General features: G+C 43.3%; 7 protein-coding genes across 19 annotated transcripts; 3 read left to right on the forward strand and 4 right to left on the reverse strand.

Moving 5' to 3' along the window:
• Positions 1 to 13825: 13825 nt before the first annotated feature.
• Positions 13826 to 20214, reverse strand: PSMB1 (proteasome 20S subunit beta 1). The gene is made up of 6 exons (XM_054279916.1): positions 20063 to 20214; positions 18742 to 18849; positions 17507 to 17588; positions 16917 to 17046; positions 15269 to 15375; positions 13826 to 14102 (listed from the first exon to the last, which is right to left on the reverse strand). Exons 1-6 carry the CDS (start codon positions 20164 to 20166, stop codon positions 13917 to 13919), a joined length of 717 nt encoding a protein of 238 aa, XP_054135891.1. The 5' UTR covers positions 20167 to 20214; the 3' UTR covers positions 13826 to 13916.
• A 1928-nt stretch (positions 20215 to 22142) lies between these two features.
• TBP (TATA-box binding protein) lies at positions 22143 to 33472 on the forward strand. Its single transcript, XM_054279379.1, has 8 exons — positions 22143 to 22202; positions 23810 to 24046; positions 24701 to 25032; positions 26100 to 26187; positions 28137 to 28228; positions 29398 to 29565; positions 29870 to 29964; positions 31185 to 33472. Exons 2-8 carry the CDS (start codon positions 23993 to 23995, stop codon positions 31262 to 31264), a joined length of 909 nt encoding a protein of 302 aa, XP_054135354.1. The 5' UTR covers positions 22143 to 22202; positions 23810 to 23992; the 3' UTR covers positions 31265 to 33472.
• A 270-nt stretch (positions 33473 to 33742) lies between these two features.
• On the reverse strand, positions 33743 to 38321 carry PDCD2 (programmed cell death 2). Its single transcript, XM_054279378.1, has 6 exons — positions 37997 to 38321; positions 37668 to 37919; positions 37124 to 37300; positions 35979 to 36094; positions 34671 to 34787; positions 33743 to 34160 (listed from the first exon to the last, which is right to left on the reverse strand). Exons 1-6 carry the CDS (start codon positions 38295 to 38297, stop codon positions 33996 to 33998), a joined length of 1128 nt encoding a protein of 375 aa, XP_054135353.1. The 5' UTR covers positions 38298 to 38321; the 3' UTR covers positions 33743 to 33995.
• A 219-nt stretch (positions 38322 to 38540) lies between these two features.
• GNPAT (glyceronephosphate O-acyltransferase) lies at positions 38541 to 58477 on the reverse strand. Its single transcript, XM_054279607.1, has 16 exons — positions 58241 to 58477; positions 54663 to 54854; positions 52091 to 52267; positions 51124 to 51253; positions 48822 to 48949; positions 48285 to 48360; positions 47545 to 47696; positions 47324 to 47454; positions 46423 to 46646; positions 44053 to 44298; positions 43581 to 43660; positions 41714 to 41854; positions 40752 to 40851; positions 40565 to 40658; positions 39541 to 39602; positions 38541 to 39239 (listed from the first exon to the last, which is right to left on the reverse strand). Exons 1-16 carry the CDS (start codon positions 58475 to 58477, stop codon positions 39196 to 39198), a joined length of 2214 nt encoding a protein of 737 aa, XP_054135582.1. The 3' UTR covers positions 38541 to 39195.
• A 60-nt stretch (positions 58478 to 58537) lies between these two features.
• On the forward strand, positions 58538 to 65107 carry CUNH1orf131 (chromosome unknown C1orf131 homolog). The gene is made up of 7 exons (XM_054279606.1): positions 58538 to 58599; positions 58733 to 59025; positions 61121 to 61177; positions 62205 to 62300; positions 62985 to 63071; positions 64087 to 64139; positions 64772 to 65107. Exons 1-7 carry the CDS (start codon positions 58539 to 58541, stop codon positions 64899 to 64901), a joined length of 777 nt encoding a protein of 258 aa, XP_054135581.1. The 5' UTR covers position 58538; the 3' UTR covers positions 64902 to 65107.
• Positions 65108 to 72311: 7204 nt separating this feature from the next.
• TRIM67 (tripartite motif containing 67) lies at positions 72312 to 107179 on the reverse strand. 13 transcript variants are annotated; one of them, XM_054279658.1, is made up of 11 exons: positions 106997 to 107179; positions 106210 to 106888; positions 100881 to 100976; positions 97093 to 97215; positions 95735 to 95845; positions 93411 to 93570; positions 85751 to 85896; positions 82748 to 82886; positions 81484 to 81787; positions 74155 to 74317; positions 72312 to 73146 (listed from the first exon to the last, which is right to left on the reverse strand). In XM_054279658.1, the coding sequence occupies exons 1-11, from the start codon at positions 107122 to 107124 to the stop codon at positions 73081 to 73083; spliced, it is 2115 nt and encodes a 704-aa protein (XP_054135633.1). In that variant the 5' UTR covers positions 107125 to 107179; the 3' UTR covers positions 72312 to 73080. The 13 variants fall into 13 exon arrangements, with proteins under 13 accessions (XP_054135633.1, XP_054135635.1, XP_054135634.1 ...); XM_054279660.1 differs by having other exon boundaries at positions 85751 to 85908; positions 93417 to 93570; positions 97093 to 97212; positions 106991 to 107179; XM_054279659.1 differs by having other exon boundaries at positions 93417 to 93570; positions 106991 to 107179.
• A 26132-nt stretch (positions 107180 to 133311) lies between these two features.
• FAM89A (family with sequence similarity 89 member A) lies at positions 133312 to 139500 on the forward strand. Its single transcript, XM_054279900.1, has 2 exons — positions 133312 to 133566; positions 137508 to 139500. Exons 1-2 carry the CDS (start codon positions 133312 to 133314, stop codon positions 137664 to 137666), a joined length of 414 nt encoding a protein of 137 aa, XP_054135875.1. The 3' UTR covers positions 137667 to 139500.
• Positions 139501 to 140379: the final 879 nt, after the last annotated feature.

Consider the following 140379-nt stretch of genomic DNA (forward strand, 5'->3'; position numbering starts at 1 on the left):
TTTTCAACAAAATTTTGCTTATCACCTCATAAATCTGATATCTAATTCCCTGCTATTTCCATTTTGCTTTGTGTAATAGGATTTTTTTTTTCTAGACTGAGACTTGCCCAAAAATCAGCACATTCACACATTTCAGCAACTGGTACCCAAAAGAGGAAAACTGGGATGACATTGTGAAGCAATCAGTTACAGCAGAGCTTTCTGCTGAAGGAAGAAGAGCTATCACTGGGCAATGTGCAGAGCATGGTAACTCCCACTGTTGCTAATGGGAGAAGAGGCTGCTGAACCCCTCTCAGGAATGTAATTTCAATTTCTGTTTGAATTATTTGTTCACTTGTTAAAGAATTCATCTCTTAGGGCAGTGACTCTCAAAGACAATAATAGCGGCTGCGTGCAGCCACCAGGGAATTCATTGCAGCCACAAGGCAAAAACTTGCTCTGGTTGTTCTGTTGTTTTGATTTTAGCTGTCAAAACTGTGGCCACCATCAATTTATTGTGATCACTTGTCACAGCTGCTTGTCTGAGAGTTGCTGGTTAGTCCCCTCTCTCTTTTAGGCTCTTGGAGCAGGAGTGCCCAAGGTGGAGTTTATTGGACCACATCAACCCATCTGCAAAGCCCTTCTAACACACATCATGTGTGTTCTGTCCCACACTGGCACTGTGTCTCTCATGCTTGGAGAAGGAGCATAGACAGACTGCAGGGTGTTCTGTGGCTCCAGAGGCAGTGGGGACCCAGCACACTGACAGTTCATGTTTGTCTCAGAGCAGGTTCTCTGTCAGTCTCCACTCACAAGTGACCAGTGCCTTCTTCTGTCTAGGTTCCCAGTCCCTGGTTTGTATGTTACAGATACCTCCTTTGCCTGTGGAACAACTTCACAGGCATCAAAACAACCCCAAAGCCTGTTTTTCTAAGGAAACAGCCGTGCCAGACTGTGTGTAAAAAAAGACCCTAATCCAAGAGTCCCTCACAGCAAGACCAACTCAGGCCTAATCCCCGTCAAAAAAAGATCCTACTGATGAGATAGCTTCTCTTTCACTGCTAATGGACAATGACTAAATTAAACACATCATACAAACATATTTTCCAAACACAAATTTGAAGAATTTCACAAAAAAGATGCACATTATTTTTATTAGTTTTACTACTTTCTTGTTTTTTTCCTTTGATCCTGGGAGAAGCCAGTGCACAAGGAGAATCAGGAGTGTGTTTCTATGATGGAAGCTGAAGGGCAACATCTGCCTTGTTTTATTGCACTGTTCCCTTACCTTAACTGTTCCTCACATTAAACAGTTTTCTCTCCTTTAAATGTTCAATTTTGTTTTAATTTTTTATTATTTACCAGCATAACATCAAACCCTCTGTTTTAACATCCTCTATCTAAAGCCCAGCTCTATAGAAGCATTTGCTTGTATGGCTGAACAAAGAACTTGCATATGGTTCAAGACCTGCAAAAAATAACCTAAAAGAGAAAAGAAACTCAATAAATTTGGCTTTAAAGAAAAATATCAACTATGGACAAATATTAGTAATGTTCTAACAGTGAGATAAGAAGCTATTGATTTGCTACTGTATGAGAACTGCTTGCAAAAGGAAAACAGGGGACCTCTGAAATTCCTGAGACATAACCAAGCAGTCAGTTGGAAACATTTCTTACAAAAACTGCAGCCCAGGTGAAGTGAGGCATCCAGGAAGGGCTGCAGCTGAGTTGAGTAAATGCTGATGAAGGAAAGTCAACAACAACCCGTGTAGGCCAGAAACAGCAGTGATAAATAGACTCTGCTTCTGGGTTTGGGGTTCTTCACAGGGGGAGGCTGGATGAGACTCCCTGTAGAACAGGTGAGGGGTCAGGACCAGTGAAGCTCGGATAAGGAGATGCCAAGGGCTGGTGTCTGAATTATTGTGTTTCAGGAGGAGAGTTTGATCTTTCTGGCCTTGTGAACTCTTTCAGTGTTTGGGCAGATAGTCCAGGTGCATGTGCATGATCTGTGTAGGACATGCGCAGGGGCTAGATGTGCTCTCCCTGCACACACCTGCAGTGCAGCATGCAGGTTGTGTCTGTTGCTGCTTGAACCCCAGTTTGTCCTCTCCAGGAGTGCTGGGGAGTCTCCAGGGAAGATGGGGTGAAGGTGCCCAGGTCTGCAGCATCTGCAGTGGCCAGTAGAGATTACAGTCTTGCCTGTGGGTTATGAAAGGCTCACAGTACACCTGAGCAAAGCTTCTGAGAAAGAGAGGTGCTGCACTTGTGGCAGATCTCCTTGTTTGCTGGTGATGAAGGAGCATGATGCCAGCACCAGGCTGCTGTGCCTGTCTCCAGCTGCTGACAGAGGCCCTATTCTGGTGCCTCTGGTTCCTCTCAGGTAGGTGGTACATGTCTGCAAAATTCACAAGTGGTTTAAGTTGCTAAAAGTCTCACTTGCTCCTCCTTGATGTGTAGAGGCTGAGTTCAAGAGATCCAGGAAGTTACCTGTGGGCAGATGGGACTTTGTGCCCAGACCCTCCTCAGGGACAAGGAAGGCAGCCCTTCCTTCTCCTTTACTCTCACAAGCATAACAAAAAACAGGGATTACTCTTTTTTAAGGGTCATGTCTGTTAAGACAGCCAGCCCAGTTGTGTCTGGCACTGTAAATAAGGCTAAGGAAATTTAGAAACTTCTAACATGAGGCAGCAGCTAAGCCTATGTTTTATATTGGTGGGTTTTTTTGGTTGTTTTTTGGTTTTTTTTTTTTTCCCCAAATAATTACTTTGTTGTTGTTTTTTTGGGGGTTTTTTTTGTTGTTTTTTTTTTTTTAATAAAGGAGCCAGTTTTCTCTAAGTCAAAATCTCTTTCAGTTCACATCCTTCCCCCACCCCAAACAGAATGTAATAAAATGAAGCTGGGTCAAAATACCTTTGTGATGCTTCCTAAAATACCATTAAGAACCCATGTCTTCTATGGCAAGTCACTTTTAAGGCTGAGATGTATATCAGTTTTGTGGGATGCTGTGGGCTAGTATTTGATGGTGGGTGCATTCCAGACCACAGAACTGCAGCTTCAGAATCTTCAATTGAGCAAGTCCACCTTTATCCAGAACAACTTCTACTGTGAAGGCAGCTTACATACTGTGAAACTGCTGAAGGAAACCCAAAACCTAAAAGTTTTTTTTTTCCCTACTAATACTTTAGTTCAAAAATGCGCCAAGCCAACAGCAGCAAAAGGGCACTGAGCAGTAGCATGTGAATGCAATACAGGGCATTCTCAGCTATGACATTATCTCCTCTGTTTCAGAAACAATAAAGTTTTCTGGCATTTAAAGCCCAAATTTTACTAGATCTGTTTTATCTTGAATTCACTGTTTTGCACCTATTTCTAGCACATGACACTCCGATTAGAAGATACAGCTGTGCTGGAGAAACCAATGCGCAAAATAACCGTGGAAACTGGCTAACACCAGGCACAAGGGAGAGGCATGGCAGCTTGTTTCTGAGCTTATCCTAAATCCTTTGCTCCCTTAAATGTGCCAAGGGCTTGTGGTCAAAGCTGGGCTTCTTCCGGGTGAGGAGGGCACTGAGGTGTGGGGCCAGCTCTGCCAGTTCCCTGGGGTTCATCTGCACTAGCAGAAGGGCTGCAGCAAGCCTGCCCTTTCTTCACACGAGGGAGGGAGCTGGAGGTGCAGCTCAGTGCTTGTCAATCCACAGCTGTGTGACAATATTTTGTGCTTCTCTGGCAGATTTGATATGATCAGCTTTGTTTTCAAGTACTGCTGTGGAGATTTGTCATCAATTTCTCCATCGCATCATCACTCTGTCCTCCTCCCCTCCCTGCCCTCTGCCCCCTTATTGGTGCCCCCTCCACCTTCCCCCTGCTCAACCGCACTCAACAAGACATTCTGAATTTTCCATATCTATTTTTTTTTTCTTTTACCCCTCTTTTGTCTTCTGGTAACAGCGTTTGGCATTTCCCGGACAGCCCGTACTCCATAAGGCCTCAGTGTCTGAATACGAGGACGGCTTGAACATTGCCTGCTGAGACTGAAGAAGAACTTGAGTTAAAATAATCCTCTCTTTTGTTCCGCTTGGGTTGCTTTTTGTTTGCCTGACAGATGTTCGGCCCCTGTGCGTGTGCAAGGAGCGGCTCCTCCGCCGGGCCCTCTGATCCGCCAGCTTATTGATTTCTGCCTATCTGTGCGCCTTGTCTGCAGCCCTTACAGATGCGAGGGCTGGGGCGGCAGCCCCTCTCCTTCTCACACAAATAGGGCAATCCTCTATTGTCAGGGGGCCAGCGGAGGAGAGCGAGCCTCACTCCCTCTTGAGCCATTGTGACAAGTTCAGGCGGGTTTTGGGGGGCAGAGGGGAGATTAGGCGTGAAGCACCGATGCCCGTTCTGACAGCGTGTGACGCCGCTGCACAGGTGCCTGAGGAAATGGGAGGGAAGAGGCTGAGTGAGGGCACCAAGGGCTCAGAGCTCTGCACTGTGCCTGTGTGTTATCTCAAGTTCATATTTCAGTCATTTTATCGGGGAACATAAGGTTCCAAGTTGTGGCCAGGGAAAATCTTGAAAGCTGCAGTTTTGCTCTGCTCTTCCTAAATGGCATTGCTGTCCACTGCTCCGAGTTTCAGTGACTGGACTAACCATGAAGTCACTTCCATCTTGCAGTTAATGGCCCTGGAAGCCACATTAATACTTTTCTTCTACCTCGCTTTTTTTGGTTTGTTTTGGTTTTGACTTGATTTTCTGCCTCCTGAGAAGTGTGTCAGGGTGCTCTGCAAGAGAAGCACGCTGCAGATCTGCACCCACGCTTTGGCATACAGTTGCAGGCTCACTTTGCTGCTGACAGCAGCTTGGCTTTTGTTTAACCCTTGACATAAGCCCGCAGAGGTCTGACCTGTCACCGGCTCTGGTGCTCTGGATGGAGTGTGGAGAAGGAGGCAGTTGTTGTGCAGCACTCAGCTGTCTCCCCTCGTTAAGCCCCCATCCCTGGAAAGCAGTCATTGTGCGTGCTGCCCAGCACATCCCTGTGGCAGCAGCTCCTCACTGCTGTCTGTGATGCACATGTGTGCGCGGAAGATGCGCTCACAAGGAACACCCGTTTCTCTGGGGCTGGGACAAAGGCCATGAGAGCAGCTCCAGGGTGTGCATCTCCCACCCTGCCAACCTTTTGCACCTACAGTGAGCTTGCTGTCTGCATAACAGCTTTTCTACTCTGTGCCAAGTTGCTCTGCCTTGTCTTCCCTCTCTCTGAAGCACATCATTTATTGCTGTGCACATCAGAATCTCCAGAGCTATGACTCTGTGGTGGCCAGGAATGGCACATCCTTTGGCTTCAGTGATGCTACCAGGCACTGGGTTGTCATTTACTGCCGTGGTAGCTGGGTACCAATTTATTGAAAACTACCTAGTTATGTGTTAATGACCTGCTGCTTAACAGAATATTTTACCCCACAGAAACAAATATAGACACGCTAAATGTTGCTCTTTGCTCACAAGGGTTGGGGTAGCTCAGTTTGGACTTGTTAAGGCAAAATTCCCACTCTGACATGTTGTGGTCTGTTGGATCTTACTGAGAGGCTGTCAAGAGCTGGCAGAGGTACTTCACATGGTGTCAAGTGATTTATACTAACATGAAAAGCAGGCACAGAGCTTTCAGCCTGTGGTGGCCTGATTTGCAGCTCCAGCTATGTTATGGTTACCGGATCTGAGACAGAAACCACAGCTTGGTGCCTCAGTCCTTGGTGGATGCTTCCCACCAACAGCTTACTGGGACAGGCCTCAGTCAGAGAGATGGCTCTGTGTAATACCTCTTTGAATAAGGACTAGCAGTAGGCTGGGAAGAGAGACTTGGACAGCATATATGGGGCAGAACAGATGTTCCACACAGTCCCATGTGCCCCTGCCCCACATCCTCTCAGTGTACAACAGTATCACAGGGGTCCCCTTCACTCTCGTGATTAACAGGAACAAAGTGCCCTCTCAGCACCAGCTCAGGTCTTGAGATTTACTTTTATGATCTGTGTGTCATGCAGTCCAAGAGGGGTGTGTTTATGGGTCTTTAATTTGGGGGAAATAACTTTGACAAGCCACAGTGAATTCTGGAGCTAGCAACTTTCATTACTCTGTTAGTCTTGGATCCTCCTCGACACACATTTAAAAATAAGGCAAAGTGGCTCATTTGGAAAGAAGAGATTTGTAAAATGCTCTCTGGTTTGACAAGCAGGAACTTTGCCATGCCTGTGGGACCTCCTCTGATGTCTCTTTCAGCGTCAGCAGAAGAGGATTGTAACCACTGAGAACCGCTCAATGAACACTCTGCAAAGGAAATTTTATCTTGGGAGCATCACCCAAACACTCCATGGATTGGATTGTGTTCTAGTGACATTTAAGGTGTTGTGCTCAACATGCTGAAAACAAGTGTGACCAGCAAGCTGTGGGGATGGCCAGACTCCTAGCTCAAACCAGGAGGGACAGCAGGTGATGTATGAACTGCTACCCAAGGGAGAATGAAGACACAAAATTCCAAAATCCATATCCCTTGATTACATGCATGGATCACACCTGCAAGTCAGGGTGTGGAGTGATAAAAATTTCCTCTGGCTTTCAGGAAGGAAATGCCTTGTGGGTGTAGGTGGATCAGTGAATACAGCCCTGTGTATCAGGTGGCATCTCTAGGACAATGTAACGCACTGCCTGGCACAAGTGATTTTATATATGTGCATTTTTGCAAAGGCCATGCTATACCTCTCTGTAGGCTCTGTTGGACCAATAATGCAGTGGGAGTTATGTACAGCAGTTATATTTCATTGATGGCACCTGAAACCCAAGCTGTGCCCATGCTGAGTGTTAGAAAGGGAAAAATCAGTATTTGGATTAATTCCTTTCACTTGTTTCTGCTTTACTCTCAGCGCTCTTCCCCTCGCTCCACAGCCTGTGGGTGATGTTGTTGTTTGCAGGGCTGTGTGCGAGCTGTTCTGTGACTTTTCTTTAAAGCAGTTCTTTGAAATTCTGCTGCTCCTGCAATGAGGGCTGAGCGCAGTTGCGTCACTGTTGTGATGGTCTGTCAAGCCATCTAATTGGTTTGTCTCATTAAAACTTACAATTGGCGTTTACAAGGCAGCAGTCCTGTAGTCCAACACTGTAGCTGGAGCCACACTGGCTGACCAAGCTCTTGCACGTGGGTTTTGGGATGTGGATGGAAAACTGCGTCTCTCATGACTTTATCCCACAGCTCCTAAGATAAATCTTGAATGTATCAGACCATCTCTGACTTCACCTTCTCTGTAGTGAGACTAACTGGAGGAATTCACTTAAAATCAACAAGCAGCTGGCTTTTAATCTCCAGTTCAGAGCCAAGACTGCTGGGATCTCAAATGGGACACTCAAGGGCCATCCATTAGCTGCTGTTGGATAGCTTGGCCCGTTGGATGTTCTTTTGTTGGCAAGAGGGTGGGGAGGAAATGGTGCAAGAAGAGGGCAGATTTCTGTAGCCTCTGATAGAAACTAAATTCTTGGAGTAGTTTCAAAATGCATTTTGGCTTTGAATGGAAACATTCATGAAAGCAACCCTCTACCTGTGCAAGTCAAAATATTAGTTAAAACACTACAAGTGCATTCTCTTATAAGAAGTCTATTTTTTTATTTTATTTTTAATCTGAGCCAACTAGTCAAAAGGACCTCACTTACATCAGGAGTCTGATTCATTGTCCTTTTTAAATTTAAATTGCAATGATGACTTCTGGCAGCATAGTTAAATTTATCTGAGAGCACAAATTAGAGTTCAGAGCTCTAGGTTTGTGCAGAGAATGAATATCAGTGTAGCTTTTCTGCTAACACTGGGCTTAAACTAAACCACCAGAACTTCCTGTTAAATGTTTGTCCAGGAATTTTATGGGTTAAATTACGTATGTGAATGCCAGCATATAGATACTGCTTTGGCCACTGTAACTTCCCAGCTCCTCAGAGAAGAGCATCTTGTCTGTTTGGTGCTTCACTGTGTTTGATGGTGAGTGTCCCTTTGACAGAGAAGGATCTTAACAGAAGTGAAGGGCACCACAGCCACGGACTTTAAAGGCTGTAGAGCCAAACAAAATCCATTGAGTGGTTTGGAAGTAACAGCCTGCACTGAATCAAGAGTCTCTCTATTCAAGGCTGTAAGCTCAACAGCTTTGCACTGAGAGCCTGGAGAAACAAGGAGGAATCGAGCTACGTACCAGCTGAAAACACTTTGCATCACCCTTTAAAATGTTCTCACTTCAAATGTTGTGGGTTAGCTCAGGGTGAGCACTTCTCTTGGCTTTTGAGAAAAGCCATAAACCCCTAGACTTTGTGACTTATTTTAAATCAGAGAATGAAAACACATTGCATGGCCTTTCCAAAGACAAATTATCTTTAATTTTTAAAAATCCCATCTAATTGTCATTAATCAAGCCATCCCCTGTGCTAATAAGATGAAGGCAGGGAATGACATGCCATTCCAGCTCAGGCAGCTGTTGTGCATGTCGACCAGTTTCAAAATGCCTGGCAAAAGTTGTAAATGCAGTTCTAATGAGATCGACTTGTCTGCAACTAGCAAACACATACCAGCCGCACTAAAATGTTTGTTTGCTGTGGGACTAAGTGGAGATTGTGTTAACTGTTCTGCCTTCAAGGGTACATGTCAGGAAAAGTTCAGATCAAGCACAAGGCAGTGACACTGGAATGCAGCTTTCTCTTATATAATCCCTGGAAAAAAGCCTCCACCTCAGTTCATGGTTTTTGTTGTGCATTGGGGGCGTTTCCCCATGAAGACTCTTGACTTTCTAGTATCTCAGTGCATGAGGTTCTCTGCAGAGGCTGTATAAGCAAGCTGCAAACAGAAGTGTTTCCTACTGGGATGTTTGAAGATGGGCTCCTGGTAGGGGATCAACTTCCAAGGCATTCTACAGCATCTCTCACCTGCCAGGTAGCCCCAGCTGGTTATGCCTCCATCAGCTGCCCAGGATGGAGAGGAGGTGCTCAGCTGAGCCACCCAGGGGCTCCAGAGTGGGAGCATAGCCTTGAAAGAGCAATGACCAGCTCGATCATCCACCCAGCCTGACTGCCAAGCTCATCACAGCCAGGTCCACAAGCCTGGTTAAACAGAGCATTGGTCCAGATTGGTCCAGAGGGGCGGCAATCCTGCTCAGCTAAGCCACCTCAGTGGGCCAGGCACTGTGGGTGTCACATACCCACACCTGGCTGGGCATCAGCATGTTGGTGACTTCTTGTAGAACCATCAAGGAGTACACCAAACCTGTGTAGCTGCAGAAAGCTAAGCAACAGAAATACCTATGCTTCAGGGAAGTCAAGTCTTAGGAAAGTCAATAGCACTTTACCTCAACCATGAAGTATCCATGTAACCACAAATTTCAACACCTTGTTCCTTTTCCTCAGCACAAAAGAGAATCCTATTTTTTAACTTTCCTTTTATGGTTCTTTGAGCTTAAGTACAAAGGACTGGTTAAATTTCTGGTACCGTGACTACTCTCTTGCCAGTAGCCCTTTAATCTGTGTCTTGTGCCAAAGAATATTAATTATTGTAGGCTGCAGTGAAGTCCATCCCTACCCCAACTTGAGCCTCTGAAATGAACAGTGAAGTTGAACTTTGCCAGCAACTGTTAGGAAAGGGGCCAAGAACAGCCTAACAGGAAAGATACTCAGGATTTTTTGTTTGTTTTTTCTGCTAAACCATGTTTTTGTAATTATGAATACTTTGTTGAAATTGCTTAGAAAAGGAAGTACACAGAAAATGGTCCATACAATTAAACTAACTACATATTAGTGTTGAAAGAATATAAAACTGGTCCCACTCTGTTGCACTCACACAGACAAAACCCCTTCTCAGAAGGAATTTGGCTTGAGAAGAGAGATCTGGAGACAAATCTTAGTTAACTTCAGGCCCATGTGCCTTATTGTCTGGTTTACGACTGCCCCAAATGGCCTAAAAGCAAAGGACATTCACACTAAACAAAAGCAAAGGCTGAAAGAAAGAGAAAAGAGGAATTTGAAAGCTGTCATTTCCAAACTCCTTCTACTCAAAAGTTGATTCCTGACTTTCCATAAGGAACCCTGAATAAGACAGCAGTTACTTTATACTCCTAAAAAAATACCTTCAACTAGACTGGAGAGAAGCAGGACTATTTTAATCTGCTTGGATTCACGTGAATGCTGCTTTAATCAGTCCCCACTTGCTTCTGCCACCTTTCCCCAAGTTTAGGTTTGTAAAATCCTGAATTGATTGCTAAATATACAGAAAGAAATTGCCAAAGCAGCTTTCTAGGATGTATGATTAGTGTATCAAAAAAGGTTTATCAAATGTGGAAAATTACAACTTTGTCCCCTAGGTTAATAAATACTTAAGAATATAAAGGAGTAAGATGCAGTAGGACCACTTAAAACTACTGTACTTCACATAGTGTTTTATAATTTCCATTTAAATGGTTTTCTCTAGTCAGCAGCCTGATCCTGGCTCCCATCACTCTAAGGCATATGTAGTGTTACAGGCATATGTCAGTGTAAAAGGAAAAATGTCACCCTAGAGTGAGAAAGTTTGGTACTTGGTTTAACAATACCTTATGATTCAGCCTCAATAAAGTCTTGGTTTTAGTTAAAAGAAAATTAAACTTATCCTTGACTGATACAGTGAACTAAGCTTTTAGATACATATATGCAATATTTATGTCCTGTCAAGCACTTTCACTTTCCATAGTTACAGGCTCTCTCTTCTGTACTTGAAGTGGATTTGATGCATGAACAATATTGCTGAAAACACGTCCTAAAATTAGCGAAGACGACTTTGCTTTACAAAACTAGTTGTTAAGGCTGATTGTGACCTTGTACCGTCCCTTACACAAGCAAGAGTACACAGCCATTCGGCTGAGATGAAAATAAAGCCTCCCCTCTCCTCAACAAACAGTACCCAAAGCGCATTACCCAAAGCGGGGCGCTGGGAAGTGTGTATGGCTATTTCCACCCGCCCGGGGGAATTGTGCCGAGACCTGCGAGAGCAAGCAGCTATTGCCACCTTAGGGCGGCCCTCAGTACTGCTGCAGGTGCAGGGGAGCTGCCTGCTCCTGCTCTCGTTGGACACCCTTAGAGCTGGAAGTGCTCCCTCCAAGGTCATTCCAGTACTGCAGCGCACCCTCTCTTGAAAGGTACATACATTTAAAACTAATAAAAGATTCCAAGATTAACATTTTTGCCCTCTCTCCTTTCTCTTACATGAAATTGTATTAAAGATGTCTAATCCCCATCCAAGTAGATCTGCCAAACCCAACTCTTTGCTTCTAGCACCTCTAAGTGGCATTGTTACAATTGTTTTGCCCAGCTGCACCTCTGTAGCCTGCCTAGACAGCTCTGTAACCAAGTAAGGCCCAAAATGCTTCATAAACTGCTAATATACACTGCAGATACAGTGCTAGATGAATACTAAACTGATTTACACCTGGGAAGTACAGGCATGGAACTAAGGAGAGCTGAAAAAAAAAGCCTTTCATCCATAATATACATCTGATATTTGGGGTGTTTTAATACTAATAAAGCAAGTAACTTCTAGCTGAGCAGCCTGTGAATACTTTTGTACTCACACATCTCCTGTCACTCCTGCAACTCCTCACTCAGAGCACAAGCAGTGATGGCATCAGGGCAGGGCATAAGTGGAAAGTTAAAAATGTGGGAAACAAGCCTCCCCATCTCACTGGTTCCAAACCCATCCACAAACGGAGTGGACACAGTGCTACATTCTTTGGTGAAAGAAATTTGGTATTTTCAGTCCAATGGTCCTATGAAAAAGCTTCCTTTCCTGATGGTTCTTCAGCTAGATGCACTCTGCAGGGAAATCTGAAAAGGAGAAAAATGGCCATCTCACATCAGTGCACCAACAGGATAGCACAGAGTCAAAACAGGTACTTGCTCTTATATCTTTTCTGAGACTGCAAAGGACACCTGAAAATTCTAATTACCTTGTGTTTCTCCTGAAAGAACTTCCAGAGAAAAGCCTAGCCACATCAAAGTAAAGCCAGTAATTCCTAAAATCTGTGAACATGCATTTATTTTGGATGTAAAATCCACCCTTAAATATAAGAGCAGCCAAATTTATCAAAACTTTTGAGTTAAATCACTGCCATTCTCCTATATGTCTGGCATCCTGCAAGAACACTGAATTAGTTCATATAGAAATTAGACGGTTCCCCTTGTTTGTTGCTGTTTACTGTTTAGAACTTATATACTGCAAACAGACCTGTCCAAAAGGCAAGCATGTGAATTTGCTACCCTCTCCTGCTTTTCTTTGCAACTGAAACACTATTTAGTTTCAGTAGACTGCAACAATTTTGCATAAACCCCCAACAGCATATTGTGAAATGCCTGAGCAATTCAACATAAATCTGGTACCAAAGAGAGTTGAGTTTAATGTGCTTTACCTTAATTTTACAGATGTAACAGAGCAGGGATTTAATTTGGTATTGCTGATTTGTATTTTAAATAGGCACAGGCTTTCTGTTCTTAGAATTATTGCATTGTGTGCCATTTGCTCAGTACAGGCGGCATACAGCTACAGTCATTCATACAAACAACCTTGTCCAGCTGAGATGACTTTTGAAAATGTTAAACATCCTCTCAAGACACCTGAATGCATCTGGAAGTTCTGACTTGTGTGCCCAAGTGACTTCAGTCACAGAGTTATTCAGACTGGGATGCTGCGTGCCTTTCTCACAGCCCAGCCACCCGGGAAGGAGCTGTTCCCTCCTTACCCGGCCCAACACTGGCACCCAGTGGCCAAGTGCCTTCGCAAACACCTCGGGAGAGTTAGTTTAACACCACTGGTTGTTTCACTACTGATGTTGAAAATGCTACCCACTATCTAAACTGTCTACGAAGCCTGAGACTGCCATCTCTGGTCAAGACCAGCTAGACCGTGGATTATAGCACTGCACTCAAAATGCGGCACAGAAATCAGCCAGTCACACCCAAACAAGAGATAATATTACCATAGGGTCACACCTGTCAGCAAAATTGTTCTTTTAAGGAACTAGTGGGTCACCTGAAGGAAGGAGATATTTTATATGTCCTTTTTTAAAGAGCTACAGACTGTGAAAGGACTCTTGGACAAAAGAAAACTATCTTGCCCTTGATGATGCAGCTCCATTTTTTTAAAGGTCCTAATGCTGAAGCCAATATCCAGGAGTGTGATACATCACATCAATCAAACTGCACTTGATGCAATTTCCCAAGAATCAAAGGCAGCAGTAGGCCCAGCAAAGGATCCAGGCATTAAAAAGTACTCAGGAATCTCCATTTTAAGTTATTTTCCATCAGTAGCCACAAAGGGGACAATGCTTCAAATTCTGGGCATTAACCAAACAGAAACACCCAGAGTGAGCCCAGATGCAGAGTCCAGAACTAAACTCTGAAAGATTCCATCTAACATTCTCCCCTGTTACACAGTGATACTGGTTTCAGATGACCAATACAGTCTTTGCAAATAAATAAAGTCAAATGTCAGGACAGCCCATCAGAGAAATAAAAGAGAAGACAGGAAAAGCAAGCTATGAAGTGCAGAGAAAGCAGCATGAACAGAGCAAATGCTTTACTTGCTAAAGCAAGGCTGAACTGAAGGGATTATCAGAATAGTCTGTGACCCTAAATTTTAATACCCCCCCCCATAGTTCAGCATAAGGGATTGTGTGAAGGGGATTAAACTTCCACTAGAATTAGCCTGACTGATAGATTAAGATGAGATGAAGGAAACTGACTTGTAACTTGAAGCTGCTTCCTCACCACGAACGGCTCTGGTTTCTAAAAAACACAACTTCTAACAAAGACAGCACCACAATAGTTGAACTTCTTGAAAAAAATTTAATTGGACAAAGGTTCTCATAACACAGGTAAATTGTACATACAGAGAACTTGCTTACACATGAACTGAATTAGTCTTTTCGTAACTGGACAGTCTGCTCTTTAATTCCATCTTTTGTGACAATGCAAATCTTTAGTGCATCCCCAGTGTACACATCTCTCTCAGCAGCAGAAATGAAGACATCCTTAACCAGCTGCAAAGCCTTTTCCAGGGTCAGAGGTACATGCTCCACATTCTGCATGTTCTTGAAGCCAATCTATGAAAAGATAAAAGTGTATTTTATCCTTCTATGAAAATTGATTCAGTCTCTGCACTAGAAAAAACAGATTTAGATGAATTGAAAAGAAGAAATGGCCCATCTATTTTAAAAATCCTGAAGCTGAAAAAGTATTCCTCCGAATAGTTTACAGTTGAGAGCTTTGCCAATACCAACACTCTTAGAAAAATTACCTAGAAGCAGATCCAATATACAGCCAGCATAGCTCCTCCTGCTCATTCAGCATGAACAAGATCACAATGAACATTTGGATCTGATCTAATTCTTCATAAACTTCTCACAGGTTTGGCAGTACCAGAACTGCATGTGAGTCTTTTTTTCTCTGGTCACTTGTAGTTAGGAATATTTCTTAAAAGCAAATATTCCCTGAGATACCTAGACTTCAGAACTAAGTCTATATTGGAGCATATCTGGTCCTACCAAACAGCATTAAGTTAGCTCATAAATATAAGCATCAACTTAACCATCAGAACAGGAAAAGGGGAAGAGGCCCATGTTTTGCCTGAAACTCATAAGCAATAAAAAACTATTTATGCCAATTTGGTTTTTGTAGAACATATTTCCTTCAGTTTAAAAGGTTTAAAAAAAAGGAAATATTATATTCTTCAAGTATTTCAGACAGATTTAGCTGAATAAGTTTCCAACAGTTTTATGTAAGAACACTCTTACTAAAAAATGGTATCTGAGTTGTACAGAACTGAAGACTTAAACAAGGGTATGTTAAATGATAAAATGTATGTATTAGTTTTATCTTGTTAATTCTTTTATACTAACAGGCATATTTATGTTATCAGCCAAGAAAAAAACTCCCAAAACCCAGAGAAAAAACCCTTCAAACAACTTCTAGGATAAACATAACTCTCCAATTAAAACATTTATGTCGTTTAAACAGGCACTGCAAATGCAAATAATGTATCAAAAACCTGAACAGATCCCAAAGCAAAACTGTGATTTCTCCTGAGAAAGTAAAGCCACATAATTTGTAAATGTATGGATTACCAGGTCCTACCTGGGTAATAGATTTAAAACTTCTCTCAAAAGTAATATTCTCCAGAAGTAAAGCTACATTAATTTGAATGTCACAAATCTTTACCGAGATAAAGAAAAAAAACCAAACCAAAACAAAAGCCAACAAGCTATTTTACCTGGTTATCCAGCAAAGGCTGCAACATTGCACTTGCTGATCCACCTGCTTTGAAAGTATCTCTCTCATAGGAGCCCACTGGATCAAAGCTATAAACTGCTCCCTTCCCTGAAAAAAAAAATTAAATTAGTATGCAATTCAGAAAGCTGCCCAATACTGACAAGCATCTTCAACAAAACCAGCTCTCTGGATAAGTAATATCTGGAACACTGCAGATCCCAGTAAATCTTTACCAAACAACACTGAGTATATTCAGATGATGCTTTTCACAGAAGACTCACTATGGCTGCAGTCTGGTACAATATCCAAGGTTATTTTCTTTATTTAAGCCACAACCATGCTTCAACAGATGTTTCCTACACTACTTACCACAGAAAAAGTGTTGATGCAGAGTAATCAAAGCAGAAAGATGAGCTAGAGTGTAGTGCTGCACAAAGAGCCCCAGGGGTTCCAAGGCTAACACAAACAAGCAGCTCACACATAGTTCCTGAATGATACATTTCTTGAATTACCTCCAGAAATGGATGTCTCTGCATCAAAGTCCCAGAACCAGGGATGATGCTCTGGTCTCTTGCACACTTCCCTCTGAAGCCAGAGCAGGTGGTGCAAAGTTTTCTGGCTGGCACCAACATCAGAGGTGCAGACACACTGGAGCACCAGGGTTTGATGAGGACATGCCAGTCAGAATGCAGGTGCTGGCCAAGCCCAGCCCTTCTGTGCAGACAGGCTGCACCCAATTCAATTAACTGGCCAGTGCCCTTGGCAGCAGAGCACAGGAGCTGAACAGCCCTGAGAAAGCCAGCCAAATCAACAATCAATCTTGCTGGACCCTAATTCAGTCCTTGCAAGCAAACCTGCACACTGATTCTTATCAGCTGCTACAACACCCTTATAATCTGAGATTTACCATTATGCAGGGCAGACTAATCCCCTGCCAGATCCCACAAGTCATAGACATGTCTTAGCAAGATTGGGAAAGCAGTATAACTTACTGGTAAAAACAAACTGCATGGAATGGCTAAAAATTATCCAAACAAGACCACCTCTGAGCTCCTTCACAAAGCCAGACAACACAGTATTTCAGCTACTCAACCAAATCACTGGACAGGAACACAGTAAGTTCTGCAAGGGCTGTACATTAAACTGCAGCTTCTGGGTAGAAGTCATGATTTTCATTACAGGTTACTTAACATTTTGAAATAAGTTTGTAGAAACCTGTCTCTGGAGTAAGTCTTCATATTGAATAGTCTTTACCACACTCACAGGTCTGAGTGAAACATATACAATTTTACTGGTGACATCTACTTTAATGATGCAATTTAAAAATCCAGCAAAACAGCTGTAAAATTTTCCAGTCTAAAGTATTAATTATTTAACTTTAGAGATTTTATTTGTAATCAAATAATTATAACATAGCTTTTAGACCTTCAGAAATGGAAAATCAAGTGAATAACAAAAACTAGGAAACAAGCCAGATAGACAATATGTATTCAATCTGTGTAAGTACCATAATGCCTAAAGGCAGTTGCTAGGAACAGCAACAGAAACTTCGTTATTCAATCACTACACTGAGATGTAAAGGAACAGCTATCCATCCACAGAAATGCAGCCCTCCTTTTTTTTTTTTCTTTTTCTGTTTGAAATCTTACCTTCTTCATCAAGTCCACCAATTATATTGTAAACATAGTAGGGAAAGAAACGTCGAGAGTACAGGATTGTAGACAGCATTGCTGCAATAGCCCCTGTAGTCATGGTCTTGTTGTTGGAATGCTTGTACATCTGCCAGGGGTAGAGCACATCCAAGAGGAAAGTCAAACACTAAAGCTGACATTCAACCAGAATTACATTTTCTGTAACCTCACTACATCATCTTCTTCATCAGAAGAATCTGATGCTAAGCAAAATTATTAACCAGCACAATTAGTGAAAACATGCTGGTCTAACAGGTAAAGCCTCTGTACAAGACAAACATTAACATATCTTCAAATTTTTGTAATTAATAGGTGTTGCCTCATTTACAATATCCTTTCCAGCTCTTCCATTCTACAAATTTGTGGTGTCACGCTTAATAAGAACACAGCACTGATTTTCCCTGCCAGATCTTTCATTAGCAAAACGGTTATCATACAAACTTGGAAAAAGCCAGCAGAAGTTATATTTAAAACATATCATATTATTGGTATTATAATTTATAATATTAAGAATCTAAGTTTCTAAATACAGTAAGATTCGTAGTTACCTTTAATCTGGCTTCAATAATTTTAGTAAGGGTAAGGCAGTCTCCATGGAAACCAGTGCATCCAATGACAGTTTGTTCTGTTCTGAAAAACATAACATTTTGTTGCAATTTTAGACTTAGCATGAACTACAGCAATTTCTTATACAGTAGGTTACTATGAAAACACCAAATGTATTTTCAGGTTTCTTTCCAGAGGGCTGCATTAAGCTTGTACAATGGTTACGTGACATTTATGGCTTTGGTGGCTTCTGTCAGCACAAACAGAAGTTATGTGGCTGCAGATGCACTACAGAAGCTTGGCTCTCTGCTCAGTTTTGAAATGTTTTATGAACACTAACCATGGAAACACACACTTGAAATTTTAATTCCAGGAATTAGAAAAGAGTCTAGAAACATTAACACACACGGACCAACCCAAAGCAGTCATTCAGAAAAAATCTTAAAACAAAGTCTTCTCTCAGCCTGTCACTAGAATGACACAAAGCCATCATGTGCAGTATGTATCCTGCGCCAGACTAATCTCCATCTGGACAGTATCAGAGTCAAACATATAGCAGTAACAAGTTAGCCAGCAGAAACCAAGCTATTTTGATTTCATGTCATCAATTTAGAAAAAGAAACAATAACCCAGACCAAAAAAAAAAAAGTTTATGTAGTTGATGACAGCTTACAAGGCAAGGACCTGCTGCAGTAAAATGAACATAAGTAATGTGTAGCTGTAAACTATGGAGATGCTACCCAGGTGAGTTAAACTAAGCCTAAAATGAGCACAGAAAGTTCAATTATGGAACTACTCATAGGTTTACCTCCCTTAAAACAAATACCTTTCTAAATTGCCAGGTAATTAACCAGAGAAATACAGTACAACTGGCAGCAGTGGGCACACTTGTGTACCATCACCAGATCTCCTGACAAAGCAGAATGAGTTATCATAGAATTAGGTTTAGCTACAGTTAATTTTTTTTCTGATTATCCAGCCAAAAAACTCCATGTTAAGGTTTGTATCACGTGAAAAATGTTCTGTTCTCACTTAACTTCAAGAGCATGAAACAAGAAATCTGGCTATATTTACAACATCACATCACATCCTACATTACAGCAAAGGTCACCGCGACTCCAAAATCTACTTTGTTACTGTGCTTTTTTTTCTAAGAATTCTGCTTAAAGTAGGAGACAGGTGACATGGTCAGCAGTATATTTTCCATCTTTTTCAATCCTTGCAGATCTGGACTTACAGCTTGTAGCATTTGGGGCTGTCCCGGGAGTGAATGGAGTAGCCTTCACTCAGACGTGTGTCAGAGGCAACGATGCAGAAGTCTTCTCCAGCAATCGCCAGCACCGTCCTTCAAAAAAGAGTATTGATAAATCATGGCCTTCAGCACAAGCATCTTCTTAGGCAACACAGAATCAAACTAGATAGCAATTCTACACCCAGCCTCACGTTTTGTCAAGTATCTTACATTCCTTGCTATGTTTCCCACTATGCACATCCCTACATCTTTCACTCTGTCTAGTGAAGAAGACACTAGACAGACTGAAGAAAATATATGCATGTGCTCCTCTACTCTGATTTAAACTGTAAGGAAACTTGGTAAAACAGAGACTCTACACCAGGCAAGAACCAGATCCAATGGATGAGGTATTTTATATGCCTAATAATAACTCATCCTTCTAAAACAAGCAAAGTACTGAGCAATAGTATCACTACACTAAAATAAATCTCACTTTTAAAATCTGGTGTTATTACTTCCTAACAACTAGTATTGTGATCACCACAGGTGTACCACCATTAAGTAACAAATAGGCCCTTTAAAAAGGAGTAGTCATCATAAGAAAAAATAAACTTACCTGCCCAGATCATGCCACCAACTTAGGTATGTAAAACATCACCTGTCTTTAAGAGTTACAGCAAGGTAGCATCCAACCCAGTAACACGTTTACTAGCAACATGGTAAAAAGCAAAGGCCATAAACTAAAACACAAGAAATTCCACCTCAACATGAGGAAGAACTTTAAGCTGAGGGTGGCAGAGCACTGGAACAGGCTGCCCAGGGAAGTCATGGAGTCTCCCTCTCTGAAGGCATTCAAAACCCACCTGAAGGTGTTCTGGTGTCACCTGCTCGAGGTGACCCTGCCTTAGCAGAGGGGTTGGACTGGATGATCTCCTAACCCATCCAGCCCTAACAACTCCGTGATTCTGTAATAGGACCATTGCCTGGGTTTCCTAAGCCACTATAAAGAAACAACGCTGCCGGCAACGAAAGATGCGTACTTTAAGACCAGTCAACGTTTAGGGAGCCCGAGTGTTGCAAAAGCCACACGGACAGGCAAGAACACCCTGAAAGGCTGCAAGGCCTCAAGGTAAGCCCGAGCCCAGCTCCTCCTTGTGCTGCCGCTCTCTCCCTACAAAGAGGAGATCGTGAGGGGAGATAAACCCGCACTGAGCACCGAGGAGAAGCAGGAGTAAGGCGAGGCAGCCCCGGCGCCGCTGTCCCCTGGGCCCGATGCCCCCGGCCGAGGGTGCCCTGTCCCGCCCGCTGCCCGCCTGGCCCTCACCCTCCGTTGAAGGTGTACGGCGAGAAGCGGTAGTGCTGCACGGGCGCCTCCAGCCCGCAGCCCACCTCGGGCCGGGAGGGCCCGCATCCCGCGGTGGACAGCATCGCGGCCGCCGATCGCTGCTGTCTCACGGCGAAATGGCGGCACCGGAGGCGGAAGCGGAGCCGCTCTGGGAGGGCAGGGCAGGGCAGCGCCGCCTCCTCTCGGCTGCTCTGCCGGGCGGCGAGCGCCGGGGCCTGGCCGGAGGGCGGCAGGGCCGCCGTGGAGCGGAACCCGCCTGCGGCAGGGGATGTGCCTGGGGCCCGGGGCAGCGCCTGGACAAGAGCCGGTGCCGGCACTGCCCTGCGTGCCCGCTGGTGGGAACGCGCAGGCTGCTCAGTCGTGAGGCCATCGCACACCGCTCGTGTTTGGGCAGCAGCGTAGCTCCTGCTTTGTAGGGGAGAGCGCCTTTAGAACCGCCGTGAAGAGCAGGAGTCGGGACTCATAGAATCATCGGGTGGTTGGAGTGGGAAGGGACCTTAAAGATCATCTAGTCCTGTCACGGGCAGGGACACCTTTCACTGGACCAAGGCGCTCAGAGCTCCGTCCTGCATTGAACATTTACAGGGATGGGGCACCCACAAATTCCCGGGGCAACCTGTGCCAGTATCGCACCACTCTCAAGCAAAGAACTTCCTCCTAATATCCAATCTAAACCACCTCTCTTTCAGTTTGAGGCCATTCTTCCTCGTCCTGTCACTACACGCTCTTGTGAAAAGTCCCTCTCCATCTTTCTAGTAGGTCACCCTGAAGCCTTCTCTTATCTAGGCTGAATAATCAAATTATCTCAGCCTTTCCTTGTGCTTCATCCCTCTAAGCATCTTGGTGGCTCCTCTGGACTTGTTCCAACAGGTCCAGGCCTTTCATGAGCTGGACAGAGTACTCCAGATGGGGTCTCACCAAGTCCTCGAGGTGGGCCACGGGGTGTGGTGCCAGGCACCATGGCAAAAGTGGAAACAAGTGGGAAGGGCTGGGAAAGAAGCTCGAAGAGGTACTAGGGGAGTACAGGGTGAGGACAGTGAGACACAGGAGACAAGTGGTGCTCCTGAGGAGAAGTGTGTTGCCCTGCTCAGGAAGCACAGCTGCAGAGGCTGCAGTCTCCATGGGCACTGTGCAGACACAGCAGCGAGATCTGCAGCACAACAGTGCGGAACTCTGTACAGCTTCAGAGTGAGGAACCACAGCTTCTGTGAGGGGCTGGTGCACTGCCAGGGAACCCCACAGATTACAGGATCTGGAAGGGACCACAGGGGGTCATGTGGGGCAACCTTTCTGCTCAAGCAGGGTCGTCCTAGAGCACCTGGCACAGGGTTGTGTCCAGATGGTTCTTGAACATCTCCAGTGAGGGAGACTCCACAACCTCTCAGGACAACCTGTTCCAGTGTGTAGTCACCTGCACAGTAAAGAAGTTCTTCCTCATATCCAGGTGGAACTTCCTGTACATCAGTATCTGCCAATTTCCTCTTGTCCTATTGTGTGGCACCACCAAGATGGGCCTGGATGAATCCTCTTCACAACCACCCTTTAGATATTTATTCACATTTATGAGGCTCCCTTTCAGACATCCCTTCGCAAGGCTGAACAGGCCCAGGTCCCTCAGCCTTTCCTCATAAGTGGATGCTCCAAACCCTTAATTGTCTCTGTAGTCCTCTGCTGCATCTGCTCCAGGAGCTCCATATCTCTCCTGTCCTGAGGAGCCCAGAACAGGACACAGCACTCCAGATGTGCCTCAGCAGGGCTGAGTAGAGGGGCAGGATTGACCTGCTGGCAATGCTCTTCCTAATTCATCCAGGATAGCACTGGCCTTCTTGGCCACAAGGGCACTGCTGGCTCATGGACAGCCTGTTTGCACCAGGAGCCCTTCTCCACAGAGCTGCCTCCCAGCGGGCCGGCCCCAGCCTGTGCTGGTGCATGTGGTCACGCCGGTGCAGGTGCAGGACCCAGCACTTGCCCCTGTTGGATTTCCGAAGGTTCCTCCCCACGAAGGCTCCTGTCCCGCTGGCGGCGGGAAGTGACGCGCCGGGCGCGCCGGTGGCGCGGGGGCGGGGCGCGGCCGGGCTCCGGCGGGCGCGGAGCGCGGCGGGAGCGGAACGAGCGCCAGGTACCGAGTGCCCGCCGCTCCCCCGCGGCCGCCGCTCGCCCCTGCCCGCGGCCGGCCCGCTGGGGCGCGATGGTGCGGGGCAGGCCGGGCCTGGAGGGCGGGGATGGTGCGCGGGCCGGGCTCGCTCCGCACTCCGGGGCGGCCTGAGCCGCGGCCGGGGGAGCGGGGAGGGACTCCCGTGGCGCGGAGGCGGCGGCCGCCTTTCTCTCCGCCGCCGCGGGCAGGGGGCGGCGGGCGCGGGATGGGCGCGGGCGGCGGCGGGACTCTGCGAGGGCGGGCGGGGGCTGCGCGGGGCCGGGGCCGCTGTGGGCGGGCAGCGAGCAGGGCCGGGGGCGCGGGCGGGCTGTGGCCGCACGCCGGGCGCTGCCGTGTGGCGGGGAGCGAGCCCGAAAGGGGCCTCGGGTGGGTCGGGGCCTCCTCCGGGCTGGCTCCGGCTGCTGGACTCTGTTCCCTGGACCGAAACGGCGCCCGGCGTTTGTAGTGGAGATCCGAGCAAGCCGCGTTAAGTGGGTAGAGGAGGGAGCTCTGCGTAGTCGGTGCCCTGCGTGCAGGTTTTGGCATGCCTGGTATCCAGCGTCCTTACTAAATAGCTGGGCTGTCGAGGAGTTGACTTTGTTTCTTCCAGGATTATGTTTAGGCCTCTAATGTACCCACGTTGTAAAACCTGGGTGATAAAACCTGGCTCGATACCTTTGGTGAAGGTAAAGATGATAATGACTTATGGTCATGGGTGGAAAAAACCAGACATTTTTAGCTACAGTGTAAATACTATTGTAGTTCTAAGCTCTCATATCTTAAAAAAAGGAGAGGCTCAATAGGCTGTCTTCAGATTTTGAGGTAGCCTACCTCTGGCCTAATAATGACCTTGAGTATTTCTTAGCAATAATTAAGAAACTTAAAAATTAATGGGTAATATTTTACATCATTGGTATCATAACATTTAAATTCTCCACTTCTGTTGTTTTTTCCATAACACAGCAACAGAAGTATAGTTAAAAAATGAGAGAAAATCATTGCATGTTTCACTTGTGTACTTGAAATTGGTTTTCACATGTTTCTTTTTTCCTCATGAAATGCATATCATTACAGTTTGAAATCTGTTAGGGCTTTGTTTTGTGGAATTGGATGGAAGAGGTTTCCCTAGCTGTGATTTGAGCTCCGATGCTTTTCTCATAGAAGAAAAAAAGTGATTTTTGAAAGCCCAAGCCTTAAAATGGCCAGGAAAAGACTTACAAGCAATGTCAATTAGTAGCCAAGGGAATTAAATTCTTTAAAAAATCAGTGCTTTTGCAGCTAAAGGAAGCTTGGAGTAGAAGGAGCATCAGCAGCTTGAGCTGTTTGTGCAGGAGGGTTTGGTTGGACAGAGGCCTGCCCATGTGAGTCAGGTGATGTGCCAGGGACTTCAGCAGAATCATGCTGCAAAGTTTCTGTGGAGTGTGCCTGAAAAAGGTTATTTTTGTGGATTGTGCATGCGTGTGTGCGTACGCGTGAATGTTCTTATATGTGTTTGTATGTGGGTGTCTCTTATCTGAGTCAGCAGCTGATAGGCTTGCTTTTGGGTTTGTATTTAGATATTATTCTCAGGATATTCCTTTTTTTCTTTCCAGGCTTTGGTTGGTGTTGTAGACTCATATTTCTCTGAAGCTGATGTTTTCCTAACACTTTCAGCTTAGCTTTAAAAGCTGCTTCGCTGGAATGTTTTAAACGGTTAAAAAACCTCTAGGATTTGAAGGTTATTTAAATTAATTGAAGGAAGTACTTCTGGCCTCACCAAAGAAATAACTGGAATCATGGATCAGAACAACAGTTTGCCACCCTACGCTCAAGGCTTAGCCTCCCCTCAGGTAAAAACAAATTATTTAAAAAGTAACTATGATCTGAATTTCTTTATGAAAGTGCTTTCTCTTTCTTGCATCTAGCTTCACATTTTTTTGTTTGCAGATCTGAAAAATTCTGCTAGGGATTGAATAATACTAGTATAAGGCAGAATTTTGAATCTGTTGATGTCTATATTCAGAAGTATAAGAAACACGTGGTTTCTCATACGTGGAATTTATGTGGGATTTCTTGATGGGATTCCTCTTAAGTTGAAACATGACTGACAACTTGGAAAGATTAATTTAATTTTGGTGGTTGCTCCTTAAAATTTGTACATAATGGATTGTTACTGGGCTATGAATACAGTGGATACAGTGAGCACAGTTGGTGTTCAGACAATTTCAAGTTAAATTGTGGGTCAAAGATGAGACATGCTTGCAAGGCAGTGTGAGAAGTATGTCATGTTCCCTAAATTCCTTTGGGTAGTACTTTATTCTATAGAACATCTGCATTTCCAAGGATTTTCTGATTTTAATTATTTACTACAATATGCTTCAGGTTTGATATGAGCAACTCAGCTAACACAGATTTATTTTTGATTCCTCCCGAAAACTTTGTCTCTTAAAAACAAAATGGAGTCATCATGATCTGTGGTTTTCATGTCATGTTTGCTTGTGCAGGGTGCAATGACTCCAGGAATTCCAATTTTCAGCCCGATGATGCCGTATGGCACAGGACTGACACCGCAGCCTGTCCAGAGCACCAACAGTCTGTCCATCCTGGAGGAGCAGCAGCGGCAGCAGCAGCAGCAGCAAGCAGCACAGCAATCCACGTCACAGCAAGCCACACAGGGAACATCTGGTCAAACCCCCCAGCTCTTCCATTCACAGACTCTTACCACAGCCCCCTTACCAGGAACCACCCCTCTGTACTCCTCTCCAATGACTCCAATGACTCCAATAACTCCTGCGACACCGGCGTCGGAGAGCTCTGGCATAGTGCCACAACTACAGTGAGTGCCCCTGTGTCAGTGCATCATGTCCTGTCTCAGATAGCCCTTTAAAGAAAGACTTAGGACCAAAGTCACATCAGGAATTAGGTACTGCATTTTGGTGGGAAGGGAGGTCCTGAGAATTTATGAGTCTCCTGTAGCAATATGAGTAATTTTTACTTTTATTTTTAGCTTAGCTTCATTACTAAGCCACTTAGTAATATAAACAGTTTCTTAGTGATTTGTCAACGGTACATCTTGGGAGCATACCAGTGGAGGGTTATATGTCTTCATTTAGCACCATCATAATTTTTAACTCCTTGCAGTTTAGGAGTTCAAGATGTTTCCTTTCCCAATGCTTGCCTAACGCTGAGTTTGTGAGAAGGTAAAAAACCCTAGAACTAGTTGGAAGAACCCTAGAACTAGGTGTGGAAATATTTTCAGTGAACTTCAGTTTTAAAGAGACTACTTCAGAAATTTTTGGCTGGGACAAGGAGAAATGGTTGATACCAAGAATTGAAAGAGTAGTTTCTCATATTTTTCTGACTTTTTTTCCCTCACTGAGGACCTTTATATTTCAGGGTTTTCCCAGAAAACAAAATTGTTTATCTAGTAACTTTTTTAAACTATCTAGAGACCTGCTATCCCATCTCCTGGCAATGCATTTACCTCCTGGGTCATTCCCACTTAGTTTTGCACTCTCTTCCTTGAAGGGCATAGCAAGGAAAATTTCAGATGGTACTGTCTCATTTTCTCCTGTTTCCAGCAGCTTCCCTGATTGTGGTGAGGGCTCTCAGCATCAGTAATTTTTCCTCCCAAACTGAAATAGAGGTTCTTCTCATGGGACACTCTTTATAATAGCTGACAGATAAGGAGGAATCAGCAATTATGCCTTAGGAGCTTCTGCCCTACAAAAGGACATTCCTGAGCCAAAACATTGCTCAGTGCTCATGTTAGGAAAGATGCCATTCAAACTTGCTTGGAGAAACAAAATAATTTTAAAAAATTGATTAGGCTTGGTTAAAAATGAGGAAGACACATGAATTCCTTATTGTTTTTTTAAATATATTTCTGTGATCTGTCTTTAGGAATATTGTGTCTACAGTGAATCTTGGTTGCAAACTTGACCTGAAAACTATTGCACTTCGTGCCCGAAATGCTGAATATAATCCTAAGGTAAGAGAAATGTATTAAGAGTTCATCCTATAACAGATAAATTAAAGGCACAGGTTGTGGCTGCAGGCTGCTGCAATAGACTGAAAAACCTACCTGCTATATTTGCAGTTTTACACTGTGGTTAAAAGGGTAATCTTAATAAACTTAGGACATTCAAATTAGTAAAAAGCATTTTTATGCTGAGGTAGCTGTGATGTGCACCAGGTTGTAAGTTGTTAGATTTAGAAAAAACCTAATCAAGAGTGTAATACACTCGCCTAGCTTTTGGTGGTGGAGGTGGCCTCTGCTGCTGTTCATATGGGCATATTTGTTTGTAGTGCTCAGTGAGCTCCTTTTGCTTATTACTGTGAAATGTCTGATGATGAAATCTTTTTCTCTGTCTCCCAACAAGGAGAAGGGAAAGAAGAGTTAAAATCCTGGACTTCTGCCAGAGCTGTGGTTTCCTCCACCTAGCTGCTCCTCTGGAATTCTTACAGTCCCAGGGCATTCACTTATTTTTCATAGTCTCACTTCCCTCTGTTCTCTCATGTTCTCCTCCAGTACTTCTGCCATCTCATTGCTTCTGATGGCCAACTTGGTGGAACATTAAAATGGATCAAAACAAAACCAATTAAATTGATTTTTTTGCATACTGACTTCAAAGTTGCCTGCTGCTTCTTAATAGTAGTAGGGTTCTAAATAAGAAGCCTCTTTTTAGCTTGGGAAATCTGAACAACAGCAAAGGACCTGGAGCATTAAATCAAAAAAATAATGTTTGCTTCATGTTTCTTTTGGGTGGCTCCTCTTGAAAATGTTGTCTTTGCAACAACAGTAGCTGGACACTAATAAAGTTTAGATGTTACATAGTTGAATTGGCTTGTCTTGGGAAGGCTTCAGTTTTCCTGGGGTGTGTGTGTTTTTCTTGTTTTAGCATTTAGTATTTTGCTGCAGTTGACCTGAACTCTGCTCTTAAAGGTTAAAGCACACATGCAGGCATATTTGATAAATGACTCTTGCTGTAAGTTTATACCAGTGATGCTGTTACATAATTGTGAGTAAGGTATGAGCGCAGCAAAAATGTGAGCATGCCTTGGTAACTCCTAATGTTGGGGGTAGGTGGCTGTGTAAAATTTGTAAGCTAGAATAATCAATATCAAACACTGTTTTCCATGGCAGAGGGATAGAAGGGTTATGTAACACACTCCTGACATTTAGTCAGTAGATTCATCTATCAAAGAAAGATGTTGCTTGGCTGTATTATTTAAGTCATATTTTGACAAATGTGCTGTTGGGTAACCCACGCTACTGCCTTGGTTATGTCAGCAGAACAATTCATGGAACTGCAGGGTGAGCTGTTCCAAGTTGAATATAACAAACAGGAGTTTGTGTGTGTGTGTGTGTGCCCACCTCAGTTTCCAGTATCTCTTGCTTCAAGGAACTTAAGAATATTTGGAAATGCTTACTGAGAATGAAAAGCTGGAGCTAATCAGGCTGCTGTTTCCTACAGTGGTAGCTGAGGTGACCTCTGTTTACACAGGACTTTGATCTCCAGCTGTTCTGTTTGCTGGTATTGTAACACTGTAATCCATTTTTTTGGATATCTTCCATCCTACTTATAAGATAAAATTCCAACACATATGGAGGAATTTTTTAAAATTGTTTCTATTTCTCTGATGCAAATGTTAGTGTTATTTATATGTTACATACATAGGTTTATATATATATATAGTAATGAGAGATAAACAGGAATGTTTACAGTGGTAAATATCCTTCCTGCCTGGCTCTACCTTTCTGAGTATGTGCTAGAAGGTACTTACAGTTTAAGCATTTCAAGTAAACTTTGAGTGATCTGTAAGTATGTTTGACCTTAGTTTTCCTTGCACTGCAGTGTAACTTAGATGATGCAGATTTGGTTTTAATGTAATGATGACAGCAGTATGTCACTAACAGTCTCAATGCTCACACTTCAGCGTTTTGCTGCTGTTATTATGAGAATAAGAGAACCACGTACTACTGCACTGATATTCAGCTCTGGGAAAATGGTGTGCACAGGAGCAAAAAGGTATGTTTAGGCATTATGAGCAAACTAACTCAGGCTGTCTTTTCTTTTGTACCATGATGCTTGTTTATGTAGACACATCAAAGTTGTACAGGTACAACTAATGTTGCTTCACAGTTACCTCAGATTATACACATTTCTACAGAAAATGCCTGTTTATGATTGAAGAGACTTCCTAATTTGTGGGGAAATGGTAGTTCTAGTTCTGAAGCGCTTTCATTCAGTCTCATAAACTGGTTTGCAGAGGTTATTATATTCATTTTTTGGCCTTGCAGTTACTTACTTTTTCTAATAATTAAAAAAATCAGCAACTATGCATTGGAACTGCTTAAATTGTAAGGATGGTGAGAGAAGAATTTTATATTTGAATAGCTTCATTCATCACAGGACAAGAGCTCCAAATCCCTAGTTCCTGTAGTCTGATCTGTTCTTAATGTGACCATTGAATGACAAGAATTGAAAACTAAACATAAGCTTAACTCTGGTGGGCAGGAGAGAAATTCTGCTCCAAAGAAGTCTGCTAGGAATCCAGAAGGAATAAACTAATGAGCAGAGATGAATGAATAGATCTGTGCAGGGGAACATTTTCTCTGCCTGGTGACACTTGAAATTCAAGTTGTCTTACTCTGCATGGGCAAAAGATTCTCTGCTGTTTACAAACCTGAAGCAAACTGAATTCTGCAACAGTGGGTAAGGCTGTGCTGTTGTATTAAACCCATGTTTGAATGCCTGGGCTGAATCAAACAGAAGATTTTGCCAGTTGGCAGATTTTTATAGAAATCCGTATTTTCTAGCAGTAGTAGTTCAAGGTTGTTCTACAGTGAAATGTTAAGTAACAATCTAATCTTAAGTGCTTAATCTTAAGTAACAGTCCCATTAGAGGCACTCTGGTCATTATTTTAAAATGTAAAAGGTATGGATTTATAATTTACTGGTTTGTGTCTCATGAACAATGAGTGCAACACTAACGGTGTCCAGGAGCCTATTACCAAAATTAGCATGAAAATCAGTCAGTGGTAGTTGTTAATTTTGGATGTAAAAATTTTGCCTGTGAACTCCCCTCTCCCTCCACACAGACTTTTTTCCCCAGTTAGGTATTTGTAGTTTAATGCTGTTTGCTTGAAGTAATACTTAACTGAGGCAGTAATATGGATATCCTTTTCTCACTTCAGTGAGGAGCAATCCAGACTGGCTGCAAGGAAGTATGCAAGAGTTGTTCAGAAACTGGGTTTTCCTGCAAAATTTTTGGATTTTAAAATTCAGAATATGGTGGGCAGCTGTGATGTGAAATTTCCCATCAGACTGGAAGGATTGGTACTCACACACCAGCAGTTCAGCAGGTAAAAAAAGGCTTGCTTATGTTTCATTCTTGTTGCATGCTATCTTAGAAGGTGACATCTGTTTAGATTATTCCCTTGCACCACAGGGAAACCTGCATATTTGTTCCCATCTCTGCACTGTCTCAGGTGTAACTGAGGCTGCCCAATGTGAACCTGTTAAAATTTTGTTTTGACAGATTCACATTGCTACCCTCCCCAAGTTGCAGGGAAGTCTACATCTGCTCTGCCAGTCTAGACTGGGCCCAGAAGATGGGGTGGAACATGGGTCTGCCAGCACATTTAAATACTCTCTCTTCTCTTACAGCTACGAGCCGGAATTGTTTCCTGGCTTAATCTACAGAATGATTAAGCCAAGAATTGTTCTGCTTATTTTTGTTTCTGGAAAAGTGGTTTTAACTGGTAAGTGAAGACAGTATCTTACTCCAAGAGGTGAGATTTAGACTGTATGACAGAGAACACACAGGGATACGTAAGCTGCCAGGTACTTTTCCTTTAGAGATGACAGTACTGAGAAAGGAGATTTAATAGAGTATTCCATGGATGGAATGTTAAGGAAACTTCCCTGTGCAGCCATCCAGCAGCCACCCTGGCAGTCAGAGCCACACCAGCTGCAGCAGGACCAGAGCCTGTTTGGAGTGGGCAGCTTCAGCAAATCCAGCAGGTGTCCTGCTTGACTCCCACACACTCCACTCATACAGACAGACCAGGTTTTCTTGAGGGCTCAGCACCAGGCTTTGTTATGCAAAGATTGAGCAGTTCAGGCCTCTTGCCTAGGTGTGCTTCACCCAGAGCTCAGCCTGCAGCTCAGCACTGCCACTGCACACACAGCTATCTGCACCATGTTCCTTAACAGATGGGAATGCACAAAGCAACAGCACATTTGGCTAGATCAAAGGAACAATCATCATGAACCCTAGTCAGGTGCGCAGGTGCCCAAAAAGCTGTAAGAATGTAAGATCTTTCTGGCAAAATCTGAAAGACTGTTTCTGTGGCTGAGCATGTGACTTTGAGCTAGCTTTTCTTTGGCAGCTTGGTTGCAGGCTACTGCCATGATCCATGATACAGCAGCCAAAGAAGGGGAGATACTTGAGCTCTAGGACATCCTCAACCTCAGGTGCTCAACCTGCTCCCTCAATTTTTTCTCATGCTGTGTCTTACTAGGAAGAAGAAACCCGCAAGACCCACAGACGAAAGAAGGATCATGTTTCTGCAGTGTGGGGAAATGCAATTCTCTGCAGTGGTCTCCACTGCCAGACCTTCCTCCCCCTGATACTCACACTGTCAAAACAAGCTCCACCAGTTAGGCCTTTCTGCACAAGCATCCTACAGGGCTGTGCTTTGTTGTTGGGTCTCTTGTGGAAATCATGTCTATGAAAATTCCATTTGCAACATAGCATTGTGGCAGAGATGCTAGTGAAAGTTTTAGCAGCTGTCAGATTAAACAGAGAAGGCTGGTAATGTAAGCTCTCTATGAAATGTGTTAGAAAGGATTGTAAAAATGGGGATTTATGGATACATGTAGGTTTTATATAGAGTTGCATTCACATACACATTCTAAAAGCTAAAATTAAGTATTTGGCAAAAGGTACAAACTAATTGAATCCCTTCTCTTTTTCCAGGTGCTAAAGTACGAGCAGAAATCTATGAAGCATTTGAAAACATCTATCCTATTTTAAAGGGATTCAGAAAGACAACGTAACAGTTTCTACACATTTCAGAGAAATCAGGGGTATATTTTAAAAGGTATTGTGTATGGCACAGCAGTAACAAGAAATGGACTTCCAGTGCAACTGCAACACCAGGACTTGGACTATTTCCCAGTTAGTGCCTACTTCCCTGATGCTCAAGGGGAACTGTTTTCTTGAGTATGTCTACTGAGTTACTGTGAGTTGCTTTACTGGGTTGTTCCTGGAGCAGCCCCTCCAACTTTTATTTATATTCTAGCTTTTAAATAGTTTTAATGCCAGTTCTATTAATAGAAAAAACTGTAAGTTGGTTTAAAGACAAATGCAACTGTGTCACTCAGTGTATAAACCACTTTAATTGCCATGTATATATGTTTTAAGTTCCTTCCATAAGACCATGGTTTTTATAATTTTCAGAACTTTAGCTTTTAAATTTTTTCAATTTTAAATTTCTTTGGTGCCAGACACATTCCCTCTTTCCAGTATTAAGCGAGATAGAATAAATTTATTAATTAAAATGGCTCACTGTACATATATATATAATATATACCTTTCTTCTCTTTCCTTCTTCAACTCCACATGTACAATAAACCCTGTTTATACAACTATGGGAACTGTCTTAATAAATTTTAAAATTACCCAGCTGGTAGAATGAAATACATTGAATTACTTTTTTTATTTAATAGATTTTTTAATAGCAGATGCACTGCTATAAGTGACGTGTTGTTTTGAGAGAATCTTAGCAGTGCTCTGGCTTGCTTACCAGCAGTCACACCCCTGGCAATGTCTACCTTGAATATTTCCAACATGTTAAAGCAAAAGAGATGACTGGTTAAAGAAGCTTGTGTTTGAGTATGTGTTGCCTTATGTTCAACAGATGAGATATAAGCAAGTCTTAAATAGCTGCACTTGACTGAAACAATAGATCCCTGCTTAGCTTCTAGGATTCCTTTAAATTACTACCTTTGTATTTTACCAGCTGTGAGAGCCTCACTATATTAGTGGTCCTGTAAAATGTCAAAGCCCTTCCAGCTGGAGTCAGCACATACATAATCTTCCTTCTGAGCGATGCTTGAAGCCTAATAGGCTCAGAGCTAAAAATAAACTTTTTTTTTCCTTCAGGAAATTTCTAGGAATAATAACCTCTCTATGACTTACACGTTATTTCAAACAGCTTTTATCTGAAACTAACCCAAATGTAAGCAATGGTCTCATTTCTAAGTTGGTGCTTCATTCCAGACAAAATTAAGTTTTGGCTGGCTTTGATACTGCTCCATTTGCACATCCTGAGTGACCTTAATCTTCAGTCTTCTCTCTACATCAGTGTCTCTCCCGGTGTGCTGATGACTGCTTTCATGGCTCTTACCAGAAAGATGCTGTTTATTAATGCAGCTGTGCAGGATATGCTCAAGCACTGTGTTGCCTTCAGTGCTGTGCCACTCTGTGCTGTGAGCTCATGAATACTCCTGTGAGCTCTGTGCTATAACTGTGTGGCTGTCCATGCTTTTGTAGGACCTGAACTATTACCAGCTTATGTGCAAAACTCTTCAACTCTTCAGAAAGCTTGAAGCCCCAAGAAACCATAGGACAGTTTTCAGCACAATCAGTCGAGCTGTATTACAGTGACTTGAGACAGTTTGCACTTTCACAACACAGACCAGGGCTTCAAACTACCCTGCTAGAAATTAGGTCCTGTGATAACAAAACCACTTCCAGGTACAGCATTCTCTGCCTGCTTATTTGAGTACTTTCAATGCCTAAATGATTCCAAAACCCCCATGGTGGGCCCCACAGAGTCACAGGTAAGCAGCCATGATTGGTTGGAGCAGGGGAGGGAGTATGTAACTGAAGTCAATTTTATAGGGAAACACACAAAAAAACCTTTTCTGCAGATACTGCCATGGCCATAGGAGTAGTTAAGCAACTACCACAGTAAAGTTCAGCATTATGGTTTCACTATTCTCTTGCCTCAGCTATTTGCAGTCATACAGTGGGAGAATCCCTGCAGAGGACACTTGTTTTTAAACTTCACCAATGATGGCAGAGAGTTTAGGTACAATTCAGCCTGAAAATCTGCTGCTACAGGCAGTGTGTAACAGACAAATGTGTTCTGCTAGGGCTGACTTTGTTTAAACTGCTTCTGCACCAGGTAACTGAGTGAAACTACTGCATGGGGCTAATAGTTTTAAAGTCAGATAAAACACTTAAATTTTGTGCATTTTACCTCAGAACATGGGACAAACTCCCAAGTTGGGTTTTTGTACCTGCTGAGAAAGGGAAGTAATTTAAATTCCACAGCAAAAGGTTATGTAGCTTTATTTTAGCTGACTCCTGTACAGCTCTTCAACATAAGCACTGGAGTGGGTTTACAGGAGTCTGCTTTTCTTTGAATGAATGTTAATTTTTGAGTAGCCTGATGAAAATCCTGACAGACTACAATCTTTTAAGTTTTTGAAGTTCTATTACCAACAAAAGATAATTTCACCAATCCAAAAGTTTTTCATCTTTATTTAATAAACTTCCAGAAATGAGATTTGAAATAAACCTTTCTGGACAAATGCATCTGGCTTCATTACCAGGTTGAAGTAAAAGCTCCTCTGGAGCACAAGAGAGGCTGTCAAGGTCTAGTTACAGCAGTTTTATCACTGTTACAAGATGCACTGTTATCAGTGACTTCAACTACCTGTTTGCACAGTGCAGAGATGCAGTGAAACAAATCAAGTACTCCATTTGGATGACTCAACTTCATAAAGTACAGCCCATGGCCCAGTCTTGTTTCCATATGAACTCTTCCAGGTATTCACTCTCCCCGCCGCAGCTGTCAGCACAAGTGTACACCACCAGCGTTCCCCAGTCAATGCTCTCTCCAAGGCTGTCAACCTGAAGGTGATTCAGGAGCTGTGGCATAATCTTCAAGGAAAACCAAAAGGTTTAGAGGCAGGCCACAGACTTCTCCTCTCTCCCCACTTCTGAAGAACAGTCCTGCATTTGGCGTAAGAATTTATATTCTCTTACACCAAAATCCCAACTGAAGTGACTATGTATATGGCAGCTCAAATAAACCAAATTTGGAATTCTAGGTAAGTTTTATCTGGCCTTATAAGACTTGCCTGATTTGTGAGCCTCCCACCATTTGAAATTCCATTAGTAACTATGTTTTGCCTTTCCATGACATAAGTGTGTTCATCCTACATACACCTCTAGCATTCAAAGTTCTACAGCGAAATGCTTCCAGCCAAACTTATTTATAATGCACACAATGAATTGAAAATCATTATAAAAGTAAATAAAGGCTCTGTACAATCATTTAGTGTAGTTAGTTTGTTGCAACTTCAACCTTCTTGCTCAAATTACAAGCCAATAATTAGATCCTGAGTTGGAAATACATTACCTGTATTATTTTTGAATGAGCTTACATACCTGGAATTCAAATATCCTTTTGGCACCACACACACAATTTGGGATATCTTTTTCTTCAGGCCTATTTTCACCTGATACCCAGAGTGGACCTTCTCCTCCTCTGCAGTATCTAATAATCTGAAAGACAGCAGAAATTTAAGTTCTCGTGACTGTCCTTTCATCTTGCTATAAAATAGGTGTTTAGTGACACAAAGCTGTAGATAGAGCAGAAAAAGGTCAGTTCTTTAACAACCATGGCAAAACATAATTTGCAAATGCAGCATTCTAAATAAGACAGGTTGCTTATAAGAGTTTTCTTAACTATGTGAATCATGCAAGTATTCATACCATATTTTTTCAGTGATCCAGGGAGATCATTTGTAATTCCCTAACCAAGGGATTCAGAAATGCAAGGTTGTGTATGTTACAGTCTTGAGACAGAGAAAGGGCAGCTGGAGAATTAGCGCACAGACCTGCACACTGTTAGGAATGCAATCCAGATCTTTCTGTCTGCAGTTCTGCATCTAAATACAAGCAGACTAGCCTAACGTTCCAAAAGGTATTTTCATATCCTTTGTTTTTCAGTTATTAGCAAATCACACATGATCAGCAAAAGGACACTTGGACAGATCAGTCAGTAGAGAGATGGTCAGAGAAAGTGAGGCACATACCTAAGGCAGAGAAGGGAACAGACTCAAAGTCTCCTACTTTCTGAGTGTGCACCTTAACCCCTCAGCTACCAGGCAAAACATGGAGAGAATTTCTTCTTCACCACTTTGATGGATTTAGGACTGTGTCTTCTCTGAATCAAACCAGGGACCATGGTTTTGTTTGACAATGTAGCTTTTTAGCCTTTTGCAGTAAGAAATAGCATGGGGGAAAGATTTCTGTTTTAAATAGTGGAAATTCTAAAGCCATTCTTCAACCTTAAAAAGAGCCAAGCCACCCCCCAATGCAGCTGGTGACACTGACAGAGCTCTTCTCTGCAGTTTTTGTTCTAGCAGGGCTGCAGGCTGGAGAGCAGCGCAGTGGTTCCCATGTCCTTTGGTTTGAACCATGTCTCAGGATGGTGGCTCCTTCCACACTGGAGGGGATTCAGCACCCTCGTGCCACCTCATCCTGACCAGCAGCTGTTTAAGGTGGCTGAGCAGGTGCTAAACTCTTACTTGGGCACAAATTAAGTTCAGCACATAAGGAATATGAGAGGGTGTGGGCTAGGTGCATAGAGGATGAGGAGGCATCCCTGTTTCTAACTAGTACAAAACACTGCATGTGCAGCAGGATGCTGTGTCAGAACCACTACTTTCAAAGGCTGCCCCATCTTCTGACCTGCTCTGGCTCAGCAGCTACTCGTTTTTTAAACATTTGGAAGATCTTTTCTTCTGCAGTCTCGTGTTTTGCCATTGCTTCCAATGCCTCTTCATCTAAGGACTGAAATGCTCCATCTAAGCAAGGAAAAAGAACAGTAAAACTTACAGGCTGATACAAGACACTGAAAGTTTAAAACAGTATTAGCACGTGTAAATTTATTTTGCTTCATAAGTCATTCCTGGCATAAATCTAAGATTTGTTTTCTTTTCATGGCATGTTAAGATTTGGTCATACACAGGTCCATTTACTAGTTTTAGCTGCATTTTAAACATAGATGTCAGTACTGAATACTGGAAAGGGAAGGAGTTAATCTGCTGAAGTTTATGGCTCCCAGCAGATATCACTGAGACTACAGAACTTTCAGGACACCACATGTGAAAAAGGCCTGCATGCTGCTCATGTGCCAGGCTTCAGTTTTTAGCACTGAAGAGTGTATCTGTTACACTCCACACCCACATCAACTGGGGCCACTAAACACTCTTGAGACAGCTTTGGACCACAGCAAGGGACCACCAGGAACCCAGCATCCTTCCCTGGCACCACCACAAACTCTCCACCCTGGGTGTCTTCAAAGACAGTGTGGTTGCAGCAAACCCATTGTGAATTTAGGAGGAGCAGGGAGGAAGGAGCCTGCACTTCAACTGCACCTCAACAGTTAAAATATCCTCAAACCAGTTCTCTGCTAGCATAGAGAAGAAAATTTTATTTTCCATAAAGTAAGACAAATTGAACTAAGTCAAGCCAAGACAATCTAACAATGTGCTGATTTCAGCAGCATCCAGCAGCAGGTGCTCAGTCCTGTCCTTCTCACTTGAGATGTTCCTGACCTATTGGAAGCACACAGGGACACAGTGTAACTCCGAGCTATCTGCAGCAACAGCTGCTTCAACAGCTCCTGGGGTCAGAGCTTAGTAAGTCTCTCCCAGAAAAGCAACTTACATTATGGGATGTCTACAACAAACTAGCATTGCAAATGACTGCACATTTAGCCTTTTTTCACCAGAAGTTTACAAGGAACACTTAAAAATCACAGTGTTTGATATTTTAAAGATGTGATAACAGGCATAACCAGGAAGAATTACAGGCAGCATGTTATTTCTGACCTGCAGTGCCTGCAGCTCCAAGTTCCTCTTGTTCTTTTGCGTCCTTTGATGTATCTTCAGCTCCTTGTTCATCATCAGTGCTGTCAGCAGGAAATTCTGGTTCCTCAGGTTCTATCAAAATTTCATATTCCGGAAAAAGGAATTCGTTATGCTCTGGAATTGCATTTGCCAAGTCATCTAGAAAACAGAAGACAGACACCACTTCACAACATCATCTCGTATTTCACGTCCTTCTCCCCAAAAGCTACACAGCAAATTGCATAGCAGAAGCATTGCATGAGCAAGAAAGATTTACATCACTGCTAGACCTGACCTGAAGGTAAGAAACTGTTATGTTAAGGACAGTGGAAAACTGCAACAGGCGTCCTGTTGCTTTGAACCTCTGTAAATCCAAGTGGCGTGGAAGGCAGACCAAACAGTGCTAGCAGCAGCATTTAAGAGCTCAGGAGCTGCGGCTCGGCAGCTCGGGGCAGTATTAACCACGGCTGGCACGGGTGTCAGTTCCCGTTGCAGAGGCCCCCGATGGCGGTGTGTGCGGACCCACCTCCGGCGGCGTGCTGCCCGCAGGAGCGGCGGTGCCCGCGCCGCCAGTCCAGCGCCTGGTGCTCGGGCCCGCAGTAGGCGGCGCGGCGGCAGCGCCCGCAGCAGCGCGGCCCGAGGCAGCCGCACACGCGGCACAGCGCGGCGCCGCTGCCCAGGCGCCGCGGGGGCGCGGGGGCCGGGCCCGGGGGCGGCTCCTCGGGGGGCGGCTCCTCGGGGTACGTGTCGTTCCGCCGCGGCAGCTGGCTCCGGAACACTGCGGGGAGACGCGCCGGTCAGCGGGGCGGCGGCCGGGGCCCTCGCCCCGTCCCTCCCCGCGCCCCCGCGCCTCACCGCGGAAGGGCCCGCCCGGGCCCGCCAGGCCGTAGCAGGCGGCGCCGCGGCAGGCGAACACGAAGAGGGTGCGGTGGAAGGCGTCGGCGCGGCCGGGCAGCGGCGCGTACAGCTGGAGCAGGAAGGCGCAGGGCTGCTGGCAGCGGCCGCAGCGCAGAGCGGCGGGCCCCGGCAGCCCGGCCTCGCCCAGCCACGCCGGCCGCCCCCCGACCTTGCTGGGGAAGTAGGTGCTGTGCAGCCGCCAGGCACCGCCCGGGCCTTCCGCCGCCGCCGCGAAACCCAGCTCCACGCCGGGAGCCATGCCGCTGCCCGTCCGCCAACACGCACCGAGAGGGGCGGGCCAAGCACCGGCCCCGCCCGGCGCCGCTCGCCCAGCCCCGCCCCAGCTCCGTTCCGGGCTCAAGCCCGCCCCGGCTCCGCCTTTGTAACGCGGCAGCAGGGAGCGGACTGGGAAAAATAAAAACCCTGGAAGACGCGGGCAGAACAGTGCCGCCTCAAGGGACAGCGCAGTCAGTGGTGAGACGGGGGGAAGAGACGACAGACACGTAATCGACGGTGCTTTAATTCAATGTTTAAATATAACATTCATTAAGTAATTAAAATAATGCCAAGCTGCCTTAGAAAAAAAACAAATAAAAAAAAAAAAACCAACAAAACCAAAACCAACCCAAACACAAAATACCAAAACACAAGACCCAATACATTTATCAGTTCTGGTTATTGCCCAAGGTTTGATTTGTGCTCTTCATTCATGAGGGCCTTGCCTTACATTTAGCCAGCCAGCAACGTTTTTTTCTAAATATTAATTTTAATAGCAAGTCTTTTAATTCCCTGTTACATTTTCACATCCATTAAATACTTGAAACCAATCACATTTCTTGTTACAAGTCTAGAAAATTGTATGTAGGTAGCCATTGCTGTGCACATCTCTTTCAATATTTATTAAAAAAAGAGACAATGTTTAATTTGTTTGAAAAAACAAAACACGGTGAGGATGTACATACACCTCTAAGCCCCTCAGCAGCAATTCCTAATTGGTAATGGAGAGCTGTCCAGCTGAAGAAACACCTCTGTGCCTCCCACGCTTGCAGGCTGGCTGGGCAGGAAGGGAACCGTGTCTGCTCCTATCCCTGCTCCAGTGGGGCAGTGGTCCATGTTCTCAGCAGGAGCTTACATCCACTCTCAGCATCAGGTGCCACTCAGAGTCGTGCAGCCACAGGTTTCTGTACAGGTATCCGAGCATCTAACAAAAAACCCACACTGAATATTTCTGATCAACATGCTGTTAACACCATGCCAATAAACTACTTCCTACTTTACTGCCCTCAGTCACTGGATTGCACAGTATGTGAAATAAAGAAGCGATATTTCAAAGCTGCAGCTAATGATACCAGAAAAAGCATTGTAAAAAAACATTACTAAGATTTTTATGCAGTTAAGTCTATGGAATTACTAGCTAACATCACTACATCTAACATATTTGCATTGTCCAAAGTAATTTATAACTTGAGAAGCTCTCTTCAAATTGATTAGCGAACACTTACCAAACATGTCCAGGATTTTACTAACAGCCTCTTGATTTACATTGTAAGTGAATCCACTGGGCCTACAATTACAAAAAAAAAGTTTACTCAAGAAATATTCCTCATTCCAGTAATTTCTACACAATAATCAGAATTAAACATTTTCATAATTACATATTTTTCATCATACCATCATACATATCAACTTTAAGGACATGTCAGACTTCTACTCTAGAACAGTCATGGTTTCTTTACCTTTTCTCTTGTTCACAGTCCCCAAATTCTGCTGCACTCAATTTATTCCTTTTACTTGAAAGGTGAATTTAGCTATAGACATTTACCTTAACCTAATCATTTAATTAACAGAGGCATAAGGAAATAGCTCAGATCATCAGCTGCCATCTGTGTTCTGTGGAACACTCAAGACACTGCAGGGACTTGTTCTATTGGGGACTTCCAGGATCATACTTTTAAACACAGTAAGGAGCACCACAACACAAATTCATTTGATAACAGAATAACACATCATACAGCAACAGGTGCATTTTAATCTTAGGCCTATAAACCATGAACTGTGTAAAAGGACTCAAATGATCAAGCTTTCAGTTAAATTGCTTTGAGATCATCTCAGTGCTGAAGTTCCCCCAAACTACTGGTATTCCTGATTATTGCTTACATTCCTGATTATTGCTTACATTGCCTCACAAGGCTTACTGTAGCACACAGTATTACAAATAAGCAGTGCTGCTCTTTTCTTATCAGAAAGAAAAAAAGGAAGGAAGGTTGAAAACCAAAAGGTAAAGGGAATCAGAAGCAGCCTAATAGTGAGTTAATGAATTTTGTTAGGTCCCACAGGAGTCTTTCCACTATGAGGGCATGCCATTCCACTTCCACATCATGTATAGAAAGGAACTATTGGGTCTTCTCTATGACTCCAGTCAACCTCTGGTGATCAGGCAGTTGGGGTTCTGCTGCTCTGCTAGGAGCTCAGACATTAAGAATTGCCACTAAGATTTCTATACACCAGGTATCTAACTTTACTTACATTTTCTTCTTCTTCACTGCACCCAGTTGCACAAGAGCTGATAAGGCATTTTTCTGCATGTCAGAAGACAGTGCTTCATAACATTGTGTACTCCCTATGGAGAAGATAGAAACACAATTAAATTTTTTATAATTTTCAATTAACAGGCTACTCTTGTAAAACCATGTTAAGTAACAGCTGTACACACCCTTCTCAAGAAGTTGAAAAACAAAGTTGCGGACTCCAGGTATAAACTGCTTCTCAGTAAATGCTTCTTTCATTTCCTTTGAGAGGTATCTGAAAATTAACTAACATTTCCAAGAAAATGAGCATTCCTTTCTTTTAGTTTGTCAGCTTGTAATGAGTTATGAATAGATGTGTCCTTGTAAGTAATACTATCCACTTTGAAAAGCATAGGAGAGGACCTCAAAAGGTACCATTGCATAGGGCATCTGAAAGTTTACAGGTAAGAGAATCCCAATATTAAAATAAGACTCCATATTTCTATAATAGCTACCTTAGACATTAATTTTACATTCTTATTCTTACAACTCAAAACAGTTCAACTTTTTTAAAGCAATACCTGTTCTGAAGATGAGAAAAAATGGGCACATCAGTAGACCTCACACATCAGATCACTGACTACATTCCACTATGTTGAACACCTCCAGTCTCACCAATCTTTTACTGATTTAGCTGAGATTTTATCCTTCTGGGTCTGTATGTATTACTTACTACAGGAATGTAAATGTTTCATTTTATTAAAACCTTGGAAAAACCAGAAGAATTTAAAGAGAAATGGGTGGAATTAATTATTCTCTTAAAAGCTCTCAGATAGGAGATGCAAACTCATTTCCAGACCTGGCAGGACAACCCACATAAAATGAATTAAGCAAGAGCTCCTCATAAAAAAGAACAATGAACCTGGTAGCAGCACACTCCCTATGAATCTCATAAACTCACAATGAGCCATCACATCACATAGCAGTTACTGCTTTGGCAAATTGGACAAGTCTGAGCAAAAAGCTAAAATTAGGATCCTTGGGGAAGGGTGGGTTTAAGATTTATTACTGCTGTTTCTTAACTTTTGTATTTCTCAGCCTATTTACACAGAGGTATCCCTACAAAACACAGGAAAAAAAAGAGATCATTTTCTGAAGGACAACATACCTGATAACCTTCCACAAAAGGTCTGAACATAGCTGACAAGAAAGACACTGTACCACTTCCTTTGTCAGTAGGATAAATCTCCTGTTGACTCGTTTGAATGGCATCACATTTTGTGAGTAGAAAACATCCTTCCTCAAAATCCTGGGCAAGAAATGCATAACTAAAATTCTAACATTTACAGAAGTGCAGCTACCATTTCCCACAAAATCAACAACACAAACCCCAACAGGGTACCACATTCATTTCTGAACTCAGTTGTCAAGAGACTTGAACCAAAATTTTCCTGTCTCCCAAAAATACCTATATAAAAAGGCAGTGGGAACACATTCTTAAACACAGCAGTTCCTCAATGCACAACAGACCTTGGCCCAAAGGAAGTGGATGTGGCTGCTATTGCAATAGCCAGCCTGAGCTCCCTCAGGATTTTGTCAAAACAGGGTCAGGTTGTCCAGTTTAGGGTTTTTTCCTGGGGGTGTTTTTCATTCATTTACCTATTTTTAAACTAAGGGTTTGCCTTTATCTCATGTCCAGTGTTTGCAATAAATGATAATACAGATCACTGACCTGCCCTCTACCAAACAGAAAACAAATGGCCAAAAAGTTACAAAGTATGGAAATGTCAAGGTCAAAACCATTTTACTGCCAATATGGGCAAAAGGGGGACAGATTACACAAAGGGATGGGACAAGGACATGACAGCAAATGAATGAATAAAGTGGTGAGTGGCTGGCTAAAAGATCCCTTAGCATCACAGCAACTCTTTCATCAGACTCCAGCAAAGTCAGTCATAGCCAGCCACCTTCCTGCTCCCTGATACTTTCTGCTATTTCAAGAAAGTTGCAAGAGGCAAAAATTGTCAACAAATAAAACTTAACTGTGCCAGTCAGCCTTTAAAAAAGGCCCAATTCTCATCTATATAAAAATCTATGAGATTTTAATACATTTGCAAGTCTTGAACATTCTTGTGAAAATGATACTATCTCTTTTTTAAGACAGGAAAGATCATAACTATCACCATCATATATTTGTCCTCAGCACTGATAAAAATAACACATAATCAGTTTAAAATCCAATAAAAACTACACATACCATTTTATATTGGGTGTGAGGCTGAACCAGCTTTTTAACTGATAAACTTGTTTTCACCTGCATTTCAAGCAGGCTGGACCAGAGCGAGCCCTGACCCAGCAGGTTTGTGTACAAACTGACAGAGCAAGTCCTGCAGAGAGCCAAGGGCTGCTTGCAGTTTTCCCAGCTTGCCTGTATCCAGCTGTGCCAGGGGGGCACACAGGCACACTAAGCCCTGGAATAAGGCAGTGTGCAGGAACAATACTGTCTTTGTATGACTGATGCCTGCATGGGGCAGGAGGTAAAATGAGGGGAAATTCTTTTCAAGCAAAAAAGGATGCAAGTAAAGCTTCCAAAGACTCTAAGAGGGAAACTATTTTGCCATTAGGAAAGCTCTCACTTCAAAAACCTTCACAGGCTGCACCCCTGACAGCATTTACACTTCATTGAAAAGACTGCTTTAACACAGATTTTCAGATCTGTGCTGGAAGACTGGTAGCTTTACGTAAAAAAGCCAAAATTGTGCTACAGTTCATTTTGATAGTTCAGAATTGGGCAATTTAATTTTTTTTTTTTTTTTTTTTTACTGGAATGGAGAAAAAAATTGCAATGACAACCTTGTGGATTCAGACAACATTTCGCAATCAACATAATGACCCCCTTTTTAGTTCTGCCACTTGCAGATCAAGGTAATATCCCGGTAGGTAAACAAAGCACTTGTTTAGCAGAGCCCTGGAACCAGATGCTATTTTAATTGGTTGCATTACTATCAGTATTTTTGTATAAGGGATATTTTTACCTTCAATGAAATGCCAGGAAAGAAGATGAACTCATTAGAAAAAACATCTCTCAAGAAGTTGAAGCAGCTATAGACTTCCTCTGAAAAAAATATTGTAAATGCAAGTGAAGAGCCATTTACTCCTTATTTAAGAGAGTACCTACTTCAAATAAAATACGGACTTGGCATTTGAAGCATACATACAAAGGCAGAAACCAAACAGAACAGCAAGTACTCAAAGCACTTGATTCAGCTGTAAAGAAAAGGAAAGAGCGGGGGCTTGCAGCTTCTCAGAACATGCATTAGATGCCACAATCAAATCCTACAAAAGGATCAAAGGGTAAACAAACAAAAAAAAAGGCAAGCAAAATATCCCCAATGCCCTCCCAACACATCTACCTTATCCCAAGCATAACAGGCTCGGATAGCTGCCGCTAGCAGTCACAGGAAGCACAAGGAGCAAAGGCAGCAGCTCCCCAGAGCCCCAGGGTACCTTTTCTGAAGCTGGGTGCCATCTGCAAGGCGACTGCCACCAGGGCTGGGCGCACGAAGACGTTCAGCAGCTGGTTCCTGTACGTGGCACACATGAGCACGGCCAGCGCGTGCCTGAAGACGATTTCCCCTACGGCTCCATCTTCCACTCCCTTGTCATTCAGGACCACGTGGCCATCGACAAGGCCAGCGATGTTGGAATGCAGGGTGAGGCCAGACAGGACTGCTTTTTTGGCACACAGGTTATCTAGGAGGAAAATACAGCACTCAGGAAGTTGTAAAAGGGAGCATAACTCTATTGAAACAGCCCAAAATGCACCAGTATTTCAGACACTACACCAAACATTCAGTTAGAGAGCTGTTCCAATAGAATCCATACCAGGAACTGGCAAACTAGGCATAGTATGACATGGTGAGAACAAATTTCAGACATTTCTATAATTAAAATGCTTAGAATTCATTCACTTACTAACAACTGCAAATTGTAATTGTTCCTTTGTCTCTGGAACAAATACTCTGAGCCTTCAAATGGAAAAAGGATATATCTGTTTGATGGAAACATTCATTAGTAAGGAAACAGAGACTATGCTTCTGCTTAAGCATTTCTGACACTACAAATTTTGAATCATAGGTACAAATCTTTTTATAAACTTTTTCGTCAACTCTCATGCATAAGAAATGCCTCATCCCAAATTAAATTTATAAAAATTCTTAGCATAAATATTGTTACATAACATACCTACTCAATGAGAAACATTCCCTGCACAAATTGGAAACAATTCGACAAGTAAGCAATAAAAACTTCATATTTAACACTAAAATACACTTTATATGTTCATTGCACCACAGGCATATCAAATCAATATAGCCTCTGACAGAAAAAACCCATCATATTCCTTTCCTTGAATACAGATTTCATGTAGAGTCTCCTTTCATCTTATTTACTCCTTCAACCTACTTAGTTCAAGTTTTGCTAAAGCTCCCAAGTTTCTCAATACAATAGGAAGCAGAAGTCTGTGCAAGTAATTTTTACACTTCCTGTTTTGAATATAAAATTTTGCAAATGTTCTGCCTGTAACGACCAACCAGCATGATAAGGGCAGAAATAACCAGCTGTTTGGAGACCAGAATGGAGAGCGTACATGCAGTTGCTGGCATCAACAAATTGGCCTTTAAAATGTATTTCTTCTTTCAAACTGACAATCCAAACCAAAACAAAGCCAGTATGCAACTGATGCTTCGAGCACAGACAGCACACTCCAACAAAATCCACTCAGCTCTTGTCACTGCTCCATTTCTATACCGTGCCTATTTGCTATTCCCTGACTACATGACAACTCTACTAAAGCAAATGCTTACTCACTGTTGCTAAGAAAATAAACAAAATAAATAAGCAAATCTGGATGTGGTATGTTTTTCAGTTTATTGTGTAGTAAGACTCTAAATGTTGTTCAAGTATTGCCATGAAATTCTTGCTTTTACTAGTCTGGCAGAAGCAGACCTTGCCTGCATTCCCTGAATGAAGTTTTTTTTTTCCCCAGAGGTGACAGAGCTCTTTTATACCAGTAGCCTGCTCCTATTTCTTTATTGTAGTAGTGAGAGGGATCCTTGATTATACACAGGACTACAAAAGCAAAGATTCTTGACTTAAGTCCACCTACAGCAGAAAGGTAAATGTACTTGCATTGCACAATGCAGTTCTTTGTTAGCTTTACCACTTACATCCTGAGGCTCTAAAATTGCCTGTGTCACTCTGGCTCACAGAGAGAAGTTTCCAACAAAGTTTGAAAGCACAATCAACCTTTCAGCAGCCAATATATACACTATACACACACACACACACACACACACATATATATATATAAGGGGGGGTGTATATAAATCATCGTTTCTGGAGATAAAATGAAATTTAAAAATAAACAGACAACTAAGAGTTTTTATTTCCTCCACCCATTTGTTTCTGCTAGTTTTTTGCACCAGTAACTACTTACACTGTAGTCAGTACCAAGCAGGAAATGTAGCATTACACAGAGTTAAGTGGTGCAGATCAGACAACTGCCTGTTACCTACACACAGTTCAGAAAGACAGACACTACACAAACCATAGTACTCTGACAAAGTACCTTATCATTTCCCTCTCACATGATACAACAGTAAAATGTCTGTTCTGTTTCCACCTGTTTTTCGAAGTATTATCTTCAACAGGCTCAGTCAAAACCTGTCAGATTTCAGCAGGATTTTTAGCATATCCTAAAATCCATTTATAACTCTAAGAATTCTGTAAAGCTGTTACTGTACATTGCTTCCATAGAAATATAATTTATTTTTCATAAGCAACAAGAGGAACAGAAATAACACTTTCTCTGCATACCAGGCCATTCAATGAATCCTCCAAAAGTCTGTGTTAAGCCTTTAAGCCACAGTGTCTTTTCTATTAGAAGCTCAAATTCCATAGCTGGCAAATTCTGGAGCAGGACAGCAGCAACTAGCACCCAAGGGCTCAAAACCATGTTTTCTATTTGCAGGAGCTCCATTTTATAAGCTACATCACTGACAAATTCTTGGATATCCTCAGATGGCTTTTGGGGAAGATGCCTGAAAAAAACAATGCAATTTAAGGTAAAGAGCTCAAAAAGTCTAATAGAAATAACACCCCTCTTTATTTCTTTCATATTGTTCCCAGATCTGTCATTTTACAGCACCTAGCATCTACAGGGTGATTCTGTATGCTATGTAAAACAGAAGTACAGAGCAAAGCATCAGTAGCTGCATGACAGTACCTGAAGCATAGACCTCTCTACTGATGCTGTATATTTGCTGTCTTCAAACAAAATTCAAAAGCATTATGTTTTACAGAAAAAACTGCAAAGGCAACACAACCCAGTCACAGCTACAGCTCTCCCTGACATACAGTCACTAAACAGCTTGCAGGAATAATGCAAGAAGTGAGAGGGAGGTGAAAATTTTAAGTGGCAAAAGCACCACATTCTAAGGAATCAGAGTTTTGTCTGGTTCATGCATCACCATTAAATTTTAAAGTGGCGTCTTCTCAACACAGGGAAAGCCACAAGGAACAATTAATTTCAGAAACACCCAGTCACAAGCACAATAAGCCTGTGCTCAGACCAGACAGGTTCAGCAGTTTGAACAGGCAGATGGAGGGAGGTGAGAGAAGATGAAAACAAAGTGCAAGAGAACATCTTAGTTAGTTCACATAGGTGTAGACTAAACCAATGTTTTTCCTGTGCATACACCATGGAAAGATGCAGTACCTGGGAACCAAATTGTATGGGCACCGATTGATCCTCCCAGATGCCAAGGTTCTAAGGGATACTGGCTGGCCAACGTAGATATGTATGGTACCAAAATTGTCACTGAGGATTCTCCTGGCTTTTAACAACCCCTATGAAAACGAGAAGAGGAAAACTTAAATTCTGGTGCTACAGGGTGTGTGTACATCCACTTATGTTGTGTTCTTAGGGAATTTACATACAGATGTAGATTCTTTGGGCTTTGGGACTCCTAGGAGTTCATATGCATAGAGAGATTCTTCTAATATCCTCTCATAGCTGATGCTGATGGGAACAAGGTATGTGTCAAAGACCTCACGTTTGAAAAAGGGTTCCATCACAATGCTGAGAAGACCTGCCAATTGGAAAAAAAACCATGAATCACCTGTCTCTTTCAAAGAGGGAAAAGCAACTGCAATTTAACTTTGAAAAGGATATCATTGTATTTTAGAAACTGCTAATAGGTGTGCACTGTGCCTGCTCTCTCTTCAAGCAAGCAAAAGCAAAAGACATTGCCCAAGCCTTAAAACAGAGGGTAAATGGAAGCAACACTTGGACAGCTGTTAGTGCTCTTTTCAGCAGCACTGCTCTGTGCTTGCACAGCATCTTCCTTCTAAAGATTCCCTATTATTTTTACAGTTAGAACTACAATATTTCCCTGCTGACCAGGGGATGCCTATTGTCTAGGAATAAAATGGTGAAGAGTTATTGAATTTAGCACACAATGGGGGCAAAGGGAACAAAAGCAGTAGAGTGCAAGTGAAGTGTATTGCTGTTCTTTGTATGGCCTCGGAACCCAGCCATGGTGTTTTCCATACTCTGACAGACTTCCCCAGTTTCCCTCTACATTAACATCCCTTCCTATCCAAAGAACTTACAAAGCACATGGCCACTAATGAAAACACTAATAATATTAGAAGTTTCAAATATTCAATAAACATACCAAATTTTGGAGTCAGAGTCTTGGCAGTGCGGCTTCTAGTTCCCTCAAGGAAAAATTCAATTGGGGCATAGCCACTCTTCAAAAGTAAAACATACAAACAAAATCTAGTCAGAAAAAACATTTCTTCTTTATTGCCCACAAATAGTTTTAAGTACTTCAAATGTAAGTAAGTTGGTTTTTATAATGAAAGACAAACATATCTAACTTCATTTATCTGTAAGCCTACATTCATCCATTGTATTTTTCATACCATATAGTTTAATTAATGAAAATATTGAGTATTTCATGAGTTATGGGCACACAATCCAAAGCAACTGATGAGGAATAATTTGTTTATCACTTACTGAACTGTGTAATAATAACAGAGTGCACACATGGTCTTCACCTACAGCAAATCTGAGGTAAAAAGCACTTACTCAGTGCTTACACCATGAAGACTTTCAGTCACACAGCCAAGACATCCTGCATATCTCACAAGAATTGTTCCAACAGAGTACTTCTTAAGTACACATTCTGAGATCTCAGCAAGTTATTTACCCTTAACATGGTTTTTACATATTCAGCAAACACTGCCCAGTAGAGTCTGTTCCCACCGAAGGAACGTCGCATAAAAAAGGCTCCTGCCCTTCGTAGCAGCTCACCAACTATTTTCATTCCTAGGAAATCTGAAAAACAATCCAAGAAAAACCAAAACCACACACACAAAATTTACTGATTAATATCAGCCAGCAGAGTCAACCACAAAATTTCTATCACACTGATTACCAGAATACAGAAGATCTCTTTCAAGGATTCCTTTGTTGCCAACACATTTATTTGCTTTCAAATTGTCTAGCAAGACTTATATGGACAAGAATGGAATATTATAATATGCTTTCCATTTTTTTAAGCTGCATTCACTTAGAGCAATTCATTTTCATAATTTAGATGGCCAGAGTTCAGCCATAATACAGACTAAATTTCTGAAGTATATTGTCTCACTCATCTTTAGAAAAAAGCAGCTCCTACTGAACATATTCCAGAAGACACAGAAATTAGGCAGCCAGTTAAACTACATTAGACCATTTATGATCCTGACTCATCATTTTGGAGGATGTACATAAAACCAGCTAAAATTATTTTATAGTTTTTCCGTTTTAAGCAATGATAGTCAATGCCTAACTTGTAAAAAGCAGGAAAAAACACTTAATGTTAACAAAGTTCTTATGGAAGCATTTAAAACAAGTCCACACATCAGCTGGCAACGTGCCACTCCAACCTCCTTGCCACCTCAATCCATGAAATACTGGAGAACAGATGCTCACTCAGTTAAATAAATTCATATTTCTAGTTGCAACACTTAAAATTACTGCCCTGAAAATGTCACAGGTGGCAGAAACATCATCCCAACACCAGCTAGATTCCTGCTAATGTACTGTATGAGGATGTACTGGCAGCTTTACCTTCCCTTAGCTAATCCCTACAGATCTCTCTGTATGCTTGAGGCCAAGAGACAACTAACAAAGCAAAGGCACTTACCACCTATATCAGGAGAGTCTCTCCTCTCAGCACAAGTGCTCATTTGAGAGTGACTTTGTGAATATCTAACATGATATGCAGTTATGAAATACAACTACAACCATAGAGAACTGTGTTTTCTCCAGAGGAATTTAAAATAATACACACATGCAGGCAGCATCAAGCTAAAAGCCCCTAATTCTTTAGGAGAACTTTGACCCCAAAGCACCCAAAACACTCAAAAAATGTTAATCATTAAAAAAAATCCTTGTAAGCTAAATTAATAATATCTTAAGATACTATTTTGAGGTCCAAAACTCAAAAATACTCTAATCCAAGTCAGCAAAGGATTACAGTAATACCTATAACAACACGTGAGCAGATTCAGAACAATACACCACAGGCAAACTGCAACACCTTGATCAAGGCAGCTGTGAAACATGGACTTGTGAATCTAACCTGCATCACCCAGATGCAGCAAACTCAAACACCAGGGAAATCTCATCTTCCACAGCAAGCCTGTTCTCAAAGCTTTTATTAGTCTTGCTAACTTCTTGACTGGAAAAGCAGACAACAGTAAAGCAGAAAGTTCCAACATCTCTGCTAGGTTACCTTACCTGTGGAAAGGTAACAGTGCTGCACCAGACCTGAGTGGTTTTCTGCCTGCTTAGAAGGCCTGTTTGACACTTCTGACTTCCAAGGTCAGGTTTCTAAGTTAAGTGTTGACAGCATCCAGATTATCAAAAAGTACATTAACTGGGAAGATGCTGTTCAAGCCCTCAAGAATTGTTTCCTAAAAATTTACTGGCTTCATCTGCTTCACAACTAAGTATGCCCAAAATCCTGACCTCTAATATGCCATATCATTTCCCTGCCAGCTCTGTTCTCAGCATGTCACAAAGTTCTGCCAACACTTCAAAGGAATCAGTCACATCAGAAACAAGCATGAGATGTCGGGTACTTTGTATCTGGCTGCTGTGACTGCACTTTAAACTGTATGAAGTATCACAAAAAGTTCTGCACCCACAGTAGCAGCTGGGCAAGTTCTTGCCTGTTACCAGGCTATGAAAGCAAACAGAAGTATTCTTCACAACCCTTATCTTTGCCCCAGCCTCAGGCCTATAGATGGGCTACTTCTGGGGGAACTTGCTAAGAAAAATATTCACCTTTGACAGGACTCAGCACCAATGAGAAGCTTTCAAACACTATAAGCAACTTACCTAAGAAGGATTTAACAAGATACATTTGGAGCAGAAGTTAAACACAACTACTTATAGTTGCAGCTACCAGAGAATGCTACCAATTCTCTGAATCCTGAAAACATTGTTAAAAAAATACTTGCCTATTCCTGCTGCAATGACAGGCAAGGCCAAGTCATAGGTGTATAGCAAATAAGACAGCATCAAAAAGTCCACGTAGCTTCGGTGGCTGGGCAGCAGCACCACGGGATGCTCCTGAATGGCGTGTTGCAACTGAAAAAGAACAGTGCAAACAATATTGTCCCAATATTTACTGACTGTTGAAATTTGCAAATACAGACCTGCACAGGGCTTAAGGCAAACAAGACCCCATTTGCTGGAGGGTCATTTCTCTGTCCACACAATCAATACCTCTTTCAGCACAGCACCCATTGGAAATTTGGAGCAGTTGTTTCCAGAGTAGCAACCTGAAGCTCACAAGCATCACAGGACTCAAAAACTAGGGGCACCCTGTCATGGGATAGTCTAATTCCAATCCCTTTTGATGCGGATGGGAACCAAACCAAATAGGGGCTGTCAGGACTGACATGGCTGACTTCCAGGGAATGCACTGCACCCTCCAGAGCAGCAATATCCTGAAATGAAATAGAGGGACAACGGTTCCCGGAAACTGAGGAAAACCTAAAGCATCTCCTGCCTCAGAGGTGCACAGTGTTTCACCACACTTAGCTGTATGAGGGTTTTGCTGAACAGCCATGTAATATTATATTGTGACCCCCAATTCAGCTAAATACATTCTTATTTTATAATATCAGATAGAAAATACTATCTTGGTGGCCGATCTAACATACTCACAGGCACATGCTATTCCTTATTATAGGAAGCATTTGGAAGATATACAAAAAATCCTGACAGCTGTGTGCCTCTAAAATACTTGCATATCATCTGTCTTTCCTCCCACATTTACTAAGAAATGCACCAATAAACAAAAGTGAGTGCAGTCTTTTTTTTTTTAGAGGGTATTTTTCACATTTGTTATTTGTGATTAGAGCTCTTGTCCATCTGACTGGTCTGAAAATATTTTAACTTTTTCTTCCCACCAGTACTCACTCTCTGCATTCCTTCTTCATTCACACAAACTCTCTGGAAAAGCTGTTTAAATATTTTGCTCAGAGTGAAGGCAAAAAATCTGACAGCTCCTAGTTGCATACGGTGGCCCATCTCATCCAGGATTTCCGTGGCTTCTTCTTGAATAATATCAGGTGATTCTCCCATTTCTTTTGCTAGCTAAGGAGAAACAAAACAGCAGTGACAAATTGTTCCCTTCTCCTTGCCCATGCACACCATTCTAATGTGCCACAGCTACTATGGGAGAACTACTACAATAGTCCACAAGATTTTGTTTTATGTGATAGGTGCGGATCTAATCATACAGGATCTGTCTGGTGCCAGCCAACAAAGCCAAGTTAAAGCTGCTTAAAAACCAAAATAACCTTGGATGTCAATGGCGGGGGGAGGATGCAGAACAATCCTCCCCCTAAACACAAAATCCTCCCCTCATGTGAATGTTTTAACTTGCAGCATATTCAGAGGATATTTAAGGTCAAAGAATATTTCCTATATTATCAGTCTGAAGAAGACTCTGTGCATTTTTCTTTCAATAGCAAAATGAAGCCTACGTTTGTAGAGACAGTCAAAATGTAAATATTTTAAGTGCATTTGGGTTAGAGTTTACGAAGAACCTCAGCCTATCACACTACCATTTCCTGGTGATGCATTCCTTTGGCAATGGAGAGCTGAATTGCATACAAAGCACTGTCTCTACCAACTGTGCATATCAATGATCTTTCTTCTGTTGCCATGCACATTCCCTTTTGAAGTTCCCTGAAATAGACTTAAATAATGGCCATCCCTCCAATTTGGTATTTGAATCTAGAAATATGTAATTGAAAAGTTAAGCCTTTTACTGTTATGGAATAAGGAACATGACTTTTACTCAACATTGAGGAGGAAAGGAAAGGAATGTCAGAAGAAAAAGCCTCCAAAAAAGCTCATCTCCATTTGGAAGCCAGTGCTACTTATCTATTATTTCCATTTAGTGACATATAAGAAAATCCATCTCCTCCAATCTACCTCCATACCTTACTATCACATCTACTAGGTCAAATGTGTTTTCTTAAATGCATTACCTATTATCCTACATATTTCCACGTGTATTTAAACTGATTATTTTAGCCACTTAAATAAGCCAAAAACTGCTTTCACTTAAGCCTGAGAAAACCAGTCTTGCTTAGAAAGCCAAAAAAATCCTCTTGTTATTCAGCAGGAAGAGATTGTGTTCTCATCTACCAGCAAAAGGCTTACCACACAGTTCACTTGTGTGATTTAAGGGCAAATCCACTATGGAACTAAGAACTTCCCAAAATCAGAAAGCAAAACCCCAGAGCAGTCGCATATAGAAAGCTAAAACAAACAAATGACCTTAACTTCCCACGTTGAACTTTAGTAACTGCAGCAATTTGGCACAAGAACAAATTCAAGTACGCCTGTGCAAAGCTGAGCAAACCCTGCCCAGGCAGGAGGGACCCTCATCATAGAGAGCTGGGCACATTGCCCAGGACACTCTCAGTCAGAAACTTCCAGTAACCTCCACTGCAAAACTGGGAACCAGGCTGCAATGGCAGGTCTGCTAACTCCCTTCAACCACTTGATGCAGCCAGAAAATATTCATCAAAATAATTTCCTATCAAGAAAGTACTTCGGAAGAAAACATCACACAAACGTCTTTCTATCAAACCCTCTGTAAAGTATTTTCTTTCAGTAAATTTTTAGAGCCTCTGGAGTTGAAAGATTTTTTTGGCTTTTTAGCAGTCCATAATGGAAACAGAACTACTTTGTGGTGTAGAGTGACATACTTTGTCACATTATAACACATTTTCATATATCACAGGTAGTACTAGCCATTAAAAGAAACAAATAGAAAAAAATTTACAGCAGCCTGTCACTCAGGACAAACCAAAACACCTTAGGTATTTCTACACACTCGCAATTATTTTTTATGGCTACTGAAATTAGTTTATGCTGCTAATTAACACACACACTATTTCAGGTATTTAAAGACAGTGCAAAGTATCAGCCAGCCTAACTTTATTTGTTATAAAGTAGTAGCTGCCCTTCATGTTAGAACAAAAAATATGGGGTTACATCTTAAACAGTATTTCTAATTTGAAGAATTATCTGTGATATAGAACTCTCATTTTAGTGAAAGTAGCATTTAGGACTTGCTCATAAATGCATCATTAACCTATAAAATTCCTACAAGACACCCCTAAAGTACAAAAACATCTGCTAGGAAGGAGAGTGCTAATGTCTTTCACAATGTTGTTCTGTGGTGAGAACAGTGGAGTATGAGGAGAAGGAGAAAAAAGAAGTCAGGCACACTGGATAAATTAATGATGAAGTGTTATATATGCAAAATCAAAACACTCTTTCATGAACCTGACAGTTTTAGTGGCAACTCCAGTATTTTCTTTTTCCTGCCAAAAGAGTTATTTATTTACTGGACCATCTTCCAAACTACAATTACCATTATAACAAGGTCAGCAACAATCTCTTTTTCCGCTGCCACACAAAGCTTGGCTGTGTGATCCACCTCATCCTAGAGCTCACTGTCCAGACTCACCTGCTTGATAACATACTGAACCTGCTCTGAGTGGAGAACAGCACTTTTGATAGCGTTGGGCTTGCAAGGAGAAAGTCCCTTGTAGATCACCGGGGTGTAACATTTCATGGCGTATCTCAAGTCACTGGACAAACGCCTTTCCTCCAGGATATCCTCAAACTCATCTCTCTTCTTTGATGTGAGCTCTTTCTGCTAGGAACATACAAATGAAGAATGAGACACTGTCTCAAGCTGTTTGGTGACCTGCTTGGCTACAGCACCAAAATAATGATATGCACTACTTCTGCAACATTTGGGGGTTCTTCTTAGCTTCCAATAATGTCTGCATGCTACACTCTGTGACTGCAGGAACCAACACCACCTGCTTGCAAGACTGATCCAGAAAGAAACCCAAAAGCAAAATAAACAAGCAAACATACACCCCCCAACCCCCCAAAAAACCCCTCACTCTAATTCCTTTCAATTGCAAAGATCCCCAAATCACCCTATGCCACGATACTTAATTCTTCCTCCCCTCCCCAAAAAACCCTTACCCTAATCCCTTCAACTTCAAAGATCTTAAAGTCACCCTATGCCACGTTACTTAATTCCACACAACAGAAACTGAGAGAAGACATGGGCTTTTAAAGCTGAAGTGCCTTGCCTCCAGCCTCTCCATAATTAATAGCTATTAACTAAAACACTTTTGATTCCAACTTTCACAGCTTCATTAAGACAATGCCATGATTCACATTATAAAAAACCAATCATCAACACACAGAAAATAATCCCTGCTACTTAAAAGTTGTAGCTGGGGCCTTGGTGACTTGAAGCTTTCACACAGCTTGGATGTAAGTTACATGAAACATTATCAGGCAAGAACAAATTAAAAAAACCCCAAATCACCTCACTGTCAGCCACATGAATGCAATATAGTGCTCATGTAGGTAAAAAGAGAGCACAGCCTCTGAGTAATCAGCACCACCACTGCTAAGCAGGAAAAACCCCAGGGCACCAAGAACTAATTGTGGGTCCATACTGCTGCAAAAAATTCACACAAAACTCTTCCCTTTGAGCCAGTAGACCCTTGTGCTGGAGAGAGATGTCTCCTATTATCTCCTGTATCACCACAGTTTGTATGAATGACCCCTCAGTCCTCCTAAGAGTGAAACCGTATTCTCCAAGCTTCAAACCAGCAGCAACAACCACCAGGTAAGACAACTGGAGTAAGCCTCTGTTAAATAAAAAAGTATTAGTTATGACCAAGCATATTTATTGGAAGATATTAAAAATAAAAATGCTTATGTCTTCCTCCACAGTTCCACTTGAAGGGTAGCAATGGGAATCTTTTCATTCATTCCACTTCCCCTTTCTATATCTGACCCGTGCAGAATCAAAGTGATAATGAAGGGTAAAACATGCTTCATAAGCTCCTTCAGGGACCTTTTCTGGTGCTGAGTGCAAAGCCTGGCCAGCAAACACACAGGGGAACATCAGCAACAGATAAGCCAAATGCCCAGCAGTGGCAGCTGTGTTTTCAGCCTTGGGAGAGGGAGTCAGGTTTCACTGCCAGCCAGCCACCCAGAGCCACATCAGCAACACTGTCAGAGCAGCTGACCTTTGTAGAGAGCAAACCTTTAGCTCCTGTCCATTCATCACCACAAGGTAATCTGGTGTAACAAAACCAAACTACTCAAATCAGGAATATCTCCACTTAAGAATGACAAAAAATCCTTCAAAGCCTCATCTGTATCAAAAGTCAATTTTGTTTTATTGGAGGACACAAATCCCACTATAATGTTTGAATGTTTGACCTTCTCAAGTTCTTTTACCCACACAGCACAAGCAAATTTGGAGACCATCCCTCTACTATAATTGCATTTAGTAGATTGTATAACTTTTCTTTCCACAGCTGCAGTTTAGAGAATTACCTCATAGTAACTGCAGAACACACAGCAGGGACTTTCAAAACAATCCCATATAGGTATTAAAACTTTTAGGGGGTTTTGTCCTGTATGATTTAGCATTACAGCTTTCAACCTCTCTTCTTTCACAGCTTTCAATTGGTTAGTATTTTGCAAGAGCTGAGTAAGCTAAGATCTGTTAAGATGACTGCAAATAGTTTCTATCAGCCATCTGTTGCTGTTGACACCTTATATCAAACCCCATGATTAAAATAAAACAAAAATAAATCTCTTATGTTGTATAATGGCAAAAAAAGCTCAGAATAGTAGCAGAAAATGACTCTAAGTATCACCTACTCAGATAAGATGCGACAAGTCATTGCTCAGAACATCTAAGCAATGTTTATGTCAGTTACAAAAAGTTAAAATCCTGCAATCTGCAACTACATGAAATCCAGACAAAGAAAGGCAGCACTCAGCACGGGCATGATCAGCCACATCAGCAGTCACCACACTGCTACAGCTGTTCCCCAGCACAATTCCTGTCAGCAGAGTTTTGCTATGGCCATGGCCCACTGAAAAATCACCTCTCTGCCTCTGCTATTCGTCTGAGGTCTTCAGACTTGATGTGCAACTGAATTCTCTCCATGGCAATAGTTATTTTCACGCCCTGTTCTGAAGGAGCACTGAGGGAGCCAAACCACACACTTCACCAAACACTAAAGATTTGCAACTGTGCTTTTACACATTACAGCCAAGCTGTTGTTCCAGCTTGAATTGCCAGCTGGTAGAGAACACACTTGGAAAACACACTGTTGGAAACCCGGACATCAGAAGATTCAGCGGCACGCACTGTTACTGTGACAGCGGTAAAGTGTGGAAGCAAAACAGCAGGAGCCTGGAACTCCTCTGCTTCCATATAACTAGGATATGCAATGTAACGATGGTGCTCGCGATGCCCTTGGGATACCAGCACACAGACAAGACACAGAAGAGAAGTTCGGGAATCTCTGCCGAAACAAGGAGCAGTTTCCCTCTCTCCCTAGTCCCCTCCTCCAAACGCTAGGAGAGAGGTGGGGTTTAGCACCCCACACCTAAACCTCCTTGTCTGAGGCTGGCGAAGGAGCTGCGGGGAACGAGCAAGGTCAATGAAGTAATTTTCACTGTGTAACACGGGAAAACCCGCTTCGGCCGCTCCATGCCCACGCCAGCCTCCCAGCGCGGAGTTCCCCATGGCTGGCAGGACAAGTTGCTGCGGGCTGAACCCTGCGGAGCACCCGGTGCCCGGACCCCGGGACACTGCCTCCCTCAGGAGGAGACATTCCCACCGCCCCCAGCCCGGCCGGCCTGCCACGGCAGCTCTGAGGGAGCCGTGCCGCTGCTCGGGATCGGGAGCTCTGGCTGTCTCGACTGTCACGACAGACAGTGAAGGAGCAGGCGAGGCAGCGAAGGGTGCGCGGGAAGGTGAACTGCTGAGGGAAAACGCCCGGTCCCGCCGGGGCCCGGGAGAGGCCTCGTCCCTCCCTCAGGAGCGCGGTTCCCCTTCCCCGGGGATACGAACCGGGGCTGAGGGATGGAGGGGCAGACTGCGCCAAGCGCCGTCATTCCCCTTCGGAGTGAGCGGCGCCGCCGCAGCGCGGGTGAGAAGAGCAGCCCCTGCCCCGCGGCACCGCTCCCGCCGCCGCTGCCGCCTACCGAGTACATGGGCGCCCCTCGCCGCGCCCGCCCGGGCGCCCCCGCCGCCGCCGTCGCCATGGTCCTGCGAGCTCCGCCGCGCCGCCCCGCGCCCCGCTCGCCCGCCCTACCCCGTCGCGCTGCCCTGCCGCCCGCCGCCGCCTCCCGCGGCGCCCATGGCCCCGCGCCGCCCCGGCCCGGCTGCCTGGCGCGGTGCGGCGGCGGAAGGCGGGGGCACCGCGCTATGGGCGGCGCCATGTCGGGTGCGACGGGAGCCGCCGGGGGTCACACGCCGGCCCGCCCGCCCGCCGCGGCAGCCATGGGACCGCGGGAGCCGCGCCACCGGCTGGAGGCGGTGCTCGGCGCCCTCTACGACCTGGGTGGGTGCGCGGGGCCGGGCCGGGCGCTGCGCCGGCACCACGGTCCTCCCGGGGGCCGGGGAGGGGGCCGGGCGTGGGCGCTCTGGAGCGGAGCGGCGGCGCGGAGCTGACCCACGGCATGTGCTCGGCACAGGTGAGGAGCCCGGCGGCGGCCGGCGCGCTGCAGAGGACGGCGAAGCGAGAGCTGTGCCGCCGACAGTGGAGGAAGAAGAGGAGGAGCAAGAGGAGAGACGGGAGCCGCAGCCGGCGGCGGGCGGGCGGCGCGGGGCCCGCGGCTTCTTCGGGGAGCTGCGGGCCGAGCTGAGCGCCGCCGGCCCTGCCCCGCCGACCCCCGCCGGCCCGCCCGCCGTGGAGGTGGTGGTGTTCCGCGGGAGGAAGAGGAAGGAGCGGCACGGCCCCTCGGCAGCGCCCGCCGGCTCAGCACAGGTAGAGCCGGGCGGGCGCGGTCCCCGCTGCCTCCGAGCCGGCCCTGCCCGACGGTGGGCGCCGTGAGGCGGGGAGAGCTCCAGCCCCTTGCTGTGCCTGGGTTTGTCCCTCCTTTGGTGCAGGTGCCTGGAAATCCGCATGCTTTGGCCATCCGCGTCCTCAGCTCGATGGCATCTGGTCCTGCTGATTCCCGGTGGGGCTGCTGGAAACAGGGGCAGGATGAAGCAGGGGAGGGGGCAGGACTTGAAGACCAATCTTTTGAATTTCTGATCTCTGTATAAGAATCCTGAAATAGGCGCACTTCAGCAAACTAAGTTGATTTGCTGACAGGCCTGATGTTACGGCAAGAAACGAAAGAGATGGAAGGTTAATAAGCCTCATGGCTACTTCACTGCCCAGGAGTTCTGTGTGCTGCTCTGTTCCTGTCAGTAGCTGTGGATGCGAGGTGCCAAAACTTGCTTCTCTTCTCTGGCATCACAGCAGCACTGGGCCATTGACAAGCAGCATTTGTTCTTGGAGGATCGGTGTTGGGTAGTCAGTGGGGGATGGCATGACAGCATTAGATATCAGTCCTCTGGTTTGGTTTCCTGCCGCCAAACAGCTTTTCACTACCAAAAACTGTAGCTGAGTTCCTTCAACAGGGAGGTCTGGATAGGTTTGGCTGGAAGCTGAGCAGAGGGGTTGATTGGTCTCCAGATTTTACAACTTTTCTGGTTGTTTTCCTTGAGTTGTCTTTATGGCCATAACATCAGAAGCCCATTCTAAAATAAGCTCTGATGGGCCAACATATGGCTGTCTTGAATTCAGAGAGACTTACTGATATTGGGGTTTTGATTGCTTGGAATTGGGGACTTCAAGAGACTCCAGCAGTTGTTTGAATCCATAAACTTCTGTGCTTTTCCCAGCATGTTTTCCTCTAAAATTTTTCTCAAGTTTTTTATAACTGGAGTTTTTTTTATCTGAAAATACTGGTGTTACGCTTGTGAGCAAAATGCTCTGAAGATAACCGGGTGTATTTGTGATTGAAATTGCAATTCTATACTATATAGAATTGCAGAACTGAGACGAGTTTGGCTGTGGTGGATGCAGAGGGAAGCCCTGGTGTAACCCTAGGGCCTGAGCCTGTGATTTATTGTGTCCTGAGGTCCTGCAGAGTGAAAAGGAAATGCATGAAATGTATTTCAGTTCAGCTGTAATGCTTATGTAGTACTCCTGTTTCCTCTGAGCGGATTGTACCTTTGGGAGCAAACAGGGAAGGTGAACAGGGTAATATCTTGAACAGATGGCAGTTTGTTGGCAGAGCTTCCACTCAGAGAGGTGGTTCAGCACATCCTCCCTGAAATCAGAAAGCAGACGGTCTAAGACAATCCTGGGAAATTTGTACCTGCTCCGCAGTGTCCCATGTGGGACACTCCTGTAACAAGCAAGCATGGAACTCTCTCTCTCCCTGGGGATTTTGTGCTTCTTTTTCTTTCCAGGAGATAGTGTATTCCCTCTGGAGAGTGCCCCTCCAAGCTGAGAACTGCTGATGGAAGGTGTCTGTGTAAATCATGGAGTAGGAGTACTTTTCTCTGAGCTCATTTTGAGCCAGTCCTTTCTTCAGCCTGTGCTAAGTGGGTTCTGCCATTGCTGACAGTGCACCCTTTGGAGCTGTTTCTCTGGCATTAGTGAAGCTGGATATGGACACTAATATATGTCCATGCAGTTAGGAATTAAGCTTGTTCTACATATTGCCCCAGCTGTGAGTACTTGCACTATTGTCAGTGCACTGTCTCAAACAAAATGACAGTGAGCTAAAATTCATGAGCTATCCTACCTTAGCTGTTCAGGATGGGTTTGGAAATGGATATATGAGTGATACATAGTTCACATGTGGCAGTTTTTCTCTTACTTACCTAGAAAAATGCCACTGAAACTGTCTATTTTAACAGATCCTGGTAATAAAGCTAGAAGAAAATGCTGCTAGAAACCTGTGTATTATTCCATACAACTGACTTTACATTTCACTGCTTTTCAGAAAGCTATCCAAGACAGCATTTAAACTGGTGTTACTTGTCATATTCATTTGAAATATTTTGTTTTGTTTTGTTTATAGACCCAAATAGTGAATGAGGAGAAAAATGCAGTCAGACAAGAATTTAACTTTGAAAAGGTAAGTCAGTAGCATCAGACTAATGCCACTAGTTTAGTGTACAGTTACGTGTGCGCGTATACTTCAGAGAGCTACGGTGGGACTGATGGGAAACCTTTCCAGAAATGGCTAGGTGAGGATTGTGGGTGAGGATTTCCTAATAGGAAATCTCTCTTGTAGGTGAGGATTTCCTAATAGGTAATTCTGGCTACATGCCACACCAAAGGAAGAACAGGCTGGCAGCAGTCAGCTGCTCCATGTGGAGAGAGGTGTGTAATTTCATGGCCTTTCTTTCTGATCTTCCAGTGAGAATTTGAGGGGAATGTGTAAAGGTGCATGAATTCCCATAATATTTAACATAGTTCTTTCTGCCCTATGGTTTTAAATCTCTGACATCTCATGTGGGAAGGAAAAGAAAAGTGTATTTGCATCTGTTTTTGAAACAGCAAATGCCTTTTTCCATTTGTCTTTTTTTTCTCATCTGTTCTTACGTGAACATAACTAGCATTGGCCACCTTAGCTACCAGTTTGTTTACAGATCTGTGCAAGTTGTTTTGTGTGCCTAATTGTGGCTCAGGGATGTGTTATGATATCCAGTGGAGTCTCTCTCTGGAGATTCTGCATGGAGCTCGGTACTGCTAAGGAGGGTGGAGATTTAACCACAGATTTAAAAAAGATTATGGATTCATTAGTGGTTTTGCCAAGGTATGCTTGTGTAGTGTTAACTCTGCCTATGTGTGTAGTCAAACCACCATCTGCCTGTCCATGTTTCTCAGGGATGAAGTGCTCATGTTTTACATGGAAGAAATGAGTTGTGTTACTTTATGTGAAATGAGGAGAATTGAAAAGTCCTCACCATCCAGAGATTAGTTGGACAGTGGTTAACTGCTCTGCAGTATAGCTCTGAACTCAGTTAGTTTTATTCTATAGCAATTTCCAGTGTTAGCCAGGATTTCCTCAGGAGTATGACTTCATTGAACTCTGCCAGGCACTGCTTTACAACAGGTTGGACATTATGAAATGCCTGAAATTTTCTGCAATGTTCTAGGCTCGCCTGGAAGTGCACAAGTTTGGAATCACTGGCTACAAGAAGCAGGAGCAACGTGTTTGGGAACAGGAGCGTGCTATCATGCTGGGAGCCAAGGTAATTGTCCCTTGGTTTGTGGTGCAGGTCACCCAGCTGTTACAATGCAGAAAAGCAGTAAAGAACATGAGGGGCTTTGGTATTCCTCTTTTAAAACACAAAATCCCCTGCCTTGACCCCTCTCTCACTTCATCCTTACTTTTACATCATCTGTTCTGTCTTGTCTATTTTCTGTAGATGATTAGAAAATTAGTATGGGTGTGTTATCAGGAAAATATTACAGATTAAATATGACTGATCAGGCTGAAAAACAACATTTACTGATCTTTAATCAGGCCATGAAAAATAAAGAGAGAGCGGGGCTCACTTTTTAAATCTTCATTCTCACAGACAGAAAAAGATGGAGAAAAGTTTTTAGTTCATCATAACTAGTGTAAAACAGAAAAATAATGTTTGAGGTGTTTTTTAGGAAGTGGGTTGGGGTTTTTTGCTCAGTGTGTATATGTAAACCTTGTAGGACTGATAACAGAACAGAATTGTCTCTCTCTGCTGTCCTCACCAAGAAAGAAACAATTTGTGATTACCTGACGTCTCTTAAGTCCAATCCTCTCACCCAAAAGGAAATAAGCATTTGTAATGTTTTGCCACCACCGTGTGAAAAATGCTGTCTGTACAAGTGTGTGAATAATTTTTGAACCTATTTGAAAATTTAATCGGCAGTATCCCTCCCAATCTTTGTTGCAGCCCCCCAAAAAGGCACATATGAACTACAGGACTTACCAAGAGAAACTGAAAGAGAAAAAAGCAGTGAAAGATGCTGATAAGGAAAAGGTTTGTATGAAATTTTCTGTAGAAAAAGGCAGCGTGTAGGACCCAGCCCTCTTTAAGAGAGCCTGACAGATAATAACACCTCAGGTGCAGGAGGAGTGCCTGAGCTTGACACCTGCTGCTCCCTGTGGATTGGGCTCCTGGCAACGACAGGATTAATCTCATTGGTAAAAGCTGGTTGTGGGCAGTACGAAGACACAGAGTTAGGCTTGTGTTGTGGTTGGTTTCACTGCCTCACCCTTCCAGGCTGATAGACTGATGACACAAAGTCAGCAGTGGGTTTTTTTTTTTTTATCCTTTCCTCTTAAGAGGAAACAGAATGGTCCCCAATTAAAGTTTGTTGCATGTTGTCTGACCATAGAGAGCCAGATCTTCAACTGCTTTTTTATCAGCAAAATTCCATCTAGTATCCTACTCATTATTTAAAGCAAGGGTGAGGCCTCTGTTGCATCCATCCTCTAGCACAGCCCATCTGGCTCTAAGCCTACTCTCTGCCTCCCTATGGAGCCTTCCCATGTAGGTGGGAGCAGGCTGGTGGGGCTGGTAATTGCTCTGTCAGCCTGTTTCCTGCCACCCTCTTCCCCAGGGACCTACTTCTCCTGCTCTGTCATGTGGCTCAAAGGGCATGACCGGTCACAGCAGCTGAGCCTGTTATTTGACAGCTGCCCTCAGCTGGGTGACAGGACTCACCTGCCTGGTAGCAAGTCCATTTCTGACCCTGGGATCTGTCACATGCCCCTTCTCCAGGAGGAAGCCTCTGCTTTGCACGTGGCAGGGAAAGCACGTTGGTCGTGAGTGGGCTGTGCTTTCCATAGGCATTAGGAAGGGCTCTGGGCACTCCTGGCAGTGGCTCCATAATGTGTTGCATCACTTGTTCTGTCAGAAGGTCTCCCAGCTTGCTTTAACTTCCTGCTGCTCTGTGAGGTAAAGGCTATTTACTGAATGTTCTTTGTGCAGGTGATTGTTTAACTAGCATGCTCTGTTCCTTTTTCATTAAAATATGTATCTTTAAAAACAGGAACATAAAGGTGATTCTCTTAAGAAGAAGAAGCAGAAAGAACAGAAGGAGAGGTGAGGTGTTTTTAACATGGTCTCCCCAGTGTATGTCCCCTGTGTAATTGCACAGTCTTACTCCAGAAATCATGCACATCACAGTGCAACAAAATTCTCCAGGTGCTGAGCTCCTCAAAAAATGGTGACACTGCTCAGTGCCTAGCTGTTCCAGAGGCTTCAGCTCCACAGCTTTTCTTGAGAGTATGTCAGTTCTGCCCCAACACGTCCTAAGACTGCAGCGGGAGGTCAGAGGGATGAAAATCCCTGTGTGCAGACTCATGAGACACCACTTGCTCAGAGCATTTCCCCTAAGAGATAATTTCTGCAAAGCATAAGCTACAGTATACAGGGGCTTGAAAGTGAGCTGACATTTCCTAATCCTAGTGCTGCAAGTTTCCTCTGTACTCTGTCTTCCTTCTCTTTCCAAAAATCTTTGTGTTTCTAAACATTTAAAAATGTAAGTCGTGCTGTAATGTGCTGTAAATTTTGCATGTCTGTGAAGGAAAAATGTTCTGAAGTTTTTACATGCTATGGTGTGATAGTCCATAATACCAAACTCTGCATAAATAGGTGACTTTTTCACCATATTAAGCATTTACCTGTGTTTCTGCTGTTTATTTTAATTTTTGTTTTTCCTCTCCCTCTTTCAGGAAGGCCAAGAGGAAGAAATCAGTGCCTAGCATTTGGCCTGCAGGACAAGTTGGAAAATTCAGAAATGGGACCTTGATTCTGCAAAGCCGTGACATAAAGAAAATTAAATCATCTAAAGTTAGCAAATGAACTTCATGATACAGAGTGAAATGGACAATATGCATAAGAGAATTCACATTGCTAGCAACACAGACTTCTGGGGCCTTTTGCCTATCCACCATATCCTAATTTTTTAATCTTATTTGTTATTGCAGGATTTTTATGTACCATTCTGCCTTGGGATGGATATTAGAATTTACTATTTTATAAATAAAGATTAGAGTTCTTATTAAGAAGGTTATACAGGCTATTTTTATTAGTCAATATGTGCTGAAAAGGCCCTTTTTTTTTTTTGTAGAATCAGCTTATTGGCTGTAAGTAAAATAGTCATTTAATCCATAAATTAGTGGATGAATATAAATATATCTTTCATATGGAAGGAATTTGGAAAAAGCAATATCTTACTCACTCTGAACTGGAAGTAGGTGTTCTCCAAACATTTCTTGGACATAAATCTGTTTCTGTATCCTTATAGATTATTAGTGGATAGTGGAACTGCACAATAATTTTTCTGTCCAGCAAAACCTCTTAATGGTCAAAATTACCTGCTTTGGAATGAAAATAATACTCTTCTGAAGTTTTGTCCCAGGCAAGAATTACACACTCATCTTGTATAACTCTGTAGAGATCTCCAAATAAGCACTTTGGAATAGTGGTTTGGTGGCTTGGTTGTTTGGTTTTTAAAAACAAAACCATGTAAGACTGAGCCAAATGAGCATGGACACTCAAAAGCTACTGGTTGTTCCAGTTAACTCATATTTGATTTGATTCCATGCTTCTTATGGCCTTTCTATGAAATCTTTACCAAAACTGCCTTTTGGTGCTATTTGGGTTTCAGCAGTCTGGTGTTTCTGGAACAACATTGATTCTTTTCTGTAGCTAAATATTTTATTTGGTTGCTTTTAAAGTCCAACTATTAGAAAAGGCAATTGTTAGTTACACTTCCAAAATGAAAGTTGAGTATTTGAGGGGGAGACAAAGATAAGGATAAGTTAGATGACAGAATTTGTTGTTTGTTGTAAGGAGATGTGGAGCTTGTTGGAACAGCTCTGGCAGTGAAGGATGTGTACATGGAAAGGAAAAGGGCCCTTACAGCAGGAACTTGTTCTAGGTGTACTGGTACCCCTGTGGGCTGGGAGCCTGAGCAAGGTGATCCCTGACCCGAGGTCTGTGTCTTGCCAAGCTTGCAGCACCATTGGAGCTGCCCCTCCCAGGATGGGAAAGTGTTCTGGGATAGGGAGAGCCACACTGTGGACAGGGATGCTTTCTGACACACGACTTCCCCCACACCTTCCACCTTCCTTTGCTCTGCCAGCACTGAGAGGACCAAGAGGAGGGAGAGGGCTTGGAGGGATCAAGTGCCAGACAGCAAGCAGAAGGGAGTGTTTCTGGACCCATGTAGGAACAGAAGGGGTGTGCAGAGTTTAGTTGCTAAATGCTGTTATCACATTTCCTAATTGCATAATTTGATTTCTTACTCAGTATTGGTTGCAGATTCAAACTAGAATTAAGATTCCTGTCTGGTTACACACTTAATGACTTATTTGACATTAGGGAAATGTCAAATCACAATGGCGTGAGAAGGTGTAACCACTAGGAATTTAGTACAGAGCATCAAGACTTGTTGAGGCAACAGCTGTTGCCTTGGATGTTGTAAGATAACCTGTATTTTACAATTCATGGTTAATCCTTGAGCTTAATTTTTACTGCTCACTTCATGATAAAGTTTTGTTCATCTCACTTGGCATATAATGTGGGACTTAATGTTCTCCATCAGCTTTGGTAAGTTAAAATGTTCACTTTCCACCTCCACAGCTCTCAAAAGCTATTTGGGAGTGAAACTTAGAATGGAGTGTAACTTTTGCAGTTGAGCTTGTAAGATCTGTAAAAAGTTGAAAAAAAATCAGTTCTTAAATTAGAAAGTTGAAAACTGAAATGCCAAGTCAACAGTGGAATGTGAAAGCTTTTGGGGAAAACAAAGTTTATTTGAAGTTTTGCACTTTCACACTTAATGTGTGTATGCATTATGAAAGGCTTCTGTTACCTGGAGGTAGGTTTGCTTTTTCATATCATGTCTCCAAGTTGTTTTGAAGTGTTCTGTAAGCAACATGAGCCAGAGCTAGCAGAGCAGTGCTGACAAAGAGAGGTGTTCCAGGCCACTGAATCAGGGTATGTCTGAAGCTGAGGCACAGATGGTTGCTCTAAGGAAGGACACATTGGCTTTCTCCATTAACTGGATTATTCTTGACTGTAGGTAACAAAGCAGTATCAACAGTAGGAGATAGGCATGCAAACTGTATGAATGCCTCATCTATGTAATCATAATCTGTAAAAATAAATAGGGTACTGATGCTGGATTTGTTGGCAATGTTATAACAATTTATTTATAAACTGTAAAACAGCATAAACTTATATATCAGGTTTTCCAAAAGGGTAATAATAGTAATAATACACAAAGTTTTAGTTGGACCAAAAGACAAAAAGCAGTTTGTTTCTAATTCAAAAAATACAAACGTTTGCTACAGGTACAAAATTATAAAAAGTTTGTATTTTCCTCTTGATCTGGTGACAGACACATATAGCAGAGATGTATATTTCACCAGCTCCAAATTCATATAAGCTATGGGAAATGATAGTCAAGAAAAGAAATGTTGTAGTTAAGAAAACTTAGAAACAACTTCTTGTCTTCCATTTAACTGGAATTGAACACCGTTTTCTTTTTTCTTTGCAGTTTTTTAGTTGCCAACATTTAAATTAGTGTTACTCATGCTTCATATAACAATCAGAAATAACAGCAGGTTTACCTCATGCATTTATTTTTAATATTCATCACATAATGTCTTCTCACCATGCTACCTAGGAAGGTTAGTGTTTTTATTGACAACATTTAAGGGAGGTGGAGGATAAAGGAATGCAATCAGGATCCAGGAATATTTCTATCTACTGCTTCACAAGAAAATGTTAGAAATTCTCCAATTAGCATAAAAATAATTTTTAATTAATTCTGCTTGGAACTGTTTGCAATAACACATGTAACAAAAAGGTCATTTAACAAAGGGGAAATGCTGCTGAGTGCCTCTGTCAGTGAAACACACATCTGTCTCCTGTATTGTGCAATGATGCAGGAGCCCCACACATCTAGTCTCTTGGGTTTGCATATGGGCTTATTTCTGCACCTGGGAAGACCAAGTGTGTCCTATTAATGATGGATTTGTGCTTCAGGCTGCTGCTCCACCTGGCTGTGTGTGTGCAGCATTCACTAGAGCTGGGCAGAGGAACCACCAGAAATGTTGTCAGTAAAAACTAGAAGCAGCTCACTTTTTTTCCCTAAAATAAATAATGAAAGGACTCTCCATCTTTGCCTGGTAATTTTCAGTGACAAGTGCCCTTTACATTTGCAATGTGGTTGATCTGTAACTGTAATCTCCCTTCCAAAGTTGATCTGGCCAAGATGCTTGGTGTTTTCATATTACCTTGCCTGGTTCAAAATTGAATTCTTGGTTTTGCTATTTAAAGCAGAATGCTGCAAAGCTAGTAAAGCCTGAGATAAGGTCTAACAACTCTCCTTCCTCATCTTTCTGTTTGTGACCAAAGGATGTACCAGGTGGCACCAGAAAGCTGCTGTTCCCAGGTTGTGGAATTTTGTGTCCCTTTTCACAGGGACAGGTGATGTGAATTGTGGTCCATAAATGCACTACCTCTTGTTGGCAGTTGCAAACACAGTGGTTTTCATACAGTGGTGGTGGCAGCTTAGCCTTAATCTCATCTCTCTTACCTTAAGAAATATTGTCATGTAAGAAAACAACAACAACAAAACAAGCTGCGTCTCGCATTTCTTCTAGCTCTAGAACAACTGGGAAACCAGAGTGTGGGGTGGTCTCTGTCATCTTTACTAACTGTGCTTTGAGGGAAAAAAATAAAATAAAAAACGACTTACACAGCACTACCACAGAACTCTATCACCAGCCAAGAACAAACTACAGCAATACACTATCATGGCATTATTTACAACATGATGGAACATTATGCATATAATAAATTACATTTAATACTTTTTCCTCTTAAACTCTGATAAATGTAAGCTCGTACTTATTTTATTTATTTTGTTCAGTCCAATATATTTTCCTCTGTGTATCTTAAGTGCATAGGCAAGTATAGGAGGTGACAGTGCTGTTTGCCCATCTTTTCTATGTTTTTAGAAGTCAAATTGCTTTCCAAATTTGTAATACATCACAGTATATTACTGTCCTCACTGTGATTTATTTTACAGCACATACCTTTCCACAGCAGAAGGAGCAAGGGATTGTCAGCTACATGTGTGCTTATATTGACATTAAGTCTTACTAAGAGATCTTGTGAACTCTTTTCAAGATGAGGGAAAAGGAGGAAGTGGAATTTGCATAGCATTGCATGCCTTGTGAAGTCTGACAGTGCTCCAGAACTTAATAGAAATTGGCAGAGGAAAGAGCCAGGAAGAAGGTTTACAAAGGGCTAAGGCTGGGGCTCCCAGGGGTAGGTGAAAACCGAGAGTCCTTTGTTGCTCTGCAGGACAGGAAGTTCAACTGCGGTATTTACTTTGCAGCTGTTCAGAGGTTCCATACTGGTGTGTGCAGAAGTCAAGCTTTCTTTTGTTAATAAGGGGAGGGCCTGTTTGTGCTTTGGGGTTTTTTAAATGTTAAGTCAATTTACAGCTACCTGGTATAGGCTCTGTACCATAGAGGATGGGATTTGTCCCAGTGCAAGAGGCTTTGCTCTCCTGCTTATAAGAAGCAACCTGGCCTCTGAAGCTGAAGAGTCCCATGACAGGCAGCTTTGGGTGAGCTTGGAGCCCCAGAGAGCTGCAGAAATACTCTGAGGGAACAAAAGGAAGAAGAGCACACAAAGTGGTCCCCTTGGGTATCTATTCCAGTCTTCTGTGCTCTGGGTTCTCCCTGAACAGTCAGCAGCGCAGTTTCTACAGAGACTAAATGCTGGCTCCCTCCCAAAGAAAGGACTTGGAGGAAACAAAAACTGGCATAAGAGATACTATAGATGAAGAATGTGCAAACTGCTGGGTTTGTAATGAGATGGACCTTGGGGAAGTTGCCTGCAGAGAAGGAAACTACCTCCAGCCTGAGCAGAGCAATGGGAGTGCCCCACCTCTCCCTGCTGCTGTTCAGATGGCCCCTGCAAGCTCTGCATAAATATTAATGTGTGGAGTTGTTAGTTTGCTAGAGTAATTTTAACTACTTAAGCATTATTTCTGTTACTCAAACTAGGAAAATGCATCCAGCTGAAGTCACGGGAGTGCACTCTATGAGGATAACAGGTTTATTGCTACAGGCCATGCCAAATGTAAGTCCTTGATTGTGTACACAACCAACACATGCAAATGCTTTGTTTAGTTCTTTACCTAAGGTAAAGTAGTCTTACTAATGCAGTAGTAAGTAGCCTATTTCTAACTGTATTCCTTTTAACTTCTTTGCATTTCTGCTAGGTTAAAAGGAGACTATAACGGTAGCTACCCTACTTTTGTGAATGTTGGAATGCATAGAGGGTAAAAACTGAGCTTCTCTACTCACTGTTCCTACCTACTGTCCATATATTCATTAGAAATCAACAACATGTCACTCAATGTGTTCTCCCCAAGATATAATACACCAGGAACCAACACCAAAGCAACTATGAAAACGAAAACTGAGTACTGCAAACACTTCTAAAACCCATTCAGAATTAATTTTAAACATCTGGCAATAGTTGAAGATCGGAAAGATGTAAATTCGTTTGAGTTTCCTTTACAGAAGTTGGGAGTAAAGACAAAGGTTCTGTCCCAAACGAAACAATGCCCTGTCTTTTTGAATACAAGTGAAAGTGGAGTGCCTTCCATATTAAAATTATCACAGGATGTTTCCCCATATAAAAACTATGTGCAATTTATGTACAATATTCCCATACACTACTCCGACTGGCAATACTCAAAGCCAATGCTATGATTACAACTGTTAGGTTCATTGAAGAGCACACTCAAGAGGAAATCTGGGGTCTGGTAGCATTCTAGCTGAGGTAGGTGAAAACAGACCTGCTAATTAGAAAATCTTGCATGAGTTTGTATGGTATTGAATGAAACCGAAGATTATAACACAGTTGGTCTCTGATATTCTTTACAAAACCAAGATAAGCATAGCACAGTTATTCCATTGTCTACAAGTTTACTAATACAATCCATTCCAGACTTTAAAGGAAGTGCTGTTGCTTCCTCACTTAAAAGCATATGTTATTATTTTTCCATTGTTGGTTTTATTTCCTGTTTCAGTCTTGACGTTGCTGAAGGTGCGTTGCTGTCCTGCAGGAGAGGTGGGCTACAGGATGCTTGGTTGGCTACAGGCAGCAGGATGGCAGACTGCTTTGTGTCTGTGCAATAGCCCAGCTCTGTTCTGGGCTGCCTTTTCCTTCCCACAATGGCTGTGAGGTGGGATGATCCACGGGAGATTCTGGCTGTTTGCCACAGGGAAGCCTTGCCCTCACTCAGCACCACCTGAGCGATGTGCTCCAGACAGAGAGCAGAAGGGGGGCCTGCAGCAGGATATCTAGGGGCTGGCAGGATGCCTGAAGGCAGGCCTGGGATGTTTGTCCTGTGGCTGTGCTTTAATGCAAGGCAGTAAGCTGGATGTTGGTTGGAATATTTGTTTTCAGGTTTAATAATTACACGCCTGATAATATGTGTGTGCGTATACGTATGCTTGAAGAGGAAAATTTGTATAAGCAGCAGGATTTTAAAAAAGGAAATAGTACATTGATAGGATGTGAAAGTTTATGCTCTTCTTGTTTGATAGCACCACATTTCTGTAGGGTGAGAGTGACAAGAGTCCAAGATGTCATGGGCTCACCAAGCCTGCTGCATCTCGTCCTCACGCATTGCCACTATACACACACACACACACACACTTGCACATGTTAACTGGGTTCAGAGGAAATGAAGCACACAGGCAAACCAGTGCTTGGTTTTCTGACAACTGCATGCAGGTGACAGTGCCATGGCTGTGAGAAAAGATCACTGTCAATCAGACTCCAGTTGTCACAGGCAGCACCTGAAATGGCTGCTTGTTTTTGTGGGACATGCCAGGCACAGGTCAAGTCTTGCAAAAGATTTATGTCCCAATCCAGAAAAATTCTTAGGGATGGGTTTTGCATTACTACTATTAATCTCTCTCAAGTGTTTCATTATGATCAAGACTTTAATTAGCTCACAGTAATCTACTAGAAAATTAAGGCTTCAGATCTCAAAGCTACATTGGAACTACAGCTGCACAGGTTTTATTAGGATCAAGGCTGGAAAGCATCATTTCTCAATGTGGGAGACTTTGCATGTGCCATATTTAAATAAATCTTAGTTCAAAGGAATCTCCCATGCACTTTTTTTTAAGAGTTGGGCTGATAACCACAACCAGATCTTCTGTGTCTCCGTAGTCATGCCTAAATAACAAACACTAAAATGCATCAAGGATGTTTTTCTTTCAACTTTCTGTACCTGAATTCTGCATGTATCATGGTGTTAGCTAAAATGAACCCAGCTATTTCATGGCAGCGTTTGGGAACCAATCTCATTCTCATTGCAGATAAGTTCTGCCACTGAATCCTAAGGGGACATTATCCTATAACTTACTGCAGTCTAGAGCCAGAAGGAATAATCCATGATCATTTGAGCCCCTGAAAGGAATTGACAACCAGGAATTCTTGAGCATATAACCTCCACTTCAGCTGTCAAAACATATGCTTTTTTTATTTAAGGACTTCAGGTGGCAAGGGAATCCAGTTCATCTACTGGTAAACTGCTCCAACATCCACTGTCCTTCAACCTCACCCATTTTTTCCAGCATCCCTAACATTTAAGCACAAATCCAGCCATGAGAGAGAAAATGCACTCATTTAACCTTTTGCTTTACAGACGTGTTTGTGTGTGTGTGCACATGAGTGTACATATGTATGCAATGCAGAGTAGATATGTTCAGGTACCCATCTGCAGTTGAGTGCCAGTCCAGTGGATGTGCTTGTAATGGCTGTTAAATTGAAAATGGAGTGGCCTAGCTCTAACCAGCCGATTACTTGGTGAGCAGCATGCTGCACAGTGTTTGAAGTCAGGGAAGAGGATGCTTTTTTACTGACTTACTGAAAAGTGCCAAAACACACTGAGAAAGCTTGCAGAATAAAGCACAGTGTTAGACGGGCTTCATTAGTTGTTGGGCAGCTTGGGCTGTTTTACGGATTGTGGCACCTCCAGTCCTGTGTGCAGGGTCACCTGCACAAAGAAGAAATAACATTAGATTCAAAACTGAGACATCCTCAGCAAAGAGCATCTGTGAAGGCAAAGTGCAGGCAAATGACATGGAAAGGGCTGCAGGACTGCAGGTCCAATTTAAATCAAGACTATTAATGGAGATGATATCTAGTCTTAGAAATAAACAAGATTCCTTCCTCCTTCCCTCCTGAATACTTTGGTTCCGAGAAGCCAGGTGTCTGTATCTTTTCCCAAATCTAGCCACCAGTTGTAGGTATCCAGAAGGTAGGAAGGTAGTTAGGTGGGTAGGTAGGTAGGTAGAAGGTTGATGGGATCTCTGCATGAGGGACCCCAAGTGCTTCAGGACTGAGGTCACGCAGTGGAGCCCATGGACATGATGAGTGTTCCACCCTGGCTGTCCTGGTCCTGCCTGACCTAAGCTGACCTCCCTCAGTCCTCAGGCTCCTGGGTGTTTCCCCAGGTTCTCTCTCATACCACACCTGGTTTCTAGCCATAAGCAGTGGTCTTGAAGTAAAAATGCATTATTTTTATAGACAGTTCCTCCAAGAGGAAAACCTCTTGTACACAGAGCACAAGAATGATGTGCTCACTGATATGCTCTGTTGTGCCACTTCTCTGACCTATGTTGCCTTTGCTCTCCTTACCACTGTGCTGCTCATACTTCGGTCATTTGCCAATGTTAATTATCTCCAAACATGAGATCTAGGAGGAATTAAGATGGTTTTTAGTCAAACTGGCAGGGGAGAACTTTAGAGACACTGCTTTCCAAGTGGAGCATCACAGGAAAATCAGAGTAGGAGTCAGTGCATGCAGGTACTTTCACTTGTTTTACAGCATTACTCTTCACATTGGTTAGGCAAGGCAGAAGGTCAAATGCACTAAAAAGTGTGAGTAGCCTAGAAGTAAGCCTGAGAAGGAAAAGAACCCCTGTCTGTACTGACTACCCACAGATGATGCCATCAGCCCCTTTAGTTGGAAAGGGCAGGTGTGGCTGGACTGCAGATTTACCTGGACGTTTCTATTGAGGCTCAGTGCAGGCATGAAGACGCCCTCGATGTTTTCAAATGCTGGAGGCCCCTGCTGCTGCCCATTGATGTAAAAGGTCAGGTTGTGCTTGTTCAGATCCAGCAGCACACCAACAGTGGCACCTTTAGAAACTCCTCCTTCAGTCCTAAGGAACAAAGGGCACATTGTTGGTGAAGGCAGAGCACACTGTGCTGCTCTCTCCAGGACAAACCAGCCTTACTTAGCAAAGGGAGCGCGGAGCAGCACAGGGAAATGATTATCCCTGAGGCATTTGGTGATGACTGATCCACACATTTATCTGAAGCACACATAGCACATCCATGGGAGCTTAATGGAAGGATTCTAAACAGAAATAGATCCCCTTCTCCTGAAACTGCAATTTAAGAGGTGAAAATGGGGTCCAGAGCTAACAGCTAATGACAAACTGGGAGGTGAGCCAGGGGTGTCCTGCAGACACATCACTTCTGAGTATCCCTGTTACAGTGAAGTGATGCATGGCAGGAAATGAAAAAGCAGGAAGCTATTTAGCTAGGTGTTCATTTCTAATCAATGTGCCTGCTAACAGCTCCAGAGAGAGATTTTAAGTTCAACTACTCACCTTGGCATGCTCTAAGGGAACCCAGACTCCCAGAGCCCAGGGAGGAGCACAGGTACAACAGACAGTGGTTTTGGGGAGGAGGGGAAGCTGGGACTGGTTAGGCCTAAGTGTAGCTTCTGATTGCCAAGGTGCTCAGCTAAAGGACTGGGAGCTGTCTCGAGTGTGCAGGCCCAGTTATTAACACCAGTGCTAATTGGTTGTGTCAGGAGCAGCTGCTGAGAGCTCCTGCAGAGTCAGAGCTTGCCAGGACACACTCAGCCAGCCATTACACGCTTCAGTGATTTGACATTAATGCACTTTGACTCGGGGGTTAGTCAAACTCAGTATTACTTTAAAGGACACTGAGCAAAAATACCCACTGGATAGGCAGATTGGCCACAGGCACTGCCATTCTGCTGATATCATGGGGCTCTGCAATGGATTTACAGCCTGACACTATTTGTCCAGGGTAAATCAGATTTCAAATAATTTGCAGTAGGAAAGGAAGCAGCTGTCTTTTGTCCCATGCACTCCCCTCAGGCACACAACAATCACAAGATTAATGGTATTTTATAGTAAAATTTATCACAATAGGTGAGCAAAACATAAAAAAAAATTAAAAAGGAGGGGGGACTGGAATATGATTAGGAAGAATGTAGCACAGGGTAAGAAATTTTCCTCTTGTCCACTAGGTGTCACAAACTGTTTTCCTTTAGACTAAATGCGGCACGTGGCACTTCGTCTGAAGGCAGATTACAGAAAACTGTTCTGACTTCTCCATTTAAAGGTCTTCAAACAATAATAGTACAGCTAAGAATCATGGATTGACTCTGAGAGGTTTTAGATGTGGAAATTCACTCAGATGCCTTTGATTTGATTTCTGGTCCTATAAGCATTAATAGGTTTCTCACTGAGCTCTTCTCCAAAATCACAAAATAAATTATTTTCCACCAAAATTTAAGATGCTTACCTACCATGAGTATCTCAATATATAGACTGTTTTGATTAAAAGCCCTCAATCATAAAACTATGAGATTGTGGGAAGCAATAGTACTATGATTTGGAGCTATTTACAAGTAGATTACTTTTTTTTCCTCTCTGTTTAGGAACAGCTTTGCACGTAGGACACCATATTTTAGATCCTGCTTAAAATGGATTTTATTGCATCCTTTTAAACGACATAGATTCTCTTAGGGAAACAGAACCAGCAACCTCATTTTTTTTGAGATTATGATGTTCTTTCCTATATGACAAGCTAATTTGTTTCTCGTGGGCTGATTAGCTGTGTGCTGCGCAGTGATATTGAGTGACCCCTCTGCAGCCCCCGGGGACAGCCCCACTGAGGAGGAGACAGATTCTGCCTGCAGATTCCAGCCAGGCAAGGGCAGGACCCAGCTGAGGCCCCTACACGAGCCACAGGGGTGTGGGGGCAGAGCACAAGGATGGGAACCTTCTCCCTTTATTCCTGCCCCAAGTTCTGCAGGAATTCAGCAGGCAGATTGTCCCACTCCTACCCCATCACCTCCCCACAGTGAGAAAGCGGCTCTGGCAGGATTTAGGGAGGACAGAAGCGGGCAGGAGCTCTTCACCACACTGCTACAAGGGAGGCTGGACTTCTGCTGGGGCTGAACAGCTGCTCTTACTCTGCATCCCATGCTTCCTTGGGAACAGCGCTTTGAGGACTATTTTCCTGGTTCCTTTCTCTAGGAGGAGAGCTGGGGGAGTCCGTTTTATGAAAAAACTTCTGCTATACATTTCCTCGCTCTTATGTGCACCATTTAGACAGCATTACAGGATAATTTTTCTAATAAATGCTTTTGTTGTGGTAAAAAAGCCAAATAGCTCAAGAGACTCAAAGTGATGTTGTTCCCTCCTGGTACACCTCTGTGGGACCACATAAAAAACCTGCTCCTTTGCTGCAATGCATTTTTAAACTACTTAATGACACTTATACCACACAACCCCAATAACCTTTCATGTAAAAGGAAAATACAACTTTTTTGTTGCAATGCTCCCTTAATAAATACTTAGTATTTATTAAAGGACAATCCAGTTCTGAAGATAGGTAACATTGTTTCATTTTTTCAAGTAAATCATTTGAACATTTTGATTTCTGCATGCAACACTCAGTCCTGAGGCAGAAGTGCTGTGCAGAAGCCTGGAAGGTCAGAGTATAAAAAGGGGAATTTGGCTACCATGAAAAATGCAGTTGCCTGTGGCAGTAGAGGCTGTTATTCCAAGATGCTTTCAGTAACAGCTTGGACAATGTACAGAATATGATTGCATGAACTGGCTTGAGGAATTAAGAGTAGTTTCACTATTATTTAAAAATAAATATTAACAATTTATGAACAATAAACTGAATAATTAATTCAACTCTCCATTACAATACTTTAAGTGTTAGCTTTACAGCATCTTAAAAACTTTATGATATCTATTGCTAATTATAGCATTTTTCATTCAGTTGTAGCATTTTTGTGTGATGAAAAAACCTGCTCTTAAGATATCTGAAGAGACTCTCCTGATTGCAAGGGACTTTAAAGACTAAAATGCAAATACTCTGGATTTCAACTTTCTGTTGGTTTTCAGTATAAAATATTTATTTCAAGGAGATTTACATCTGCTTCTTTCCATGGACATGTGGTGGCTGGAGTATTGCCTGTAGCACCTGGTAGTCCTCCTCTTGGGAACTTTGCCAAGGAACAGATCTATGGCATTGAATGTCAGCGCCTCTTGTTAATGGGCATCCAGCACCTCTCAGAACAGTTTGGATTGGAAGGGACCTTTAAAGGTCATCTAGTCCAATCTCCATCCAAAAAACAGGAACATCTTCAATTAGGTCGAGCTGCTCAGAAGCTCACCCAATCTGACCTTGAATATTTTTAGGGATGGGGCATCCACAACATCTCTGAGCTACCAGTTCTAGTGTTTCACCATCCTCGTTTTAAAAAAATGTCTTCCTTATAGTTAGTCTGAATTTATCTTCTTTCAGTTCAGAACTATCTCCCCTTGTCCTAGAACAAGAAGCCCTGCTAAAAAGACCATCCCCATCTTTCTTATAAACCCCCTCCAAGTACTGAAGGACCACAATCAGGTCTCCCTGGAGCTTTCTCCTCTCCAGGCTGAGCATCCCCACTCCCTCAGTCTTCCTTCAAAGGAGCGATGTTCCATCCCTCTGACAATTTTTGCCCAGGACACAGTTGTCCTTCTGGGCTGCAAGTGCACACTGACAGACCATGATCAGCCCCTCAATATCCCCAAGCCCTTCTTGGCAGGAGTGCTGTCAATCCCTTCATCCTCCATCCTGCCCTGACCCACACGCAGGGTCTGCACTCTGCTTTGCTGAAGCCCATGAGGTTCCCATGGCCCCACTTCTTGAAGTTATCCAGGTCCATCTGGGTGGCTCCTTGTCCCTCAGGTGTGCCAACCACAGCACTCAGCTTGGTGACCTTGCTGAGGGTGCACTTGATCCCGCTCTCTATGACATTGATGAAGACAATAAACAGAACTGGCCCCAGTATGGACCTCTGAGGGTCACTTGTCACTTGTCACCAGCCTCCATCTGAACATCTAGCTGCTGCCCACTACCCTTTGGATGTGAATATCCGACCAATTCCTTATCCATCAGACATCCGTCAAATCCATGTGTCTCCAATTTGGAGAGAAGGATTTTGTGGGGGACCATATCAAGGGCCTTACAGAAGTGCAGATGGATGTTGCCCATAGCTCTTCCCTTGTCCACTGCTGTAGTCACTCCATCATAAAGGACTTGCCCTTGGTAAAGCCATGCTCACTGTCTTCAATTACCTCCCTGTCCTCCACGTGCCTTAGCACAGCTTCTGGAAGGATCTGTTCCATGATTTTCCCAGGCTCAGCTTTCTGGGAACAGTAAGACTTAAAGGTACCTCCAAAACCTTTATCTCTGCCCTAAAGTATTTTCTCAACCAATTTCCTCAGCCTGTTCTCAAAAGGATCCCTCTGTTTCTGGATGCATTATAATTTCCTGTTCATGCCCCTTCCAGCATTACAGAAGTCATGCTAGATCCAATTTTGTATGCTGTGAGTGAAAGGAACAGAAAATGTTACAGGTAACACAAATTAGTCTTTCAAGCTCTATCTCAGGTTATCCTTGAAACTAGTCACTTATTAATTACCCTGATTTATTCTCATGAAGATTAGGAAACAAGAAACTATTACTAAGGTGTAACGTTCATCATAACAACATCCCAGAAGCTAAAAGTTGACAATGAATTTGCTTTGGATTGTGATGCTGTGCCGTCATGCACTCGTGTCCAGTGGGGAAAAACAAACAGGCAGCAATAACTGTTTCCACAAGACTATTACAGCTAATGAGTTAAAAAACTGACCTAGTTGACTGTCACAGTTAAAAATATAATGCCTAGACCTAATTTCATTGAAGCGCATGTGATTTCATAAGACTGCATGCCCTTTGCGAGTGTACTTCCCTTGAACAGATATTCCATGGGTCTATCCATGCCTTGCACATGCCTTTTGTGTTTTATCAGGTAAAAACTGGGAAACTATCATCAACAGAAAGCACTTTGTTCTCTTGATTAAGCAGGATGATTGGAAACGCTAAGTGTTTCCATTGCTTGTGTTTCCCAGAAAAAAGGTTTTGCTTAGCTTGTGTGCTGCTTGCCGGGAGGAGCATGCCGAGGACCAAATCCATAAAATAGGTTTCTGGGACAGTGGTGCACAGAATGGTTGCCAGCTTTTTTCCAGAAAACATAAGCTGTTCCACAGAGCATTAAAATTAATACAGCTTAACATTACTTCCGCCCTGAATTGAATCAAGATGTTAAAGGGACAGAGAACTTTTTGGTATACTTATTACACTGATGTTATTTTACTCTGTATTGTCTTAGAACATGATCTAAGGTTTTTGGACCCATGGAGAACAATCCAAGTGACTTCAGACAGCTTTTGATCCAGCTACAAGGTCCTTCCACCTGTCTGTAATGGACTGCAAAATCAAACCATGTTTCAAACAGAAATTTTCAGCAATTGCAGTGTACTCACTTAAAGCACGGGTATGCTGTAGAGTACAAATGACAGTGCAGTGGGAGACATTACAATCAACCTTAGGACACAGTGCATGTTGACACAATCTTATCGCTTCAAGGAGATACTCGCATTTCAGTGTTTTAAAAATCACTGTAAAACTTTGTTTTAATCATTTGGTGTAACAGAAAAAACACCTGAGACAGTGAGAGTCTGGTGGGACAGTCAGTAGAAAACTAAACAGAAGTTGATTCCAGATCTGCCACAGACCTGCTACATATCCTTAGTCAGTCACTTTACTCATACATCAATTTCCCATTGTGATAGAACAGGTATATGAATACACCATATTCCAAAATAAGCAAGTGAGTTCAGATCCTTTTCAGAGATTTTCTCAAAGGTCTCAGTACCCAGCTGGCCTTCAGCTAAGGCTGACCCTCTCATGGGACCCAGAAAGAGAGCAGTGCAGTTCTGCTCTGATACCTCCAAGCAAAGTTACCATGCATCCCCTGCACAGTCTGGCATCACTTTAATGAAAAAGAAGCCAGCACTAGGCAGAAGTAACTATCCTGAGCACTGAAAGTCATGCAACCGTGTCAGCACAACACAGGATCTGTGCTGACAGTTGTTCTCTCTGTGTGATCCATCCCTGAGGTACCTGCAGCTAAAACATGTCTCTCCACTGCTCAGTTGCATTGACAACACAGAGCCTCTGAGTGGTGGGACAGAGAGGCTTGGTAACAGTGGCTTGGGGACATCCTGAAATCCTCCTCTGTCTAAGCTGGTTGTACTAGTTGAGGTGCTTTTCAAAGCTCTTCAGTACAATGAAAGCTGTCACTCAGCCCTCACTGCCAAATGGTCCCTTGTATCCAGATCTGCCTCAGTGCGACCTACAGCAAAACCCTTAATCGCTGTCAGAACTGGAGACAAACACCTGCAGCCCAATCTGCAGCCAAGATTCCTCCTAATGAAGAGGATCAACCGCCTTTCTCCCTCCAGCAATGACAGAAGCCCTGCATCCCATCGTGCCATGCCCCTGTCTGCTGATGTGGGTGGGACATGGCATAATGGGTTTAAGTCCCAGCAGGGGGCATTTAGGCAAAATCTCAGGGAAAAACTGATAACTGTGAGGATAACAAACACCAACACAGACTGTTAAGGTGCAATCACTGTCACTAGTGATTTTTAAGAAGGAATAAAATGAGTACATTTAGCCAGGAGCTGGACTAGATGGCTTGCTGAGGCACTGGCCTCAGATGCAGTGTCATGGACATATTTTATGAAAAATCCTTTCATTAGAATCTTTTCTCCTGAGAAGCTGAAAGGCCTCAGAAATTAAATGTAAACAATAATTATCTGCTGCTGTGGAATGCAATGGGTGCATCTTTGATTGGTCTCATGTGGTTGTTTTTAATTAATGGCCAACCACAGTCCAGCTGTCTCGGACTCTCTGGTCAGTCACAAGATTTTATTATAATTCTTTTCCCTTCATTGCTAGCCTTCTGATGAAATACTTTCTTCTATTCTTTTAGTATAGTTCTAGTATATAATTTTCTTTTAATATCATATATATCATAAAATAATAAATCAGCCTTCTGAAATGTGGAGTCAAGATTCTCATCTCTTCCCTCATCCTGGGACCCCAGCGAACACCACCACAATGCAGGGCAGAGGAAATGTGTGCGAGGAGAAAAGCCCCAGGCAGCACTCACCGGTTGGTGTGGGAGTTGCAGTGCATGAACCAGCTGCGGTTGTTGTCCACATACATGGCCCAGGCCTTGTCGTCCTTGCCCAGCATCATGTCCTTGACCACGTTAATCCTGGCGATGCCGAAGGCCGGGTCCGGGTGGTTGTCGTAGCGGTCCACGTGCAGCTCCCAGTAATGCACGCCCTTGGAGAAGGCGGCGGTGCCCAGCACCACCCGGTCATCGTAGCTGTTGCAGGTGGCAGTCTGGTTGTCATTGGACAGCACTATGTCTCTGTGGGCTGACGAGGGGTCAAAGGTGAACCACGCCACTGTGGAACGGGAAAGAAAGGATTAGATCAGGAGGGGCTGTGTCCATGTGTTGTCTGTTCAACTCAAGTAAGAAGGATAAAATTCCGCCTTTGTAAAGACCCCACTGTACTCTGAGGTAATAAAGACCATCTTTCCTTTTTACTGTAGGCAGCTACACAAGATTAATCTGAGCTGGTACCCTGCTGCTCTTCAGCTCAGAAGTGCTTTACATCATTTGTGCTTGTTCCCCTGAAATTTAGCTGCTAAGGGTAGTGACATTCTGTCCACACACAGGAACAAGAGAGTCACTGAGGAGACAAAGGCTGCTCCATGAGATGGAAACTGCTCGTGTCAGTGAATTGGTTCAGGATCGCCTTCAATGGAAATGGAGATTAGCTGTGTCCATGCTGGTTAGGATTGACTTCACCAGTTTTTCAAAGTGAAGGGTTTTTTTAAGGAAAGGGAAAAAAGGCCCCAAAAGCTCTTGCAATATAAATATTTTATACTGGCCTATTTTGGCAACACAGCATAAAAGTGGAAGTGATAATAGCATGCACTTCTCAATTCATTACAATATCATTAATGAAGATGAACTTCCCGTAATGTCCGTATGGATGTCAAGCATAATTACAGGGGAACAAGCATGAGTTCCCATCTCTGTATTATCAAACCTTGCAGGGAAATTGAAGCAGTAGTGAAGAAAAAGGCAAATCCCAAAGATGTATGTAGAAAGGGAGACAGAGTAGAACAAAAAATATCCCATGAGTTGCATAACTGTTTCTGTATGATAAGGAAACTCTCTCAGTTAGATCCTAGACTTTTACAGCCAACTAAAATCACACGACTTGAAGCCTGAAGCATTACTGATAATGGAAAATGCCAGTAGGTGTCAGATACATTAATGGGTGTAAAGGGATGAAAGTGTCCTGCCACTGAGACCTGCAGCTTTTCATTTAGAGAGTGGCAAAGGCCCAGCTCACCATCTGATGTCTGTAAAATGACCGTCTTGCTGTAAGGACCAACGCCCGAGGAGTTGAAAGCTTTGACCCTGGCATTGTAAGTGCTGTTGAAATGAAGGCCGTCGATGGTGCAGAGGGTCTCCTTGCCAACATATACCTCCTAAACATTCCAAAAAACACGAGAAAGAGAGAGAATGAGGGACTTAGTTTAAACATAGTTAAGACTTCTAAATATAAGCAAAAAGTGAACAGCTTCTCTTTGCTTCCCAGGATGAATGAGTTATGCTGGTATAATACAAACAGCCACAGCATGGGAGACATCAAGGATGGTCAGCACTGAACAAACTAAGGTGGAGATGAAGCTGGAAGGGTAAAGCAATAAAGGGCAGCACAGAAAGATCTTCATGCTCCTCTTATCCTAAATATCTACTCCAAAACACTATTTTGGAGAGTAGTCCCAGTATCTGACACACTGTGGCCACTATTTTATGTAAGACAAAAAAAGGGGGCATTTTATAAGAATAAAAAAAAACAAAACAAGAGCAGTTTTGTTCTATTGGAAAGGTTCTCTCATGCCTAGGTTAAAATATTGTTTTGAAACCTGAAAACAGATCCAGAAGAAAATTAACTCCTAAAAATTAGGATTACATTCCCGACATGATGAAATGTATCTAGACAACAGAGACATAAAAAAGATCTTCAAATATTTATCATACAGCAAGTAGTTCTGTAATGTGAAATATTTCAGAGGGAGGAACATCTAGGCAGACCAGTGAAGAGGATGAGATTATGCAGGCTACGATGAACTGAAAGAGGCCTAGAAAATCCTGTCTTGGCAGCAGGTTGAAATATATTTCCTTTCCACCTCTGATTTCTCTGGTTCTGTGAAATCTGTAGGTTTATGGTAGCAAAGGGACCAAAGTGCTTAAACCTGTCACTAGGCAAAACACTCAGATCCCAGTTCAGTTAAGACCTTAGTAATGCCCAGGAATAGTTCTGATGGTTAAGGCTCTCTCATATAAACCCAAAAGGATGTGATGAATAAGACAGGAATTGATTAAGTTTACAGCAGGACATGTGTTTGTCCTCTTTGCTACTATGGTGGCTGCTACAAACAACAAAATCTCGGGTCCTGAGTTAGCTGGTGATCAATCATGGAGACAAAGAAGACTTTTAATAGAATAACTTAATTTACCTCCATGTCACAAGAGATGCTGACTGTGAAAAAATTTTGTATTTGTTGAGCAACTCTCATATTTTCTAACCCACTTCATGCTTACCACTGTTCGCTGCTTCAGTTTATGCAGGTTGATGCTCTCTGCTTCTATAAAAATGTTCTTTAAATCCACCCATCAAATACTGATAAATTGCAGTCAACATCTTTGCTTTCAGACATAGAATTCTCCATTTAAAAGGTCAGCAAACCCTTATTGAGATGGCATTGCTGAGAAGCCTGCCTTTTATATTTTAACAGGTAAAACCGAGGATGCTTTTACCACAGCAAGCAGACCATTCCCCTTAGAAGTTATCACCTTACATTTTTAAGGACTGAGATAGTTTTGTATCTTTTCCAATCCAAAACCTTAACATGGCACTGCTGCCAGTCCTAAAACCTTTAGCAGTTCCAAAACTCACCCACACAAATGAGCTTGGATACGCACCAGCCTGAAATCTTGTAATTCACAAGACATGAATACCACTTTAAAAGGTTTATCTGGGATAAACTGGGTAAAAGATACTGGAATTCTAACACCTTCTTCTAACTCTTCATTCATCACACACTGATAACCCTCTTACCTACTAACATTGACCAAATTGGCAGCTCTCAGCAGCCATTCACAAAAATACCTTTTCACACTTTCAGTAATGGAAGCCAGACTCTTCAAATCCCTGTGAAATGTTACGTGGACCAAGGGACTGGGGAGAAACCACTGAGGAGACCTTCCAAAAACCACAATGCCCTCTTCAAAATGCCCTGCCAATATTGCTGCCTCTTCTAATGAGGAGTGTCCAAATGAGGCACCTTTGCTGGCTATGGGTGTAGTGGTTTGGCAGTTCCTTAGGTGGATCCATGCCAGGACATTTTCAGCTTGAGAAATCTTTAGGTTTCCTGGGAGAAGCCACTTTGCAGCTCCCGAAGAAATGCCATCACAAGGTTTTGGCAAAATTCGCTGTTTGTGAAGAGAGCAGCTGTGCTCCACAATGATGTCCAGATGCTTTGGAGGCACCAGCCCCTAGGGAAAGCACTGGGCCAGCCTGGACCTGAGCAACAGGAGCATGAAGACTGCCTGAGGTGGAAGGGCCACAGCTTCTAGGAGGACATGGCTGGAAGAAAGCTGATTGAATTGCTTCTCTAGTTTGTTCATCAGGATATGTTGAAAAAGTATGGGAGCCCATAAGCACCCTGCTCCTGCAACCAGGAGCATCACGTTGTGGCGTCAACCAGAGGATCTGGAGGGCAGCACTTGGGAAGCCTTTCCATATTTATCAATTCCATCACAGCATGACAGTGGAAAAAGTTTCCACCAGCCTGGTCCCATCCATTCCCAAGGGAAAGGTTTAGAAACCCTGTATTTTTAAGCAGGATCATATTTTTACTCAGAAAATCAGGAAAGACGGAGTTGCATTTCTGGACCTAGAATGTCAGCTGTTGAAACAGGGTGCAATGGACAGATGAGAGTAGGGGCTTCAAAGACATTTCTGGTTTGTGCAATGAAACACTTCCAGCTTCTCATACTCAGCAAGCTCATATGGGATTTTCTACTCCGGAATGCACTGGGCGTATCTCAAGGCCCTCTTTCCAAGAGCCCTGAGAATAACCTCAGACAAACTTCCTACCTAGGCCAGTGGTCCTTCTATTAATCAGCATCTGCACTGCTTTCTCCACCAGCACAATGGAATTCGGGATGTTTTGACAACCGAATCTTCCGTACCCCTCTCCCCACCCTCAGACAGAAACAAATCCGTATCTGGAGGAAACTCACATACAAAGAAACACAAATAAATGCTGAATGAAATTCTCACTCGGAATTGGCCACCATCTCCATCATCAAGTTCCAAGATATAGCCCTCCACTGGGTTGTGGCTCAAAGGTGGCATCCTCCAGGCCAATGTCACACTGTTGTTCCTGGTGCAGCACTTCTCCAGCTGCAGCAATGGGACGGGTGGCACTGAAACAGGAACTGGGTACAGGTTAGTGTAACTCTGCCCTACCCCTTCAGTCTGTGCTGTGAGCACTATGGCTACTGCTCACCTCCTTCCCCTTGCAGGGGAGCCAGTGTTTGTTAGGAAGAGAATCCATTCTCTTTCTTGAAACAAAAGGCAGTAAAATTACATAACAAAATGTTGTTGCCCAGTTAGACAAATCATTTCACTGAAATATGTAGACAGAAACATATCTGGACTTGATTGTCATGTCTCATAAGAACTAGAGTCTAGGGAATCCATGTGTGGCTTCCTTCCCAGGAGTCACTGTCTGGAAGAATTCTTTTTCACACCAGAGCACCCACTGTCCCCAAAAGGAGGGGCAGGGGTGTCTCAGGCCATAGAGTGGCACAGCCAATGCTGCCAGGGAACCCAGTGCATTAACAAAGAATTGGGTTGTCAGCAAGCAGAGCAGTCACTCCTCCCAGCACAGCTGAGAGACAGCCTGAACTCCACCAACAGCAGGAAAACAATTCTTCACTACAGTTGGGGGGGGTTTAAAAATCTAATTTACCACCCCTTCCTCTCCCCCTAGTTTTTCATCAAAAACACCTTGGATGTGTTATCTTTATGGCAACCATACTTAAAATAAACTGTTGAAGCAAATTGTTCTGTTTGCAAACTTTATCTAAATCCCATGGTTCAGGTAGCAAAAGGAACTTCTGCATCACAGGAGACTCCTCATGGAAATTACAAATGCAAATTTTTCTACCAAGATGCCTTGTCAGTGACTTGCTCAGAAGAAACACTAAGAGACTGTTTGCCAGACCAGCATCTTAAAAATAAAAAGAAACAGAGTAAAATATTCAGCCGTGTCTCTGTGGGAAAGAGACCTCTATCCAACCTCTCCTAAACAAAACTAAACTCTCACTGTTCACTCTTTGCTGGCAATTCTAAAGTGAAAATTTAGTCTTCTGGGTAGAGCTGGCATGCATCTTATGCACTGTTGAAAACATACAGGTTAAGTTAGGATGCAAGTGATGCACAAAGCCTGCCTGGTCTTCTGCCCAAGGCTAAATTTTACCATTCAATATCTCAGTATCATTTCTGCTGAGCTCAATCATGTCTTAGAAGAAACTGAGTGCTCTGAGAATTCATTGCCTTAATAATATTGGTTTGCTCTTCTTTTATCTACTCTGCTTTGACCCTCTAGTTTATTTTCCTCCTTCTGTCTGTGTGAGAGCTAAGCCCTTGAGCTGTTTCTTTCGTCCTATTTTATGTTTCTGGATAAAAGAGGACTGTTCATGTTCTGTGTACCAAGCAGACTGTGGGAAAATGGATGCTACTGTGTGACAGGGCTGAGGCTTCACCCCCACTTTGGAAGTGACTCGAAAGTCAACATCACACTTGTGATAAACAGCACAGAAGCTAGCCCGGCTTTCCGCTGGCATTATCCATCACCACAGTGAACGCAGATGGTTGGTAGCCCAGAAGAATGAAACAAAAGACCTTTATAAATTAGCTCTTGAAGGTTTTTCTGTGAAAAGGAAGCCTTGTTCCTATTCCTTGATATTTAAGGATGATTCACAGGGTGTCATAAATAAAAACCTGCTTGTTCTCTCACATGGAAAGTTCAGAGTTTCCTCTAGGAGACACTGTGTCTGGAGAAGTCACAGAAATGTGACAAGAGTCAAAAACCTGAAAATAAGGAATTCAGAGGTAATGGGATTTCTTAAGTGAACCATTTTAAGTTTAGAGTTTTGTCTGTGTTTGTTAACCTGTGTATTCCTGGTGACTGATGAGCCTGAGAGGAGATAGGGCTCTATCAACCATCCACACTCCTGCCACTTTTGCTAGCTGGTCAGCCCTCTCAGGAGGCATTTGTCTGGTCCTCCCCATTTCTGAGACTCCTCCTGGCAAGACTGGACGAAAATCCAATTCCTGAAGTTTCTAAGATACAAAACAGACAATGCCCCTTCGCCTCTGAATAAACCACTAAACTTTTCAACCTCTGAAAAAAACCTCATTACTCCTAGGAACACTGATTTGAGGCTTTCAGGAACTGTTCATGTAATGCACAATGCTGGAAAAAAGAGCAGAATTTTTGGAGGACAGCATGTAGTTTACAATTCCCCTTTAACTATGTAAACAGGAATGCTGTCTAGGAATAAAATATGTTTTCATCCAGTAGAGTGCTGTTGTTCTTTTTCCCAGGGGAAGGGGGAATTTTGGCCCAATGTGTTAGAGTCTCACATATTATGGCGAAGTGCCTTGGCTTCTTTAATGTGTTGCTGGATATTTAAGGCTTTGTGGGCAATCCATATCAGCCTCCTGCTCTTTTTGATCCAGCCTGAACTGCACAACTTCATTCCTATTGTGCAAGAAGCTCCTGACAAGCAGCTGTGCAGCTTTGCTGCATGGTGCTCTCTGTGCCTGACCTCCTGCTTCCTCCACTGCATGTGGATAGGCAGAGATTTGTCCTGATCTCAAATTCCCTATGGGAGGAGAAAAGATGAACACTTGTACAAATCATAGGAAAGTGCAAAGTGAGTTGAATAATCGGGTATATACTTCACTGCAACAAGCAATGGAATAGGACTAAGAAAAGAAAAAATATAGGCCAAGTGCCAGGCAAAAAAAAAGACTCAGATGTTAAATTACAGTTCTGTCCCACTTCTTGACCAATTTAAAGTTCTCAAGGGATTTTTTGGAAGGAAAATATTAAAAATATAAAGGGAGAAATGATACTGCATTGGCACAGTGGGACTTATTAATGAGTCTGAATGATGTCCTGCTATTTTAAAAGTGCTTCATGCCCGTCACTCTTTGATAAGAAATGTGACACTGACTCATGTCTCTTATCAACAGAGCAGTTCCCAAAACACATTGCTCAATGCATCTCATGGCTGATCAGGGTAGTCCCCTCACAGGGTACAGCAGGGCTGCTCTAAGATGCTGTCTTTTGTCCTCTTGACAAGCAATGAGGTCACCCACCTTCCCAGACTAGTTTTTAAAGGACTAAATGCACCTCAAGAATGGGACCCCCCAGAAACAGGAAAACTTTGACTTCCTCCAAAACTGCAGTACAGCTCTGGAACAGCTTGAGTCACTGCTGTAGCAAGTGCCTTACAAACAGTGTTAGGAGAGCTGAGTCCATGACACAGAGCAGAAAGAACCAGAGGTAAAGCTTAAGATGAAACAGCTGTCCTTTGATTATCAGGGCAGTAGAGTTCACACCTGCAGAAGCAGAGAAGATTTGTGGCAGACGTGTCTGGGAAATCTTCATGGTTTGCAGAAGAGAGAAGGAATCAGGATAAGGAGACAGGGTATATGAATGAATGTTCAGAGGTGGTATGGAAAAGTAGAGTAGCTACATATTTTCCTATTTTGTATCTAGTCCTGTTTTTCAGCCAATGAAGACTGCATGCCAATTACAGCTGTGTGAACAAAGCAGACACGGAAAGTGCGTTTGCCTGTGCCAATAGCTCCAGCTGAGAATATGTGAACTACACATTAAGCCAGGCATCAGAGGACAGGAATTTTGTGACAAGGCATTCTGTAAAAGCCTCAGAGAGAAGAAGACATGGACAGAGACAATGATCTGGGAAAGCTCAAAATGCCAGCAACCAGTAGAGCTGTGTGAGTGCCTCTGAGGTCAGCGGGCCCAGGGAGTGTGGGACTCGGTGAGACCCTTTGATCAACAGGACTGCCTAAGCATTACTTCTGCACCTATCACATCTCTGCACATTTAATTTGTTCTCAGATTGCTTCTTCTTTCTGCAAAAAAGAAAAAGAACCCTATGATCCCTATTTTTTAGATGAGCTTTAGATCTGTGCCTATAGCGAATGCATCAGTAATGTAAATGAACTTGTCATCAAAGCAAATGCAATGTGATTTGTTCTCATTTTCATTCTTTGTCTACCACAGTGAATCAATGTTTACTTTCAAGCATGCTTTCACTCTAAATGACCCATGCAGGCTCAGTGAGGTTGAATGAGGCCAGAGTTTGAAAAAAATAGAAATTCAGTCATGTACTAAGCACTGATAACAATAATACAGATATTACATTGCAAAGTTTTTGGAAAAAAACCAACTTACAGTTGGAAAAGCCCTGTTCTCCTAGATCTCCCCAAAACTTCCTTTACAGATCATTGACATCTTTAAAGCATCTGCTCTTGTCAGATCAACCAGTAGAATGGCTTAATAATTCTCACCTCAACACCAACATTTGGCAAAGACGGATGAGTTGGTGTGCTGGTGTAGGTAGGATTGAAGAAAGAGAGCAGATGAAAGAGGAGGACATTTTTTCTTTGTGAAAGTGGATGCTCAGAAATATGGAAGTCACGGAATCACAAAACAGGTCAGCTTGGAAGCGACCACAGGGGCTCATCTGGTCCAACCTCCTTGCTCAAGCAGGGACATCCTAGAGCACATGGCACAGGACCGTGTCCCTACAGTTCTTGAATATCTCCAGTGAGGGAGATGCCACAGCTTCTCTGGGCAATCTGTCTCAGTGCTCATGGTGATAAATAGCAAAACATCACCATGCAACTGCAGCTTCTCCTTACAGCCAGTAAAGGGATGTTCCCAATCAGTCTGGGTGCTTCCTCCTGAAATGCTGAGTTGATTCCTCTGTGATACCTGTATTTCTAGATGCAAGACCATTCTGCATGTGAAGACACAAATAGTGTATTTGAAGAAGGCCAAATCAAGCCTGACAAATTTGGTGGCCCTCTATGACAGAATAACAGCAGAGTGAGATGAAGGGCAAGGATCTGGTGTCACCTACCTGGACCTGTGCAAAGCATTACCCATATAACATCCCTGCCTCTAAGATGGAGAGACAAGAATTTTAATGGATGGACCTCTCAGCTGATAAGGAATTGGCTGGATGGCTGCACTGAAAGAGTCATGGTCAATGGCTCCATGTGCTGCGTCCATCTCCAGGGCCCCCAACACAGGAAGGACATGGAACTGTTGGAGTAGGTCTGGAAGGTGATCAGAGGGCTGGAGCACATCTCCAATGAAGACAGGCTGAGAGAGCTGGGGCTGCTCAGCCTGAAGAAGACTCCAGAGAGACCATATTGTGGCCTTCCAGTACCTAAAGGGGGCCTTCTAGAGAGCTGGAGAGGAAGTTTTTACAAGGGCATGTAGTAATGGGACAAGGGAGGATGGCTTCAAACTGGAAGAGAGAGGGTTAGATTAGCTATTAGGAGGAAAGTCTTTACTGTGAGGGCTGTGAGGCACTGGAAGAGGGTGCTCAGGGAAGCCATGGATGTCCCTTTCATGGAAGTGTTCAAGGCCAGGCAGGATGGGTCTCTGAGAAACCTGATCTAGGGAAAAGTGACCTTTCCCAAGACAGAGGGTTGGGACTAGACGATCCTTAAGGTTCCCTTCCAATCCAGATTATTTTATGATTCTAAAATAATGCAGGTTTGGTTGAGGTCATAGAAGTAAAATTTCAGGAAAAAAAAGGCCAAAGTGTCAGACTGAGAAGTTCAAATGGAAATAGAATTGATAAATGAAGAAAGATAAATACACGTCTGTATACTAAACAATCCCCAATATCTATAAATGCTAGCTTGGAACTGGTCAGAGGCTTGTTCTGCTTGGGCACACAGAGGTCTGAAGGTGAGTAACACCTCCCTTATGCACTTAAGGAATGGTGGCCAGGTTAACATCTTTCCATTATTCTTTGAGTGGTGTGTGCATGGTCACACTGGTGTGCTGACCACCCTGATGGGACATGCAATAGATAATCCCTGCTCAGGACCAAGACAGCTCAAGCAAAAGCCCTTCCTGAGGGCTAACCCTGCCTCTGGGGAGCAAAGCCCAAGGGGGTTTGGAAGCTCTGCACAGGTTTGGGCTGCAGAAGTCCTGTCTTCTTTCTGCCCCTCAGGTTGTGTCTAACTCAGTACCAGAGCTTCCCTGCCATCTTATGATAAATGAGAGCGTAGCAGAAAACACTTTAACTCAAAAAGCATGAGTGAATCTGGCTCAATTAAAGTTTTGTAAGTCTTCACCTGACTTTTGTAAGCCAGGTGAATGTCCACAAGCCAAATACCAAAGCTGCTCTCACCTCAGGTAACCTGTGGTTAATTAGCAATCTGGGTGACTCGTTTAACTAAATCCTTCCTATGTTTGTAAAGGAGAGTGGTGGGAGATTAGTATTAAATATATTTCACAATAAATATGGCTAGCAATAAATATAAACTGATTTTAAAAAGACAAGCGCAGACAGCATTCAGAGGAGTTTCATCGGTGATATTCCTGCTCTCTTGACTCCACTTGCCTGTCTGACAACATTTCAAAGGAGCAGTTCACAGATGTTTATTGAATAACTTTAACACAGCCTGTTTATGCCAAGATGCAAAGCATTCTTGGTGAGCAGACTCTGGCCTTTAACTGTTTGTACATTGTTTCTCCACATATCTGCCAAATTATCCACCCTAATTACTTCATCTCGGGTGTCTTAGATGCAGAATTAGGCCCAGAGAGAACACATAAGCGGAACAAAGTTCTTTATGCTTGCTCAAAACAAAAAAAAAGCACATCTGACATCACTACACTATATCCTTAACTCATTCACTGACTTCTGGCAGCCTCTATCCTGTCACCCACATGTATAATTAAGGCTTGAATCACCACTGAGAGAAGCTAATGACATCATTCCCAGGGACCACAATGGCTTTCAAACCCAACTGTTCTATGGATCTGTCTAACTCTGATGCAGTTCTCAGCCTGCTTCATATAAACTAGCCCCATTACAAGCTCATTATGTTAATTTTCTTTTTTTTAAGGTCAGTGACATGTCCTGTTCATCAGCTTCTTCTTTTAGATATATTTTTTAGCCTCAGTTCTCTCTAATTCTGTTCATCAGATTTATCCAGATACCTGGAACCATGGAATGGCACAGCCAAAGAGCTGTGGAAAGTAGCCTGGAACCATGGAAAGTAGCCAAAGAGCTACTTTCCCCTTGTGTGGTACAGCCATGGAGCTGCTTTCCCCTTGCGAATCTCTTCCTCAAGATTTTTTTTATTAAGATGGGCAATTTTTGGAGCACAGTCCAGATATCAGTCAAATAGGAGATTTTGTTTCCTATTCAAGCATGTGTGTGTGTGTTTGTGCAATATTTATTTTCTACTTCAGCTGTTTCTGACAAGATAGGGGTAACTGGTATCTTGAATTAACCATGTCAAACTTAGGAATGATACAAAATAGCATGAAGCTTCATGCAGCTCATGTCTTATAAATCTTCAAAACCCTACTCTGAAGAAGTTATCTTTCCAATTTTTAAGTGCATCTGGTATTTCTATCTGAGCTTGTTCAGCTCAGATAGAAATACCAGATGCACGTAAAGATTATACATGTGAGGGGAGCACACCTTTCCAGGAAACACACAGTAACCTGAATTTGCCTGAACACCTTTTAAAACTATCCAGCAAATTCAAGTTATTCCTCCTTTGATGTCCTCACACCTCCCAGCACTGTTCCAACACATGCATGAAAAACAGGAAAAGGAAAATCATAAGAGCTCACCCCTACATTTCATCTGAATAAAATCCAGCTGGTGAATTGACTGCAGTAAAGGTTCACTGTCCAGAGTCAAGTCAAACTCAGCAGACACTTTTGGCTCCAAGGCTCCTTTTACCCACTGTTCCTGAGATACCTGAACACGCTTGATTAAAGCATCTGAAATCTGAAAGAGAGCATCAGGTTTATAATGAAATGGCAGACGCACACATCAAAAATGACAGAATGCCTGTCAGATACAGCACAAAGGAAACAGGATTAAGACAGCAAAACAGATGAGATGGGATCTGGTCATTTTGGCGTGAGGTCCATTTATGTTGCATCCTTTCATCTTGTCTTTTCAAAATAAAGCTCATATTAGGCTAGGAAAGTAAAAACTGCGTTTATAAAGCCTGTTAAGATTATGATTATGTTGTGTGTCATGCCTTTGAATGCCACATATAATTCTGTACTCTGTTCTCTGATCTGCATGGTCTACTTTTGCTCTCCTGCTTAAAAAGAAGTTGCACAAAGAGAGGCTTAAATGTTTGAGTCTCTCCATCCAGCAGAGATGATTCAGTGGATGAAAGCTAAAGGATTAAAAAATCAAATGGTAAGGAAGGTGTATATTACTCACAGTGAGGGTGAAAAATTGTCAGATAGATTTTCACATATATGATGGATTTTCTTCCATTACATCAAAACTGAACTTAATTTTTAAAGCTTTGCTCTTGCTCAGCCCACAGACAATCAGACCAAAAGTTAAACGGAAATTATCACAACAGACACTCCAGGAAGTTAAATCCTGGCCCTGTGGAAATCAATGAACTCAGCTGTCCTTGAGGTCAGTGAAGCTGTCATTTGGGTATCAGGAGCCCCTGACCGTGAACTTCCTGTAAGTCACAGAGAGTAGAATTTTTTTATGGGTATTACAGAGAAAGTTTTCCTTTGTTGCAGGAATTTGGATATTTTTCCTCATTACTTTTACTGAGGATACTCCTGTCTGAACCCTTGTACCCACAGCTCCTTATCAGTCTGTGCAGTAGGTGGAGGAGCATCCCACAGCCTCCTGCAACCTTGGAGCCACTTACTGGGATGCTGGATCCCTTGGCCACATCTCAGTATCCTGGCTGCAGGAGTAGCTGCTCAAAGTAATGCAGTGCCTGAGTGTCTTGAAAGCATCATTAGATAAACCAGGAAAAAGTAAAAACAAAAATGGTTTTTTGGTTTTTTTTTTTTTTATAAAGGGGGCTGCAAAATCTGAAGCCACAGAAGTTACAGGGAAAGTAAGCTGAAAAGAAAGTAATGCATATATCTAGATAGCATGTAGCATGTATCCCCAAAGATTTTGTTTGTCCTGTAGAGTCCAGCCAACAGCCTGTTAAAATCTGTGTAACCTTGAGAATAATCCACACCACACATTCCCCTCTCCTGCATGAGACCAGACATGACAGTAACAATCAGTCTGGAGTGTTAATAGGTTTAGGCTGGCTAATTCTCATCCTGTTTTTTAGGGATGCTCTGACAAACCCCTGACACTCGTGCATTCATGTGTGCAGGTCATTTTGTTTGATGTACCTTTCTTTTTAGGCAATAAATAGAAACCACTAGAGCAAAATAAAGTTATTAATAAACATATAAGAATAAACAATGCAAAATAATTTATGGAAAAAAAACCACTGGTATGTTTTTTCTCATCAATAGACATTTTCACTGTTTGCACCTCAGAAGCAATATCCTGCAAATCAAGGCAATTATTGGCTGGGCCATATTTCGCAAAGAAAGGGTACCTGGAGCTGCCACAGGTCTTGCTGCAACAATCTCAGCAAAGCAAAGCTACATGCAGCCCCTTCAGACTAGACTTCCTTACAGGGGAGGTGCTGAAAGGACTCTTTTACATAGGAAAGCAAAGGGGAGAAGCACAAGGGGGAGAAGTACTACTCTATTGAGTCACTGACCCCTCCAAATTAATCAGAGAGCTCTGTGAGGCCCTGCGTTGGGTTTGTCAAACGAGAATAAAATACTCTGCAAAAAGCTATCATTAACTGCATAGCATCTTTTTCTCATCCCAGAAGGAAGGGCTGGCAGGAGGAAAGACATCAGGAGTGAGGGCAGTGGTGTGACCACCAACTCCCCACCTCAGTCAGGGTGCAGCTGTTAAAGCCATCTCTTTGCTGGGACATTCATGCAGTCACCAGGCTCTCTGTGTTTCTAGACAGTACTTACAGGAGTTGAGGTGAACCTGCCTTGGAGGTGGAAGGGGCTAATTAACAAAGCCACACATTTGTAGACTTATTTTTAATTTATTTTCTTTTTTTTTTTTTTCCCCAGAACATTAGGAAGAAAAATACCTGTAAAAACCCAGAGGGATCATTTTCTTTGATAACTTCTAGGCAGTATTCCATGAGCCCTGTTGACTGGCGTAGCTTCAGTGTACAGTGATTTATCTGGTCCCAAACAACCTGGAAAACAAACAAACATCAGTACAGTTCTATGACTGCCTCAGCTTGCAGTGAATTTTATAAAATTATTCCAGAAGAAACAAGGAATGGGAGAGTGTGTTAAATCTATGCTTAATTTAGCTGCCATATGGCCACTGCTGTATCTCCATCAGCTTCACTCACTTGCTCTGTATTGTAAATAGCGATAATTAGCTTGGCAAAATGTTGTGCACAGGGAATCTCAATTTTCAGAGCAGATTAATCTCTCAAAGATTAGGCTTGCTTGGGGCAGAGAGGGCACAGAACATGTCTCTGCATTTGCAGTGTTCACATTTCCAGTCACACTTTCACTAACATCTGAGCTTTTTAAAAGTCCTTCACTTTAGAGGCAAACTGCTGGAGTGGTTTCTCACAGATCATACCCTAAACATTCTCTTCACAATTTATCATTGAACCTGCTCTGCTTAAGAACACATTGCTGGAATTAAGAAATAAAATAGCTGCATTCCATTTTTCCAGATTTTGGGCTTGATTCTGCTGCCACATGGCTGTGGACTAGGTCTAGTAGCACTGTGTTCTGTAGGACAACTTGTGACAGCAATAAACTGCAGGGTTTGCTGTGCTGTCAGCAGAATGTCCTAAGTGCTGGTTCTTGTTAAGCAAGCTGAATGCTGATCTCAGGTGGATTTTGTTAACTGATATGTTAGATACTCCATTTCACTTTTTCCTTCTGGCTTAGATACTTTTAATGTGAATGGCACCCTAGTACCTCAAAATCACGTTAAGATCACCATTTTAAGAAATGTGTCTATTTAAATATTTCTTAACTGCCACTTCAGACAACCATTTTAGATTTCTTCTTGCCATCTCCTTTTACTGTGTTTCTTTAATATGTTTTGAGAAGCTCCTGGATTTCTGGAGGTGGCTTACTTGAATTTAAAGATTCGAGGAGATATCAAAATCACAACTGTTTACTTGGGCAGAAGGTGCCAAGATCCAAACCACACATAGGTTTCACTGATAAGCACCCCTCAAAAGATAGCCCCAAACCATAAGATAAATAAAGATCAATGGCCTGATTCAACAAACTGCTGAAGTATATCCATCATTTAACGTGTGTAGGCACAGTTCCATTAAACTGCTGAACTGGACCTGCTAAAGGAACTTTAGAATTTGGTCACTAGGAGAATTCATTGTCAAGGGGAACCTGACACACCCCAGCAGGTATCTCTCAGCAGCTGTGCTGAGCTGATGAGAGGAGTGCTCACCTTCAGCTTGTGCTCACGCTCCTTGGTGACCTTTGTGAGCAGTTTTGCCTTCTGCCGCGTTAACGCATCGACCAAGGCATCGCACTGAGCCACGAGACAGGCCTCGTAATCCAGCCCGTTCTCCTGCAACCAGGACAGTCACACACATCAGAGACAGCACAGTTTGCAGCTTCAGCTATTGCTCATACCTGCTTTTCTGCTCAGAAAAGATTTCCTTTCAAGACCCTCAGCATTTTTGTTGCCCTTCTGATTTCATTACAACTGTACCAGTAATACCTGCATGCTGTAAAATGAAACAATAACATGCCATGCCACAAATGGTCTTATTCAAAACCATCATTTACTGGCACTTTCCTGATGACAGATGTAGTACAACATGATGCAAATGCTAAATGTAACATACACAGTGCATATATACATAAGAGGATTCTGCTCCAATCTGTTTTAATTATCCCACTGTAGCAACTTTGAAATCACTGGCTCTGTACCACAGCAATTAGAACAGAATTATGGACCAGAATCTGGTCTACTGGCTTATTACAAGGAAATTAATGAGGTACAAAGCCCTAAGGTTTGTGTATTGCTTCGAGTTCTTTTTATAAAATAGCTAGCACTTGACAGTGGAGATATGTACTTGATTAGCTTTTAAAAAAAGAGGCAACTTTCTATTCACATTATGGTAAAATTCTTTGCTAGGCAGAAACCAGCATGAGGTATAAAACACTGAGCCTTTAGTAGGCTCTGGGAACAATTTAGCATTACATAAATTCCTGGAACTGCTTCTCTAGTACCCATTCAAAGGAAGACTCTCCCTCACCTCCTCTGCTCCTGAGACTAGAAGGAGAAAACTTTCACGCTCCTCTTCCAAGGAGATGTTTAGGTGTGCTATCAGCTTTCCTCCCAAATACCCCAATTAAAAAAGGAAAGAGCATCATTAAATGTGAGAAGATTTTAAGCATGCACTGAAGGAGAAGCGCCTCTTTGCTAAGACATTGTACTACCCTAATTCATTATTATCTCTTAGCTCTTTAGCTTTCCTCTCATTTTCTACTCATTTGCTTTGTCTTCTTTATTTTGAATTCAAAACTTTCAGCACTGTACTCCCTTCCCTCACTGTGACCCATGCATCCCATTCTCCAGCCGATGGATGCAGGGTCAGTGTTCCCTGGGGAGCCCCAGTGCAGCCCTGAACCTGCCGGCCAGATGTGGGCGAGGGTTTATCCAAGGCTGAGGAGACACCAGACAGCTCAGCTCCTGCTCACAGGTTTGTCTTAGATTCTTCCTGTCTGCATCTCCCCCTCCTCGGCTGGTGTCACTCCCAGCTCCCCCTTAAGCCCATTTCCACCCCGTTACTCCCGAAGTGCTGCTTTGTGCACAGAGCTGAATCAGTTGGTGGCTGCAGTGCATCTTTTCTCTCCTCATTTTCTGCTCTCACATCAAACAGGGTGTTTGGCTATATGCCTCCTTCAAGTGAGAAAGTATGAAATTGTTACAGCAGATGGGAAAATGGGAAAATCAGATCATGACAGCAACAAGGAGAAGCAAGGAAGCAACAGGAGCAATGAGGAACAGGCAGTGTCTGAAAAGAAAACACCAAGAGATATAAAAGTGATCTCAGAGAAGAGAAAGGCATGAAAAAAGAGGGGGAACAACAGATCTGCAAAGCAGGGAAAAGAAAAATAGATTATGAATTTGCAAACTGCCCCAGGTAAGATGAAAGCACGATTCCTGGTAGCTCTGGCAAACTCAGAGAGGAGATAAAGAATGTGGGTGGCTGCCTGGTCTGAAGTGCATTGAGACAGGATAATGAAATACATATTGCTTGATCCTTTGTGTAAAAGTATTGCTAAAATACATTTTTGCTGAGGGGAAAATGTCCATATGTGAATGTGGCAGCAGTCATAAGATCCCTACTGTAAATAACCTGCTCTGAGATATGTGTCTGGCTACAAACCTATGCACAAAGGCTGCATGTGTTCCCCCAGAAAGTAACAGTACAAAAACAGGTTTTTGTCCAAATGTCAAAAGGCACAGACTGGCTCATGACACATCTAAACCCCTTCCCCTCAAAGAGTGTGGCTGTACCAAACCTGACTACCAGGAGCACTCCATGGTATGTGCTATCATCAAAGGTGGCTGGAACACTGCATGAGAGGGGTGCAATTTGTCACGGGAGAAAACCATTCCAGGGAGCTCCTTAAGGGTTAAAGTGTGTGAGCGATCATCTTGGAGCCATGCCCCAGTCTTGTTTTACTTAGGAATACAATATGCAGCTGATTAGTCCTGCTGTTTTGGTTTGCTGAAATTTGATGTTTCACTCAGACCCAGGATGAAGATTGCCTCAACATGTGAGGGTCGGATTCAGATTTGTGACCAGACTTGGCTCAATGTTAGAGGGTACTGCTGGATAAAATTTCCTCTTCTGAGCTCTCCTCTAGCATTTTAAGCAATAAGCAGCATCAAATAAATGGCTTGGTCTTTTGATCCAACTGTAGCAGCTCCCTTATGCAGAGCAATTTGGCGGTGATTTTATTGAAACACATTAAAGGATTTTACAGCATAGTCATAAATAGTCATAATAGGCCACTTCTAGGTTTCAGGAGGGAAAAATACATTTGTAATGGAGCTAGATGACTCAAGAAAGATTGGTGATAGACTACTGTTTTGGATGGATTATCCCATCCTAAAATAGCTGTTCATAACTACAGGAAGAAATGCTCTCTAAAGGTGCCTGCCTTTTCTCCTTGGACAGTGAAAGAAATTAAATGAGTAGACTACATAACTATGTGAGCTACATAATTGTTTAATTTTACCAGTTCCTCATTTTGGTGTGCTCCCTTCCCCACATGGCTGTGGCAGACTGTGAGGGTGCCTTGTGAGGCTGCCCTGAGGCAACCCAAGAGCTTGGGCATCTCTTGTGGTACGAATTCATCCTCTGAGGTTCTAGGTGGAGTACTTTAATGAATAAATAATAAACTTTTTGAATTTCTGCTTTGGTTTTCCCTTACTAACAAGCACAGGACACAAGTGTCCCCTCCTGGACACTGCAGCCCAAACTGGAGTGGCACATTTCCAGGTACACTCCACAGGGCCAGAAGGACCTTGAAGATCGTCTGACCTCCAGCACTGATGAGTCTAAATTTGATTGAAATCAAGGCTTGTTTCATTTTGGGTTTGTGCCCTCAATTACTGCACTCACTATGAGCTCTTTTTCTGACTATTAAATCTGGACAATTACAGGCATGAAAATAACTTACGCTCCAATAAACGACACATTGATTTAGCAGCAGTTCCTTTTTTTTTTTTTTTTAGGAGAATATTCCTGTATTTTTGAGTGTGTGTAGGACATTCTTACAAGTACTCTAATAGGCAGGCTCACTGGATTTTTGGAAGAAATTAGTGCATTTTTAGGAAATGTAAGATGAAAGGCTAGCAGCGCATTTTGAATCTGTTAAAATGAGGATTTTTCCTAAATGCGGAATTCAAGCACATGCAGTCAGGGAAGAGCCTAGAAGCATGACTAATGGATTCAATCAAACACTAATCAACACAGCTCAGATGTCCAGTATTGAGTATCAGCTTTTTGCAACAAACAGCAAACAATCTAGAAGCTAAGAGGGGCTTGCAGGCATTATTTGATGAACAATTTTACCTAGCAAATCCATTCAAGAAAGGTCAGATGATTCCAGGAAAATGAGAATAGCATAGGGAACAAAGTCATCAAATAAATTATTCACCCAGTTCTATTGATTACTGTATTATCAAAACAGATTATATTTTACAGTTACCTGGATCTGCTGCAATAAATTTTTCAGCTGAACTAAAAATTCTTTAGCTTCCTTTGCTTTATCTGATACACCATTTAAAGCCTGAGACAGCTGTGCCTGCAAGGGAGAAAAAAGGAGGAGAAAAAAGAAAAAGTTAGTGATAAAATGCAAATGTTTTTCTTAGTAATCCTTGGATTTGATTATTAATAATGTGCAAAAAGTCTTACATGTATTCCTAATTCCACAAAGTGTTTCTGCTAGAAAAGAACAGTTAAGATTTTTACTGTAATCAGATTTAATGAGGGTGAAATATGCATGTGGGGGCAGTCAAGTATTGTGTCTGCACATTCCACTTTATTGCAGCAACTTGGTAAGTCAAACACCTTTTTATAAAACAGCTACCCACGTTTATAAGGAGGTAGTAGTCTTACACTTACACAGTAGCATCTGTCATGCTGAAAAATCCCCAAGTGCTTTCCAAAATGACACTTCTTTTTCATCCAAGTCTGAAATCTTTATAAATGTGGTAGATCCTAACAAACCTGAGATACACTAGGACTTTGAAGACAAATCTGCCTTCTCAGACTTCATAGTAATGTCCCTTGGGGCTCCAGTTTCCCATGTTCCAACTCAATAAATGGGTGAATGTTTCTGCAAAAGTTGGAAGAAACCCTTCCTCTAATTTTGACTGGTAAGGCACATAGAATATGTCTTTTTTAAGTCCACACTCTAGGCCTGACCTTCCCTTTCCTCAGCCAACACGTGAGATCCCTAAGCTGAGCCAGAGTCTTGTCAATGAACTTTGAGCACAGGAAGGAAAGAGTGGTTTTGCCCCAGGCAGACCCAGTGTTGCATTTTAGGGTCCCAGTGTCCTGAGCTGGAGGATGACTGTCACAGTGATTAACTCCCAGTCAACCCCAAATTTGTGCAGGATTTTCTGCTCCAGATGGATCCCTGTAAGTCCAGGAGTCCCAAGAGGATTCACTAAGTGTACTCAAAGAACTGGCTGGTGCCATTGCGAGGTTCTGCACCTGGGATGGAGCAACCCTGGATGTATGTAAGACAGGGGAAAAAGAGGCTGGAAAGTGGCCCCTTGAAAGCACATTAGTGCTAAAATCTAAATGTGAATATGCTTTACAAAATTCATTCATTACAAATGTAAGGGGAAGACACATTACTGTGCCTATTTCTCAGTATTTTAATCTCTGCTGTTTTCTTACACAAACCCTTGTAAATGCACAAAAACCTGAAATGATATGTTTGATATTAACACTACGGGAGGCCACAGAAGCAAACTCCAGGTCCATTAAAAAATGTCTGTTTTCTGCAAGACCAGACAATCAGGACTTGAGGTCAGCCCTGCACAGGCTGATCACGTTTGCCAAAGTTTGAAGTTTTTGATCACACTTTCTTTTCCATTCACAGGGCACATCTGAGCCTTTGATTTGTCAAGATGACACAGAACAAGGTTAAAGCAGCACATGACAAAGCAGATGGGGTGTAAGCAAGAAAGAAATAGGTGGCAGAAGCATTATATTCTCAGTCATTGACTGTCCTGACCAAATTGTCCCAGGGAGGAAAGGGTTCCTTTCTTTCAAATCAAAACCTATGGTTGGTCCCAACAAAAGTAAAACTTCCACTTTCCCAACATCTGCCCCAGCTCTCAAATCATCTCAAAGTTCATTTCTCCACATCAGAAGAGACAAAGGCAGTATGTGGGCATCACAGCAGCTGTAGAAAACCACCACACATGAATTGTAAGCAGCATATATACCAATGGCAATCAGCACAGTCACTCCTGGCACACTCCCATCACTGAGAGATGCAACAGAAACTCAGCCATGTCACTGTCTAAAGGGCTCATAAGCAAATTGATCTGTTCATTAAAACCTGTGGTTGCATTAACTTGACTGCAGCATGAAGCTGAGTAGAAGGCCAGATTTCCATTTGTGAAACCCATTTAGAGATAATAGCCTTGTTTTTCCAAGCATTTGTAAAAGATACCTTGCAAATCAGAGGAACTTAGTCATGCACTTCTCATTAAAATCAAGTGGAGCTACATGACTAAGCCCCCAGTAAACCAACCAAGCCATAAAAAATGTCCTGTACACCCAGAGCAATCTTTCATACCACAGAAATATTTATTGTAAACCAGACTGAGATGTAACAAGCTCCATTGACTGGGACAATTAATAACTCCTGACAAAAGGTATTCCACCTGGTGTTATCCTCACTTTCATACCTGGTCTTGCAACCTATAATCTGAGGGCTGGAGATGGAGACCAAGTTTCTATTTCCACCAATTACAGGAACATAGAGATCACAAGGGTAAGTAATTGAACCCAGATGGGCAGGGAAGACCTCTCATTTCAGAAAATGAACCAGATAATGGCCATGTCCTTTTTCAACCAAACAGTTCATGCTCATTTAGCTTGCCTTCCCTCCATCTCTCTTCAGCAGCAGATTGACTATTGATTAGATAAGCTTGTCCTGGTGTTGAATTCTCATAGAACCCACATGTTTTTGGGAACACAAGGCTTTAGGTCAGGAAATAAAAGCAGGCATAAGGATTCCCACACTAGCCTGCCTGCCTGCCCTTCACAGACAGATCCAGCTGTGGATGTTTTCAGCATTTTGGTACATATGTATAGTTAACCCTTTAGAATGGGCAGAGCTGAAATGTGTCCCACATCATTCCTCATGTTCACAGGTATGAATTCCTACCTAAATGTGATTACACTACCACTGTACTTGCTAAGAAAACATGAAAGGATTAAACTTCAACAGAAGACTAAGAGTTTTTCTTAATAACCTTGAACTGCTGGTCCAGATGCACTTTTTAGGCAAGTGAATATAATCAAGTCCAGCTAAACCAGGGGATTTTCATAGATTTGTGCCACTGAAGTCGTATTGTCATTTTACACCAATTTTACTTTGTCTGTAGGAGAAGTTACACACAGCAGTGCAATGGGGAACCTGCACCACTAACAGGGGCCAACCAGTCCAGTCCAGCTTTGGTATCAGCATTACAGCTGAGAGTGAGGGCACATTTCCCTGCATGGCCTGCAGCACTGCCTGGACAAGCTTTTACACTCAGTAATTTGCCACTAGGTCACTGTAATAAGGCCCAGACAAAGGAGGAGCCAAACAAAGGGCTAACACAAGGAAGGCTCCTTGGGCTAAGAACAAACCTTTCAGCTGCCTCTACCAGCCATGCCCGGAGCATCTGCAGAGAACACATAAGCCTTAAATTACCTTTGGCAAGCCAGTCAATGTAAGTAATTTATGGTTTGGACAAAGTAACTGCAGGTAATAAACTTGTAGAAATTGCTGTATCAGAAAACTATTTCTAAGCAGAAGTATCTAATTCCAAAACAATTTATCTGAATGAATGTGAGATGATGATTTAGGCTGCCTGGCTACACAGTTCCATTATATTTATTTTGTGACAAGCACATTTTTCTGGGAAATATAGTATTCACAAGAGCATAATTTCAGAGCCCCCAAATTACTTAATTTTGAGGGTATCTTTTCACTAGAATTTTGACATTGATTGAATATGCAAATCAAGAGAAAAACAATGTTCTGTGATACCTCAGTCCCAGAAAAAATTGCAGTAAAAATACCAGCCAAAGGGGTTTTTACAATATTTGACAGTGGGAAAGAGACAAAATTATTGATTCTGAACTTTGATTAGACTGGACTGTCATGTTCCAAAAGGCATCAAACAGTTTTAACTCAAGGTAGACCACAGTACATCACAAGCTGGTCTGTCATGCCCTCCAAAACATCAGCCAGGTATGAACTGTGAACTCAGACCCTGCTCATCAAAACAACTCTGCTCAGAAGTGGATTCTGACACTGGGGTATGAACAGCAGCTGCAAATGTTTTGTCTGCAAGAGAACTGCTCTGCACAAGCACTCATCATGTTAGGGAGGAATGATGGCTGAGATTCAGAACACTCAAAAAAACACTTCCAGAAGTTTGTCTTTCTTCTTGGATGGTTCAACAGTGCAGATCACCCCAAGGGGCATCTTGTTTGGATCTTACAATAGAGTGTAGTTTTTTTGTCTTGCCAAATACCTCAGCCTATCTTGTGCTGAGCCACTCCATGGCTGAGGGGTGATGACACCAGTCTTGATTTTGACCTTTCCTGCAGTGTCTGAAAGGATCTCGCTGTGCTTTCTTCACTGCTAACTGCAAGCAGAGAGTGAAAAGAAGGGAATCCTGCAGCCAGCAGAGCTGGTCAAGTGCTCTTTGCATAGCTGTGGGAGAAGTCCTTTAACCCCAATACAGCAGGAAGCTCCAAAGCATTGTTCCTCAGCTCTCAGGTATTGAAGTCTCCTCTCTAAGTTCATATGTATGAGCTAATAATTTCTCCAGGGTCCATCACTCTCAGCAAGACAGAACTAACTTCGTGTATTTTTTCAACTTCTAAGGCCGCGTCTTGCTCTTTATTCACAGGTTGCAAAGCCCTATTTTTAACAAGCAAAGCACGAGCAAGTGACCCACCAGCTCTCCCAGACCTCACTAAACCCCTGTGTAGCCAAGCAAATGGCTCTGACCTCTCCACAAAGGAATCCAGGGAGAGGTAGGGAGCATCATTGCAGGGAAGCAAGAATCAGACAGTGACAATATATGAATCAGAAAAAGCTTTACTTGTCCCTAGTCCCCATCTACAATTCCTTATTTATCTCTACAATATTTTATTTATCATGAAAATCCCTCCAGCCATTACTCCTGGCTTCTTTGGGAACCAAGTGGGAGGGGAGCTCTTTAAGGCCCAGGAGAACACCCAGTGTCAATGATCATCTGTACCATGCTTTCTTGTCTACAACGTTTGGGTGGCTGTGGGCCACTCTCCCTCGCTGACATACAGTTGTGGCAGCTTGCACAGAGTCCTGGATGAAAGGGAGGTGGTGAAAGGAAGGAACAACCACCCTGCTCCTCACAGGCAGCTGCTGCCACTGAGAGCATGGGGAGGCTGAGGACAGGATGCCCAAGGATGCTGTGGAAGGCAAACAAGTTGGTGAGATGGACTTGCTAATTCCAGCTATCTGCCTGAGACCTGGTGGAACCTCAGTGGTCCAGGTGAGGCCAACACCAGAGGGAGTCTGGGTTTTCCAACCCTGAGCAGAGACTGCGGGGTCAGCGGGAAGTCAGAAGGGCCAAAAACCTAGGAGCACCATTCCAAAGGGAGAAAAGTCTGAGAGGATGATGGACATGAAGGACCTCATGTCTCACAAACTGCAACCCGTTTTTGGGGCATTGGGATGCGCAGACCACAGCGCCGAGCATCACCCCAGCTCTGGGCATCACCCCAGCTCCCAGCCGGCCGTCGGCACTCACCTTGTGCTGCTTCCACATGGCTCCCAGGGCCTTCACGTCGTGCTTGTTGTGCTTGCCCTCCTCCAAGCACTGGTAGCAGACGGGGCTGCGGCAGCTCACGCAGTACATGCTGTAGTTCTCCAGGTCGTGCTCGGCGCACGTCGGCAGCTTGCGGCCGCCGCCCGCCCCCTTGCCTCCGCCGCCGTCCCCGCCGCCGCCGGGGGCGCCCGGGTGTGCGGGCGGCGGGGCCAGGCGGTGCTTGGCGAAGGGCCCGCGGGCCGGGTGGCAGCGGAGCTGGCATGCGGCGCAGTAGAGCACCTCGCACTGCTCGCACAGCACGGCGGCCGGCTCGGGCGGGCTGCGGTCGCACAGCTGGCACTTGGCGGCGGCGGCGGCGGCGGCGCGGCCCTGCTGGTAGCGCTGCACGATGGCCTCCAGCAGCCGGTTCCGCTGGAAGCCGCGCAGCCCGCGCTGGTCCAGGGACGCGCTCCGGTGGCACTGCGGGCAGGTGAGGGAGGAGCTGGCGGGGCCGGCGCCCCGCGGAGCCGCCGCCGCCCCCGGGGGCGCGGGCACCAGCGGCAGCACCCGCACGCCGTTCGGGGACTTCAGGCTGGGCGTGTAGGAGCCGTAGCCGCTGTCGGTCTCGCTGTGCAGGCTCAGCTTGTCCGCGTGGTCCCCGCCGCTGCCGCCGCCCGCCGCGCTCTCCGAGTCCAGGCAGGCGGCGGAGCCCGCGGCCGCTCCCGGCCCCGCTCCCGGCGCGGCGGCGGGCGGCGCGGGGCCCCGAGAGTGGAGCAGGGGCGGCAGGTGCTGCTCGCTCTCCGGGGTCTGCACGGCGATGGTGCGGGCGCAGGGCAGGCAGACATTGTGCGAGCAGGGCAGGATGATGGGCTCCCGGAACAGCGAGCCGCACACCGGGCACTTGAGCTCCTCTTCCATGGCCGCGGCGCGGCTTTGTGCGCGGCTCCTCAGGCGGGCGGCGCGGGGTGGCCGCCGGCTGCCCCCATCCCCCGCGGCGCCCCCTCGGCCGCCTCCCTCCGCCCCGGGCGCCGCGGCGAGGCCGGCCGGGCTCCGGGCGCCGCCGCCGCCCCGCGCCGTTCAGCACCCGCCGAGCGCAGACAGCTCCGCACGGCCCGGCCCGAGCCCGGGAGCCGCCCCGCCGCCGCGGTGCGCCCGGGGCACGGACACGCTGCCCGCCGGCCGCGGCGCGGGCACGGAGCGCCGTGGGACTGTTTCAGCGGTGGTGGCATAGAGTAATAATATATGGGGAAGGGAGGCGGGGGGCGGAGGCAGGGCAGGAGTAGGAAGGGGCGGGAAGAGCCCTTTCCAGCAAATAAAGTGGTCGCTCTCTCTACGGCTGGAAAAGGCTAAAACATTTTTTAAAGGATCTCCACGCAGCGATGTCTTCATATGTTTAAATAAAGCCATTGTTTGGGTAGGAGATTGAACGCAGGCGGGGTTTCGTTATCTCTAGTAGCTCTCTCTCCCGTCCCCGAATTAGAGGAGGATGCTCACCAACAAACTACGCTCAAATCTCTCCTTCGCACGGCTCTCACCATGCCGGAGCACAACCACGATGCACAAAATGTCAGGCGCTGACAGAGGGAGGGATGAGAAAGGGGTTAAAAGGGAAGCACGAAGCCCAGCTACGAACACTGTGGCTGGCGGGGGACGTGCTACATCGCCCCAGCTCCCAGCCCTGTGACCCCAACAGGAATCTGCCGCGAAGATAAATCAGGAATGACAGCTGAGAGTTTATGAACTGAAAATAACCACCCTTAGGAGAAAGAAACCAGCAGCGGGAAATCCCCCATCTGTTTTGTTTACATATGCTTAGCGTGGATGTAGCAGTGGTTTATTTCATAGTGAAGAGATTACATGTAAGAGTGATTTCACTGATTTTTATTATTGTTTTTCGTCAGTCTTGTTTAACAGCCACTACCATACTAAGCTCAATTCTATAAGCATATCCTAATTTTTTGTTTGTTTTAAAATGCAAACTGGTCTTTTCAGAACAGCTATTTAAAAAATGAAGAACTGAGTGGTATTGAATGAAAAGAATTTAAAAAAAAAAAGAAGAAAAGAAGAGATAAGGCATTAAAACATAACATTTCCCAGTAAATGACAAGGGGTTTTGTGACACTGGTTAGGAAAGGGTTTTCTAGTTTCAGGGTTTGCTTTTGCCAGATTGTTAAAATGGTTGATGCACAGAAAAGGAGGAATGGGGTCAGAGAGCAGGAATATATTAAAGCTTCAAATTTTTTTCAGTCTTTCCTCTCTGGAATTCCTTTTTGTATCTCGCCCAGCCACTCTCATGACAAGCTGAGGGGGAAAAATCCCCAAGGGGTTTAAAGCTTTTCAGCTCCCCATTTCAGGGTGAAAAGCAGCAAGTTTGGCCTCTGGCACAGAGCAGAAACAGACATGACCCACATAAACCTGCCTGTCATCTGGCTAGGTGTCTTCTTCTTTTATGTGACCTCTGTTCTGAGATTGAGACTTTCTTGAGTGTGTGTTTGGGCTACCTCCAGCCAGAAACCTCAGTACTGCAAGAAGTGTTCTGAAACACCACTGATTTCACAGCTACCTTATGCTACTGCATAGTAAAGAAAAACCCGTGGGTGAAATTCTGTTATCTTCATAGTGGTTGTTCTCTGCTCCGCCATCTGTCAGCAGAAGGAGTGAATGTACTCTAAAGATTTCTTCCAGACCTATAGGGGAATCCAAGTCACATATTTCAAGTCTATGTTCAAGCCATAATCCTAAAGGTAATTATGAAGGCATGGTAGCTTTTTCATGGACTTTTGCCTTCTTTCTTTACCTGTCCTGTGTGGAAGGTGACAATGATCATAACATGCATAATAGTAGCATCAGGTCTGAGACATCAGAGAAAAAATGAACAGACAGGTAAATGGTGGAAAGGTATGAACACCAAACCTGACCAACTGCCTTTATAGCTGCTTTTTAGCTGGGCTTGCAATTTCCAGAGTTCTAATGCACTGAATTTTACATATCCATTTCCAATCTTACTCTAGAGTTTATGTAAAATCCTAGAATCGTTGGCACTTGACATGGGAAATGGCAAGAAATACACCATCTCAGAAGCACATTCTCTTTCAAACACAACTTTTCTTCTCTCCTCAAACCTGACTTCACCTGAGAGTATATCCCTATAGTAGGTGACATTTGAAATGGAGCTTAAAAAGGTGATCTGTTGTTTTCTGTTCTGTGGTGTGACTTTTACATCATTCAGGGTCTTTCTAATCTTCTGAGTGAGTCTGAAATGTTAATGCCCAAGAGAGCTATGGCTTTGAGAGCAGGGAGAGCTATGCTTGTTTACCTGTCCTACTGGTCCCAGGACAGCCCTTGTTGCCAAGGAGTTGTAGAGTTTCCATGCAGAAACCTTCACCCCCATGGCACCAGAGACTGCTGCTGGAAGTAGCACCTACTTTAACAATATTCAATGCTCTGATGAGTTTAGGTTGCACAGGATAGGTTCTTCTCCTTATGGAAAGCATTTCTGTGTATAACTGCACTGCTGCTGATGGAAATGAACAGTAAAAACATCACTGTAACACTGCTCCAGGGGTCAGAATGGAAACTGGTCTAAGAGTTGAGAAATGTCACTGAGCTTGAGCAGACTGACCTTGGAAATACTTACTCTTCATGAGGAACACATCCCACCAAGATAATTCCACTAAATTTAATGGAACTATTAATAAAGAACTATTTGGTCTGAGCCTGGAAGAATTGGGCCTTTACTATGTTTTGTAATCAAGGCATTATTATAATGGCTATGATCCCTATTATATTTTCATCTTTTTATGTTCAAATGAGTCTTTAATCTGTTAGAGCTGTAGCAGTGTATGGATAACCTAAAGACCCTATACTGGCAGTCCTAGCTTTGATCTTCATTTTAATACATCAGTATCACTAGTATCATCCCCTTAAACTATTTACCCTTTGTAAGAACTTATTAGCATCTTTTATATCCCCCCAATGGGGAAAAGAAAGACAATGAGGTTTATTTATAGATTTACATTTTAAAAAGCCATAAGGCAAGTTGTGGTACAACCCTGCAGTAAGGAGAGATTTGATTAATCTTTCCTCTCTTGCTTTATTGCTTTTGCCTTCTCATTATGCTTGTTGTGACATTTTTGTTGACTTCCTTTTCTTGTACTTTTTAATATTTTATGTTGCCCTCACACATTAACCTGTTTCCTGGTAGTTTTCCTTCTTTCTTTTCTCATTTTTTTTCCTTCAATAGCTGTCCACCAAGGTAACTTCACTTTTTTCAGTTTTCTTCTTTTACCATTGCTGTTTTTCTCCATGGGGAATTTTTTGATTCCAGTATTCCAACATCGCTTCCACTAATGGGCATCACTCCAAGCACACATCCTCTCATCTGAAGGGCAACAGGGAAGAAAAAGGATCTTTTCTCCTCAGGTTCTTATTCTATTGCAAGAAGGAGAACAGACAAACAGTTCACAAGAGCAGAGAAAATAATATGTGCTTGGGCTAAAGCCAGCAGCTTGTGTGGCAGTGTGAGCTGAGGAGTTCCACTGCCTCGTTAAAAATGCAGGGGGCTCAATTGTCAGCAGAGGATGCCCCCAGCAACCACAGGGGACAACACAGCTGCCCCTGCTGCCCATCTCTGAATTTTAGGCTGGATTCTAACCAGTGGCTGTACACCCCACACACCTCGGCACTGCTCCCATGCATAATAAAAAACACAGCACAGTATAACCTCTCCTGTCTGCTTTTTCTTCATCCTGTTCTTTACCCAGACTCGTCTTCCCAGCATTACCAGCTCTGGCTGGAGCTGACACTGCGTGTTCTGTTTGAGGGGTGATGTGGCAAAGAGGCATAGGAAGGTAGACTTCCAGGGTGGCTTAGAGGAAAAGCTGATCTATATGCTCTGTGGATCAGGGAGCCTTGGAAATGGCAGCTGTGCTCCTTGGTTTTGTAGATTTCCATTAGGCACATTAGGTAGGTGTAAGAGTTTTGAAATTGATTTTATTTGGTGTTGTTTTTGGTTGGGTTTTTTTGGGTTTTTTCAAGCATGCATTTAAATAGCTATTATATTATTTAGGGTTTTCAAATATCTGCAAATTGGTCTGCTCATGAAAGGAAGGACGGCAAAGCCTGGCAGCGGCCCAGAAGAGTGCCACAGAAGCATGGCTGCTGATAAAAAGCTTATCTGTTGGCTAGCAGAAGACTGTATCTGTAATAGAAATGCAGCTACATATTGAATTTTCTCTGTCAGGAAGTAAATCTGCCATGAAAAATGTAATTCACAGCTGAGGACAATTCCATACAATGGAATTTTATTCAGAATGTCCGCTGAGTATTTGTTTGTTATGATGGTTAAATGGCAAAAAATGGTGCTGGATCCTAAACATTGCTCAACAAATACTCACACTTCTAAATCTATTTCAGCCATCTAAGAATGAAATTCAATACAGAGAAAAACAGTGCTTTAAACATACATGCCAACAAAAAGTGGTAGGTTGGCACAGACAAATCTCAGTAACGGGTCAGTTTCAACTTCTTAACAAATTCATATCTAAAAGAAAGCACAAAGAAAGCACAAAAGGCACTAACCTACAATCAAGACTCTTGAAAAATAAGATCTCATGTTTCTGTGATGCTGTAAAAATACATCAGCCTGCAAGACTTTGGAATCACTCCAGGGACATCTTGGCTTTCCTGCTGTGCCAGGAATCCTCTCTTTCTTTCTGCTTTTGTGCAGTGGAGTGAGATACTTTTCCTTCAATGCTACAGTTCAGCTTGCAAGCAGCATCCTCAGGGCTGCTTGCTCTTTTGAGAGGCGAGAGGACGAGAGCACTGGACCCTGAGCAGCTGCATGTAAGGGACAGCAGGGAATGGGGCCTGCTTTGGACATTTCAGGGTTAACACCAAAGGGTTAACATCCTCACACTATGATTGTTGGAGTACTCGTGTCACATTTCCTGCCTTTTTAGAAAGTAACTGTAAACTTCTGGCAGAGATTATTTGGTTTCAATGGTATTGCAGCAGAGACTGGGTTTGGGTTCCTCATCTGTTCCCCGGGCCAGCTTGAGGAGAGAGGGTCACAGGAAGCTGTTCTGAGCATGGGCTGGCAGTCTGCCTCAACCTCTGCACCTGTCCTGACGTGGTTCCCTGCTCCCTCAGCTGTCCCCATGGTCATTCCATTCATGCCTGTAAAGAAAAATGTACATGGCACTTTAAGAAAGTAAAGAATTACGTAAAATCCAAACCTATCCCAATATTCTTGTTTGGTAGGAAGGTTGGAAGCAGGAAGGAAAAAGTAATGGTATCCTAAGCATTGTGGAGTGGATGGGAATAGACAAGAGGGACAAACACCCGCAGAAAACCAAACAAGGGGAAAGTAATCTCAACATTGAAGCACCAGTGTTTCCCAAGAGCAAAGGAAGGGCTGAAGGAAAACTTGTTTGGAAAAAATCCAGGCTAGGTTAGACACTTGTATGTACAACTGTAAAGTGGAGGTAAATTGCCACCATGTGGCAATCTCTTCTCATGGAAAGAAAATATTTACACAACTGGGGTAGGGAAGTTTTGTCCCTGAAAGGATGAGCAGTGTTCTGTGACAAGTGCAACTCACTGAGAAAGGTCTCTTATCAAGAAGGGAGGCCCAAGCAGCTTTTCTCCTTTACTAAATGTAAGAAAAGACAGAAAGTGCTATCCTTGTTTAGCAAGAGACAACTAGCGAGGAAATCTCCCTGAGCAAGGAAGGATCTATAAATATCCTGAGAAATGGGGTATTGCACTTCTATTCTGCAAGAATACTCTCAAGTGAGCCTGAATGTGTATTTGAAAGACCAAGAGACCTGTCAGATCTGCCTTCTCTGTAGGCACTGGGACAAAATGTACATGGAGCTCTAGAGGGTTTGACCAAAGCCTCCTCTACGTACTGCAATGCCATTCAGGAGCCTTGCAAGCTGCATTGAGAAATGAGGGGTAGGAGCCACGAAAAATGTAGGAGATTATAACTGTGAGTGGGGCCAGATTGACAGGTTGCAGAAACAGAGGCTGCCTTGAGCTTCCCCTTCTCTTTTCAGCTTTGTTTCTGATACGTAAACAAGAACTCCCACATTGCTATGCACCAGAGAATCAAGACAGGGGAGGCCTCTAATGTGCACAGAGACTCAGGTCCTGCCAACTGCTGATGAGATGAGCTCTGTAATCCAGCATAAATCTGTGTCACCGCTGCACAGGAAGGTTTTTTCTGCCACCACCCCCAGCAGCCCGTTATCGTCACCTCTCCTGCACTTACTGCAGCTCTCAGACAGCCACAAGCATTAATCCAGAACAGGAAAATTAGCTTTCAGCATCAGCATCTTGACTCAGAGGTTTCCTTGCCTACACAAGGACAGGAGTGGGGAAGAATGGCCCCTTGCAGCACTACTGAGAATTTGTACAAGATCCAAAAAGCCATGTCTGTGGTGTGAGACATCAGCATCAGTCAAGTGGGGAGGCAAGTCAACAAGATGCCAAGGTTTTTTCATCAACACACCTCACCTACATGAGATTTATGTGTCCTTCTCTTCAGCAGCCCATTGAGCTGCCCTACAGGAGGGAGCAAACAGACGTCAGCCAAATCAATCACACTCACACCAGCAATGTATTCTTTTGCTTCATTTAGTATTACATTTCCTGACTTGAAAAACACCTTCATTCTGCTTTTGTCCTCTCTTTGCCTTTGCTACATTTTCCTTTCATCTATGACAGCCTCTTTGAACATTCTTATATAAGCAGAGAGATTCTGCTTCCCTCTTCCTTATGTTGCTTTCCCTTGCTACTCGTCACTATTCCTTGATGCAGAGAAGCTCCCTTGATCCTTCACCTTCCCCTGCTGCCTTTCTGCCTTTCTCCTCCTTCCAAAGCTCTGCTTGTTCCCCACTTCACACCGAATCCAGCCCTAGGTGGGGGTCAGCCCCATGGACGAGAGGGAAGCAGTCTGAAGAACAGAAATCCTACAAAAAGGTGTAGGATCCCATCAGTCCTCTGCACTGGCTATGGCAAGAAACCCTTATTCAAGAGAAGGAAGATGTGCCTATCTGTCCCTAGGGCACAAAGGATTGCCCTTTTCCTGCCCTCACTGCAGAAGGACCAGCCTGCTGACTGGGTATGATGCTGGCCATGAGGTTTTCCTTCTCACGTCACTGTGATACAAGAGGCAGAGGATCCTCCTTGGGGAGAACCCCTTACATAAGAGATTTTATTTGTCAGTGTGCATTGCCAAATGCCAGCCCAAAAGGGAAGCACAGCAGAGAGGTTTGTGTAAAGATAAAGAAAGCAGCATCACTCAACTGCTGTGCAGTTCCAGCAATCTGGGTCATGGAGGGGTGTAGGGAGCTATTAGCCTACTGAGAAATACTAATGTAGAAGAAATGGAAGGCCCTCCCTGGTCTGGAATCAAAAGGCACAAAGAGAACCATGAATCCCACAGACACACCAGACAACCTGGTCCATCATATTCTAATTCTTATTTAAATCAAATTTTGCACCATTGCAACCACTGATTTCAAGTATTTAAGCTTCTTTTTCATTGTAGCCTGTACATAATGAAGAATCAAGAATAAACACCAGCTAGTTCCTGTATATGCTTCTGCTATCATCCTGTAGAAATGGCTAATCCATTTTCAGGCCTCCTGTTCATTCCTCAAGCTTCATAATTTCCCAGTACACATCACATGGGAAACCAGAATTCCATAAATTGCACTCCTCAAAAAAAAAAACCCCAACCATTACCAATCTGATTTCAATTTTCTTCTTGTACTTGCTTTGATACCCACTAAGATAAATGAAATGGCAATATTTGTGAAATACCCAATCTACTGCATGTGTATTTAAAATCAAATCTGTCAGCACATTACCCCAGCTGTAGAGAGATTAGTCACAATCTCCCTCCTCAACTTTTCCCTCCTAAGTCTCTTGCTGGGCTCTTGCTTCCTATGAGTTGATTCCACTTTTAATTTTATGTTTCCATCAATAGCAGAAGAGTAAAACAGCTGAAGGGAACAGATAAGGGACTTAGTCCACTACCACCACCATCCAACTCCAAATTGGATTGACTGGCTGAGTGCCCCCAAATCCTCTATGGATATGCAATTTAATAGAAAGAAAAAGACTCCACACACAAAGCAAAATATGCCAAAAATAATAAGACCACTTTATGAAACATAATAGTTTCAGCAATGTGCATATGATTATATCCTTAATTCAAATGAAATGCAACAGACATCCTTTTATGTTACCCACAGAAAAAAGAGCCACAGCTGATGATTTAATTTGTCCTTTTACTAAATGATTTAATTTTAGCAAGCTGTAATCCAAGGAAGAACATTAAAAAGGGCCATATCGCATCAGCCTAACAATGAATCTGGTCCACCTTATCTTTGACAGCAGCCAATAAAGGGAACAGGGGGAAGGGCAAAATAGAAGTGCAAAAAAAAAAAGAGATGGGAAAAAAAGGCTAAGGACAATTTGAGGAAGATGAAAAATAGGTTAAAGCAGGTGGAGGAACTAAAATAATTCCTTTAGTTAGAGCGCGGCTTTATTCCCATGGATGAGCACACATGGATTTCTAGAGGCAGCTCCAAGCAGGATCAGTGCTCACAGGGAGCAGTGCCCTGGGCTGTGCATGGCTGCTCCCTTACCTGATGGCAGCCCTGGAGATCAGCTGTCCTGCCTGCACAGGCAGAGCCGCAGGGATTTGGCCAAACATCCATTTTTAATTTGTTTTTCCTTTTAACTTGAGATAGTGCCCCTAAGATTCAACCAGTTTTAACTTCAAGCTGAAATTATGTGTCTTCAAAGTATGTGTTGGTGTCTTCTGTAATTGCTCAGTTAATGGGAAAATCAGTATATTATAATAGTCTTACCAAACTCCTTTGTCCCAAACCAGGCAGATCTCTGTCCTGGTGCTGTGTTGTGCTGGCCCCATCTCTCCCTCTCACTAGTCTCCTTTAAATTATTCCATTTGGCTTCACAACTTGCCTTCCCTTGATCTCCTAATAGGATGGTGAGCCCCTGACCCCTTTCCAGGAGCTCTGCTTGCAACCTAACCTTTCCAGACTGCCAGACTTCCATTTGCTCCTCCCTTCCTTCCTGCTGTGCCACCAGTCTCATCAGTCTCTTTCTAAAACTTGAGATTTCAATCTTCTTTCATTATTTTTCTGCTAGGAAAACTCAGTTTAGCCTATTCACTGCTCAACCACCACAGTAGTTGCTGAGTAACAAAGAATCAGTGGAACATTACAGCGTTTGCAGCGGCTCATTTAACAGCATCACAAATGTTTTGTACAAGGAGAGTGCTGTGATTTCTGTTTGTGCCTGATATTTGGAATATCTCCAGATCAAACGCTGCTGCGTTTGGTTTACTTTTTTGTTTCTGATTTGGTAGAATGGATTCTTCATTCATGATCTGTGCACAGCACAGGTCCCCAAACAAGAAATGGAAGGTGGGATTGATTCCACTTGGAGACCATGGCTCATCCCTCCATGGGGCAGGTGCCTTTGGCTGCAGGGACCTGCTGCCCACTGCCCTGCCATGCCCAAGCTGCTCCTGGCACCTGGCAAGGTTACACCTGCACCCAAGCTGGCTCCAGGTGGGACATGCTGCCTGCAGAGGCTTTGCCGCCTGAAGTGACAGCAGCACCCACGGTGAGGGCTGGAGAGGCACTGCAGATGTCAGCACCAGAGATGTGTGGATGCCATGGGACAGAGAGAGAGGAACGGCACGCGTTTCTCACAGCGCCTTGTGAGAAGTTTTAGGGAGTTGTAAGGATGTGATAACTTGTTAAGTATAAACAATCTGCAGATAGTGTTTTTCTACTTCATATCTCTGTTCTTCTCAAGGAGGGTGTATGAGAAAGGTGTTTTTGTTAACGGGCCAATCAAACAGAATGCATCGCATCGCTCTGTAAAAACCGTGCAATTCTCTTGAATAAAGCCTTCTTTTGCTCTTTCTACAACACTGCCTCCCACCTGCTCTGTGTCATTCTCGGTGCAAGAGTGACAAGAAGGGGTGAAGCATCCCTCCTTTGCCAACAGGCCAGGTTGCACAAGCGGTCCCCAACCCCACTTGCTGCCCTGCCTGCTTCTGGGTGTCAGGTTATTTCTGGCCTTGCTGACTGCCCTCTCAGCTCCTGCTGTGGCTGTGGATAGCGATGTTAGCTCTGACATTCAGTTGTAATTGACCCTCATCCCCAAGGACACAGAGCAGGACAAAGGAAGGCTGCACTATAAATACACCAAAATAGGCCACACACTCTTGTCTGGAGGGCTTCTAATCTCCCCTGCCACCGCCTTGCCCAGGGGATCAATGAGACTGCAGGCTCTCCATGGTGCCTGTCCCAGGCACATGGCCAGGAGCAGCCTTCCCCCTGCACATGGAGACGGTCCAGCACTGGCCCTGTTGCGGGAACTGGTCCTCTCTATTGCCTCTGGAGTGCTGAGGAACATTCCCCTGGTCTTCCTCATCGTCTCAGTAACTGACTAATACCAGATGGATCACTTTGTGGATTGTTGCGCAGGGCAGTGTGTTCAACCATTTCCTCAGTGGAAGCCAATTACAAATATTCTAATCTGAGGTGCAAGTGCCCGTGACAAACATCCCCTGCTCAGGCAAAAGGCTGGACATTCTAAGCTTAAAACTGGGTTACTATCCAGCGACAACCCTGTATCAGTGGTGCATGTGAGGTTCATCCAGGGGAAAAAGCAAGACAAGGCCAAGAAGGACAAAATGTTAACCCAAGAAATCATTATTTGAGACAACAGAGGTCTCAAACTAGGAACAGAATTTTTTTTCATACATGTAAATTTCTTGTGTGGGTGTACATATATAAGACATACCTGTTGATCATTTCTGAGTAATTACAGCCTGCTTTTCTATATTTCCATCACAACCCAGAGAGGGTGTATGGGAATTAAGGGTGAATGAGTTCTGCAGAAATTCTAAAAGAGGCTTCTGAGGTGACCCCAGTGAGATGAGAAAGGCACTCACCTTCTGCCTGCCTCTTCCTCTTTAATATTTAAAATTTCAAATATTTTTACATAGCCATTTGTCAGTCCACTAATAATAATTACAATGACAATCACAGCATCACTGTAAGCTATAATTTGTGTTTGGGATGTTCCAAGACACTCCATTAGTTGAATGGTATTATAAAATAAGAAGTTCAAATTTTTTTTCTGCATTATTTTTATTATTTTACATCTCTGTGTAAAAAGTAAAGACAGTATGCCTTGAATCTGTAATATAAAAAAAGCAGCTGCCTTCACCTTCCAGCAATACAAATACAGCACAACAAACTGTACACACATACACCCCACCCTCAGTCTGCACAGCTGTTAGCAAGTACATATTTTACATTTAGCCACTAACTACTGTTCAAGGTTTCTCTCTAGACGCTCAGGGACAAGCTAAACATCACTTTGATTACAGGGAGGTGCATTCCCCATATCAAAAGCTAGCAGAAGGAGTTTCTTTGATAGCAAAAGAAACAGCTAGTGGTGATTAAAACAAGCAAATGTCCTGGGGAAGCGTTTGAAGTGAACTGCAGGCCCTGATCAAAGCACAGGTATTGTAAGCACACAAGGCTAGCAGGAAGAAATCCTGTCTTCTATTAGACCAGCACACACTACTGGAGAAAATGGGCAACTTTTCATACAAAAGCCTTTCTTCAGCTCTGTCATTTGGTGTATGAAAGGTGTTGTGTCTCCCTACCTATGTTGTCTCTCTTCTGCTCACAGACCACTGCTGAGCCAGTGCTGCTGCTGCTGCAGCAGAGGAAGGGCTTGCTGGCACACATGATTGATTCCACATGGTCCCACACTTTAGGGGAATAATCTCAGAGTTTAATTATTGCAGTACAGAAATGCAAAGAGAATTGATCTGAATTATTGAAAAAGAGCTCTGTCTGAGGAAGAAGAAACAAGCAGTTAAAAGACATATTTGTCAAAACCCAACAATTCCATTGCAACAATAGCAAAATACTGTTTCCAACATGATTCAGGTTACCATAGAGCAAAGCTGTCTAAAGTCTCTGTCCTTTACAATTGCTCTCTGGCTTTGTTCAACTTTATTCCAGGGGCTTCAGATACTTGTTTCTTAATCTGTAGCTATGCACCCCTCTGCCCTACCTGTCTGTTTGCCAAACTGAGGCAAAAAGAGCTCTTCTGCCACTTTCTCTCAAGAGCTGTGAGACTGACAAGAACACATCTGACAGCAAGTAGAAAGCTGAGAAGAGCCCTCCCCAGCTCACATTTGCAAGGGGTTCACTGCTTCTCGTCTTTTCCTCATCTCTCAGCAGCAGCTTTCTCCATCCTGAAGCCTTGCAATCTCTGCAGGGAAGGAGGCTGAACTGCTGATAAGAGCCTGAGCCACATGTGGCACGGCAGAGAGACAGCAGTGAGACAGGAAGGAAGAAGGGAAAGGTGATTAACAGGGGTGAGAATTCCTGCAAAGGCAGCGTTTGACATCAAGGTAGGCAACAACTTGAAGAAGAGCAAGCCTCAAGTTCATGTTTTGGCTACAGAAGGATACTAAACAGGTTTTGGGATTGGAATTGATTTATCTTGAACGGATAGTTGGATGCCCTGGAGAGCTGTGAGATGGGACTGAACAGGGGGAAGGCAGGTACTAGTCCTGGGAGGGTTCTTTATTAAGCATCCTGTTGAAACTATCTCCCCATTAGTGGTGCATGTGAGGTTCATCCAGGGGAAAAAGCAAGACAAGGCCAAGAAGGACAAAATGTTAACCCAAGCCTATATTTTTGTGCCACTAAATTGAATCATTAGTGAAATTTTTTACTGAAGGTAATGCTGAAACACACTCCAGTTGTAGATCTGCCAGTTTGCTTCCAAGCCGTCTGTGATCAGAGAAACATTTTCCCCAGCCAGCTCTGCTGCCAAACAGGCAGGCAAGCAGGAGTGAGACAGGGGGGCTGACTAATTTCCAAATGTCAAAGTTTGCCTTTGACTGTCTCCCTCCCCCTGGCAATTTTAGAGAGGTAGAACTAGCTGTTTGTGATGGCTGTGCCTTGGGCAAAAGAATGTTATTGCTCTTGGGACACTGGCTACCGGTGCTGACCACTGCTCCTGAAGTCTCATCCCACAGTAATCTCTGAGGAATGCGCCTTCATCTGTTTCTTCAGGGGATGTTTTTTCTCACTCTGTGCAATATTTTGTGAGCAAAATACTCCTATGAAGTCCTGAGTAAATGTCACTTGCACTTTCCTTGTCAATGAAGAGTGGAGTTCTTGCTACAGACCCTGGCTTTGTAGCATGTACCTGTTTATTCCTCTTACAGACAGACACAGTACCCTGTGAACAAGACTCCCTCCAGAGAGCATGTAAATAGTTTAACAATAACACATGGCCAGATGTATTTCCTCTCAGCCCAGAGGCAGAAGAGACAGTATTTCCCCAAATAAACATCTATCCAATCCTTCCATATTACTGCAGACAAACACCTGGGGAAAGAGATGAAATTGTAACCTTTCCCTGAAAGCCACTAAAAGTCCTTGCCTGTCTAGGACATGGCACACTGGAGATTTTCACTGGAAATGTTGCATAGCTGCGGCACATTAGACCTAGGCCATGGTCTGTAAATCCCCCAAAAGCTCTTAATGAAAGATTTGGCTCTGCAGCTGTCAAAAATCAAATGCTGAGATATAAGCATGAAGAAAACAAGAAACCTCTCCAACAGCTGAGAATCAGAGTGGTGGCAATGTCCATCAGCTACTGCCCACTTCCAGGTCACGCTGCAAACTGTGAGATGCGTGAGATGCAGCTGGGTTCTGCTGAGGCTGTAACTCCTCTGGAAACTCTCAGAGTCATGCAAAATGGGATAACACCATCTCTAAGTCACACCACAATACAGGAAAGATATTAAGCTGTTAGAGAGCATCCAAAGGAGGGCTACAAAGATGATGAAGAGCCTTGAGGGGAAGCTGTGTCAGGAGCAGCTGAGGACACTTGGTCTGTCCAGCCTGGAGGGGAGACCTCACTGCAGTTACAGCTTCCTTGTGAGGGGAAGAGCAGGGCCAGGCACTGATCTCTTCTCTCTGGTGACCACGGACAGGACCTGAGGGAATGGCCTGAAGTTGTGTCAGGGGAGGTTTAGGCTGGATATTACAAAAAGGTTCTTCACCCAGAGGGTGGTTGGGCGCTGGAACAGCTCCCCAGGGAAGCGGTCACAGCACCAGCATGGCAGAGTTCAAGAAGTGCTTGGACAATGCTCTCAGGCACAGGGTGTGACTCTTGGGGTGTCCTGTGCAGGGCTGGGATTGGACTCGATCATCCTTATGGGTTCCTTCCAACTCAGCATATTCTGTGATTCTGTGATATATATCCATAAACATAGAAAAGTTATGTGGAAAGGTGCAAAGAAACATGTGAATAGGAAAATGAGAGCTCTTCACTACATACATTAATAGAAGCTTGAGAAAAAACAGAGGAAGCAGAACCCCCTCTCCCCTACATGCCTTTCAGCCTAGATGTTCTTGTTTTTCTCTTTTCCCACTTTGTTTGGCTTCTCCTTTTCACCGTGCTGACAACTTTACTTACTGTTTTAAGGCTGTTATTTTTCTCAGCACTGTTTCCAGGAAACACTAATCTCCTTTTGCCACATCTTTCTTTTATTTCTTTCTTTATTGTCTCACTAGTTACACACTTCACCATAGCACTGGGACAGTGTCCTCCAAATACACACTTCAAATTTGCCTATTATTCCTCATTATTTTTGCTCCAACAAAAGCCCCAATGACCTGAGCTCCTCCTTTCCTGCTGAGAACCTAACCTCAAAAGAGGCTTTTCTTCTCTCTTTACTTCTTTCTTATTTCACTGTTTCTTTTTCAATATCATTATCTCTCTTTTCCACAACCAAAACAACCCCCTCAAAGCTGCCCCTGTGTTTATTGTCTTCCAACATTTCCCATGACTCTCCTCATTGAATTTCCCATAAGGAATCCTGCAAAAATCACGAGATCCACAGAAACCCCTGCCACAGTGATGAAAAATGGATTGGCTCTACCTGTGCTGAGAGTGGGAGCATAATTGAGCCTCTCACGTCAGTTGTGAACTCTGCTGCTCACGTGGTCTTCTGCAAAGACTGTAAACTAAGCACAGCCTCCTGTAGAGAAAATAAAAGCTGGAAGGGCTCCCCTGGTGCTTCACATTACACTGAAGCTTCAAAAAGGTAGGAAAAAATACATTTGACCTTTGCAAGACAAGGAAGCACAGCAAAATGCTGCAGAATGACTCATTTAAAAGAGTCTGAGAAATGTGAAGGAAATAGAGAATGCTGGGTTAAGATGCAAATGTGATACAGAGCAGAGTGGTATAAAACTCAGGAAACTTCAAAGAAAAAGAAGAGACTGGGAGGAATTGGAGCCAGTGAATTCAAAGTTAACCCAAATGTTGCATATATGGAAAATCACAACCAGGTTGGCTTAGAAAGGCTTAAATCTGTCTCAGCACCTTGCTGCTCCAGGTTCTCTAACAGTGTTTGTCCCTGGACTACAAAGAATTTGACAGCCTAAACTCTCTGTAGGTTTATTAGTTCTTTGGCCCATTTTGCTGTCATCCTAAACTAGGTCTAGCACAATTTAAGTTGCAGAGGATGTACATAAGGGAATATTCTTGCACACAGGGCTGTAGTCTTTTGAAAATTGTAAAAGCTTAAAGTAGTTAGCAATTTCTCAACGACTGACATCAATAAATTATATGAGGAAAGAAGGCTGGAAGTGAACTGAATCCTTGGATGAAGTACAAGAAAAAGAGGACAGGCACTTCTGTTGCATTATCAGAGCAAGGGCAGGAGAAAATCTGATCTTCTCATGGCTCTTTGGACAGGTTCTGAGGTACAGCTGTGGCTTGCTCTAGGGCAAGGGTACTAAACTAAAGATTTGAGCTCTTCCTGCTGCTTGCTCACGAGGCACCATGAATAAGCAGCACCTCTGGTCAGATCATGGATGTGTCCCCTCTTCACTGAATAGCTGACCTGGTACTTAAAAACCTGTGACACCACCATTGATATTTATGTATGCAATTAATTTCACATTAACAAATTTTCCAGGTGAAGCTTTTGCTTAACATGTCTTAACAGGGAGCCTGTTTTCTCTAATGGTTAATTAAAACAGTCAGTTCTGATTTGATTTTTGCATTGTTTTTATATAACCATTTGCTTCTACACCTGAGACCAGATGATGCCAGCTAAACCCAAATTCATTACTTCAGTGATTACAGTGAGGTTGAAATAAGTGATGCATTTAGCCTTGCTTGGTAGTGTTCTGCTCCTTCTGTTTCAGATAATTAACCACTCATGATCATGGAGTTTTAATAAACTGACAAGCGTTAATTTCTTCATACAGCTGTGAGCTTCCTACCTGATAAGCATAAAAAAGACTTATTAATGTCACTATTTTTAATCACCTTTGAACCTATGTTGTTCTTTTTTATATCTCAGTCATCTAATTTTTTATTGATCTTCTCTCTTTTTTGCCTAAATACCAGTAGAAATGAAGCAATGTGTGAAGGCTGAGAAAAATTACCATACAAGCAATATTTCAAAGAGAGCAGTTGTACAATGCTCCCAGTGTAAACTGGGAGGAGAGGAAGAGCCAGGGGGAATAATTCTTTGCTCAGGCTAGGCTGCCTCTGTCATTCAAGAGGACAAAATGAAGACAGTAGGGCATTGCTAGGCTGCACTTCCACCTCCATCTGAAAAGGGCCCAAGGGGAGTTGTGCTGTGCTAGCTTGAGCTATTTTCCTTCCCATCTGCTCAAGTTGATTTAGAGAAGTGCATTATGCAACCTAACTGCTGTGCTGGGGTTCAATGAGTGTGGCAATGCACTTAACACCTCTAGGAGATGTTTTGAGGAAAAGGAGGGATTACATAAAACCAGGCCTTTCAGTCTGCAACGGTAAAGGTATTGCTACATGGCTATTAGAAGAAACAAAGAAAAACCTAGCTGGAAACCCCCACAAAACAAACCAGAAAGCCAAAACCAACCCAAAACAAATCTTAAGAAGATGAAGATTAAAATTGAGAAAGGCTGAATCACACTCAAATGTATCAGCCAGATGGAGCAATAGGGTGAAAACCAGTGAGGACAAGAGCAAAAACACCTTACCTGCACAACTTGGGCATTTGGCAGCGAAACACCGATGTTATTGCACAACAGTAATCCAGAACATGGTTACCTGCAGTTCTTCAAATAGTTTCATATCACTGCCAGTACCAAAAGTAGCATTTGTAAATCTCACATTAAGTTCTTGCCCTCACACTTAAAAACCCCACACATTTAGTGTCTGTGAAATGTGATGGAACTTTCCTATTAATACTGCTTAATGAAAGCCTTCCTCAAGTCCCCTACATTTTCTCTTACAAAACTGATTGTGTCCTTTACACAGGCTAGTATTACAAATAACACCATTTTTCTCCAACCTTTTTTATGTGATTATTATGCACCTCCCAGGTTTATTTGGTGAATCAGTATTGCTCTGAAGACCGAGGTCCCCTAAGGAAAAGCTTGACAGCAAGATTGTCAGTTCTTCTCTGAAACATCCAACATTCAGACACCACAGCTCCCCTTGTTTCAGACACAGGCTCCAACCCAATCCTCTCTACAGCTGCAGCCAGTGGACAGACTGACACTGAATTCCATGAGATCTGGATCAAGTCTCATGGGGCTTCTTCAAGGAATGACAGATGTCTCCAGAACATATTAGGAAGCATCTTCCTATGAAAATTTTGGAAAATATCTTAAATTGTGCACTTCTCGCAGTTTTAGCTAGCTGTGGCTTTGTTGATACTTCATTAAATAAATGAGAATTAAAAGTAATTAATTTTCAGAATCAATCTAGAACAGAGACAGCAACATAGTTCTAAAATTATTTAAAAAATCATGGTATTTATGAGTTACTGTTTATCTTCTGATCTATGATATTTCACCAAAGTGATATCAAAATATCATTTTACCTCTTTCTCTCTCTACCTCAAAGCAATATCAGAGAAAACCATGACTTGACAAGAATAAAATTGGTAAATATAAATGTCTTCATCAAAAGAGTGAGTGCCACAGGATACAAGTAACCTATTTTCAAAGCACTGACAAAATTATGTTAATTTTATTCTAAAAGTTTTCATAAGCATTGAAAAATAAAAGAGATGCTACTTGGCATTTTTTTCTCACAGTTGAAATTTGACAATAATTGTGAGATATCTAAAAGTTATTCCAGGTAACTGGTTTTCCAAAAAGTTCTGCAAACTCATAATAAAGAGCAATTGCACTCTGAAAGTGATATAAAAACAGTAAGTTGAAATCAAAGCATGCATACCTTGCACTCCACATCTTATTTCTCATAGTATAGGGGTTTGTGGCCTTCTATAAATTACATTTTGTTTATCCTGTCACAGTTTTTAAAAAGAAGCTAAGAGGGAAAGGAGACCAAGAAGGAAGAAGTTGCTTTTGCCTGTCCAACTTGTAAACAAGATCTTCAAAAGGTCTCCACCCCTTCTAACTCCTTAGCATTCTTTAGAGATGCCAGTAGAAATAAAACTATTGATGTGCCTTAAAACTGACTTTTATTTTTACAGCAGGTGTTGGACTTGATAGCAATCCTATTTTTGATGGTTCTTATTCAGGCAGTCTCTGTAGGCTTCCATCTTCCCTGGACAACTCAACAGAGAAAAGCAAAGAAGCCTTTAGATTACATTTCCCAAATGGAATGACTCTTATTCTTCCAGACTTGCCAAAAATACTTCATAAATCCTCGTTTTTCCTTCCAACTCATTTGTATACCTGTTTGTTCCTGTCAGTGGCTGATTAGGGATCAGCTTGAACTGATCTCATTTCCAGCACTGATGTTTGGACTCAGCAGCTTCCCCTGCTTGCGGATATTTGCTGTCGCATTTCCCCCTGCAGGGGTTTCAGCCTTTTGTTTTACTTTACATTTTCATTTCCTTTTGCAACCTCAACATTTACTGTAGATTGCTTTTTGGGTGAGGCTGTCTTCTCTCTGTGCCATACTCCAGATGGCAGGCACCAAGTTGTAAAATGACAAAGAATTGACTGGATTATTCTATGGTTTGATCCTGTCACATGTGAGCTATCTCCAATGTTGTAGCAGGTGCCTAAGGTGTGTGCAGGAATTGCTGCACTCCAGCACCATTCCCACCTGGCAATGACAGCTGCTGGCATTACAGTTATTCCTCAACATCTCTACCAATGAAGAACAACTCTGAAAAGCTGGAGGGACTTCTAGGAGGGAAGGTGAGCTGAACATTTGGATCCCCCGGTGAGCTGGATGGGTTTCCTTCAGTCCACATGTCAGCCTGGGACAATCGTGTCTGTCTGCAGTAAATTGAAAAGCATGATTGTGTCAAGAGGCACAGAGCTCAGCACATGCTGATAAGGATCATCTTCCCTCCTGGCAGGCACATACAGCTCTTGGGCAGGAGACAGAGAAACAACCACACAGTTTGCGCTGCCTGAGAGGGGCTTTTCTAACAGACAAGAAGCGGGGAAAGAGGGGTGGATTGTTTCCACACTGTTTGAAATGTAATCTGCTTTGATACAATTTCTCTGCCAAGTTCACACCAGGTAAAAATTTGGCATCATGTACTTACACCAAGAAGTTATTTTCAAGCATTATGTTTGCTGCATAGAATGTATTTAATTTTTAAATACTGACAGTATTTCAAAGACATTCCTTTGTCAGTACCATTACAGAAGTAGGTTGCCCATTTGAAATAAGGCCCAAACTTGTTGCTGTTTGGGTGCTACACACTAAAATGCTGCAAGAAGCAATGATCATAGTTCAGCTAGGAGAACATCTGCCTCTGAGACAGCAATTGCTGAGTGTCTCCGCACTGAATTCAGGGGTCACTGGGGCTGCTGAACGTGCTGTTCTTGTATGAAATATGAAACAAAAAATTCTAGTCACTTGTTGGCCATTAAACAACTGATGACAACTTTCATCAAAGACTCGTAATAGCTCTGCTCCTCTAACTGTGCCAGGTAATTACATTCTCTCTAGCTAAATGAACTTTCAATTACAGAGTACCTTTCTCCTCTAAACTGTTTAGAAATAATGTTACACACCATTAAATGATTTCCCCTGTCCCACCTCAGAGGTGGCTCAATTTCAGCACAAGACAAGGAGATCCAGGTTCACATGAGGATGCTCCCCTCAAGCTCTGGCCTGGCCTCAATTCAGCTGCTGCTGTGCTCTCAGGCATCTCTGAAGCCTCATCCTCCCTGTGCCACCCCAGCTGCTGCCCCACTGAAATGTGCTCATCACTGTCCCCTGTGAGTGCCTGCAGAGGAGTGCAGGCTCCTTGCAGCGCAGGCAGAGCTCCAGGCAGGCGGAGGGCAGTGCGGGACAGTGGCATCGGCACAGCTGAACTGAACGGTGTGGAATGGGGCTTTCTGCAGCTTCCGTTTTGAACTTAATTATTCAGCAACTCAGGCACAAATCTGTCTACTTGCATTGCAGAAGAGGAAAGGTCATGTTACAAGAACACAGGTACATCTGAATATAAAATTATGCCCCCCCAGCCAGCATTATAGCCATTTACAGCTGAAGAGGAATGTTTATCTCCTGAGCAGTCTGATCTACTTCTATCTAGTGAAAACATGTTATCTAACAGATTTCCATATTCAGCCTGGAAAAAAAAAATCTGATCTACACATTTGCTAAGGGCAAACACAGAAGAAAGAAGCAAGAAATATGATCTCTTTGCTAAGATCCCCAGACATAATAGTACATAATAGTACATGTTTATTCCAAATGACCATTTCACAGAGAAATAAAGAATTCTTTTTTTAAAATTACCAATGACCACTCCTCAGTCAAAAAGGCCTTGAGGCAGATACAAATTGCTAGAGAATCTGCAATATAGAGCACTCAGCAAGCACAAGTCCTTCCCCCCTCTGTGCACCCGCAGCCATTCCTGCTCGGCAGCTTGCTTCCCGCTGTGCTGTTTTGCCTGCAGATTTAGAGCTCCCATCATTTTTACCTCAGATGACCTCAGCCCATCCTCCAGATCTGACCCCAATGCAGATCTCACTAAAGGAAAGGGTCTGCTCAGTGTCACTGGGATAATAAGACAAATACCCTTAAAGCCTGTAGCTCTGATCCCCTGGCGATCTGCTTTCAGTAATCAGATTCTGGAAAGCTGTTACTGTAAGTCAAGTCAGACTGTTGAGAGTAAGAAATGAGTTGTTGTGAGGCTAACAAACTGAACTAACCAGAGACTGGGTAATAAATGCCCCCTCAAGCCACCTTTTGGAAGAGGCAAATGCTTATTAGAACTATACTGAACTCATGAGAAAGAGGAGAAAAATATCCCAAAGCACTTTGAAGTCCTTTTTACTTTTCTTCTTTTTTTTTTTCTTTTTTTTTTTGACACAGCAAAAGGAGATGTAGGGAAGATGTTCAGAGCCACTAAGAACTTTGGGCATGAGGCTAGTTTATTACACAGTTACCTCACAAAATCTGCTGTATTCTTTCATGGCTATGAATTTTCATATAATACTGAAATTATAAATTCCTACAGCCTACCATTGTTTCTCATTTCATTTTGGAGGATTTACTTTTGCCAACTGATAAGAAACAATAAAATGGCTTGCTTTCTTAACTACAGCAGAAATCCTGTAAAAAATGATACATTATAGGATTATGAATTTGGTGTAGTCCAAATTACAATTCTTTTTTTCTAGAGTTCACAAAATGGGAAAGAATCTATGAGGCTGGAGAGGTAGGGGGTAAAAAAGACTGATACCACTACATCTAATTGAATAAAGTGAGAGGACAGAATAAGGAGATGTAAAAACAAATATAGCAGTGCACGGAGTGATGTACTGTGGAGAAGATTTATAGTTTGATCTAAATTTGAACAGGGATATGAACAAACCATATTTTGGCACCATCAGGAAAACAACAGTTGGATACCTCAACTAGAGTTTCCATCAACTTTACTTTCAGATCCAGTCCTTATCTTTCCTTAGCATGGTCCTTCCTATAATTCTGAACTGGAATTTTTGACATGAAAGTACATACTTTGAGTCGTTTTTTCCCATTCACAGCACAAAAAACAGCACTTGAAACTGACTGCAGTGTAAAAAATACAGTGAGAGAGAGGAATTAGACCACTCATCACTGCAGAAATGTAACTATTTGCCACGTGCACACGCTCTTCAGATTTCCATACTGCTTCTCACTGCTTTAACTGATGGGCATAAATTAGTTCAAAAATCCATACCGTCCTCATTGAGAAACCTAAACCTCCGTATTTGTGTTTTTGGCACTCTGTTCTGAATCCTGTAAAGGCTGAAGTGTCTTTCTTGGGTATCTATGAGGTAGCAGACCTATAAAAAAGGTAAAAGCCCTCTATTGCTCCTGTTTACTCAGGTAGCTCAAATAGAAGGATCTCTGCTCTAGATCTGGGATACCACTTTGCTAGGGGCCTAGCTGGAAGCCCCTGTGATATGTGTTAGAATATGCTTGGGGTTTCACCTTTTAGGCAAATATATAAAAATTTACCTGGGGAAAAAGTGTCAAAATTAGGACCCAACCATTTTTATTTAAAACTGATGAAAAGTAATGCCTAAGAATTGAATGATCTTTAGCTGAAAATCTAGTTTCTGTTTGGATATACCACTATATGGCATCATATATGAGGTTGTTCCAATTATACCCAGCAAATTGTGAATTCTCTTTGGCCAAGTGAATCTTGCAATTCACATCATTCCCAAAGCACCCCAAAACAGTCTCATCTCTGTTCCTCCATACCAGTGATAAAAGCCATGGGCCTCATGAGAAACAGGGTGTGTTCAGGCACTTTAACTACAGGGGCAAATGGAAGAGTAAAGCATGTGTAACTAATTATTAATTTGTCTTGCTTATGCCCAGATTGTGATATCTGGATCCTGACTGTCCCTTGACAAGTAATTTTGACTGCAAGTTAACCCAACAAGATACATCTTCCCAACACAAAAAGGATACTGACAGAGGGGCTCTGGTGCATCTTGTTTGGCAAGTTTTAGGATATCCCTGATGCACAGCTGACAAATGTGACGCGCCACATTGCTGCAAACTCTGGAGTATTACTTTAAAGTTCTATTGAAGGTAGCTTTAAGCAGAAGTGCTGCTCTGTGCAGGGTAGCTTGAAGCAGAGGCACATGTTCTTTTGTCAGTTCTGTTGGGTGGAAAGTCATTCATAGGAATCACAAACCAGGCATTTAATATTAGTCAATGTTTTTTACCATGACCTACCTTCAGCTCCCTGTGTCCTCATGTCCTTGTTCCAACGGGGATAACAACACTACCTTCTAACAGAGGGCTGTCATAACGAGGAATTCCATTAACATCTGTGGATAACTCACTTATTAGATGGGAAAACATCAGAGAAAAGGCTGTAGGGAACAGTCTTAATGTATCACTTCAAGGTACACTATAATGCACATAGATCACCACATTTGGAGAGAGGGTTGTTAGTAAATGATGCACAAATGATACACAGGCATTGTGTATCCTCCTAATGAATTAGGAAAGGAAAAACATCACATATGAACATGTAAATTAAACCCACACCATAACGCATAAGGAGATGTTATGGGACACCACTCTTCTGGAACTTCCTAATTCTTTATGACACAGCAGCATATATTTTTAATGTGGGGTTTTTTGAGGTAACATCCTCAGCATAGATCAGTTTTGACAAGTAACATGTTTCTGTAGTTCAATTCTGGGAACCAACAAAGACCAAGAGCTCTACACAGCTAACAAAACCTGCTTCATAACCAAAAGACATAACTGCAAAAGACTCCGGCTTCCATTATCACCCTGTCATAACTAGGTCAGAATAAATAAAGCAGTAGATTTGGATTTTAAAGGATAATTATGAATTTAGTATGAATGAAGGCTAGATAAGGTTGCCAGTTGAGAGAAGGGTCACTGAAAACCCAAAAAGTGGTTTTTTTTTTTTCTTTTTCAGATTACAAAGCTGAGCAGTAAGACAACATAAAGTTCTCTGCAATGGTAAATGTGACAACAAGGTGCCTAAAGGACGTAAGTGTGAAAAAATGCAGTCAGAATTTAATGAAATCAGGTAAACTGAAAAAAAAAAATGAATATAAAGTGGTCTAGATAAAATTATAGAAGCTTTCTCAAATAGCTGTCATCTGGGAGAAAAACGGGGGGTGGTGAATGGAGAACAAATAAATGCATTTGCTAATAAGCAGAAAAATAGTACAGTGTGTACTTCTTTAGCAAACCAAAACAAAGGTTTTGCACTCAGGCACCCTTAGTTGACACTTTTAATTTACAATAAGGATGGTTTAAATGCCTTTATTTTCATGAAAGCTATGAGCACATATTATTTTTCACAATCAACTTGGGCAAAAGTAGCATCATGCCTAACAGGGGGAAAAATCTTCTTCATTCCAGGGCAAAAAGCATTAAAAAGCCCATAAGGTTGTCTGAAAAATCAATCCCTAAAGTGTCATGTGAACATAAAGAACGATTGGCAAAAGCTTCCTCGACTTTAAGCAGTTTGAAAACAATTGTCACAGAGTCCAATGACATTTAAACCATGAAAAAACCATGCAAGTCTGGGAACAAAACTGAAAGTATGTAGAGGCTTAACTCAAAATCACCATATCTGGGTATTTCTTGAAGAGAAAACCCCACAAACAAAGCAGGGTCATGGGAATAGGAATGCACCTCTAAACAATCTGGCTTGGCAATGAAGCATATTCCCAGAACTCCAATTTAATACCCTGCTTTGGTTTGGATTTTGAATAATCCAAAACTGCCCTATTTTTTTTTTTTTTTTAAGAGACTCCGGAGATGCAAACATGTCAAGGAGAAAGGGAGGAAGCATAAAAGGCACAAAATCAGAGTTGGCACATGGAGGTTGTGTTGCTGTGGCCACACTGGCAGTTTTGGGGATTCCCACATCCCCAGTCCTGGAGGCTCCCTCTCCGCAGCTTTCTCAGGAAAGCACCTGAGTATTTCTGTAAAGCAGAGCAGTAATCCTCTCTGTGAATAATGCTGGAAGACAGACAGCGAGCTAACTCTCAGATTGAGAAGTTTGACTCACAAAGCAGATAGACCCAGGTTTGTGTAGTTGCAATGCTCGGAGATAAAACACTTTAAGCACAAAACTTGGCTGTGAGCATGTGAAGGGGTGGTGGATTAAGCTCAGCTGGAAATAAAGCACCACAGCTGCTCGTTCAGCCACCCCACTCCCCCCTCCCTCTCCCCCAGTGGAATGGGAAGAAGAATCAAAAGTAAAACACGTAGGCTGAGATAAGAACAGTTTAATAATTGAGAACAAAGTACAAATAAAAAAGGTGAATATCCCTTTGGCCAGTTTGGGTCAGCGGTCACGGCTGTGCTCCCTCCCAGTTTCTTTTGTGTACCTTTTCCCCGGCAGAACATGAGACAGGCACACAGAGACAAAAGAGAGCCCTTAGGATAAACACGACTCAGCAAAAATCAAAGCATCAGTATATTATCAACATTATTCTCATTCTGAATCAAAAACACGGCACTGTACAGGACTGAGAAGACATTTATCCCCGCCCAAACCGGGGCAGAAAGAAACATCTTGATGGAAAGGGCGAGCAGTGTCGCGTTATCCAGGCGACTGATGCAACACCATCGCCACAGAAGAAGCGGTCACCTCCGCCTGCAGCAGTTAATCTGCTTACATGCCTGCTTTCACTGCGCCTCATCCCTCCCCCAGCCCCTGGGCCGAGCCCGGAGGCTCAGCCCCGCTGCCGCAGGGCCCTTCTGCCTGCCGTGCCCGGGGACCGAGCGCTGCCGCGGGGCTGTTTCTGTGGGGCACGGGCTGAGGCCGCGCCCGCAGGGTCTCACCGCGCCTCACACAAAGCGGCCCCAGCCCAGAGCCGGGGCACCTGCGGCGCGGCCCCACCGCTGCCCAGCTGCCTCCCCCGCCTCCCTTCCCTCGGCCGGCCCCGCACGGCTCCCCCGCCCCCGCCCGGCCCGGAGGCGGGGCGGGCTCCGGGCGGCGCCTCCCGCGGCGGGGCCGAGGCGGCTCCTTCCGTCGGTGGCCGCGGCTGCAGCATGAGCGGGCCGGGGCTGCCGGGGCCCGGCGGAGGCGCGGGGCTGCCGCCGCTGCCCAAGAGCCTGAGCGGGCTGCTGAACTCCTCGTCCTCGGGCGGCGGCGGCGGCCAGGGCGGGCGCTGGCGGGACCTGGAGCGCCTCTACGCGCAGAAGTCCCGCATCCAGGACGAGCTGAGCGGCGGCGGCCGGGGCTCGCCGCGCCCGCCCAAGCCTCCCAACCTGGACGCGGCGCTGGCCCTGCTCCGCAAGGAGATGGTGAGCGGGGCGGGCCGGGGCTCGGCGGGGGCGGCGGACGTGGCGAGCGGCGGCGTGGGCGCCGCCACCTCCCCGGGACCAGAACGGCGCCCCGGCTCCGGCCCCGGGTGGGCGCGGGCCGGTGCAGCCCCCGTAACCTGGCCCGGTGCCGGCGGCGGGGGAGGGTGGCGGCGGGGCTGCCGCGGGTGTGGATGGGGAGCCGCTTACCGCGCCCTGCGGCACCCCCTGGAACCGGCAGCCACGCTGAAAGGCTGGCGGTCAGAAATGCCCAGTGTCGGCGGCGATTCGTGACGCCCAGGTGGCTGTGGTTTGGCGTGGTTCTCTCCAGGACTCTGTTTTGATCCTGTAGCGCGGCGTTGTTATAGTGAAATTCTTCCGGGCGACCTGGCGCACCTTTTGATTAAACACTAATTGGGTGTTGGTGCTGTGCTGGTGCAAGCTGCAGCTGTAGTGACTAATAATAGCCTAAGCCTCACCTGCTGAGGGTTCTGTACAATCAGTGCAAGAACGACAGGGAGATGCTGGAGAGGGTCCAGCGGAGGGCCACAAAGATAATTAGGGGTCTGGAGCATCTTTCTTATGAAGAGGGGCTGCAGGAGATGGGCCTGTTTAGTTTAGAGAAAAGAGGACTGAGAGGGAATCTCATTATTATATATAAATATCTGAAAGGTGAGTCTCAAGAGGATGGTGCCAGACTCTTTCTGGTGGTGCCCAGCGACAGCACGAAGAGCAATGGCCATAAACTGAAACGCAAGGAGTTTCACCTCAACATGAGGAAAACTTCTTTACATTGAGGGCAGCAGACCACTGGAACAGGCTGCCCAGGGAGCTTGTGGAGTTTGCCTGTCTAGAGACATTCAAAACCCACCAGGACACGTTTGTGTGTCACCAGCTTGAGGTGACCCTGCTTTGGCAGGAGCTTTGCACTGGATGATCTCCAGAGGTGTCTTTCATCTCTCATAACACTGTGGAGCATATAAAATATGGTATTGCTGAAAATCTGCCAAGTTAAAGACTTTTTCTCAGGCTAAAAATGTGCTTGAGGACAAAAAGCTCTTTTGTGAGGTCTTTCTGTGGATTTAGAAGAACAGTGTATTGTGCTGAAATCCTAGTTTGCCACCAGTGTTTCAACAGTTAGAGAAAATTCTTAAAACTGTGTATTAGAATTGCCAGTTTGCATTAAGGCTCAGGAAGGATGGGTGTCTATCGACTGCCGGGGCTTTCTTCTGCAATGCTATAAAAGGAAACAAGGACATATGGTCTTAGTTGTCTTAAGCCTTTCCAAAAAAGCAAACAGAATTCATTAGGCAAGTCTAATCTATTTTTTTTCCTAATGGGAAATCAAATGAGATACTTCTCAAAGTCATTTGATAACTAGACTTCCCCTTTAAACTTTCCTTTAATACTCTGTTAGCCTTGATGATAATTTGATAAAATACTTCTGAAGAAAAAGATACTTCTAAACACATCAAAGACTTTCAAACAACAGGGTCCTTGGTTCCAGATGTACTTTTTTGTGGCCTGTACAAATTAGAGAGACTCTTGTGTACCAATAGGCTGTCTTTCATCAAGAAGATTAAAGGGCTTTATTACTGATATTGAACACTCTTGCAGCAATCAAAGATATTTTTATTGAATAATAGGCTTGATTTAAATTTACCATAGTGAGTGAGGAAGAAATGCACAGAGCGTCTTTTCCTGCATGATCAGGCAAGGTACTGTGTGTATGTATGTAAGTTTCTAAAGCTGAGAAAGTGATGAACTTGGATGCTTTGGAGAGAGAGAGGGAGGAAAGGAGAGGTCATTTCAGAACTGTGATTGTGAGGAACAGAGTTATCACATGGAATTGTGCACTATAGGTTGTCTTATCAAGAGTCAAACACAGCTTGGCTGGCATTAAAAACTGTGCTAATGCTGTCAGGGTTGGACATTTCTTCAGGCTTTTCTTACCTCAGGGATCATACTTGAAAGTTTTGAAGAGGCTGTATTTTTGTCAGTAGACTTCCTGTTTGATTGTTTGATATTAGTGACAGCAACAGAAAAATAAGATATTAAACATAACCATTTTGTTTAAAGACCTCTTATGTTAATTCTGCTGGACAATTTTTCTCTTGAAGTTTGTGCTTGGCAGTCAGTAGGATTGAACTTCACAGAAAGTGCTCAGGTCTTTTATGGAGCTGAAACAGGAGCGCTGCTGGTGAAAATGCTCCCACTTTCCTTGGGAGACAAAGGTCGCTGGTCTCCAGGTTGACTTTTTTGCCTCGACTCACCCCTGATTGCTTTTTGAACAGCTCTGGACTGCAGTCTTGTCCCTCAAACATTTAGCTCTCATGCAGGTCTGCAGGTCGATCTCATGCTTGTATGTCAGAGCATTAAGTCCAACTTCACAGCATTCTTTCTTACTTGAGGTGAGCAGTTTAGGTTATAAAGGAAAATGGATGAGAAAAGTAGCATAGATCTGAGGAGTGGAAAGGCTTACCTGTAATATCCTGGCAGCTAGCACAGTGCTCCATGTCTTGTCCTAAAGTCTTCACATTTAGCCTGTGCAAGACTTCATCTTTTGGCTTCATGATGTCACCAGGTAATTTGTGGTGTTCTTGAAAGATGCTGTGTCCTGTTTTTCTCAGTGGCATTGTGGTGTATGATTTTTTTTTTTCTCCCCACTTTCAGAAAGAGCTGCTGGTAGAATAGTTCAGCAATGTCAAAGTAAGATCTTCATGCTAGCTTGTTGTGGTTTTCTTGTGTGCTGAGTGTCTTGTCCTGAGAATTTAGAAGCGTAAGGAGAGGTTAGAGTTCTCATTATGAATAAAATACAGCCTGGTGTTCAGGTTGCAGTAAAGGCTGCTAACATTATTTATTTATTTATTTATTTTCTCTTGACATGAGTTGTGGCAAAAACTTTTTATTTGATGAAACTGAGGCTCACTAGGAGCAGTCTGTTGGCTTAACACTTCGTTGAAAAATAAGGCTGAAATGGCTGTTTCTCTAGAATCACTAGTTGGGTGGTGGTTTAAATTAGCTGCAAGGCAAAACCTAGTTCGAATTTGATCTGACTTGGATAGGTGACAATGTCAAGTAAACTCTCCATTTTGTTGCCAGAGAGGGAGACTGAATTGAGTTAAATGAGTAGCAAGATTTCAGTTTGCAGTGCAACGTACTGGTTTTGTACCTGACATAAAGATGCAGCCTTTTTTAAAATGGTTTTAAATCTTTAATTTGCTCTGGAATATTTGAGAAGCTTAAAATATTTTGAGGGCCAAAATATTAGGTATTTAATTATAATCAAGCCTGTGCTTGAGTGGCACATGAAAGTACTCTGAAGATTTGTAAGAGATGAAGTTTGTCCTTGTGTCACTTCTGCTTTAGTTTTGCTACCTGGAAGTAGTGTGCTGTACTGTGCTGGACATACCTGGCTTTGCCAGATGCCTATGTACATCAACATTGAAAAGAAAATTAGCCTAGAAATACTTAGCTGGGAAGTGGGAAAACCAGTCAGAGTCCCATTTAAAACTTTTACTCCTGGCTGTTTCAGATGAAAGCAGAGCACCTTGTGATGGTGTCAGAGAAAGATGTGTGAAAGACACATGGTGTTTTTGGAAAAATATCTCCCTTGCATAATGAGGAATAGAGACTTCATTAATTTATCTGCCATGGCTCCGACAGCAGTGAACTGCTTATTGGAAGTTAGGCCCATCATTGTAATACAGCATTTGGAAGAACACTTTGCATTTGTTCTGTACTATTGCATCACATCGTTCTTTTGTCCAGTTGATCCCGTGGGGCATCTGCCACCTTAGAAAATGAATTTTACTTTCACTTTTTGTAACTGTTCAAGGCGGAAAGAAGCTTGAACCTCCTGTTTAGCAACAAAAGATATATAGCATTATACTGCCACAGAAAGACACTTGCAGTAATGATGGTTTGAATTGTTGCCCCTCCAGGTTGGCCTTCGGCAGCTGGACATGTCATTGCTGTGTCAGCTCTACTCCCTGTACGAGTCCATTCAAGAGTACAAAGGTGCCTGCCAAGCTGACTCTAACGCAGACTGCTCGTACGCCATGGAAAACGGATTTTTTGATGAAGAGGAGGAATACTTCTAGAAGCAGGAAGATTCCCCTCGAGGCTGACTGGACTGAGGTTCTTTGGTCCTTCTCTCCCTGTAACACACCTCAACAAGAACGACTGGAATTTGTATGGATCCCTCTTCCGGAGGAGGAACACCCAGCTACCCCGAGTTGTGTTAAATTCTCTTATTTTAACAGGCTGTCAGTACAAGTTACTCATGCAAATACCACTTGAGCAAAGTGCTGTACTTTAACTTTTGAAGAGTCTTCAGACATGCTTGACAAGAGTTTTCAATTTAATTTGGAAGGTGGGTGTTTTCATCTTACAAACATCGGTAGCTTATAACTGGAATTCTAATCGTAGTAGACAGCAGCGACTTCCTGAGTTGTAATAACTTCATAAGGGGGGAGGGAAGCCTCTGCTGTGGTGTAAATAGCTCTAGGTGATTTTGGGGGGGTCAGTGGCATTGATAAATGCATTTTGAACAGGCATCTGGATGCACGCACATCCTCAGCACTACTAAGCTAGTTCTGCTCTTACCGGCTGCATCCAGTTTTGTACTGGGTGAATTGTTTACACAGTGAATTTTTTTTTCTCCTTAAGCTAATTTATTCCTAGCTTACAAGCTGTACATGTGATAGTGAATGTCATCAGCAGGGGTTTTTTTTCTGTTGATCTAATTCACTTTCTTGGTACTGCCACTTGGCATTAACTTTTATACTCTTCTCTGGATTTCTTGCATCAACGTAGCTCTTCGACCTGCTAAACGCTGCTCTGAAATGGTTTGCTCAGCTTTTACTGCACTGCATAGTAAAAGCACGTTTTCAAACATAGTCTGTCTGCCACTATGTGGCTTGGAATAACATGAACTCTTGTGCAAGTGTTCTTGATCATATGAAGAATAAGGAAACCTCTCATATGACACAATGGGACAAATTGCAATATTTTATACTGGGTGAACTTTGTTGCTGTAAGGTAGATGACAGCTCTTTTTAAAAATGCGAAATAAGTATTTTGAGCACATACTTTGCATATGTTAAAACTTTTTATACTAACTTGTTCTTTGAAATATAACTTATTTTTGTTTTCAGAACTTACTAAAGCACTTGGTTAAGTTTTTATTAATTCATTGTGTGAAATGCTTAATCAGCTGAGAGTTGCCAACTATCTGAGTTTTCACCCTTCTCTATTTTAAGTAAAATCAATTCCCAATGCTATTTTAGTTTCTTAAATTTAATTCTGAAGCTGTAAAGCACAGTGCCTGAATCTTGACACAAGGTAATAATTAAGGGCTTAAACCTCAAAGGGTTTTTGCATGGTTCATGTCTGGCATGCATGCAGTTTGCAGGAAGAATTGGAGATCACATTCTGGGGTAGCCCCTCTGTTAGCTTTTAACAAAGGCTAGGATGTTTCAGTGATAAAAGCCAAGAGACTTCCAGGGTGCATTCCCTCTAAAACTGGCTTATTTTAGTGGAATTCAAAGGCCACGAGAGTAAAGACTGTGCTGTGATTGTGTATGTGTGTAAGTTCTTAATCTAGTCTGTGGCAGTGGTTGGATATTTTTTTTAATGTTAATTCTGGTCTAATTGCTTCACTCACCCAAAACTACACTGAATGATAAGGAAAACACAGATAATTCAGATAGTTATATCTGTACTTAAAAGTTGTGTGCCTATGTGTGTATACATGTATAAATATATATACACACACATATTTACATGCAACTTTCTGCTTTGACTTAAGAATGTATAAGCTTTTAGTATAATTTGCTGTGCTTTTAGTATTTACATGAGGCTTTTTCTAGTCTGTTGAAGTACTGCTATTTTCTTGCTCTTTCCCCAAAAATAAAAAGCATGATGTTTAGCATACCTTTCTAATGTTGTGTGTATTTTAATTTACCTTTTCAGTGAATACAAACCCTACCCCCCTTCCCAACCCTCTCATAAGAAAACTAGGACTAGTCATCACCCTGGACTGAAGAAAGCAATTTTTGAATTAAATTGGGAAAAGTTCCACCCACCTCTATTTGGAATGGAATTTCCTGCTTCTCTGTCTTAATTGGATTTTATTTGGTTTTGAATTCTGGAGAAAATCCTGTTTCTACTACTAAAACTAATAATTCTGTTTTACAGATCTTTAGACAGCCATTCCTTAATAGTCTTGGTGATGAGGATGGACTTGAGCAAAATTCACAGTACTTTCTCTTACATAAATTAAAAAGCAAAATGATTTATATTTCTAATCCTGCTCATGATTTAGGCAACATGGAACATTTGGCTGGTATTCCCTCTACCAAGGGAAGAATAAATGTCCTAAAGCATTACTCCACAAAATTTGGACTGAAAAACAGGATGGATTATAAGGACTTGCTAAGTTTTCAGCACCCTGCCCCTTTTAATAACACCATCTTGCATGGGAGAGAAGTTATAGTCTGTGTTCCTAAGGAAAACCCAAATGCCACAAGGGCAGAAAGAAAAAGGTTTTAAAACTAAGCAATAAGCAGTTGTTTCAGAGGCTGATTTCTATGCCTGGTGTTGCAGTTTTGAGCTGTATCTCTTTACCACATTATTACAGCATGAAATTGCTCTGAAAGAGGTGCTTGGTATGAAAGTGTAGCTTTAAATACTGAGTAGTTGCTGCAGGCAGCTTCAGTCCGAGTTTGGTGTGCACACAACAGAAGGGAGTCATGTTACTACAGAAGCTTCCTACCCATGGTCCAAACCTCATCCCAACACAGCTTTCCCATT

The sequence above is a fragment of the Melozone crissalis genome, unplaced genomic scaffold, assembly GCF_028551555.1.
Source record: "Melozone crissalis strain CALT ecotype California unplaced genomic scaffold, PUWL_Pcris_2 ptg000027l_1, whole genome shotgun sequence".
In the NCBI taxonomy this organism is placed as follows: Eukaryota; Metazoa; Chordata; class Aves; order Passeriformes; family Passerellidae; genus Melozone; species Melozone crissalis.

What these genes read in the sequence shown, in the direction of transcription:
- CUNH1orf131 (XM_054279606.1), top strand. Translation starts at nt 58,539, where the DNA reads ATGGGACCGCGGGAGCCGCGCCACCGGCTGGAGGCGGTGCTCGGCGCC. An exon ending in CGCCCGCCGGCTCAGCACAG is followed by an intron (nt 59,026 to 61,120) that starts GTAGAGCCGGGC and finishes TTTTGTTTATAG; the next exon opens with ACCCAAATAGTGAATGAGGA. An exon ending in CTATCATGCTGGGAGCCAAG is followed by an intron (nt 62,301 to 62,984) that starts GTAATTGTCCCT and finishes TCTTTGTTGCAG; the next exon opens with CCCCCCAAAAAGGCACATAT.
- TRIM67 (XM_054279652.1), bottom strand. Translation starts at nt 107,124, where the DNA reads ATGGAAGAGGAGCTCAAGTGCCCGGTGTGCGGCTCGCTGTTCCGGGAG. An exon ending in CCATGTGGAAGCAGCACAAG is followed by an intron (nt 100,977 to 106,209) that starts GTGAGTGCCGAC and finishes TCTCCCTTGCAG; the next exon opens with GCACAGCTGTCTCAGGCTTT. An exon ending in TCGTGTGATTTTAGTTGGCT is followed by an intron (nt 81,788 to 82,591) that starts GTAAAAGTCTAG and finishes CCCGTTCCACAG; the next exon opens with TGGCGTGGTTCACCTTTGAC.
- TBP (XM_054279379.1), top strand. Translation starts at nt 23,993, where the DNA reads ATGGATCAGAACAACAGTTTGCCACCCTACGCTCAAGGCTTAGCCTCC. An exon ending in GGCATAGTGCCACAACTACA is followed by an intron (nt 25,033 to 26,099) that starts GTGAGTGCCCCT and finishes ATCTGTCTTTAG; the next exon opens with GAATATTGTGTCTACAGTGA. An exon ending in ACACACCAGCAGTTCAGCAG is followed by an intron (nt 29,566 to 29,869) that starts GTAAAAAAAGGC and finishes CTTCTCTTACAG; the next exon opens with CTACGAGCCGGAATTGTTTC.
- FAM89A (XM_054279900.1), top strand. Translation starts at nt 133,312, where the DNA reads ATGAGCGGGCCGGGGCTGCCGGGGCCCGGCGGAGGCGCGGGGCTGCCG. An exon ending in CCCTGCTCCGCAAGGAGATG is followed by an intron (nt 133,567 to 137,507) that starts GTGAGCGGGGCG and finishes TTGCCCCTCCAG; the next exon opens with GTTGGCCTTCGGCAGCTGGA.
- GNPAT (XM_054279607.1), bottom strand. Translation starts at nt 58,477, where the DNA reads ATGGCGCCGCCCATAGCGCGGTGCCCCCGCCTTCCGCCGCCGCACCGC. An exon ending in ATGAAGAAGGAATGCAGAGA is followed by an intron (nt 51,254 to 52,090) that starts GTGAGTACTGGT and finishes GTTCTTTTTCAG; the next exon opens with TTGCAACACGCCATTCAGGA. An exon ending in TTTTCAACTTCTTGAGAAGG is followed by an intron (nt 40,659 to 40,751) that starts GTGTGTACAGCT and finishes TCTTCTCCATAG; the next exon opens with GGAGTACACAATGTTATGAA.
- PDCD2 (XM_054279378.1), bottom strand. Translation starts at nt 38,297, where the DNA reads ATGGCTCCCGGCGTGGAGCTGGGTTTCGCGGCGGCGGCGGAAGGCCCG. An exon ending in CGGGCAGCACGCCGCCGGAG is followed by an intron (nt 37,301 to 37,667) that starts GTGGGTCCGCAC and finishes TCTGTTTTCTAG; the next exon opens with ATGACTTGGCAAATGCAATT. An exon ending in TGGAGCTGCAGGCACTGCAG is followed by an intron (nt 36,095 to 37,123) that starts GTCAGAAATAAC and finishes TTCCTTGCTTAG; the next exon opens with ATGGAGCATTTCAGTCCTTA.
- PSMB1 (XM_054279916.1), bottom strand. Translation starts at nt 20,166, where the DNA reads ATGCTGTCCACCGCGGGATGCGGGCCCTCCCGGCCCGAGGTGGGCTGC. An exon ending in TTATTGAAGCCAGATTAAAG is followed by an intron (nt 17,047 to 17,506) that starts GTAACTACGAAT and finishes TACCCCTGGCAG; the next exon opens with ATGTACAAGCATTCCAACAA. An exon ending in TGGTGGACTTGATGAAGAAG is followed by an intron (nt 15,376 to 16,916) that starts GTAAGATTTCAA and finishes TTTTTTTTTCAG; the next exon opens with GGAAGGGAGCAGTTTATAGC.